This window comes from Hippocampus bargibanti, linkage group LG11 (genome assembly GCF_051943395.1).
Source record: "Hippocampus bargibanti isolate YZ-2025 linkage group LG11, ASM5194339v1, whole genome shotgun sequence".
Taxonomy (NCBI): Eukaryota; Metazoa; Chordata; class Actinopteri; order Syngnathiformes; family Syngnathidae; genus Hippocampus; species Hippocampus bargibanti.
Window position 1 is genome coordinate 10,462,887 of NC_142744.1, and position 127,114 is coordinate 10,590,000.

The window sequence follows — 127,114 nt, forward strand, 5'->3', positions numbered from 1 at the left end:
CAGCGATTGTGTGTTTAATACAACCGTGTAATTGCCTTTAAAGGACAACCGACGTCTCCGGACAAGTTGTGTCCATAATTTGTAAAATGGCTTCAAATGACTTCTACTGAGCGTATTTTACAAAGATTCCACCGCATATAGCTATATTTTACGTTTTAAGACTCGTGCTGAATATTCCGGAAGTCTTGTTTTTGAGTTTCTGACGAGTCCGTACGTGACGGCACTGAAGGAACGTCCCTGACCGAAAAAAAAAGACACATTGTAGCAGTACTTCCAGCACGTCAATGCTTGTTTGGTCTGAAAACCTCGTGTTGCGCCAGAAGAGGGCGTCCAAGCTCCATATAAGGAAATTATCAGCCTGTGGAAACGCAATACACTGTCATGTCTACAAGAGGTCGCCATTTTCTGCCTGTTTTCTAGGACGCTACATTGCAGTCCAGATGCCTCAAAATGACACGGAATAAATTATTTAATCGATTGCAAACATGTATGCTTTCCTCTTCAGAACTATTTGAATCATATTCATAACTGGATGTGTAACAAGAAAGCATATTCTCCGAATCTGAAGCCATTGTTTTGATTCTCCAGCAATGCAAGACGTATTGGCGTGACGTCACGAACTGGGGGCGGGACATTCTGAAAATGCCCAATTCGCAGCTCAATTTTTTGCAGATTTTGGACACTTTGAGTCATTTTTATTGGTGTTTTGCATTTGAATAAAAATATCATACTGCGTGTTTTGGGTGTTTTAGATGCTATAAAACGTTTTTCTGATGTCAGTTAGGAAACAAAAAAGTGACGTCGGTAGTCCTTTAAATCTGCTAGCTTAATACTAACATATAATGGGAAATACCATAGACGGTTACCATAGACAGGTTAATGAATAGTTCTTTGTGACTCCGTTGGACGACTTGAGGCAATAGCTTTTCAAAACATCAATGTTGCACCAACAAAAAATATAACAATATTCATATGCATGTATTCTTTATCCTCTGAGAGAGAGGAAATTTTGACCAATACTGTATTACTGTACACCACAGAGCCACAATAAATAGTCATCATGCAAATGTTGCATTTCACTATGACATTGGGACACTGCCAAACATAATACAATACAATACAATACAATACAATACAATACAATACAATACAACACAACGCAACACAACGCAATACAATACAATACAATACAATACAATACCCTGCGATGTGTGCCCCCCCCCCCCCCCCCCCCCCCCCGCGACCCTAATGAGGAATAAGCGGTACGGAAAATGGGTGGATGGAATACAATACAATACATATTGATGTATATTGCGCTTTAACAATATAATGATTTATATAATAATAAAAACAATATAATGATTTGAAAATCATGTTCGGCCTCAATTTAACTGAATACATCCCGGAGACAAAATATTTAATGTTGAGACCAGGGATGGCCAGAGTCTGGCCCGAGGGCCAAATGTGGCACGTGAACAATTTTCATCCCAAAACGCAGCCTCCGTCATAAAATTAATAACGTCTGGCCCGCATGTGGAATTAATACATTGGGCAGTAACGCTGTTACCTGTGTGTGCCCAAGAGTACAGTTACTTCTGTTTAACTGTTACAAAAAAGTTAAAGTGTTAAAAAAGTGAAGTTCAGTGAATATTCAATTTCAATTTTCAATGTAAATTACATTTTTTGCTAGGCATGTTTCAAATGAACCAAAACACATGCTCATGACAGCTAAATTTAAATTAAAAACAGCAAATGTGAAGCACAAAATCTCATCTCATCTCATTTTCCGTACCGCTTATTCCTCATTAGGGTCGCGTGGGTTGCTGGAGCCTATCTCAGCCGTCTTTGGGCACGAGGCGGGGGACACCCTGAATTGGTGGGCACACAAGGACATACAACAGTCACTCTCACACTCACACCTAGGGACAATTTGGAGTGGTCCATCTGCCTACCATGTATGTTTTTGGAGTGTGGGAGGAAACCGGAGGACCCGGAGAAAACCCACGCGGGTCCGGGGAGAACATGAAGCACAAAATGGCTCGCTTAAATTTATGTTAATTAATTGCTGTTATATGTAAAGAACACCCACCAAGATGACCCCCTACATTTTCAACACACCAAATATGTCCCACTTTACAAAAAAAGTGGTCCAAACTGAAATACTTTACTGTTTTTTTTAGCAAATACTCATCATCATTAGAATTTGGTGGCTGCAACGCCAGTACTTTACGACGCCACTTTTACGTCACATGCAAAAGCTCATTTATGGCATTGTTACAGAATCAGAATCAGAATCATCTTTATTGCCAAGTATGTAGGACACACAAGGAATTTGTTTCCGGTAGAACACGCTGCACTAGTATCGTTGTCAAAAAAACTGCTAAGTGGCACTATACAGTTCCATTTTGGCGCATGGATACAATCAACAAGGCAAGCGGGAAGAGTTTAGCAATGTTCAAACTCAAAAGGGAGCCCAAAGAGAAGGTGGAGGACTTGGAAGACTTGGTGCCAAAAAGAGGGAGCCGGGGTTCCATTGTTTGGCTTTGGTTTGGATTTAAAGCATCAGACATAGCGCAGAGGACAGTCATCTGCAAAACATACCGCCGTCAAGTCGCTACTAGCGACTCGAACACGTCGAATCTCTTGTATGCCTTAAAAACGTGACACGAAGAACTGTACACCGAGAGCGTGAAGTTGCGACAAAACATTAAACGGCACTTCGCAACCATAAAGTAACGGAACAAAAAAAAAACAGACCAGACGACTCGAAAGGTCTTCACGCATACTGTTGAAAATAAAGGCTTCAAGGCATTGAAACAAACACTTGACCCCAGATACAATATGCCGGATGGGAAACACTTCAGTGACGTCGAACTGCCACGCCTCGACGAAGTTCCGCACGAAGGTAACTAACTTAGAAACGTGGAATATTTCGCATTGACAACTGCTCTGTGGATCTGCGGAGTCACACAGCCGAACGATGCATTTTATCAACAACGACTGGATCCTCAAGAACCGCTGCTTACAAACCATTTACTTCCCCAAAGACCATATGGAGGTGATGATGACCATCGTCCTCAGAGAATACTTGAATCCTGTAAACTGCATTAGGACATGCTCATCTGCGTGGCCACAGATAGTGCAACTAATAGCAATAGTGCACTGCAGCTGAAGGAGTGGAAGAGGCTATGGTGCTTTGGACACCGTTTGGAGCTGGCAACGGGTGAGTGCAATGGAGAATTGTCTTCATTGTAGGACTCGTGTCCAAATATATTAAACAATGTTTACACCCTCTTCTGTATCTGTTTAACAGAGAGCAGCCTGAAAACATCATCTCCCCAAAGTCAAGCGGATGTGCAATAAGCAGTTGGGATATGCAAGCAGATGACAGGTACCATCTCGAATTCATTCAAGAGAAGATGCAAATTGGCTCAGGCTCAAGTGGACCTGGACCTGCCCATTCACCAGCTCAAACGTGAGAGCCCCACAAGATGGGGCCCGAGACAACAGATGATCAGCAGGTTCATCGAGCAGGAGAAAGCTGTTAAACAGGAATGATTATGTCTATGCTCTGCATTTGTGGTCTTATATGGAACTCTTGTGTCTTGAATATACAGTAAAGTCTCGTTATATCGATATCGGATATCTCGATAGTCCCGGTTATATCGATACTATTTCTATGCACGCACGGAGAAAATTACATGCAAACAGGGTCGGATATATCGATAGTCCCGGTTATATCGATATTTTTTCGGACTCCCTTGAATATCGATATAACGAGACTTTACTGTATCAACAGAATAATATATTTCAATCAAGAAGGGGAAAAATCTGCAGTAAAATGCAATATTGGGGACAGTTGACATATTTATAAAGATTATGGAGAAATAAAAAAACATACAGAGCCTCAGTATTGGCGGGTACTCAAATGCAATCGGTATTGAAATCGTGTTAATGATGCATCCATATGTATAACATTTTAATCAGTTTTTTTAGGTTCTCTGTGAAGACATGTCATGCCAAACGTGCATAACATGAAAATTCTGGAGTCCGTGAACAAAGCATTGAGCCCTCTCATGGAATTTGTCGATGTCTTTCCCGGAGAGCAATATATTAGCGTGTCGTACGTTAAACCTGTACTACACCTCTTCAAACAGCAAATTCTCAAGTCACAAGATGATGACTCACCGCTCACTCGGACGATTAAAGCAGGAATCCTGAATTGTACTTCCATGACAGATATGCCGACGACGTCACTGAAAAGCTGCTTGATATGGCCACATTGCTGGATCCGCTATTTATATAATAATAATAATACATAATTTAAAGCAGATTCTTTACTTACAGACAGTAATTTCTCAGCGCCTTTCAAAACTCTCAAGGACGCTTTAAAAACAGCCTCATTCGTGACATGGAGGAGCTTGTGTGTCAAACCAGAATGAGTTGACCAGCTTGTCTTTCTATCTGTCAACCTGTAAAACAGAGCAAATCCCCCCAAAACATTATTTACTTAACTAATTAATCTCAAGGGTCTCCGCAGTTGATAAACTGAGGTTTGAGATCCCCATGCTCCACAGAAACATCAACCCCTGAAAAAAAAGACTGAAATGTAAACAAATAAAATAAAATAGTAACAAAGATGACCTGATTAAGGCTGCAGTAAAGGGCTGAATTTTTTCATACAATATACTGTATATTGATTTGTATTGCGCTTTAACAACAGCTGAAGCTGTAACAAAGCGCTTAATATTCAAGTGAATACAACCGTTTGAAGGAGTTGATGGGCTGCAGGCGAGATGCACTTAGGTGATGCGACCAAATATTCAATGATATTTAGGCTCAAATTAATTGAATCTTGTCTCTTTCAATACTTTTGCTCACTTGAAAAATGACTGTCTTCAAACAGACAGTGCTCTGTCATGAAATACAATCTGGAAATCTCAACTTTTGTCTATTTATCTTTTGATCTGAGACCAAAAAATATCTTTGGCATGCAACAAAAAAATTAAGGAATCTTGTCATTCCAATACTTCCGGAGGGGAGAGTACATTCTTTTCGTTTTACTATTTATGGTTGACTATAATACTATAAAGTGTCCTTGAGAGTTTTGAAAGACACTTAGAAGTAAAACGTATTATTATTATTACTTAGAAATGTGTTTTTTTCACCATTCATTCATGTTCTAGTGTTTTCTATGTGAAACGTATTTTGTGAATAAATGGAGTAAAGAGATAAAATAAATTCACCGTGTACCACAGGGGTCTCAAACTCGCGGCCCGCAGGCCAAATGCGGCCCCCGAAAGAATAATTTGCGGCCCGCCTTGATATGAAAGATTAATGTTAGTGCGGCCCGCATGATTGATATGAATGAAACTAGTGTGTGGAGCTGAACAAGTAGGCAAGATAAGCAATGTTTAGGACAGTTAATGTTCAATATTTTCTTTATGTTAAGAAAGTTAAAGGTTAAAGAACTGTGAAAACAGACATTTGAAACTTTATTAATATAATTAGTTTTCCTGTGGTTTTTTCAGTCGTCTGTAACTGAACTGCCTTATGATCATTAAATTATTTTATTTATTACTGGTTCATTTATTTTTTTATTCGTTTTTTCATTTATTCGTTTAATTCATTTTTTTGTGTTAAAAATAAGGATTTTGAGAACATTGGAAAGTTTTATCTGTGATTTTTTTGTGGAAAAACCGATGCGGCCCAGCTTCACCCAGACTCTGCCTCCAGCGGCCCCCGGGTAAATTGAGTTTGAGACCCCTGTTGTACATGAAGACTGCTCGGATAGGCTCAGGCACGACAAGCGAATTACAAAATGCATGGATGGATTAAAAAAGGCTTATTAAATGTCATTTTAAGAAATCATTCAGTATTATCATGTGACTATAAAGTGTCATAGGGAGTTTTGAAAGGCGCTTATAAATGAAATGTATTATTATTTTTGGATAGTATATTTAGTTAGTAATATTTTTTTCTATACATTGTCCGGTTTCATGAGACAAAATGTTTTCCATAAAGTGTAGTACTTGTCTTTTTTTTGTATAAATGTAGAATTTATGTCCTGTACACTGCTATTTTCTTTTTAAAAAAATGAACAACAACCTTGAAATGTCTATTTGTCATGGTCCTTATTTCATCATGTTAGTCACCTCAGTGATTGTTAAAAGCGGAAGTTGGCAGCATCTACTCAATTACATATAACTTCAGTAATTTAGGGGTGGGGGTGAATTACACATCACAGGAGTTTTAATATTGCATACCCAGTACATGTTACTTTTGATTGTGCATCTTTGTGAAGAGACACCATTTATTTAGGATTACATTGAGCTGTTTTCCGCTGCTACTTTTATTTACTCTTCCTTGACTATGGCTTGCACGAAACTTGTCATATGACTCAGAGTTACACCAAAGATACTAACGGTGACGTTTGGCTCAATCTGACCAATCAATAAATGACGGAGAAAAATCACAGGTCACCGGTCAATAAAAAATGACAACAAAGTTGTATGTACTTTACTCGACATGACCACACACAGCCACTCTCGCCCCTAAGTGATTTACTTAAAATATATTGAAATCTTTCCTATGAGGAATTAATCAGTCAATTTCCACAGGCTGATAAATTCCTTATATGGAGCTTGGTCGCCCTCTTCTGGCTCTTTTTGGTGCAACATGATGTTTTCAGACCAAACAAGCACAGCAAAATGCATTGATGTGATGGAAGGACTGCTACAATGTGTCCTTTTTTTTCGGTCAGGGGCGTTCCTTCAGTGACGTCACGTACGGACTTGTCACCAACTCAAAAACAAGACTTCCGCAGTATTCAGCGTGAGTCTTAAAACGTAAAATATAGCTATATGCGGTGGAATCTTTGTAAAATACGCTCAGTAGAAGTCTTTTGAAGCCACTTTACAAATTAGGGACACAACTTGTCCGGAGATGTTGGTTGTCCTTTAAATTGCATCACTATGACTTTTTTTCTACCCACTGTTAAGTTAGCAATAGAGGCATGGTTTTGTGCTTCAGTACATTTCAAAGTCAGGACTTTTATTGAAGTTAAATCGCTGCTTCTTTTACCAGTCTGTTTGTCAGAAATGTATGTAGTTCTATTTAAGTGCGGGGTTTGGATCTTTTGGTTTTTGCTCAGACTCAGCCTATTATCACTCCATTACAATTTGGCACTGACGCAAAAAAGAATAGAGCATTGAGTGTCTCAGTTTTGTACTTGAAAAGGGTAAACAGTGGATGACGGGAACCCATATAATGCACGTTTTTAGCTTAAAAAAAGATCCAATCATCTCACACGCCTTCCATGCTTCACTCCTCCCACCTCCTTGCTTACTCGAAGTTGAAGCTTGCCAGCCTTCCACGATGCACCCGCCAGGCCTGCCATGGGTCCACGCCCGAGCTGCAACGTCAGGCATTTTGTCGTTAAAGATGCGTTCAATCTCTGCCAAAAATTGGATAAAACTACGCTTTGGGGGAACTTTGATCGAGGTGTAACGTCTGTCTCTACTTATGACCGACGTTCGCGATTAAAAGCGTGTTCTGGTTTTCAAATTCCTCCAAGTGTGCAATACTGTCTCTACAAAATGACGCCAATCCGTTTTTTCCCAATCATATTCACACACGTTTAGAAATGGCTTAGTTTCCTTTCGCAACTACGGTCCTTGAACGCACCGGCGGGCCGAATCAGGGGGCGTAGGTTTACCACCGGCTCAGTCAGACACAATGAGCCATCCGTCGTTGGGGTACGCGCGTGTTGCAGCGGCCGAACCGGCACCATTTTAACCCACTTTTAGCCATCGCTGTACCCTTCTTTGATGTACTTGATTATTCCGGAACAGTGGGAGCTCTTTATGGGGTTTGCAAGTGCGGCTACTTCGAGTTTGACAAAAACGAGGTCGGGAGTCGACTACAGTAGTTAGCCCCTCCTGCCTGCTGGACCCCCCCCCCCCCACCCACCTCATTTATTTTTGCTACTTTTTGGACCCCAGGACGAACAATGTCGGTCACCGCGTCCTCTGATTACTTCGCCGCCGAGTGCTTGGTTTCCATATCGAGTGGTCCCGTTTTGCACAGACCCACCCCGGTAGCCCTGGCCGCGAGTCAGCCAAGTACGACCGCGGGCCTGCTCCCCGGGGAGCACGACGGCTCGAGCGAGGACCGCGAAGTGCGGGAGACCCTGAGGTTGGAGGGGGCCAACATGATGACCGTGGCCGGTATCCTCACCGACCTCCACGGCAAGTTCCGGCCCATGTCGGCCTACTCTGAGAGCAGCAACTCGTCGTGCGGTGGGGAGAGCGGTTACACCACGTTGTCGGACCCCACCACCCCTACCATGACCCCCTCTGCTACTCCGGTGCCCGGACAGCAACCGCCGAGGGGGGGAGCCGGCGGGGGCGTGGGCCCACCTCGTTCCCCCGTTAAGCGGCACCATTGCACTTTTGACGGATGCGACAGAGTTTACGGGAAATCATCCCACTTGAAGGCACACATCCGGACGCACACAGGTATGGAAACAACCCTGAGTGAGGTCACATGCTGTGTGTGGCGCATGGGTGACGCCTTTAGCTCCATTTCTCCCATTTCCCCAATTCCCGCGAATGCAACACCGAAAACACGTAATACAGTATATAACTTTTTTTTTGTACAGTAGTGTTTCCTTCCGCTTTGTGAGAACTTGGCCTATCCTCGTGTCGGTGTATTTAATCGAATGTGACCCTCAACCTGTTGTCGAACAAAAGCTACAAGAGGGGGATTGGGGAAAAAGCTACCCCATTAGCAACGCCTACAAAGAAGTAAACTAACAAAAGAACTGGGCTGGACGTTAAAACCGGTGACGAACCTCTTCCCCGGTTTGCTTTGCATATGAAGTGAACGTAAGGCGAAACCAACGCTTTGTCGTTTGCCAGACACGGTATCTCCTGTTGATGGCAGTACGCCACACTACTTCGATATTGCCATTACACCCCCACCCCAAATACACACGCACCAGTGAGCATCTTTTATGTGAAATTTTAAAACGCCCGAAAACATTGAACGTCGCAATAGTGATGCAACGAATCGGGACATAATAATACATTCCCGGTCGACGTCAGTTAAACGAGTAAAAAATGGAATATTATATTGAAAACACTTTCCAGTTAAATGTAATCCTCCTCTGGCTCCGTGTGGGCACCGACCCCACCCCTACGCAAATGTGAACATTTGCTCGAGAATTAAAATGTTGACGTTATACCCCCTTGTGAAGTCGTCGTAAAAATATAACCCTTCCGATGTGGTGAAGATTCTACAATAATTTTTACCCGTGAGCTAAAAGGAACATGTTTTTTTCTTGCTTAAATTGATGGGGGAAACTGTGATTTTGGGGTCGTTGAGCAGGCGCAAAGGGATTAAGGACAGGAAATGGCTCAAAGAAAACTGCGATGGAAACGCCCACAAAGTGGTCTGCAACAACAACGTGGTTTGCCTTTGTGATCTTGAAAATGGCTCCGAGCATCCTCCTCTTATCCTGCTCGACTGATGGAGGCTTGTGGCAGATTAAGCCTAGCAGTAGTTTGGCAAAAGATAATCTGTAGGATCTGAATCCCTGGTTCTTCATGCTTTTTTGTTGTATTTAACCCCCAAATGAGCTCAACACAACTATAGGAGTACAAACACACTCTGTGACACACACATCCCAGTAAAATTCGTTAGTTATGCAATAAAAGAGTGCATACCTACGTATGGGTGTGCCCATAAAACAACTTTACTGCACTAAATCAATTACGCCTCCCTGCCTTAAATTCCTGCCTGTGCGCAGCAATTGCAAGTTGCTGTGATGGTCAAATGTGTAATTTACAGTTGAGTTAATTTTCACCCACCAGGATTGCTAGTTTGAAATTGAAAAAAAAGTAACCTCCTTCACATAATTTTGGAGAATAGGGCCTGATTGTCATTTAAAGGACAACCAACATCATTTTTTTTTGTTTCCGAACTGACATCAGAAAAACGTTTTATAGCATCTAAAATACCCAAAACACGCAGGCTGATATTTTTAGTCAAATGAAAACACCAATAAAAATGAGTTAGTGTCCCAAAACTACTTCAAAATGATCTCGGAGATGCCGAGTTTCAGAAGGTCCCGTCCCCTTGTTCATGACGTCACACCAGGACATCTGGCCTTGCCCTAGAATCAAAACAATGGCTTCAGATTTGGAGAAGATGCTTTCTTGTTACTCATCCAGTTATGAATATGATTCAAATGGTTCTGAAGAGGAAAGCATAAATGTTTGCAATCAATTAAAGAAGTCCTCCCGTATCAATTCGAGCTGTCAGGACTCCAATGTAGCGTCCCAGAAAATGCACAAGGTGGTGCCCAAACTCAGTTGAAAATCGGCTGATTTGTCTACTGGGAATTTGTGTCAACTAGTATCAATTAGTAGTCTTGGTGCCACACACAACGATTCACCATCGCATGATTTGTTTTCCTTCTAATTTCGCCATCAACACGAAGTTTTCAGACCAAACAAAGTACCCAAAATGCATTGTGTGTCGCTTTCTCGGTCAGGGGCGTTCCAGATGTGACGTCACGTCAGGCATCGTCATTAACTCGAAAACAAGACTTCCTGAATATTCAGCGCGAGTCTTAAAACGTAAAATATAGCTATATGCCGTGGAATCTTTGTAAAATACGCTTAGTACAAGTCATTTGAAGTGGTTTATTATGGACACAACGGAGGCGTTGGTTGGTCTTTAAATCAGTGGTCCCCAACCTTTTTTGCGCCACGGACCGGTTTAATGTCAGACAATATTTTCATGGACCAGCGGATAAAGAACCTTTCCAAAGACTTTTGCTTTTTACTCATTTTGCTATCTTACAGTGGGCTAATTTTATATATCACGTGACCTTGACAAGCTTTTTAACATGCGTCAAGTCATAGGCGGACGTAATCTGGTAATTTTTCATTTGATGTAAATTATTTAGTCTTTCTGCGCGGCCCGGTACCAAATGAGCCACAGTCCGAGACAATCTGCCTGTGCTGTAAACTTCATGTATTTTTTTTTTCCAGGCGAGCGGCCCTTCCCGTGCACCTGGCCCGACTGCGACAAGAAGTTTGCCCGTTCCGACGAGTTGGCCCGCCACACCCGCACACACACGGGAGAAAAACGCTTCCTGTGCCCGTTGTGCGACAAGCGCTTCATGCGCAGTGACCATCTGATCAAGCACGCCCGGCGTCATCCGGATTTCCAGCCCGCCATGTTGGGGCGCAACAAGGGCATGTCATTTCCCAGCCCGACTGGCCACCATTAGATGGTTCAGGTTACGCGGGCTGAGTGGAAGTGTTTTTTTTTTTATATATAATTTTTTTGGGGGTAGGAGCATTTGTGGTCACAAGTGGGGTGTTAACCAGCTGTAATTTGTTTCATTGAGGAAAAATACAAGCACTGCTATGTGGTGCTGAAGAAGCGCACATACCCAAATCAACACAGGGGTTGGATGTGTTGGCTGACGAGGATTCGCGGAGTCACGTGACCACTCTCCACCTGCAATATAAAAAGTGTTCATAATAATAATACTTCATTTCATTTATAAGCGCCTTTCAAAACTCTCAAGGACACCTTAGTCACAAGTTGGGTTTCATTGGCCGGTATTTAAATGAGACCAGTTCTGAATCCGTTGGTGCAGATTTCGATATGCTTCTCGATTCCACTTCATATGTCATACAAAATTTTGTATGTGTAATGTGGGAGGTCCGCCTCAAAGACCACACCAGAAAATTATTATTATTATTTTTGCTTCAAAACAAATTTGGGTTTATTTTCTCGGATGGCATTGAATGAGACTTGGAATCGAAGACAGTCACATTTTAATTGACCCCCCCAAAAAAGAAATTAAAAGCAACCCAACTCTAAAGTCAGGTCAGACTTTCACACTCTGCAGGGATGTAATTTTTTTTCTATTTCTTTTCTCTGTCGAAATCTGCACATCACAGAAACACAACAGCCACATCTCTGTCGTCTCGTGGTTACTATGTAAATTGTTGCCGTACTCTACAATTGCATTTACTTACAGTGGGTAGCACAATAATAATACACAATGATTAGATTAGCGCAGCAACAACTAGATGATCATTTTTATTCCTAGTGCTGCCGATTCCAGTTATTTTTTTATTTTATTTTTGTGAGTTTTGGTGGCGATACATTCCTTTTCTTTTGTGTCTTTTTTAAATTACATTGAAAGCATCATCCAAGTTATTTCCTTTAACATGAAATCCAACAATCAATCAAAATTTGGCCATGAAGTGGCTTCAGCTTCACTGTAGACCACTTGTTTGCTTGCACGCCATTCTAAAGAAATCCTTTAGCACCCTGGAAAACGCTGACACATAATACGCATTAGTATTATGTCTAATATCGATGCTCGTGTATATAAGCTTTAAGCTTTTAATGTAGGGAGAATAAAAAGTATAATGCAGCTAGCAGCAGAAGTAATACATGTGATGTAGTCCTTATATTAGGGGTAAGCGTACGGGCATATAGGAAGGTTTTGCCTGTGTGTGTTGGTGTGTGTGTGTGCTTTTGTGTTTTTTCTTCAATTTTATCATTTTTCTTTTTTGGTATGACTTTTTCTGCTCATGACAGACGATTCTTGATGCGCTACCTTTAAAGTATAAGCATCAAGTAGTGCGGAAGCAGACAGCTGAATAATTTTAGAGGGTGATGGATTTTCTTCACACGAACGACAGCCTTAAACAAAACTCGTGGTAACCACTGAGCGAAATAGATTTGAAATAGATTCAACTTTTCTGTCAGTTCAAAACTTTTAAGAGACTAGAAAGGAGATAGCGATGATGTTGAGAGCAAATATAATGATATATTGATTCGCATAAGAGGAAGTGTCTTAAGCCACACAGGAAAAATAACCCCCCCAAAAAATCCACCAAAAACTACAGTAGGCCCGTACTTGCAACACTGGTCATAAATCATATGATGTGGATTCAAGCAAAAGTGTCGCAGTGGGATCAATTCAGTGTTTTTTTTTTTTTAAATTCCAGATTCCAAACGCACGCACACTTAACACTAGGAAGACAAAAAACAGCTGCCGGTTGTCATCTTATGCTTCGAAATTGACTCTGGTTCAAATCGATTCAGTGTAATTCAACAAAAATAGACCGTTTATCATTTGTTTGCATTAGCAGAGTGTAAAATTTACATTTTATTTGGTGTTTGTTAAAATGTTAACTCAATAAAAGCTAAAGCCGCTAACAGCCAAAACTTAATGGGACAATATGGCTAACATCCACAACTTTTTGCTAGTGGTGTTATTGAAACAAGTTTGATGGTACCAGAATTGCAGAGTGTCACAGGGCAACTCACTCTTTTTTGCAGGATAAAACAAAGCAAACCTCAGACCACCCACCCCTCTCCCAACACACACTCACACACACACTGTCCAGCATGGACCTATTCCTTTACCCTCAACGCCTCTTCAGGACACTCTGAAAGCCTTAAACTGCTTTTAAAACTACTTTGCACCATGTTTACAGTTTGATCATTGTCGAGGTATAAACACTATGTCTTCTTTTGGGCCTCTTGACACATACTCCTTATGCAATGGGGTACTTTTGTCTTACAGGTGTACAGTTCTTTGGCTGGGAAAAAAACAGTCGGGGGCAGCATTACTCTGTCCTCAAGCAAACACTGTGTAACTTAAAACAAATATGTTGCTGGGTTGTCAAATTGCCTTTCGTCGTTAAGTGCTTTCAAAAAGGGGGTGAGCGTGTTTTGATTCCTCAGACTCTGGATTTTTGTTCTCATTTTTTCATCTTATGCAGGAGATGCCTTTGTTTTCCTACGATGAACAACCCCGCTAATGCGTCTTTATATACGGGTCAATGTCGACAAAGTGCTTTTGGTGTGTCCTCGTCAGAATCAATCGATCGTTGTGAAAAGTGGTCAAACTTTTGCAAGCATGCCGGACGAAATGAAATTGGTTTGTTCATTGGATGTACTTGAGGGCTTTTTTTTTAAATTGTGGGACCTCGAGCAAGAATTATTTCTAGCCGCTTGACATCAACATGATATGATGAATGTGAAGTTCAACAAAAAATATTGTTTTTCTGAGAAGACCAAGAGTGCTCAAAGGCACCTTATGCTGATATTGACTCCTACCCTCTTACTTTTCACACCAATGACAACTGCACAAGTTGAAGTTCATGTTCCACTTTTTTTTTGTCTTCACACCTGTTGATCAGTTTTGGGTTACTGCTGGCAGTGACTTTGGACGCACGGACAGTTTTTCAAACGGACACACAAAACTACCTGTTTTCCTGCTTCCCGGTGGATGTACTTTGTCAATTTCCTCTGACACAAATACACAAGTGTCCTCACAAAGACTCTCCAAGATTTAAAGCTATCATAACGCAATAAGAGCATACCTCACAGTTTTTGCTCTTTTTTTTCTGTCTCTGCAAAATCCATCCAACATGTGTCTGTCACGGCAATATCATGTTCCATCATCAACAGTTTCTGCGTGATTCTCATCAAATCTCTGTCGTGGACATGTAGCCTTACTGACTTGGCTGCATTAATTTTGCTCCAATGCAGAGTTACTGAAATGGAACGCAAAAAAAATATATATATATATAATTGTGAAAGAACTCATTCCAAATTGTTCATATCACTGAATGTGCTTTGTTGGACACGTTATCCATTTTGGATTTCCTTTTCATGTGCTGCCTCTGAGGAATTACAAAAAAAAATCTCTTTCCATCACACTAATTAAGATATGCACATTGTACAGGAAAGGGTGATTTTTTTTTAATTTGATGCCTTTTTTTAAACATTAATGTAAATTGTTTTTAATTGAAAAAATCCTGATGAAAAGGCTTTAGTTAAGGAGGAATTGTGGAATGAAATAATTGCTGCAGCAAGCTATTTTGATATTTATATTCTCAGGTTTGTTCAATTCTTTAGCAACAGGCTTTCAAGGTTTTCTTTGCGACACAAGCATGTTTTATTTCTTTTTAGCTGATTAATTTATTATGAAATGTATCATTTGTGTGGTTTGATTACTTTCATAACTACTTTTGTGACATGGAACTGCTCATACTATTTAAAAAGGTTCAGTTGTTTGCTCGACATAAAATGCTTTTCTCTCCCACCTGAATAAAAAGCCCCAAGTTTATTCAACTTTGTCTATTGTTTTGTATTTGTTGATGAATCAAACAAAGAACCCTTGTTAATAGCGCGCCCAAAATTGTAAAATTACTTTAAAAAAATATGTACTTTCAAAAAGTGAGCACTTTTGTCACCTCCACTCAAATGGTCAAATATTTTTGTGTATCCCTACAATTACGTTCAACTTTCATCTCATCCTCCTTCCAACTGGCTGCAAAATTTCACCTCTAATCTGATATCATCCTCCACCACCAGCACCTGCAGTAACTGCGTGGGCTCCACCACCTATAAAGTGATGTTTGACAGAATCATTTTAACTACTTTCCCACAAAGTTGCTTATTTGGTATGCCATGACCCCCAGAAACACAGGGGATAAAAATAATACATTTTCCATACGGTTTGGTCGCTAAAGGCCTGAATGCTCACCCTTGTAGTCGGCAGTATGCCATTGGCCTTGGCCTGCACCTGGGAGGAGTTCAAGGCGCTGCAAATAAAGATAATTCATTCATAATCAGTCAGCTGCCTGATATTGGAACAAACAGTTGACAACGACAACTTTGTTATTGCCACTGATAGTTTCTACTTTCTAGCACTGTAATATTGTGTTAAGACGTTACATCACATTGAATTGATCAAAAGCTTGGTTAATGTTGACATACGTCAGATTTAAACGCGTACATATTTGTGACTATTCCTCAATGAGTAAAGTACTCACTTAAACCAAACTACCAATCACATTCACACGAGGCTCTACAATAAATAAAATGCCAACACAAGATGACGTGACGGTACACGTGGGAAAACAAACATACACATTAGCCCAGGTTTTTAGCATGAAGGCGAAATGATAAATGTTAGGCAGCTAACCTAAGATGGCAAAGTAGAAAACATTAGCTATCGGTAACAGGACACTGGCCAAGAAGTAGAAACATACTTTCAGTTTGTTGTATCTCGTACTTGCCATCCGCTACCTCCACCTGTGTTCCACTAATAGCAAACTACTCGACCTCTTTTCTCCAAAATCTGGTCGACATTTTAAAATTACTTCGTGGAGGAATTACTATTATAAACACATCTATCTACTTTATGCCGCGTATTTCAGGTGTGATTCGAGAAAAATACAAAAGTAATAGCTACATTAAACAATTGGAGATTTGTGGGCATTGACCTGAGTATTTAATTCATATCCGAAAAATACATATAAGAGGTCCATGTCGGATTAAACAAAATCGGAATTGTACTGAAACATAAAGTTGCATAAAATATATTCAGAACGTGGCTAAGCTTTTCATGTTTTCAAAAAAAAATATCCGGGCAATTCTTTTAAGGCCTAAACGTTCAAAATATGTCATTTCCTTATAATAATACAATATAAATGAGCACTATTTGGTTATCATTATACTAGTTAAGTATGGTATACATACAATATTGTATACTTTATTTACTCAAGTAACTTTACTTCTACTTAACGAGATTACTTTTGACTGAGTGTCGGTTTTAGGCCTCTTTAGAAATCGTTGGTCGGAATATAAATTGTTTTGTGTTCAATGACGAGCATATTTAGGTGTAACACGTACCTAGTACGTGAGGGTGTGTGTTCGAAATTTCATGTCCCGGCACGACAAGCAAAATAATTCCACTACTGAATTCTGTGCTTTATCCCCGTCTACGACAAGATGATCGCTTGAGGACGACACTGCACCTATAATATAATGAAACCTCATCTCACATTCCGTGCAACCAGTGCCGTGGATCGGTTGTAATTTTGAATTTAAGTGTTTGTCGGTACAATCATGGACATGCCACGAAAGTCATCCAACTGGATGCTGCTTCATCCTGTGGTGAGTGTTTTAACATTTATTGGTAAATAAATGTGCTGCTAAAATACACCGTGTGCGTATTGCATTCAGTATATCAGGATGATGAACCTGGAGGTGGAAGACAGTGAACAAGTCCATGCTGCTTTTCTTGTTTACATGGATCTCACTGAGGGTACGTTTGCCACGAAATTGAGCCTCGTTGTTCAAGTACACACGGTTGTGTGGTCTTATCGTTTGCAGTGCGTCACTGGAAAGAAGTGTCTTGTGTTAAAAGTGACAAACTCATGCTGGTTTTGTTGGAAGCGAAAGAGACGGAAGGATCAGCCACCCACTCAGTTCTGCCACTGCCTGTGCATCGGTCATTGAGCCACAACGAGTGAGGGAGACGCATTTTCCTCTTTTTACACAACTGGAAAGCACTTATTTTTTGTTTAGAGTAATTCTACATATTTCCATATGTAAATCAGCAAGTCAATTATCAACAAAATGGTAAATGCTACTGTTCTCGACTGGATTATCAATTACCATACATTCTCATAAAGATGTTGCTAAATGGTAGGATAACTGTATTAAGTATGACAAATAAGCGGTAGGATAACTGTAATTATGACAAATATCTCTTTGGGAACATATTCACTTTCAGGTTCACTTGTGAAATATTAACCGCCTTCCCGAACAGTATACGACAGGTTTTGGACAGAGGTTTTCCTATGTTGCTGTGTGCCGTGGCCTCGGACTCCACGCTGGTCTACCAGAGGTTGACTGACGGTTTGGTGACCCCTGACCCACCAGCAGGGCCCTTCCAGGATGTGGGACGCAGACAGCACAGAAAGAGACGACAGCAGCAGTCGACGTGCAGGGGGACGCAGAAATGATGGTACATCTGTTTGGACATTTGGTCGCATTCAGTTTTCTGTGTTGCGCTACTAGGATGCTGAAGGAGGTTAAGATTCTGAGTTATAATAAGTCTACCTGATCAGAGGTCCGATGATCCAAGATGTTTCTTTCAATACAAAAAAAATCAGATTGCGATTGTGTGGTAAGAATATCTTGACTTGGCATGGAAATATTGACCAGATCTGATGGATCATGGAATTATGGAATTATCCTATGAGAAATGTAACTAGTCATCCATGGACCTTAGTAAGGAAGGATATCAAGGTTATGGAATAAAAGTGCTCCATTGGCTTTCTATTGTAATGTACCAAAAGTGGAGAAATTAGTTAGTGCAGGTTGAACTTTTACTTTCGATGCCAGTTTTACTCAACACATTTGGATCAACAGCAGTGGAGATCACTTATTAAAAAAAAAAACAGCAATTATTTTTTTCTAGAAAAACAAAATACCAACATTGACTGACACAGTAACACTGGTTCGTGAAATACAGAGTCCGAACAATGTGTGACTTCACCCCAAGCGGGGTTTCATCTGGACGCAGTATTGAAGCAACTGTGTGAGTGTTTTAAATGTGAGGTGATAACAAGAAGCAACCCTGAGCCTTGTGTCTCATAAATATATTTGGAAAAAAATGTTGGTAGACACACAGACATTTCGTTTTGGCCCAGAAATTGTAGAAAAGAGATTTATATTGTTTCCTGGAATGCAGAAGCCAACTTGGGAACCTTTCAGGCAGGCATATGGGCGCAGTGGGCCTCGTGCATGAAACATCTGTATGCACAGTTCACTCTGCTGTTAATTTATTTGTTTTTAATGACTGCGCATAACGTCTCCATAAGCCGCATGGAAGCTGATTTGAAACATCAATGAAAAAACAAAAATCACGAGAACATGACTCAAGGCAAATGAGTTTGATTTGCTGAATACATGTTTGTTAACTGTAGTTTTTTCCGATTACTCTGTTGAGAGGAACACTACTCTGACACCCTTCGTGTATTGGGGCATCCAATTTAGGTATAATTATTATACCCGCATACATATATTGACGTTAAAAATCAGTACGATTCATGCATGAAGCCCATATTTTCTGACTTCTCGTAGACTTCTTCTATACTGACTTTGAGGCAAAGTCCAAGCATGGGAAGAGTTCCTCTTGATCCCAAAATCCCTGACATCCTGTGATGGCTTTTTCAATAAAGTAAATAGAACCAAAGTATTCTCCAGAACTCCTGAACTGTCTTTGATTTATGGTCGCTGGATTAAACAAGAAGGAGCTTCGTATTAAGCAGGCTAAGGAGCTTCGTATTGAGCAGGCTGGCAAGACGTTGCTCAGTGAAGTTTTGCCCTTCCATTTACATCGGTGGAATGATACTTGCCCATTGGAACACTGACATCCTCTCCATCTGATGGCTGAAGGATGCATGGGCACAGTGCTAGGTCATATCCTCCTCCTCGGAGCAGTAATCCCTGCCCTGAAAGTAGTATAAAATAGTATTATTACATAATCACAATAAAACACAGATTTTTATCATCTTTCAATGGAAGGTGGAAGTCAGTTATTTAGATTTAATGCGATGGTGAGATGAGAAGGAAGAAAAATAATCCACCCATTTTCACCATGTAAAATTTGCAATGTGAGCCCAATTAAACACAGATTTAAAGGACAACCGACGTCACTTTTTTGTTTCTTAACTGACATCAGAAAAACATTTTATAGCATCTAAAATACCCAAAACACGCAGTATGGTATTTTTATTCAAATGCAAAACACCAATAAAAATGAGCTGCGAATTGGGCATTCTCAGAAAGTCCCGCCCCCAGTTCGTAACATCACGCCAAGACGTCTTGCATTGCTGGAGAATCAAAACAATGGCTTCAGATTCGGAGAATATGCTTTCTTGTTACACATCCAGTTATGAATATGATTCAAATAGTTCTGAAGAGGAAAGCATACATGTTTGCAATTGATTAAAGAAGTACTTGCGTATCAATTCGAGCCGCCAGGACTGCAATGTAGCGTCCCAGAAAATGCACAAGATGGCGACCGAGCTGTTGCGAGGAATGAATCAGCCCGTTTCCACTGCTGATAAATTCCTCACATGGAGCTTGCACGCCCTCTTCTGGCGTAACACGAGGTTTTCAGACCAAACAAGCATTGACGTGATGGAAGGACTGCTACAATGTGTCCTTTTTTTCGGTCACCAACTCAAAAACAAGACTTCCGGAATATTCAAAACAAGTCTTAAAACGTAAAATATAGCTATATGCGGTGGAATCTTTGTAAAATACGCTCAGTAGAAGTCATTTGAAGCCATTTTACAAATTATGGACACAACTTGTCCGGAGACGTCGGTTGTCCTTTAAATTAAACACATTAAAATAGAAATGCACAAAGTACACTTTTCTAAAAAAAAAAAGATGACAATACAATTTTTAAGAAACACATTCTAAAAGAAGAGTAATAAAGAAAAATCGCACGATGGTGCCTTGAGTTCTTACAAACTCGAGATACGAGTTATCGATGGAGGCAGCAAATTAAATTCACTATAAGCAGCAAATTAGCAAACAGTGAACAATTCTTAAAAAAACGTCGAGGTATATATAGCCACTCCCACTTGACATTTAAAATAACATTAAACAAGAACAGCTTTGACTTGTGGTACAATAAACTGAACAGCTTTGCCCCCACTAGCTTAATGCTAACTTACACGTAATTGCAAATGCTAATGGTTAGCATCGAGAATGGCAATGTTATACCCTTGAGGTACACGAATATTTTAACACACGCTGAAGCAAAAAGGTGAAGACATACTATCACAAGACTTACGTTCATATATTCTTAATATTCTCCGTAAAACGACGAAATAAAATATTAAAAGCATTTTATCAGTTACAGAGCAGTGATGGCCGCATTATACCGCCGACCGGTGGCCAAATAGCACATAACGGAAGTCGACAGAAGAAATTAAATTAATTTCTTTACATTGTCTAAAACAACAACAACAGAAAACTTGACTTTCCCCCTGTTTTTAAGTTGGAAGCTCAAATGAACACATTTCCATTCATTTTAATTGGATAATTTGAATTGTTTGTGTGCTCACCAATGAATTGCGTAAACTCGCATCTAAAGGCACTTTATTTCCAATGAATCCACTATTATAAACCAAGTTGAATGATTGTGGTCCATTTATGGCTTGTGTTGTCGCATAGTCACTGGCCATAGATTTGCATCAGTCAGGATTCACCTTGACCACATCACTCCCTCTTTATACAAAGATATTAACCTAAAAAATGCCATGTCATCTCATCATACCTTTTCAATTTTCTCATCAAGCATCCTGAAAAACTCTTGCTGGCTGTCTGAGGAATGAATGCTCCTGTAAGAAAGAAAACAATGCAGTGTAACATGACCGTCCCCAAAAACAAAATCCATAGACAAATGTGATGTTGATGTGATGATCATATCCAGTGACTCATACAGTATCTTTCCATCTTCATTTGATCCCGTCTCATCCAGGTTTTGACTTTTTCCAAGCAAAGCACTTTTCTCCTGCAGGGCACAAATAAATAAACATTGTACTACTGTAGTATAGTCAAATAAAAAAAACATACCATGCTGTCCTGGCCATCCCCTCCTGCCTCTTGTCCACTGATGTACTTGACTTTCTCCTCCCCTTTCATCTTGTACTCATCTGCGAGCGAATGGGAAGAGACAAAAGAGGCAGAGGGGAGCACATCTCCTTGTATTAATCCACAACACCAACGCCCGGTTGCACCAATCCTCCTTCTCCCCTCGATTCACATGCGGTTCTCACACTTCAGTTCTCGGCTAAGTAATTATGTGCTTGATTTCTCACGCTGCGACCCAAATCCTCTCCACACAAAGCTTGGCAAGCGGCAAACACACGAGGTGTCAGCCCGATTCTCCTCTCGCCGTGTTTTCTCTCACAATTGCATGGCCACCACTTCCTCCTCTGGCTCCCACGCGTTCAGAGAGTGAGGAGATAAAATATTTGCTGCATCCAAACATCCAACTATTGTAAGAAATACAAAATCATTCCTTTGCAAACTACACTAAAGTCTTGTTATATCGATATCGGATATATCGATAGTCCCGGTTATATCGATACTATTTCTATGCATGCATGGAGAAAATTACATGCAAACAGGGTCGGATATATCGATAGTCCCGGTTATATCGATATTTTTTCGGACTCCCTTGAATATCGATATAACGAGACTTTACTGTATTTGGACAACCAGGATCCCTTGGCACCAATTACTACTTTCCTACTAGTCAAATATTGTCAAAAAATGTTTATGATTTAAAAAAAAATCTTCCAACATATATTTCTCTACCACGTCAGATTTGCCCAAACATTAAAATTTATAATCATAATATTTGGGGACACTTGGTAACCAGTATACATTAGCAGCAATTACTACTTACGTATTAGTCAATTCTTTGATGTGATCTTGTGACATCTTGTCAAAAATGTTTACGATTAAAAAAAATATCTCTCTACCACATCAGGTTTGCCCAACAATAATGTTATTATTATCATTAATATACTGTATAATATATATATATATATATATATATATATATATATATATATATATATATATATATATATATATATATAATAATAATAATAATTTCATTTAATCAGCATCAAAAATATATTTGGGGACACTTGAAGGCACCTGTGCTGCACACGATCAACTGACCAGAGAAGAGGTCTCCATTGCTGTGGGCTTTGCTCTGGTCCTCTTCACTGTTGGGTACTGCAGACACCTGCTTGGCGGAGGTACAGCCCATCTCCACCTCCTCCTCCTCCTCCTCAATCTCGCTCTCTCTCACCCGCGGGCATCACGGTCAAGTCTGGAGACAAGAGAGAGAGTGAAGAGTGATGTACTTATATAAAAATAGAGCTATTGGAGGACCCAAAAAATTATTCTGGTTGATTCAACTCCTGTATGTAAGTAAAGGTTTTTAATAAAAATACAGAATCTGAAATGTACACAGATTTACATTTGCAGCGACTCGTTTTTTTGGTGTTGTTTTTAAGTTGAGTGTTACTTTTTTATGACTATTATTTTTGTAAGTGCCAAGGTACATTTACCAAGGCAATTTTTGGTATGAATCATACTTGTTACTTTTACTCTTGCCACACTCTTAAAAAATAGAAGTACTCTTAATTCAGCAGAATTTTGGGTGATTCAATCCACTTCCCACCACTGCACACACGCCAAGGGAGACCATTTGAATACCCCAGCATACACCAAGCACAACATAACCTCTGTAGCCAGGGGAATAAACCTCTTTAAATTGCTCATTTTCCAAACTGTGCTGGAACAATTCCCTCCATTGAAACCACTCATTTCTCATAATCAATTAGTCATGAAGCAGCAGCACCACCACAGCCCTCGTGCAGTTTAAAGCACATCTCATTCCAAGCCCTTATTGGAGTGACAATGACTAGCCGGGCTCGGTTCACGCACACCAGCGCTGATCTTGCCAAAGAGGGTGCACGGTGGTGCCAGCTGCACCTAAACAATGGATCCTTTTTTCCGCTCTCCTTCTCCAGACCTTTCAGTGGGGTCATTGATTATTGCATCCAGAGGTGGGGGTGGGGTTCTGTTACACTCTCAAGGATTAAACTGGCGGCTGCTCCATCCACCACAGACCTGATCTATAAAAGTGCGCTGCATCAGGCTGCGGGCCAGGGATTGATCCCTCTTGATGAACAAACTGAGAGTCCAGCCAGATGCAGTTATCTGAGCCAGACACAACTATTTTTTTAACTGTAGGGTTGACTGCAGCCCACAATCACTCATCAGTTGTGATGAGTGAGAGATTGTAAAGTATGAAGGCTCTGATTTCATTTCCTAACTAACACCGAGGCGGGCGAGGGTTATGCCACATATAAATAGAGGGGGGAAACTGCCATTGCGCATGACCACAGACGCGACGATTTTAAACTATCCATGAAGATAAGCGTAAAATTACCTCTCGGGTGTATCCATGACTAAAGGGTCAGTCCTCAAGTTTCAGATTAGAGAGGGGTTTTGGATCCAGACAGACCGCATCTGCGCCTCTTGGTTGGAAGCAGCATCCGAAGTCGAGATGGAGTCAATCCGTCTGCCTGCTGTCTAGCCGGTCGCTAGATGATGCCGATTATACCCCGAGCTCGATACAAATACACATCCAAACCATACAGTGCGAAACAATGGCATTAAACGAATCTAGTGCCCTAAAAACAAAAAAATAGATATTGTTTTCAAATCGACTACGCGCGACGGTCTTTTCAACTCGACCGAGACATTCACCACGGAGTTGCATCGGCTGCAAATGTAACACGGAAGTATTTCACCGGCGCACTACTCATTTCCGTCCAACTCCTTTCTTCCGCATCGCCAACTTGACATTCAAAGAAACTTCGTGAAGTTTGGCGTCTCTGGGTGATAAGTTAACGCGTGTGAATTTTGGACCAACGGTAGGATGATTTTCCTGACAATGATTGCCCGTGTGGCGGACGGATTGCCGCTAGCCGCATCCATGCAAGAGAATGATCAGGTTTGAATGGAAAGCTAACTCTCCTCACCAAACCCCTTTCAAAATTTCAAACATTTGACAGTCGTTTGCCAATGCAATATAATATAACGACGATAAAATAATACCTCGAGTTTTTATTATGTGTATGAAAATTCGGCGTGAAAATGTTTTTTTATTACAAGTTTAAAATACGTGTTGAGTGATATTCATTCTACTTTAGAACAATCTCACGACGAGGCATAAAAGGGTCACACAAAGTATATATGCTGAAATAATAATAAGTATTTCACACGTCGGCCTGTTGAGTTTAATAGAATTTCTTGTATGAATGCCAAAACGTGCCTTGTGCTACGTAGTGAAGAGGAACTATTTGTCACCCATATGGACCCAAACTGGATACCAACCAAACATTGCATTGTCAATCATGTAAATGCTATCTGAAGGCATTCACTCCTCATAAATTAAAAAAAAGAGATCAAATTTGAAAATGGATCGAAGCTTCACTATAATGAAAAGCTGCAAATGTGAATTTCATTTGATTTTCTCTGAACTATTAAATGTAATGTTTTGTCCTTGCCAGTCAGGAAGAGACCTCCAGCAGTACCAGACTCAAGCCAAGCAGCTGTGCCGCAAACTTAATGCTCAAAGTCCAGACCGCTGCACGCTGGAAGCAAAAGACATCAGCTTTCAGTACGTCAATATAGGAAGCATGCTTATGAAGTACAGTACTTGTTCACATTGATGTCCAGTTCACCTGGTAGCTGAATGTCCAAAATTGTATTTTTATTTCAGTTATTTAATAGCGGAAGGTGTTTGCTACCTGGCCCTTTGTGAGCCACCTTTCCCCAAGAAAATTGTCTTTGCCTACCTGGAGGATCTCCATCAAGAATTTTCTGACCAGTATGGAAGGAAGATTTCCACAGTGACAAGGCCATACTCCTTCATCGAGTTTGGTAAATATACCTTTTGTTGCACATTATAATGTCTCCTCAACTCTTAAAGGACAACCGACGTCTCCGGACAAGTTGTCCATAATTTGTAAAATGGCTTCAAATGACTTCTACTGGGCATATTTTAATAAGATTCCACCGCATATAGCTATATTTTACGTTTTAAGACTCGCGCTGAACATTCAGGAAGTCTTGTTTTTGAGTTGGTGACGAGTCCTCACGTGACGTCAGAAAAGGACTGCCTCCTGACCGTAAAAAAGACGCATTGTAGTGTCTTTCCATCAAGTCAATGTATTTTGCTGTACTGTTTTTTTTTTGAAACCGTTGTTACATCCGAAAGCCGCCAGCAGAGGGAGTCCAAGTTCCATACAAGGAATGTATCAGCCTGTGGAAACGGGCTGATTCATTCCTAACTGGAGCTGGTCTCCATTTTTCTGCGTCTTTTGTGGGACGTTACATTGCAGTCCAGATGCCTCAAAATGACATGGAAGGACTTCTTTAATCGATGGCAAACATGTATGCTTTCTTCTTCAGAACTATTTGAATCATATTCATAACTGGATGTGTAACAAGAAAGCATATTATCCGAATCTGAAGCCATTGTTTTTATTCTCCAGCAATGCAAGACGTATTGCCGTGACATCACGAACTAGGGGCGGGACTTTCTGAAAATGCCCAATTCGCATTTTTTGCAGATTTTGGACACTTTAACTCATTTTTATTGGTGTTTTGCATTTGACTAAAAATATCATACTCCATGTTTTGGGTATTTTAGATGCTATAAGACGTTTTTCTGATGTCAGTTAAAAAACAAAAAAGTGACGTCGGTTGCCCTTTAAATGTTATATTTCTTGCAAACGTCCCCATTGTGGACTATTAAATGCTTTTTGATTTTGATTCATCTAGACACATACATCCAGAAAACCAAAAAGTCCTACATTGACAGCAGGGCCAGGAGGAACTTGGGTAGTATCAACACAGAGCTGCAGGATGTACAAAAAATTATGGTGGCTAATATTGAAGAAGTTCTTCAACGCGGAGAAGCCCTTTCTGGTAATGTTCTTTTTTTTTTTTAGTTCTGACCAGGTTAGAAAAAGTAATCACATAATACTATATAAAATCTTGTCCTGTCTGTTTTGAATCATTACATATTCAAGGCCATGCTCGGTGAAGCTCACTTCAACATAGTTCTTTAGCTTCAAGATTGTTCTCTTATCGTGGTTATATTTTTACCCTTAAGTGTGGCTGTGAAAATCTCTAAAGAATCTGCTTTTTTTTTACCAGCCCTTGACACAAAAGCGAGCAACCTGTCCACCTTGTCAAAGAAGTACCGCAGCGATGCCAAGTACCTCAACACCCGCTCCACTTATGCCAAAGTAGCTGCTGTGGCAGTCTTTGTCGTCACACTTATCATCTATGTACGCTTCTGGTGGCTCTGATGGAATTTGGACAACGTTTGGAGGGATTTCTCAGAGAGTAGCACATTTAAGTTGATTATCACTGTGCCTTTAAATAATGAGGTAGAGTGCATTGGTTGTTACTATAGGAAGCCGTTTGAGCACCGATTCAATATCGATCTCCTGGGTAATACTCTTGTGCGCTCACATGCAGGAAAACTGTGGGTCGGGGTATTAAATGCTCAAAACATCATATGATGATGGCAAACGTTTCAACGGTGGCCATTTTAGCGAAAATGAGTATTGAGCGACTTTGGGGAGCGGCTTGCTTTGCAAGTAGGCTTGTAGTGTGTTTAAAAAGTTCAACCGTGCTGAAGAGTCATGTTTACATGTTTGTTTTAGGGTGGGGATATCTAAGTTAAGCCTTAAAAACTGTGACAAAATGTTCAATGTTAACAAATAACAATGTTGTAAATCTTAAGAGATTGAAAATATATGCCCAGATGTTGGTGTTTTTCTGTCAAATTCATTCATATCAGTACTGTAGACAGGTGTACAATGTTTACACAGCACATACAAAGCCTTTTGTTAGACGCGCAAGTACTCCAAATATATACAATCTGATTCATTAGGAAAAAAGCTTCGTTTTACAAAAAGGTGATTAACACAAACTTTACCCCCCACCAAAAAAGTAGCATCACAATATTACTCAACAGCCTTCTATGGTTCAAACAAAACAATAGCATCTCTGAAAGTTTGCTCAATTTGTTGTTTCACATCAAATTCTACTTGATTATATCAAAAGCAACTGGTTGGCAAACCAAATGTGCACTTTTTTAACCATATCAGATATTGCATAGAAATGATGGAGACGAGAAATCTTGTGTTTGAGAGCTGTGAGTGAGACTTGTTTAATCTCCAGAGGTTTGTGGGTAGCAAATAATTTACATCGATGGGTCATTTTCTCCCTCTTCATTCGTTTAACATATCTCGTTTTATCTGGCTTGTTGCAGAATGAATTTAGCACAAAAAAAACTGTCATGCAAACATGTCAAAGTCGTCTCTCTGTAAGAGAAGAAGGGGCCAATTAATAAAAAGGCTGATAAAGTACAGTATAACTTTGCAAGTCAATCTTACAGCAACACTCACCTCATCATTGTAATTCATGACATGCTGTTTGATTTTTGAGGAATCCACCCAGGTCACAAAATCTTCCATATTTCTGCGAACATAAAAAAATATATCTATTTCCTACATTCCCAAATCTGCAACAGTTTGTTTCAAAGTATTTCATGATAGATTTTGAGACCTTGTGATGAGAAACGCTGGATCTGTGATGACTTCCGGGCCCACTCTCACATCTGACAACGAGTCAAGGTCCATTGGAATGTATTTTCGCCCGAGACACAATCAAAACCATCCAGTATAAACGTGCAGAGATTAATAAGTAGTGAAGGATACGTCCTTGCTCAATCAAGGTGATGGCCGTTTTCAGGTTCTGGGCCATTCGAAGGGTCAGCATAATGCAGGGAAGCCTCCTCCTGTGGGAGTGATTTTTTTTTTTACAGGTTTTGATAGAATCAAAAGGGATAACATTAAACACACTGTTAATTATGAAGTTGTGTGCAAATGTGTGTGATGGGGAACAGTTTTGCGCCTCAATTTCAATGTTTGAATTGTATTTGGGGAGCCAAAAATTTGAAAGGTAGTAATTGTTGCCTTTAAATTCAACGGTGTCATTAAACTACCCCTCATCACTTTTTTTACCGTATTAAAATCAATGGGAAGTTGTTTATTCCTGGCTCCGACCGCAGCTGGAAATTTGTATTGTTTCAATGTCTATTTCATATGAATAAAATCTATGGAAAAGTAAGGCCACACCAACGCACAATAATTCAGTCTTACCTGCAAAATGATGAAGCGGTGACTTTCTCCGTCAGAGACAAATTCTGTTTAGTGGGGATAAGTCCAGTGCTATAGCTATTAAGAATCACAAATGCACGAGTTATTCTCATCATGGGATTGTTTACAAATTGACCATTGAAATCCTTATTTTGGCCATGAATTATATGTAATGTGCAAAGTCTGCTATATATTTGAAAAAAATAGTCATACAACTATCCCTTACTTACACAAGAAAATATATTCCTCTTTTCCAATTACACTTCAAGTTGCAAATACACTACTCTAATGTAAATTTAATTCCAAGTACAGTACTGAACAATTGGGCAAGCAAATCGAACGCACCTTCTTACACGAAGGTAAACGACATTGTCCCCGCGTAGGTGCGCTCCAGTTGCCTACCCAGACATCCACGTTTGTAATTGGAATGATGATAAACCAACATAAAGTATAAACTTCACCCGTTATATACTATTCATACTAGTTTGAATGGTCTCACAGTTTTTCGAGTAGACGATGTGTACTCTGAGCTCTGAATCCATCTTTCTCATCCAGGTCACGAATTTTCTGTACCAGGTCCCTGATGTTCCGACTCAACTTGTTGTACCTAAGATAAACAAAGAAACAATAGAAAAGATAAATAAACAATCATTTTACTCTTAAATTCATACGTATGTCTCCTTATTTTTATATACACAGCGAAAATGCTGCTTACTTTGTGTAGTCCTCCCTCTTCTCGATACGGAATCTCCTCAACACTTTGACCTCGTGAATGTTGTTGTCCACCTCCCAGTTTATAAAGTCCACCTTCTTGAGTAATTTCTGTTCGTGGTACTTTAATTTCCGGACCATTTTGTACTATTTAAATATTTTTATATTTACTATTTTATCCCACGCGTCGCGCGGTTTGAGACACAGGAAGCAAGCTTTCTTCTTCGTTTGCGAAAACCCGAACCTTGATGTTAAAGAGTGCCACCTCTCGGCAAAACTCGGAAGTTATTTTTAATGCACCGCTTTACACAGGGGACAACTCATTTGAACTAACCTAAAATAACAGAATAAAATATTTTTCTGTTATCAAAATACAACGAGATATAGAAAAAAATATGAGACCTGATGGCAATCATTTCCTTTGCATATGCACGCATAGGTATATTTAATTAGAAAAACTAAGGCGGTCTCACAATACGCGGAAGTGTAACGCTACGTCATGAACAATAACAAACCCACCTACTTCAGTCTCCTCGTGGGGATTGGCAAGTGTTTGAATTATTTTGAACGGCCTTTCATATTATTTAGCAGACAAAATAAACAAACAGAAACATCCCGGTTTGGGTTTTGGTGTCCGGGTGTGCATTCCTTCCCCAGCAATTGGACCGAAGTGTCCCTCTCACACACACACTCCTTCGTTTCCTTCTTCATTAGCTTAGCTTGCTAGCGCACTACGATATAATGAGATGTGTATGAACACGCTGCCGCTCCTCCCCCTTACGTATTTCAAAAAGGCCACTTCTGCTTTTTACGGCAGTCCAGCGCATCCGACACCTTCGGAAATTTGACGTCTCACGTTAGGCGATGGAGCCAAACGCGGCTACGGGCTGCGTGAACGTTGGTTGTCTGACCAGCACCTTGCCAGAGATTCCCTACCAGAAATTGACCGACTTGTACTACCTAAGCAGAGGGGGCTTCGGTACCGTGTTCAAGGCTCAACACTCCGACTGGAGAACTACCGTGGCCATTAAGTGTCTCAAACTGGACTCCCCGTTTGGCGAAAGGTACCAGTTTTTAAGTCTGTGGTTACTCTGTAAAGTATAAAGATGGAGCAGCAGTTACTGGTTATGAATAGCAAAAGTTAGTGTAGTTACACCTGTTGCCATTTAGTGGAAGAACCTTATGTCACTGTGTTGAATGGAAGGTGAGATTTGTTGTAAATAATGATTGATGTGAAAATTAAACCAGGGTTAAAAAAACGTTGTCTCTGGTAATTTCCGGAGCCCTGACCTCACAAGTATTTATTGATTTGTTTCTCAAGGCTGATTTGTATCTGTCCGTGTTCTAGAGAGAGGAAATGTCTGCTGAAGGAGGCAGAGGTCCTCCACAAAGCCCGCTTCAATTACATCATCCAGATCTTTGGCATCTGCAACGAGCCGGAGTTCTTCTGCATTGTCACAGAGTTTATGAGCAATGGCTCCTTGGATCAACTGCTGCACAAGGTAGATTCATATGTGCCTTCTGTATCGTGTCATCACTGTTACAAGGTCTGTCAAGTATTTTAAGCACTGTAAGATATCAGAGCGGAGGTCAGAAACTTTTTGAAAATGAGAACTTCTTTTGGGGGACTGAAAGTTGAATCACTTACGGTAATGCTGTTGTTCTTCCTGGAAACAAAAGTGAAACTTTCATGTACTATTTCTACTCTCAAGTAAAAGCCAAATATCATTTAGGGAACTTTCTGCCTTTCAGCCAGTTACTCGACAAAGCTTTGTATCATCAACTCACCTTTGCAAAAAGCAAATTATCTGTGAATTTGTGTATTTTTTTGTATATGCAGACGGACATGTACCCTGTACTCGCCTGGCCATTAAGACTGAGGGTCTTGTACGAGATCGCCTTGGGGGTCAACTTCCTTCATAACATGTCCCCGCCACTCTTACACCATGACTTGAAGACACAGAATATTCTGTTGGACAGGGAATTCCATGTGAAGGTGTGCGTAGGGCGCTTTAAATAATTGATAGATGGATAGATGGAAAAATTGATGGATAGAATGTTGTTCAAACTCCCTAAAAATGATCATTTGTGAATAACTCATTCACTGCCAGACGATGTGCAAAAATGTATCCACTCCAGTGCCAGGGTTTTTGTCATTGTCACTTGAATTCCAGGACCCACAGAATATTGAGTTTTAGGACTACATAAATATTCAATACAGCGTTGGAAACATTGGGCTCTCTTCTTTCATCAGAAAAAAATAGTTTCATTCCTAAATTATATGGATCTGGAGTTATATGAGCTTCAAATGAGAGCGGCTGTCCAAAATACAATGCAATACATGCATATCGGTTTTTATAGCGCTTTAACAACAGCTGGAACAAAGCGCTAACATAGAAAAAAAGGAAATGCTGCCCCTTGTGGGAAATAAAAAAAACATTGCCAGAGGCCATTGCCAGCGCTTCATAGGCACCCAAGAATGAAAAAACAAAACCCGAACCAATTCGGGAATGGCACTCTACATCATATTTTCAATTCCCAAATAAATTCGTGAATGACAGTGAATGATCGCATGCCACAAAATCAATGTCTTAGCCTGCAATTTATTTGGCATTTTGGCTTGGCAGAGGATCATCGACTATAATCGCTTTCCAAAATTTGATTTGAGGAATAAAAAATAAGAAAAACATTGTACTGAACTTTCAAAAACCGCACTTGTCCTTAATTCATAATAATTCATGTAATTTTTTCTTTGACACTGATGGAGAATAAGAATCGAACATCTCTGACAGACACTCAATGTCACTGCCGTGCATTGACACCATGCTGATCTTCTGTTTAGATTGCAGATTTTGGCCTTTCCAAGTGGCGCCAGCTGTCCGTCAGCAAAGGCTCGGGGTCCAAACCGTCGGAAATTGGGGGCACGGTGATCTACATGCCCCCCGAGGAGTATGAACCCTCCAAGAGCCGCCGCGTTGATGTCAAACATGACATGTACAGGTGAGACATGGAAGTCAAATATTGGTCATGTGGTCACGCTCATGTGTCTGACTGTGTTTGTTTTTCGTCCAAAGCTACGCCATCATCATGTGGGAGGTGCTTTCCCGGCAAATTCCATACGACGGTAATTTTTTTCTTTCTTCTCCATCCGCGTTTGCTCAGTCTCGGATTTCCTTGACTTGCTGTCGATGTGACTTTAGTCTGACTGGTGTGTGTGTCAGAAGTGACCAACCCCATGAAGATCATGTTCAACGTACTTCGCGGGATGCGTCCCGACACCAGCTACGCCAGTTTATCCGATCAGATCCCCAGCAGAGATACGCTCGTTTGCTTAATGACCTGCGGCTGGACGGCGAACCCCGACGAACGACCTTCTTTCCTCAGTGAGAAATGCGCACATGCACTGCACACTTGTTTCTTTAAACCGCACCTTTGTCGTAAGAACGTGCACATTTGGGAGAAATACTTCCTAAAAGGTGCTGAACAATTTGAAATGGGAATGCTTTGAATGTGAAAATGTGAGTCGTTCGGATTTCCAGTCACAGTGTGAGCTCCTCGCTGTCGTTTCAGAGTGTCTCATTGAGCTGGAGCCCATAGTGAGGAAGTTTACTGAAATCGACTTCCTTTTGGCTGTACTAGAGATTAAGAAGTCAAAGGTCAGCACATCTTTTTGTTTTATAAGTGAAACTGTAATTCACCTCTGACAGGAAGTCATTTGCTTCATTACTGAAGGTGATGAGCAACAAAGCAGGAGCGATCACGGTTGACGGGTCATTAATTCACATTCAAATGTTCCTTTTTTGTTTTTGTTTTGCTCTTTGACTCAACTTTCTTTCATCCCATTTAGATCTACTGTATCTCGCTAGCAACCTAGCTAGCTATCTACTTGCTATCTATTAGCTATCTAGCTATTAGCTATATGTCTATCTAGCTATCTAGCTATACATTATCTATGTCCTTGAGAGTTTTGAAAGGCGCTTATAAATACAATCTTCTTTTCATTTCGGCTTTTCCCTTCAAGGGGTTGCCACAGCGATTCAGTGTCCTCCATCTTCAGAGGTTTGATTTACATGTTTTTTTTTTGTCCAAGCTTTTACGTCGGATGCCCTTCCTGACACAACCCTCTGTATTTATCCGGGCTTTGGACCGGTACAATAAGACACTGGCTTGTGTCCCCTTGTGGCTACAGAACATGCAACACTATGAACATAATAAAGATGAAGATGCATAGGAAAAGGCTCTCAAACACAAAATGGTCATGGGCACAGCAACCGCTTATGAATACAATGTATTATTATTATTATTATTATTATTATTATTATTATTATTATTATTATTATTATTGGCTATCTATTAGCTAGCTAGATAGCTAGTTTTCTTTCTATTTGAGTTACTTTCTGGTTGAAGAAAAACTTATCCTGTTACTGTAAAGTGACCTTGAGAGTTTTGAAAGGTGCTTATAAATGAAATGTATGACTATCATTATTGTTGTTTCCCCTAACTTGACCTTCCTCTTTCAAGTGACATTGTGTATGTGTGAATGTCTGCTTAACTCTTGACTGGTTGTGGGGGAGGAGCGCGAGAGGTTTTACTTCTCTATATTTCTCATCATTGCACGTGGGATGGTAATGGTTCCTTGCTGCGGGTTTCGTGGATCCGGACAGAGATGAGCATTCTCGTCAAAGATTCGTCCATCTATTTATGCAATGGTCTTTGTTAACGCTGCTAATTGAATTTCTTTATTCAAATAAATGATTTAGCAATGACCCAAAACACAAAAGTCCTTTTTTTTTATCGTCGATTAATCGCATCATTGAAAAACACATCAAACTATAGTGTTTCCGAAATGTTCAGGTTCCCGGTTATAAACGACTGTTTGGTTGAAAATGTATTGTATAATCTTCCAAAATCCCATGTAATGACAGATCATCGGATATGCAACAGGGAATTTCCCCATTTTCACTTAGTTGGTCTCAAAATTGTTGACTGACAAATGCTTTGTCTCTGTTTTTCCTCTTCCTCCCCATCCGTAGTTGACCCAGCAATCCAGATGCTGCTCGGCGCAGCCCGAGAGCGAGAAAATGGCTGAGGATGAAACTCTGATGAAGCTGAGGGACACGTCTCGCCCGTGGCCGGTCAGTCAGTATGCTTCGGTATATAAGATGAATGCAATGACCCCCCCCCCTCCCCCCAAAAAAACAAACAAAACAAAATGAAAATTACAGATAATTCACTGTGTGCGCTTGAATCTGTGAATCTCCCCCCGTTTGCTGTGTGACAGGAGAGCTTCACCTCAGGCTCAGGCTCTTGTTCATCCCAGGAAACAGACATGTCGCTGCCGTGTGCACTCACCAGCACCAACACAGAGCCTTTAAAAGGTGACACTCAACTTTTCGATCGCCTATAAAATATTTCAATCTGTCCTCAATATTTAAAAAAAGTCAATGTTTTACTCAGGTCGAAATAAAAACAGTATATAATGTTTATTTTTTGGGTGCTATGTTTTGGTAAACGGATAGCATGGAGGAGTTTAATTTAGTCAAAAATAGTGCTGTGCTACCACCTAGCAGCATCACTTTTTTGAATTGTGTTGAGGACCTACGTTTGGATATAAGTAGTGCTTTGCTGCCTACTTGTGGGATTTTGGTGCCATGGATTTATATTAATGTGAGTTGAGGAGCTTCAGTTCATTTGCCACTCACCACAATGCGTTCAACGTACTGTACTGCCATCTTTTGGTATTCATGTGCCAAAGAAATAGGCTACATTGAGTTGAAGATTTACTTTTAATCCAAAATGATAAATTTATGCTTTACTGACACTGTTATAAAAAACTAGGTTGATTTGACTTGAGGAGTTTCAGTTGACACACATACACACGCACACACACACACACACACACACACACACTTTTTGGGCATTTTCAGAAAGTCCCGCCCCCAGTTCGTGACGTCACGCCAAGACGTCTTGCATTGCTGGAGAATAAAAACAATGGCTTCAGATTCAGAGAATATGCTTTCTTGTTACACATCCAGTTATGAATATGATTCAAATAGTTCTGAGTAGGAAAGCATACATGTTTGCAATTGATTAAAGAATTTATTCCGTGCCATTTTGAGGCAACATTCGGGGGAAATATATCACCCAAAAAGAGGCAGAAAATGGCGTCCAAGCTCCTGTGATGAGTTAATCAGCCCGTTTCCACAGGCTGATAAATTCCTTGCATGGAGCTTGGTCGCCCTCTTCTGGTGGCTTTTTGGTGTAACACGAGGTTTTCAGACCAAACAAGTACAGCAAAATACATTGATGTGATGGAAGGACTGCTACAATGTGTCTTTTTTCCGTCGGGGGCGTTCCTTCAGTGACGTCACGTACGGACTCGTCACCAACTCAAAAACAAGACTTCCTGAATATTAAGCGCAAGTCTTAAAACGTAAAATATAGCTATATGCGGTGGAATCTTTGTAAAACACGCCCAGTAGAAGTCATTTGAAGCCATTTAACAAATTATGGACACCACTTGTCCGGAGACGTCGGTTGTCCTTTAAATTCTCCATATCAGAATCAGAATCAGAATCAGAATCATCTTTATTGCCAAGTATGTAGGACACACAAGGAATTTGTTTCCGGTAGAACATTCATACTTAATGTAATCTCAATGCATTAACTAATTATGAAAATACCGTTCATACTTCATTTCATTACCTATGATTATGAAACTGATGAACACAAGCATCCTTTTTGATCTGCATGTAAAAGTATCAATTAATTATTTTAGGATGCACAAAAAGTAGAAAAGTTTTAGGAGAAAAGTAAGCCTTCTTACAAATATACCCCCCAGCTGAGGGACCTCCATCATCAGTCGCCATTGATACATTGGAGCTGCCCGAATCTCTGAAGGACCCTTACGCAGCCAACAATCGGAATGGCTTCCAGAGTGCCCGCCCCATCACCGACCTCAACAAATCACTCATAACCGCGATGCCCGTAGCCGAGGACGAAACGCACTTGGAGGCCCTCACGCTCCACGTCAACTGTGCAAAGTCACAAGGTGCCAGCAAATTGTCGTTCAAATGCCTCCCGTTCATCCTGAATACGTTTCAAATGTTCTAGTAGGCTTTTACTGTCATTTTGTCTGAACTGCTCATAATTCCTTGCTTCTTGTCAAGGTTCTTAACCTCATCATTCGTCTCCTTCCTCCCGTCAGAGAATTCGCCTGTGTTGCACTGCCCGTTGCCTTCGCAAGGTCCAATCGGTCGGTGGATGTCCACGCGACGCGAGGAGATCGTGGCTCAGATGACGGAAGCCTGCCTCAACCAGAGCTTGGACGCCTTGCTAGCTCGCTCCATGCTGATGCGCGAGGATTACGAACTGGTGGTGAATCAGCCCACACGTACCGCAAAAGTCCGCCAGCTCCTGGATAACTGTCACAGGCACGGTGAGGACTTCTGCCGAGTCGTCGTCCACAAGCTGCACCAAAACCAGCAGAAGGGCCTCCAGCCGTTCCCCAATGAAATCGTTTCGGCCACCGCGGTCTTGGTGCCCACCGCGCCGCCACTTTCGGTGTCCCACAACATTCAGAGGAACATGTAAGCCCGCACAAAGAACCGTTCAGATTGTAGATTGTGCCAAAACATGCCTGTATTGACCTTTTCACCATTTCTAGGTGACTAGGACTCCAAAGGAACTGATGAGAAAAACAAAATGGCTGAAATACTTCATTCTTAGCCTGCTGCCTTACATGTCGCGCATGCTAGCTAGCGTCAGTTGGAAAAATTTAACGCCGCCAGATAAATCGCTTCCAAGACGAAGCCAACATAATCGCTGACGGACAGGAGTCCAATTAAAAGTCTTCTTTTACCCGTCTAGGTTCTTCTTTCTTGGTTCATTGCTTTGAAAATATGAAAGATAAAAAATGAAGATAATTCAGCGTAATTCAATAATTCAGCGATAATTCGATCGCCTCTTTTGGTTTTTGCTAGCAACTGATCGTCTTGGGACATTGTTGTACTTTCTGCTGTAACTAACGGAGGCAATGTACTTTATATAATATATAAATTTGGTCTGTTTGATTAGTGGGCGGGTAAAAATGTTGTCCAGCAATATTTTTTTTACGTGCGCAGCATTTGGTGGCGTTATTCTCTTCCTCATCATTGTCCTCACTTCCTCAAATGCGGTCTTCGATGTTTGCAGCTGCGCCACTATCTAAACTCTAAAGCTACAATTCGGAGTTCGCCTTTTTACTGAAGTCATGGAGTTCAAAAAGAAAAAAATATATATATAAAGCCGTTATAGTTACGTCATGGCGTTCTAGCGAATAATGATTCAGCTCGTGAGGGCCCATTCATATTTCGTTCACCACAAAAGAAGATATGTTTCATAACAATGACAAATATCCCCTTTGACAATCAATCAAATATGCTGCGCTGAGTACAAATATGTCGTGACGATCTTTTGACTGACTTCCCTCAAATGAGCATCAAACTGCTGCAGCTTTGAATATTGCAGCTCTTGTTTCAACCACAACAAAAAGATTGTATTTTTTTTACGACTCCTCGAAAGTCACGCTTTGACTCCTGGCTGCCCTCGTTTTCAAATCCTTGCCATCGCTCACTTTGCTTCTATATTTAAGTGCCCGTTGAAGGCACCAATCACAAGTCGATTTTTGATAAAATTTCGATATTCTGTATGCACCCAGTTCATACCAGTTGCGATATTCTCTTACATGTTGTCTCATTACTCATGCAGATGGACAGTTTTGACCTAGAAGTGTCCTGTTCTTTCTTTTATAGAAGGGGGGTGGTGGGGGCAAGATCCCCAGGACTGAAAATAGCACCGAAGGGGACGAGAGAATTGTTTTGTACAGAGCATGGAAAAACACACGTGTGATGTAGTTGAGCTAAGCTGTAGGGCTGTCTTGCCGTGTACGACGTGGGTCTCACGGCCTCATTCTGGGGTTGCCGGTGACCCCCCGTCACAGCAAGATTAGTAGAAACAGAAGTTGATCTGAAACGATAAGGTAAGTCATTCATGTTGTCTTATGAGATATTTTATCTGGGAACACTTGGTGGTCCACAATCAAAGAGAGAAATGGGCTTGTTGATGATCCCATGGGGGAAATTTTATAGGTCGCGTGACCTTTTTCATTCTATGAGCCTGTTTATGGACATCAAGATTAGTAGTTAGTCAGCATGGAGTTCACTGTCATTGTGCGTTGTTGACCCAAATAACTCGTTTTTCCTTGTGTGTGTGCCAGAACAATAAAAAAGTCAGAAAAAAATGGTTGAATCCAAAGAGAAAATGAGGACCATATCCCAGATGATCTGTCCGAGAGCCCGAGTTCCATCTGCAGAGGGTTTGAAAGCTCCAAAAGAGAGCAAAATACAAATGAAGAGAGAAATTTCCCTGATGAACGGGGTCTGTCTCATCGTGGGTAACATGATCGGCTCCGGGATCTTCATCTCCCCGAAGGGGGTTCTTATGCACAGCACCTCGTTTGGACTTTCCTTGTTAATCTGGGCACTCGGGGGCATCTTCTCGGTGTTTGGGGCCTTGTGCTACGCAGAGCTGGGAACCACCATCACCAAATCTGGAGCCAGTTATGCTTACATCCTGGAGTCCTTCGGTGGATTTCTGGCCTTCATCCGACTGTGGACGTCCATCTTTCTGATAGACCCAGCGAGCCAAGCTGTCATTTCACTAACCTTCGCTAACTATCTGGTGCAGGCTTATTATCCAACCTGCAGTCCACCATACGATGCCGTACGCCTCATTGCAGCAGCCTGCCTATGTAAGAGTTTGGTTTTCTCAGTCAGCAACACACTGCCAATCTCATACAATCCCCTGATTTACAAATTGAATTCATTCTGTGATCATGTTCGTATCTCAAATCATCTTTTAACATGGAAGTAGATGGACATGGTACTAATCCGTTCCAGGTCCTCAGAAAATCAGCCCTCAAAAACGTTTAAACATGTTTTTTTTCTAATGTTATAGCAAAACTCGGGACCCTGGAAAAACCTTGTCTGTTTTCTTTCCCCTCTGGGTTCCCCAGGCATGCTCATCTTCATCAATTGTGCCTACGTGAAGTGGGGGACGATGGTACAGGACGTCTTCACATACGCAAAATTGTCAGCCCTCATCCTCATCATCATGGTCGGGATCCTGAAATTGTCCACCGGTAAGCAACAATGAAACAACAAACCAAATGATGTGAGAAACAAAGACTCAATTTATTTGTCTAGGTGAGACAAAAAGCTTTAAAAGTCCATTTGAGGGTTCCTCCACGGATCCTGGAGCCATCGCTTTGGCATTTTATGCAGCATTGTTCTCCTACTCTGGCTGGGACACGCTCAACTTTGTCACAGAGGAGATTCAGAATCCAGAGAGGTAAAATAAGACTGCAAATTCCTCTTTTACGCGGTCTGCGTTACCACATTCTGTACGAGTGGAGAAGGACCTCTTCCACCTTTGTTTGTATGCTCCTGCATACAAACACCTCAAACCCAAAAACAGATGGTCCAATCGCTACTATCATCTCCCCACATAGTAGAATGTTTAATACATTTAAAGCCAGTCATTTTTTTATATCAATGTATTGTTCTTCTTGTAGGAATCTCCCCCTGGCCATTGCCATCTCCATGCCCATCGTGACAATCATTTATGTGATGACCAATGTGGCCTACTATGTGGTTCTGGATATGCCCGCTCTCCTGGCCAGTGACGCCGTCGCCGTGGTGAGACATCAACAGCCAGTGTGCTGCTAAATATAGTTCTGATCTTCCTGGAATGCTTTGACTCAACATGCATATTCCCCGTCTGACATGAAATCTCAGTTCAATGAATTGTGATTATTTGGAATTGAGGATGCAACATCTGATTCCACAGACTTTTGGGAATGAAGTTTTGGGACCGTTCAAATGGATCATCCCCGTGTCCGTAGCCATGTCGTGCTTTGGAGGACTGAATGCATCCATTATTGCTGCTTCAAGGTAATTCTCAAATTCACGGCAGCGGCAAGGAATGACGCACAAACACTTTATTAAGTAGTGAAGGAAACAGGAAACAAACAGAAAGGTCAGCGCTTAAAAAAAATGTGGACTTCTACTTCAGAACACAGTCATAGTTTAAACAGAGTAGAAAATACAATTGGAAATGAGTAAAATATTCCAATTAAATTATACTCAAAGTAGTGGATGAATTTTAATAATAATAATACATTTCATTTCTAAGCGCCTTTCAAAACTCTCAAGGACACTTTACAGTCACAGGATATTTTTTCTGCGGGTGAGCAACGGCAGCCACACGCTCCAGCGTTGACTCAACCCGGAAGTAACATAAAATGTGATGGTTTTTAAAAAAAGGATCTTTGAAAAAAATGTTCAATTCCAAATCATTGAATAAATGGCTTTGAAAAAAGGATCTTAAAAATATTTTTCAATTCCAATGCATTGAATTAAAACAAATTGTAATCCAAATGATTAAAATGAAAAAACCTTCATTTGATGAGAATTACACAGTCACAATTTATACTGATAGGAGAGCGTCATCTTGTCAACTGCGATCCTATTTACTCCCTCAGATGTGGCTAAAAATGTGCATGACAAGCCAATCGGAATCCCCTCTCTGACATTGATTTGCAAATTGAAATAATCGGAATGCGGCAATAAATGAAAGAAGAGAGAGCAAACAAAAAATGCTAGCAAGAAATCGACCGTACAGCTAAACGCGGTACAGATGGGCAACCGTGACTTCTGAAGATAAAACTATTTTCACAAGAGAAGTCACTTTGTACAGTCTGTCCACATAAACATTTGCAGTTCAGTCGCTAATAACTAGCCGACAGCCACAATCAATCGTATCAAGATTTAATAAATTAGAATTTGGAGATTAAAATCAGAATAAAGTCACATTTCTGAGATTAAAGTCAGAATTCTCACTGTAAAATTAGAATTCTGAGATTAGTCAGAATTTTCACTTTAAAATTGGGATTCTGAGATTAAAGTCAGCATTCTGAGATTAAAGTCAGAATTCTGATATTAAAGTCAGTATTCTGAGATTAAAATCCAAATTTTGAGATTAAATTCCAAATTCTGAGAATAAAGTCAACATTATGACATTAAAGTCTGTATTCTGAGATTTAAGTCAAAATTCTGAGATTAAAGTCAGTTTATTAAAAAAAAAAAAAGAATAACTGCTGAACTGACTCTCAGCTCACCCACTCCAACATGAAAATCACAAAGTTGCCATCTTGCTTTTTATTTATCGAGCTATTTTGCTGTCTATCTAGCTATCTATCTATTTGCTATCTGTTAGTTATCTAGCAGCTATATAGCTATCTAGCTATCTATTTGAGATACTTCCGGGTTGAGTCAATGCTGGCGCGTGTGGCTGCCGCTGCTCATCAAGAGAAAAATTTATCCTGTGACCTTGAGAGTTTTGAAAGGCGCTTGTAAATGAAATGTCCATCCATTCATTTTCCGTACCGCTTCATCCTCATGAGGGTCGCAGGGAGCGCTGGAGCCTATCCCAGCTGTCCTTGGGCACCAGGTGGGGGACACCCTGAATTGGTTGCCAGATTGGTGTGGAATTTTACGTCTCTAACACAATATGATTAGCTGTTTTTATGATGAAGAAAAGTATGTCGCAGGGCTTCCACCAATTATTTTTTGTATTTACAGTATTTTGTTTCTTTGCCGGTTCGTCAGAATATTTCTTTACGCAAAACTGGTCTGTGACGTCATAAAAAAGGTTTGGGGACTGTGCTGAAACGACATCATTGGCATTATTGAATGACTTGGACTGTAATTTGACCACATTATAAACTTGCCACTGATCAAATATACAGTAAAGTCTCGTTATATCGATATTCAAGGGAGTCCGAAAATATATATCCGACCCTGTTTGCATGTAATTTTCTCCGTGCGTGCATAGAAATAGTATCGATATAACCGGGACTATCGATATATCCGATATCGATATAACGAGACTTTACTGTACGTGAATAATAAATAATAAATCTGCTGAATGACTCCAAAATATGCTTATGTTCCAGGTTATACTTTGTGGGTGCTCGAGAGGGTCACCTCCCTGACACCCTCAGCCTGATCCATTTGGACCGCTACACACCCATTCCTGCACTGTTGTTCAATGTGAGGACATCACATCTAGAATTTGAATGGGGGGAAAAAAGAAAGAATGACTGGCATTTATTTTTGTATTCTTGCAGGGCTTGATGGGCCTGATTTTTCTATGCGTGGAGGATGTGTTTCGGCTTATCAACTATTTCAGTTTTAGCTACTGGCTCTGCGTGGGCTTGTCTGTGGCCGGCCTCATCTATCTGCGCTTCACCCAACCTGACAGGCCCAGACCTGTGAAGGTGATATGTTTGCTCATGTTTTTGTTCAAGATGGCTTTTGCCAAAATTAGGATTTTTCTATGTTCTACAGATGGAAACATGGTAAAAAAATACAATGCTTTAAAGGACAACCGACACCATTTTTTTGTTTCCTAACTGACACCAGAAAAACGTTTTATAGCATCTAAGATACCCAAAACACACAGGCTGATGTTTTTAGTCAAATGAAAAACACCAATAAAAATGACTTAAAGTGTCCAAAATCTGCAAAAAATTGAGCTGCGAATTGGGCATTTTCAGAAAGTCCCGCCCCCAGTTAGTGACATCACGCCAAGACGTCTTGCATTTCTGGAGACTCAAAACAATGGCTTCAGATTCGGAGAATATGCTTTCTTGTTACTCATCCAGTTATGAATATGATTCAAATAGTTCCGAAGAGGAAAGCATAAATGTTTGCAATCGATTAAAGAAGTCCTTCCGGATCATTTTGAGGCGTCTGGACTCCAATGTAGCGTTCCAGAAAATGCACAAGATGGCGCCCAAGGAAATGGACGGATTTGTCTGCTGGGAATTTGTGTCAACTAGTATCAAATAGTAGTCTTGGTCCAACACACAAAGATTCACCATTGTGTTATTTATGTGTTTTCCTTCTAAATTCGCCATCAACACGAAGATTTCAGACCAAACAAAGTCCCCAAAATGCATTGTGTGTTATACCTACCGTGACGTCACGGTGGGTATTGTCACCACCTCAAAAACAAGACTTCCTGAATATTCAGTGCGAGTCTTAAAACGTAAAATATAGCTATATGCGGTGGAATCTTTGTAAAATACGCTCAGTAGAAGTCATTTGAAGTGATTTTACAAATTATGAACACAAGTTGTCCGGAGGCGTCGGTTGTCATTTAAACGGCAGCTGCAACACATCAACAACATTTGTAGATGTCTGATTATCGCGATTACTAACGCTGGGAGTCAAAATTATTATCATTTTGGGTATTTTCTAGAAAAACAATTATGCAGGACAGATAAAGTCATATAAAAGAAAATTCACGTCAAGTGTCCCCTGTCAGAAGTCTCAGGAGCCAAACTGTTTGACAACCCCCTGTCCTGTTCTCTCCACAGCTGACCTTGTTCTTCCCGTTCATCTACTGCCTGTGCAGCTTGTTTTTAGTCATTGTCCCTCTCTATGGAGATACCATCAACTCTCTCATCGGCATTGCCATCGCCCTCTCCGGCGTGCCCGTTTATTACGTGGCCATCCACCTCCCAGAGGAGAGGAGGCCAAAATTCTTGCGCCCGCTCAACAGTAAATGTCTCTTTTTATGCTCTTTCCTTTTCTCGACATTTGCCGATTGAAACCCTGATTCCTTTCTTTTTTTTCCTCAACAGTGTTTGCTACCAGAAACACCCAAAAGCTACTCTATTGTTGCTTGACGCAACACGACGGTAAACAACAGTAAGTAGCGGACAAACAGGCATGAGGTCTCCCACCGTTTTCAAAAGAAGGAGCTGATCTTACATCTCGCCACATGAAGTGAGAAACGCCCCCCCACCCCTCCCGCACGTGTCTGTGATCATGTCAAACGGGCGAGTCAAATTTTTAAAAAAAGGCCCACGGTATCGAATGACAGCTGAGGGCGTTGACCTTGTAAAGCAATAGACATGGAATGAGACTCCTCGCACACCACCCGACTACTAAAAATCCACAAATAGTTGACACCCACCCATTAAAGTGAGTATTTCGCATAATACAGTTGCTATGTAGAAAGATTGTCTTTTATTGCCAGCAGGGGACGAAGCCATTCTTGACCTCTGCCAAGCTATTTATTGAGAGTATTTGCAAATTTAAGTGATACATTAGTAAAACATAGTCTTCTTGATTTGAATACCACACCCCTGGATGTCCCAAGCACCAACATCCATAAACCAACAGAACGTAGACATTTTAATGGGTTGCCTTTCAATGAACTGATAGATTTGTAAACTTGCTAATGACCTCTTCCCGTGAAGGAGTTTACCAAGTTGTAAATTAGTCCAAGGCCAGATCTCCGACATGAAGATGACAGTTTAACAGGCTGTGTCTGTTCACCTCGGATTGACCGCAGATTTTCTGTGCTTCCATTGTGGGCCTTGTGGTCACCCAACTAATCAACATGAAACTTCTATATGATAACTTCTATTCTGTCTATTCTCTATCAGTAGTATTAGGCGTTTCTTCAATAAAACTGTCATATGTTGGATGCAGCAGTATATAATAAGGCGCATGGAATCAAAACTTTAATAGCTCCTGCGGTTGCTTTATGCATCCACTAGATGGAGCTACGATAAAGGGAATACAATACAATACGGCATTATTTGGATTGAGCTTTCGCAACCATTGCTGCTGTAAAGAAGCACTATCCGGAACATTTAAAATACTAAGTCCAAGAAATCATGATATTGATCGATGTAAAAGGCACATCGATGTATCAGGCGCACTGTCGGATTTTGAGAAAATGTAATGTTTTTAAGTGAGCGGAAGTTCCATTAATTTTCGATACATGCTGAAAAATGCTGGCGAAGCAATATTTTTATGTTGGACGTTGGTTTGGCCCCGGCACAAAACAGTCATCAATGAAGTGTTGTGTTTTTCTTTTTTTTGCTGGTCAGCTGCATTTTCAAGTAAAGTTGCTCTTCTCAGATGATGCCGTACAGCAGGGGTGTCAAAGTCATTTTTTGCCGCGGGCCACATTGTAGTTATGGTTTCCTCTCGAGGGCCGTTATGAATTTGGGGATTTATGAGTTTAAATCCCTTCAAACATTACATATAGAGCACACAGAAAATTAATGAATAACTCGTTTTCAAATCTGAAGTCAAGAATAATGACTTTTATTGTGGTTGAGATCCAAAAATATGAAATTTTGGCTCAGATTTTAGCAATCATCATGGAATTTAACAAGTTTGATTTGCTTTCGCGGGCTGAAAAAAATGATGTGGCGGGCCGGATTTGGCCCGCGGGCCTTGACTTTGACACCTGTGCTGTACAGTGTACAGCAGGGGTGTCAGTCATTTTTTGCCGCGGGGCACATTGTAGTTATGGTTTCCTCTCGAGGGCCGTTATGAATTTGGGGAAGTCATTAGAATGTTTAATCCCCTCCACATATTACATATAGAGCGCATAACATTTTAATGAATAACTAGTTTTCAAATCTGAAGTCAAGAATAATGACTGTTGTTATGGTTTACATACAAAAATCTGAAATTTAGGTGAGGATTTTAGCAAGCATCATGGAATTTCACACGTTTTATTTGTTTTCGCGGGCCAAAAAAATGATGTGGCGGGCCGGATTTGGCCCCCGGCCCTTGACTTTGACACCTGTGGGGTACAGGGTCAACAAATGACAATAGAAAATCTGCCACCCGTGATATTTCAGGACACAAGCTTCCCTCAACATTCATATTACATTTGATCAAAAATCAAATGTGCTCGCACGGTCATAATCAATCCGATTTTTATTTTGTAACCCAGCCTAGCGGGAATTCACCAGAACATCAAGATTACTCACATTGGGCCTAATAAAACTTTCCTCATAGTGGTAGAAAACAAATCGCAACCCAAAATGTATTGGCAAATAAATGGGAACTGTTATATGTGTTTGTTGCATTTGTAACAGTTGCAAACAGCCCGAGACAGTCACAGTCTACTTTTGAAATGATTATTCTTTATGATATAGTATTTCAACTCGACAATACAGAACATGACACAGCATCAGTGGAAATATATCAGCGTTGATGTAATGGTATATATTTGTGTGATATTTAACACCCACGAATGGATAAGTGCTATTTGTAACTGTCCAAAAGTAAAATATTGTGGAAAATTTCCAATTCCAGAAAACCAAACGCAATAAGAAAGACTTTTTTGGTCTCCAATCTGCTCCAAGCAACGTTGATTCTCATGCTTTGTTCAGGAAAAGGAGCAGTTGGCGTTTTCAAAGCCAGCGCAGATCCATTTGTTGGTGAAACGTTTGTATCCGTCAACTTCAATCAGGTCACTTCCTGAAGAAAAAAAACACGTAATACACCACATATCACATCATCGTAAATAGCTTCGGATTTTTCATGAGAGTTTCAATTCTGTTTGTCTTCATCAGTTTTGAAATCAAGTTTCTCAGTTTTGTGTTTGTTATTTTAATACATTGTTGAAGTTTCAGTATTCGGTTGAGTTTGTTTGTTTTTTATTGATGGATTATTTGTCTGGGAAAATATGTTTTTAATTGTCTGGTCAAGATATTGTGTCATTAAATGAAAGCAATTTTTAATGCCTGGTTTTAGTTTCATTATTAGTTTTTTTTATTGATGGATTATTTGTCTGGGAAATTATTTTTGTAATGCTCACTTCACATTAAGGTATTGTGTAATAAATTAAAGTCCACTTTTGAAATGGTTGATCTTCCTTTTTCTGTGCTGTAAACTGAGCTACTTAAATTCACGCATGATATTGACACAAATGAAAATGAAGGACAGATTCCAGATCATTTTACATAGTTTTTTTTAAGTCAGAGATAGTAATTTCAGTGAGGTTTTTTTCACAAATTTTCTTTTTTCGTTTTTTTGTTTAGTTAACTATAGCGTTGATTTGTGCAGATTGCCACAAATGTAGTTTGGTCGTCAAAGTTGCCCTTTTACCAGCTTTGCTGTGGCCAATCAATCAGAAGATGCAAAAAAAAATGTGCATCTTTTCAGATGAAATGATTTCAATAAAACAATAACATTTAGGCTGGAAATTCAGGCCCTTGCTTCCCAGTCCATAATTGGTCACTCTTGTATTTCCAAGTAATAACGTTGATTCCGGTGCACGTGAACTGACCATCTATCAAGTTCTGAAGGCTGCAGAAAATGGTGCTGTTCTCGACTGGATCTATGGAGGACTGAGACGTTGCTTCCCCCTGTGTACCACCCAAATACTTAGATCAGTTTATCAAATCAAAACATTTTTGGACACATTTATACATCAGATTCTGAAAAAAAACTTATGGTGATAACATGCATTGATAACATACGGTCACTTTGCAAATGGCGGACTGCTCCAGAAGAAACCGCAGGTCGTTGACCTTGGATTTTGGAGACGTGTGTGTAGCTGTTATCAGGTACGGACCAGTTGACACGAGCTGCAATGAGTTTTGAATGCATAACTTTAATAACACAATCAATTTTTCACCCCGCCGAGTCTGGAAACAGTGACTGCACTCATTATGATCATCGTGGTAACATCACCAACTCGTGGAATTCAGTAAGATCGAGTTCGGGTTCAATGAAATGTTAACCGAAGAAGAAAGAAAATGAACACATTGTGCTTTCCTCCAAGTGTGAAAATCTCTCCATATTTCTGGTTCCAACTTCAGTGGCCAAATTCCTGACCGGCCATAATATTATGAACAGCTTGAATCTAATGAGCAATGCACTTAATGCCCTTGTTACTTACTGAACTGGGTAGTAGTCTGCTACGAAAGGGATTTTGCAAATATAATGTTCTCATTCCGTGACTGTAAAGTGTCCATGAGAGTTTTGAAAGGTGCTAAGAAATTAAATTTATAATAATAATAATAAATAATAATAATAAACAAACTGACTTCGTATGAGCACATCTCTCCGGCATCGAGGCAGCTTTGCTGGATCTGCCAAGCCTTGATCTGGTTCACCAGTGTTCCGTAGACATCTTCACACGGGATGCCAAACAACCTGCAAAGCAGATACCAGGACACTTTATTACAACTGTAATGTTTAATTCATGAGTATGGAACATAAACTTTTAAAATATTTTTTTCCATAAAATTTTAGACAGAATTCTCATTTATCAGCATCAATTCCACTCGTCACTCAAATCCCTTAATCAACATAATTACATTTTCGAAATTCGAGAATGTTTGACAGAGTGCGGCCACACCGAATTAAAAAAATCAAGGCCTCCTGTGCCAACGAAAATGAAAAAATATTTGTTTCCAGAAAGATGCTCAAATAAAGAACCGTATGATGGCATACTAGTAAAAATCTTATCCATTACAAACCTAAAAGACAGAAAAACAGAAATCTTACCACTTGATTTTACACTGCGCCGCGCCGCTCGCCATCGCGATGGCGAATCTTGCTCCGAAAATAACAGCTAGACTTGTAAACAAGAATCTCATGTCCATCATCACCAGATCACCACTTTCCGGAATGTGCTGTGCTGCACTGCACTGGCTCCTTCTGTCCACTCTGACAAATGTGGCGACGTAAAAGGACAACTCACGGTTGATGGGGACCATCCCGAATGAATTAACTCAAGAGGGTCATGGGAATATAAAATTGATGCAGCCTCAGAATATGAGTGGTACATTTCAATTGAAACAAACATTTGAATCCACACGGCTACATGGTTTTACTTTTGAGCGGGAAATGGCTGTGTTTTTCCCTTTGGTTATATATTGGTTGTAATTCAGTGCGGGGTTTCCCTCTTTTATCTTGAGAGTTAAAGGACAACCGACGTCTCCGAACAAGTTGTGTCCATAATTTGTAAAATGGCTTCAAATGACTTCTACTGAACGTATTTGAAAGAGATTACACCGCATATAGCTATATTTTACGTTTTAAGACTTGCGCTTAATATTCAGGAAGTCTTGTTTTTGAGTTGGTGACGAGTCCGTACGTGACGTCACTAAAGGAACGCCCCCTGACCGAAAAAAAAAGACACATTGTAGCAGTCCTTCCATCACATCAATGTATTTTGCTGTATTGTTTGGTCTCAAAATCTTGTGTTGCACCCAATAGCCGACAGAAGAGGGTGTCCAAGCTCCATATAAGGAATTTATCAGCCTGTGGAAACGGAGGTGGCCACAGAGGTCGCCATTTTGTGCCTCTTTTCTGGTGATCCGTTTCTCCCCAATGTTGCCTCAAAATGGCATGGAATAAATTATTTAATCGATTGCAAACATGTATGCTTTCCTCTTCAGAACTATTTAAATCATAGTCATAACTGGAGGTGGAACAAGAAAGCATATTCTCCGAATCTGAAGCCATTGTTTTGATTCTCCAGCAATGCAAGACGTATTGGCGTGACGTCGCGAAGTGGGGGCGGGACTTTCTGAAAATGCCCAATTCGCAGCTCAATTTTTTTTGCAGATTTTGGACACTTTAAGTCATTTTTATTGGTGTTTTGCATTTGAATAAAAATATCATACTGCGTGTTTTGGGTATTTTAGATGCTATAAAACTTTTTTTTTGTGTTTCAGCTTTATGAATTCTTCCAGATGGGGTCAAATGTGACATTCGTGCTAACAATAAAAGGTATCACGGAGGTTTTAAAATCCGAAGGCAATTCTCAGCAGCATATCTGATATCTCTACAGAAAAAAAAATACAAAATAAAAAGAAATAAAATAAAGGTGATGAATGAATCAAACAGCGAAATCTACCTTTTTTAACAGTCTCTGGAAGCATTTTGCCAGTTCGTGACGACAAAAATCACATCACAGGTGCGCAATTCTCAGCAGCATATCTGATATCTGCACAGCAAAAATAAAAAATGCAAAATACAAATAAATACAATAAAGGTAATGAATGAATCAAACAACGACATCTATCCATTTTAACCATCTCTGGGAACAGCCATTTTGCCAGTTAGTGACGACGGAAAATGACATCACAGGTGCTCGGGTCTCAAAAATATTACAAGACTCTTGAGATTAAATATCAATGTTTTGACTTTTTGGAGGGCTTCAATCTTCAATTCACCATTTAAAAGCTCCCCAAAATTGATATGTTCTCAGGGAATCACTTCTGTGACAAATGACGCGCGAGCAGGTTTGATTTTTTTCTCATCTCACCGTAATAATTCACGTTCATACCTTTGATACACATTCCTGCCCCTTTTCATGTGTGAAACCGTTACGAATTAATTCAGAAGTTGAAAGTTATGACAATTTCTTGGTGATTTATTGGTTAAATTTCCGTTGTTTCGAGGGTTTTAACAGTGGGCGCCGAAAAGAGCTTAAAAGCTATGTAACTGTTCGCTACGGAGATTTTGCCATTGACCAGCCAAGCCAGGCTTTGAGAAAGCTCCACTTCTCCAAAAGGTGTCTTATTGCACTACTTTATCTTATCAAATGGGCTCATGTTTTTATAATTAGGTTTACAGCATCGTATTACGTGTTAAATGTTGCCTCCATTTCAGGCTGGTCTGTGCCACCCCCGCAAGGTATGTGAGGAATATACTGTACATGTAAATACATTTGATTCGATTATGTTCTTTCTAGGCTGCCCGGTAGTCGAGTGGTTAGCACACCGGCTTCACAGTGCAGAGGTCGCCCGTTCGCGTCCCGATCCGGCCTCCCTGTGTGGAGTTGGCATGTTCTGTCCCGGACACGCCTGGGTTTTCTCTGGGTCCTCCGGTTTCCTCCCACACTCCAAAAACATGCATGATAGGCAGATTGACCACTCCAAATTGTCCTTAGGTGTGAGTGTGAGAGTGACTGTTGTACGTCTTTGTGTGCCCTGCGATTGGCTGGCAACCAATTCAGGGTGTCCCCCGCCTCGTGCCCAAAGACAGCTGAGATAGGCTCCATCAACCCCCGCGACCCTAATGAGGAATAAGCGGTACGGAAAATGGATGGATCGATGGATGTTCTTTCTAAGTTTGAGTAGAAACGAGACTCAAATAACTCATAGTGGATATAAAAAGTCTATGAACCCCTGTTGAAGTCAGGTTTTTGTGTTTAAAAAAAGTGATTAACACATTCACTGCCAGACGATGTGCAAAAATGTGCCCACTCCAGTGCCAGGGTTTTTGTCATTTTCACTAAAATTTCAGAACCCACCCACTATTGAGTTTTAGGACTTCATAAACATTCAATGTCGTGTAATAAACCTTAGACTTTCTTCTTTCTTCAGAAAAAAAAAGTTTATTTTGAGCTTACTTGGTTGTAGGGTCAACTACATTGAAAGTGGGGGCGGCTCTACAAAAGGCAAATGCTGCCCCCTTGTGGGAGTAAAAAACATTTCCAGAGGTCTGAACAAAGCTTGGAACACAGCCCTCCCACCCACACGCCCGCAAGAAAAAAAACAAAGGCCGAACAAATTTGGGAATAGCGCTCCACAGAATGCTTTTCCATTTCCAAATAAACTCGTGAACGAGTTTAAAAAGAGTGATAAATCTCAATTATTTGAAATATTTTCCACCATATGTTTGAGTTATATCTGTGTTATATCTGTGAAATGTTTCCTTTTTTTCTTTTCAAATGAGTTGTATAGTTTGTATTTCACATTAAATGTGGAAAAAAATTGAAATGATTTTTTTTTTTGATAGCATGAAACCCCAGCATAGTATTATACTATGGATTCTTCAAGTTGCTGCTTGCTGAGCTAGAGCCCCGACTGCCTGAAAAAGGAGAGGAGGGAACAGGTAGATCCAGACTGAGGTCAACAGTCTTCACTAAAGAAGAATGAGGGGCAGGGGTGCTGCGTCTGCTGGCCGAAGAAGCTGAAGACCTGCATGTTAGAGAACGGTACATTTAGACATTGACAATTAATTTCAAATCTGTCAGGAGTTAGCTGCATTTAATGCCACAACAGTGCACAATAGCGCAAACGCCCTCTTCCACCTTTGCGAGTTGAGGAAAATACCCCCCACCAAAATAAACACGACAAACATACGCAAAGATAGACTCCACTTTGCTCTACAAAAATATGTGTCTGACCTGGCAGAGGTGGAGATGCGGGCTGAATTGTTCTTGGAGCTTCGGTAGCTGCTGGATGTGGATGGAGGTGAAGGAAAAGACAAGTTGCTCTGAGAGACAAAGGAATTCAAAAGTATTATTATTTTTTAAGATTCATGTTTATTTATTTGTTGTAATTAAACAAACCGTAAAGCTCAGGTTCACCTGTAGAAAGTACATTTCCAATACTGATCTGAGATCAGGTCTGTCCTTCATGGCGTCATGTAGCATCTTGTTGACATTCCTGTCTAAATCTTTTAACTGTCTCAGTTTGACGTCCTTCTCCTCAAAAGTCTCGGACTTGGTGTTTCTTGAGGAGCGAATCTTTTGTGTTAGTTTAGCGCACTGGGACATCAGAGAAAAAAAATGTGAAAAGAATATTTCTGGTATGTTAAAGAGAACTTCTTGCCCTGTTAACGGAATGAACGGTGGCACAGAAAAAACAGAAATCGGTCACGACATCCAACCTGTTTTGTGGCTCTGTTAATCTTTTCCTGCTGAGAGGCAACCTCACGATTCAATTTGCTGATGAGGGACTGTGTGTGTTCGATCTTATGGTTCTCCACCTGTTTCGCCCGCAGGACACTGTCCAAGGTGGTGTTCAATTCCTAAACAAACCATGAAAGGCCAAAAGGACAGAAGTCAGTTCTTTTTTTGACTCAGAAAACTAACACAAAAATGAAATGAAGGAGACAAAATGGAATTGCAAGAATAATAATTTTTAAAAAAAATGCTAAAGGTCAGCCCACTGATTTTTATTCTCATCAGCGTCCATCAAATGGATCGAATTAGAAAGATGATGTTCCTGCTTCAGGGTTCCCCTTACAATCAATAACTATCGCGATCTAAAACGACAATTTATTTTAACATTTATTTTGTGAACCCCCACCTAATATTCATTTCGTCTGCCTCAACCGACGGGATCTGGATTTTGGCCTATTTTGCTGCCACTTCCCTTACCCACCAACAACCCCATACCCTTCTTGACTAAATCCAGTTTATATTGTTCACCATTTGGTCTTGCTGAAGCTCTCCAACATGTCTTCTTTTGTACTTCAGCGTCCCTTCAAGCAAACGTAGCTGCTCTTCCATCTTGATTCTTTCTTGGTATTCTGGACCTGACAAAAGAATCATGAGTGGTCCACAAATCATCCAACGAAGACGGCCTGGAAGCTATTCCTTAAATTAATTTGATGATGTTGACTGACTGGATTCTTTCGCTTTGGCGACCGACGCTTGGAATCCTGAATTGCTGACGTTGAACAGCAGCGTCGTGTTCTGCAGAGCTTTATTTTCTTGCTCGGCTTTGCGTATTTTGGCAGTGAGACATTCAGCCCGCTCTGTCAGTTCTGCTCTCTGTAGCGCTGCCTTGTGGTGAGAGGGGGAAAATGCAATATTGTTACACAGGTGGTTTTCGGGCCGTCAGGGCCTGCAAGGCCTTCTCCGCTGGCCTAAAAATAGCTGAATCACAGACTAATTAATTATATTTTGTCCATAAAGTCTTTTTAAATAATTCCAATTTGTCTTTCAGCTTCATTTGATTACATTTCCTGTGTGGCGCTGCTTCCAGACATGGGTTTTCATATTTAGGCATTTAACCAATTACATTTCAGCCATCATTTGTTACCAGGGTCAGAAATCTACCTGGACGCCTTCACAGTCAGTTCTGCGGGCCCTGGAGCATAAAAATCAATGTTGACGAAACTGTTGCTTTAACCAATCAGAGTTCGAGTTGGCAACCAAAGCCTGCTGGAAACGTCTGTTTTCACAAACTATGATTGGCTCGTCACATGATTGGCTTGTCACTAGCCAATCATATTATCACTAGCCGCGACTGATAAGCGCATCTGTAGCAAGCATTTTTATGTTGATTTAATAGCGGTTTTGTCAACCCACAATGGCTGAGGAAGAAGAAATGGATTTGGTTGCAGATACACTGTTAAAGCCATTTCCAAGATGGACTTTTCAAGAAAAAATGGACATCAGAAAGGTCGGTCAGTTAATTTCTGGTTAATGGTGCCCTCAAGTGGACATGTAGTAACATCACACTTTATTCAGTCTGGATTGATTCAGACGTAGCACTACTGAAGGTCTAATAATATCCGCCGCCCGCCACTGGGTTCCCCCCACCCCATCGAAAAAGTGGTCTCACCTTAGCAATGTAGCGAGCTTGACACTTCACCGCATCTTCCTCATCCTCTCCAGGGGATGCCATTGAAAAGGTCACCACTTCAAAATGTTTCTTCATGGCGTCAATTTTGGACAATTTTCTGTTCAGGTCAGCGCTGCGAAGAATCACAATTGATTGGATTTCTGCTGCGTGAACACCGCCTGAAATTAGAAAGGAGCACTGATAAAAATGAAAACGGCAGTTGACGTTTCACCTGATTTTCTGTCTCTCCTGCTCAGTGGTCTTCAGCTCCTGGCTAAGCATTTGACTGTAGATTTTTATCTCCTCTTGCCTCCCTTGGATGGCTTTCTTCATATTCAGTTGTCTTTTCTCTAACGAGAGCACGCCATTGGCTTTGTCGAACAGAAGATCCCTCTTGCGCTTCACCTCGAGCTTGAAAATGTTCCGCTCCACGAGCTGTTCCTGATGAGGAGCGACATTGTGCATGTTGACGCAGCTAGGCCGAGATCGACAAGGCATCAAATTGATCTGCCATGTGTTTGAGCCATGCCCAATTTCTAAGGAATTACTTTTCGGGTGCCTTTCTGTGACTCTCCCAGTACCTTCTGATTGAGGCCAAGTCGCTTCAGCTCTTTTTCAGTATTATTGTTGATTAGCTTCAACTCTTCAACTTTCTTGAAGAGTTCTTCCTTCTCGGCTGCCGACTTGTCATTCTCTTTTCTCAAATAGCGAATATCACTCTGTCAATGCGAAAATATGCAACGGTAACGATTGGGTTCAAGATGGGCGAAAATAATCGAATATTTTCAAGCTTACTTCAGATTCTTTGATTGCGTTGATGATCTTGCTGGACGTCTTTGTCATCTCATTGAGGGCTTTGGTCAGTTCAACGATCTTCATTTCTAACAATTGCTTCTCATCCGAGTCGTGAACGCCGTGCAGTCGAGCAAGCTTCTTCTCCAGGAAAACGATCTGGAAGTCCTACAACACAAGCATGCCAAAAAAAAAGAAGAAGACCTGCAACCCGAGTGGTCACATTTAATTAGAAATCAGTTTCAGCCTACTTTTTCACTCAGGATCATCTGTTGCCTCCTCAAATGCTTCTCCTGTTTTCTGAGCTTTCGTTCCAAACCGCCTATGGTGGATTTGCTCCATAACTCTTGTGCCAAAGAGTCCTTCTCCATTCTCTTTAAGTTGTCAAGTTGCTGCTTAGAACGGAAGAGCTCCTCTCTGCAGTCACGCAGTTGGACGTCCAACTCCTTGTATAAAAGTAAAAAAGATTTTTTTAAAGGCCTTTTTGAGAAATATTTGTGTAACATCAGCACATATCCGGCAATATTTGTCCTTCATTTATAACCGATCACCTTAATGGCTTGCTCCTCATCTGTGAGGAACTGTTCCATTTGGGCCGCTTTGTCTTTCTCGCTCAGAGCATTTTGCGTCACAGCTTGCAGCTTCTCCTCCAGGGCCGAATTTTGGCTCAAGGCTTGCTTAAGTCTACGATCAGACATGAAGAAAGAACTTGTTGCTCAGTCCCTACGATGTCTTGCATTTATAAAGAACAAACGAAATGTGACTGACTTGATGTTGTTTTTCTGAATTTGATCTTTGAGCCTGGCCGTGTGGGACTTCATTGACTCCACGGTGGAAGCTGTTTTATCCAGTGAGGTTTTACAGCTTCTTTGCTGCAAATGTGCCAAACAAGTCAAATACACAGTTTAGTTCAAATGCTGCGTGCGCGCATATATATATATATATATATATATATATATATATATATATATATATATATATATATATATATATATATATAGAGAGAGAGAGAGAGAGAGAGAGAGAGAGAGAGAGAGAGAGAGAGAGAGAGAGAGAGAGAGAGAGAGAGAGAGAGAGAGAGAGAGAGAGAGAGAGAGAGAGAGAGAGAGAGAGTTTGGTGATGCATATTCAACAAAAGTGTCTACGGATGACAAATTATGCTCTGATTGATTCATTTGGTGCATTTTGGCACAGCAAAGCAAAGGGTGGTTGGTGTGTATATATATATATATATATATAAAGTGATGGAACTTAACTCATTCACTGCCATTCCCTAACTTATTCGGGAATTAAAAATTGGACGTGGAATGCCATTTTTTTTGCAGGGGTGCCGATAAAGCGCCAGGCAGACGGCTGGCAATGTTTTTCCCTTCCACGCGGGGGCAGCATTTGCGTTTTGTACATCTTCCCCCATTTCAAGCCCATATAATTTAGGAATTAACTAGATTTTTCTGAAAGAAGAAAATCTAAAGTTTCTTACAATGCATTGAATGTTTATGTAGTCCTAAAACTCAATATTCTGTGGGTCCTGGAATTTCAGTGAAAATGACAAAAACCCTGACACAGGAGTGGACACATTTTTTTGCAAATGTCTGGCAGTTAATGAGTTAATCAAGTCTTGGCTAAATTGAAAAGATGCTTTGCCACCATCAATATTTTTTTGCGGAGTGGACGTCAAATCATGACACAGGACAATTAAAAAAATTTGGATCAGAAAATCAAGTCAACTTTTCAAGATTTGTTTTCAAAATTAAAAAAAAGTAATATCTCCGAACTTCAACACATATGTATTTCTTTGTATGTGTGTTTGTTTTTTTATTTATGTATTTATATAAATCTGTGTCAAATATAAGATTGGAAACACCAAAGCATCTCAGGGTTAATTTTTCTGTCGCCCAGCGATCTCGGCAAAATTTTCGTAGAGGTTCACTGCGATGATGTTTACATTTCGGCTCAGAAAATGTTTACCTCATTCTTCAACTCCATAGAATTCTTCTCATGCTCCTTCAGTTCCTGCCGCAGTTTTGCAGCGAGACGATTGGCTGTGGTTAAATTCCTCTCTTTTTCCTTGTTGTCATTCGTCTGTGAGTCATACATGTGCTTCATTTCTATCAACGTGCCATTCTTTTCCCTGATGAGCCGGTTGGTGTCTGCGAGTTTCTGTCATAATGATGGATGGACTCTTGTTATCTATCATCAGGAAAAACCCAGACGATGTTCACGTTGTGTTGGACGTATTTGCTTGTTTGGTTACCACAGCCCAGTGTTGTGTATCAGCATCTCGTTGTTTCATCTGTTGTATGGTGTTTTCCCACCGTTGGATGATTTTCTCAGTTTCCCGATGAGCCTGCCTCAAATGTTCCGTCGTCTTGTCTAAAGCAATCTGACAAGAACAATGGGATGGTTATAATCGACCGACACTGGCTATCATGACAAAAAATATGCACATTTTTGCCGTGTCGTACCTGTGCAGATAAGTTTTCAGTGATTTGCATGTCAAGTGCTTTGCGCTTCTTATTGGCCTCCTGCGTTGTCCTCTCGATGGCCAAAGTGAGGCCCTGTGAGATCGCCAGGAAATATTATTACTTTCCGAAGCCTTCAAATACAAGTTCTTCTCATCACCTTGATCCTCTGTTCATCCTGCTGCGAATACTTGACGATGGCCATCACGTCGTCCTCTTTTCGTGCAGACTCCTCCAAAAAAGAATCCAAGGCCCGCTGGTCCCAGTTCATTTGAGTGCGAAAGCGCTCCAGCTTCTGTTTGGCCTTGAAGATGTGATTCTGACGACGCATGAAAAAAAAAATGTGGCGGGGCACTTGCAATTTGATATCGAAAAGGAAACGGTTGGAAATTGATGAACCTCAAGTATGTTCTTCCTCTCAGCCAACGATCGAAGCTCATTTTGGATCTGAGCAGTTTCCTGCGCCAGGTGGCCAATTTCTCTCTGGGCTACGGCGGTGAAGTGCTTCTCCATATCTGCTTCTCTCTCTTTGGCTTTACAAAGGGCCTTGGCACGATAACCACACAATATATACTATAAATATGACCGTTTGCATATAAACATCTTCTGTGCATTATGTCTGTTGGGGGGGGGGTTAAAACAGTACTTCCAAATTTTGCAGCTCTGCTTCAACATGTTTCAGGAATTCCGTTGCCAGTTGTCTTTGGTCCTTATGATTTTCTCTCCTGCTTTTCAATTGTGATAGTTCTTTCCTCTTCTTGAGGATCTGCAAAGATGTAATCACATGACTTGAATTGTGGTAACAATTTTGCCCACATTCAAATACATCTTTTATTACTAAGCCACTTCGTTAATCCCGTAAATGATTACAAAATAAACAATACAGCAATTGTGGTATATTTCGTCAATAAAACTCTCACCTCTTCAATGAAAGCCTTGTTTTCAACATTGGCCCCGGGAACAGCGTAACATTCCTCCCAACTCATCTCTGGAAAAACTGCCAAAGCGGCACTCAACATTGCACATCAATCGCAAGTCACACCCAAAATGGAGATCTAATTTGAGCGCTCGGATTGTAATTTTTCTTTTCTTGCTGCGTTACTATCCGTAGTTTCTTGCTGTAAGCCGTGAGGGCTGCCGTTTGTTGTTAAGTCGCTCCTAGCAACCATTCAGGCTTCTTTTTTTTTCCCCTCCTCAATGATGAGCACCAGGAGAGAGCAGGCAGCAAAATTAAAAGTCCAAATGCGACCTTTTTAGTCAACAATTTACAAAATTGCTGCATTTTTCCTTGTTATTATTGGCAAAATTGGTCAATGACTCACAGGACAACGGATGCACTGTAATTGTTGCTTTATTTGTAAACAATGGTAAAATATGGACTTGAGCACGTTAAAAAGCGGAACAGGTTACCCTATTCAATTATTAAGTCATTTTTTCCCCCGAATTTAACTCGTTCATTGCCAGATGTGCAAAATGTGTCCACACATCAGTGCCAGGGTTTTTGTCATTGTCACTTGAATTCCAGGATCCACAGAATATTGAGTTATAGGACTACATAAACATTCAATACGGCGTTAGAAACCTTGAACTCTCTTCTTTCATCAGAAAAGAAGAGTTAATTACCAACTTATATGGGTCTGGAGTTATATGAGCTTGAAATGTGGGCAGCTGTCCAAAATACAATGCAATACATACATATTTGTTTATAATGCGCTTTAAAAGCTGAAGCTGGAACAAAGCACTAACATTGAAAAGAAAAAAACATTGCCAGAGGCCATAGCCAGCGCTTTATTGGCACCCAAGTATGAACAAACAAAACCCGAACAAATTTGGGAATGGCACTCTACGACCCCTGAAGGGAAAAGACGAAAGGAAAAGAAGCTCTATGTCATATTTTCAACTCCTGAATAAATTTGTGAATGGCAGTGAATGAGTTAATGTTGCAGATTCCAAAGAACTCCCTAATTTCATTTCCAGTCAAATAAACTCGCATATTTTAGCTTGAGAAGCCACTACGAGGGGAAAATATGTCATTTTACATGGCACTCAAAGTAGCTGATCTAAAAAGACTACAGTATACTATTGCCCTTTTAATATGTCAGCTGTATTAAAAAAATAATCCAATAGTCTGCCTTTTCACTTGTGTGCAAAAAACAAACAAACAAACAAACATCCAATGCAAAGTTCACAAACTCAAAACTGCTAGGGAAGATCTTGACCCAGGATCACGGTCTTCACATTCACAGGAGGTTCCGGCTCTTCGGAGGGCTTCTGGCTGCTGGCTGAGAACGCAGCACACCTATGATAGCGATGAAAGATGAGAGTTATAAACCCAGAAGTTGTTTTAAATATAATTAAAGACACCCATACGTAAATGTGAATATCGTGGTACCTTGACTTACTAATAGGATTTGTTCCATGGCCAAGCTTGTACCTTAACTCGCCTTTGTCATTTTCACTCCAATTGCAGGACCCACAGAATATTGACTTTTAGAACTACATAAATGTTCAATTAAGCGTAACAAATGTGAGTCTCTCTTCATCAGAAAAAAATAGTTAATTCCTAAGTTATATGGATCTGGAGGTATATGAGCTTGAAATGGGGGGTGGCTGTGCAAAAGGCAAATGCTGCCCCCTCGTGGAAGAAAAACCAAAACCCGAACAAATTCGGAATTGGCGATCCACATCATGCTTTTCAATTCCTGAATAAATTTGGGAATGGCAGTGAATGAGTTCATTGTCCCATTCATCCCCCCACTTAACCCAAGCAGTGTCTTATCAAAAACTCACTTATGATGTAGTAAAAATTTTGGGCTCAAGCAAAATATCAACAAAGCGATGCCTCATAAATCAATGTATAACTGGACAGCAAATACATATATATATATATATACATATATATATATATATATATATATATATATATATATATATATATATATATATATATATATATATATATATATAGTAAAGTCTCGTTATATCGATATTCAAGGGAGTCTGAAAAATATCGATATAACCGGGACTATCGATATATCCGACCTTGTTTGCATGTAATTTTCTCCGTGCGTGCATAGAAATAGTATCGATATAACCGGGACTATCGATATATCCGATATCGATATAACGAGACTTTACTGTATACAGACTTTACTGTATTTACGAGACTTTACTGTATATACAGTAAAGTCTCGTTATATCGATATCGGACATATCGATAGTCCCGGTTATATCGATACTATTTCTATGCACGCACGGAGAAAATTACATGCAAACATGGTCGGATATATCGATAGTCCCGGTTATATCGATATAACGAGACTTTACTGTATATATATATATATATATATATATATATGTTTTTGTACAACATGTCCATTATTTTTTTTTTTCAAATGAAGAAATTGTTTCACCTTGCAGAGAGAGAGCTGCTGACAAGATTGGACCTTCGACTCACACCGGAAACAGTATGACTGGGAAAAGGCAAGCTGGCCTGAAAGAAGCACACACGTAAGCATTATTCCATCCCTATAATATCAACGACATTAGTGTTTCCCAATCTCGATGCACATTTTACATGCCACCAATGTGAGTAAAAAGTATCACGATCAAAAGAATGATTTGCGTTTCGATTTACTTAAAGGATAACCAACGTCACTTTTTTGTTTCTTAACTGACATCAGAAAAACGTTTGATAGCATCCAAAATACCCAAAACATGCAGTATGATATTTTTATTCAAATGCAAAACACCAATAAAAATGACTTAAAGTGTCCAAAATCTGCAAAAAATTGAGCTCCGAATTGGGCGTTTTCAGAAAGTCCCGCCCCCAGTTAGTGACATCACGCCAAGACGTCTTGCATTTCTGGAGACTCAAAACAATGGCTTCAGATTCGGAGAATATGCTTTCTTGTTACACCTCCAGTTATGAATGATTCAAATAGTTCGGAAGAGGAAAGCATACATGTTCGCAATCGATTAAAGAATTTATTCCAAGCCATTTTGAGGCAACATTGGGGTGAAACGGATCACCAGAAAAGAGGCACAAAATAGCGACCTCCTGTGGCCACCTCCGTTTCCTCAGGCTGATAAATTCCTTATATGGAGCTTGGACACCCTCTGCTGGTGGCTTTTGGGTGCAATACAAGGTTTTCAGACCAAACAATACAGCAAAGTACATTGACGTGATGGAAGGACTGCTACAATGTGTCTTTTTTTCGGTGTGGGGCGTTCCTTTAGTGACGTCACGTACGGTCTCGTCACCAACTCAAAAACAAGACTTCCTGAATATTCAGTGCGAGTCTTAAAACATAAAATATAGCTATGTGCGGTGGAATCTTTTTAAAATACGCTCAGTAGGTCATTTGAAGCCATTTTACAAATTATGGACACAACTTGTCCGGAGACGTCGGTTGTCCTTTAAAAGTTTTGCAACTAGTGTGAAATGCGGACTAGTTTAGGTGAACGCAAACAAATTATTTGGGTCAGATGTCCAGATTTTAAACTGCACCGCTCTGCCATCTAGTGGAAGAACGTTGACATTACATCGCTGGCATAGATTAATGAACAAGAATATTTTTTTTGTATTCAATAAATATTTTTCGCCGCAATTGGAATCCACGCAGTTGTTGGCCATCACCGCTCTCCATCGCTTTACATCATTAATGACAAACATGAAACGCTGTGAAGAATCCCAACCTGCTGAAAGTATTGCACCAGCACCGATTTAAGATGAGGTTTGTACTTGGTGGCAGCAAATAGCATGCCATTGACAGAATCATTAAATTCCATTATTTGCATAACTTCCTTCTCCAAATCCTGCTTGGCTTGTAGTCGATTCTTCAAGGCACTGTTAATTTCCTAAGAGAAAACAGGAGAAAAATGCTAAAAGAAGTAGAAGGTCGCGGTCAGCTTGTTTGAGAAATTGAAGATTTGACATAACTGTAATGAAGAACAGATGCCACTATAGGGCAGCGTCACATAATTTTAGATTTGTGATCTATCGGGCTGTTAATAATAATAAAACATTTCATTTATAAGTCCCTTTCAAAACTGTCAAGGTCACTTAATTGATAAGATCAAATGAATCTCGATTTGTCATGACAAATGTGAGCAAGAAAAATGCCAATGCTTTGGAAGTTCAACATGTTTTGGTATGTCACACTTGAACCAAGTCATTTTATATTTACTGTATATGTAAGAGCATTTGTTGCATTTAGGTACAGTAGTAGAACTGTGTCACATTTCATAAAGGGAATATCGAATTGTTATAAAAACATTAACATTAAAAAGAAAAAAGCCTCACACTAGCATTTCAGTGTTGTTTTTCAGGAAATAATTATTTTGCAATCAAACACCTTTTCTTTCATTGCTGCGCGTTTTATAGTTTCAGGTGCTACAAAAGTAAGTAGCGTCAAAATTCACCTTGATGTGTTTCTTTTCACAGCAGGCCTTTTTTCTCTACTCTATAGTTAGAAACTAGAGAGTTTGATCAACTCACGTTCCTATTCAACATCAAACAATGGAAAAGGCAACTTTATCACCTTACCGACCCTTCTTAAAAAAGGTTTTCATCATACATAAAGCTGTTTGATAAATCCTACAAAATCCTCTCATAAGATGACTTAATAAGAGTGACTTGCCTGTAGGTCCTCTCGCAGCTTTTTGGCTAACTTCCTTTTGGATACCAACATTTCCTCGGCTCCTTGCAGCTGGGCTTCAAGCTTGAACTTTTCCTGATAATCTGGAGCTGATGTGGAAAGACATATTGATTATTTATCTTTTTCTCAATTTTTTTACTGCCACGCTTATAAATAAGAGATCTCAACACTCGTAGCATAATGAACGACAATTGTCTGAATCCAAAGGACCCCCCCCCCCCTCTGAAATATCAATATTTTTGTCTGTGTTAAAAAATATATATAAAAAATGCACATTTCACTGGTAGAAGTTACCCAAAACAGAAATGGCGATTAGATTTTTTTTCTTCATTCCAATGGATATTGTGCCGTTTTTTTTTTTTTTTTTTTTTTTGGGGGGGGGGGGGGGTGTTAGCCTTTGACACCAGGTGGCAGAATAACACACCACATCTACCGATTGACACACAATTGTCACAGTCAAGTTTACATACTGGCTTCTTTTGCTTTAACGACTGTTGTGTGAAAGCCGGTGTTGCTGATATGGAATAACATGGTTGTGTTCTCCAGAGCTTTATTTTCTTGCTGGGCCTTGCGGATTTTGGTATTTAGGCACTCTTCCCGCTGCTTGAGTTCGGCTTTCTCGAGCGCGGCCTAGTGGAAAGGAGTCGTATCTTTGTGACGGCGGCAGAAAAAAATGCCGAATACGATATCATCGGATGTGTTTCCCTTCTTCTCACCTTGGCAATGTAGTGAGCTTGGGATTTGACAGCATCCTCGTCATCTTCTTCTGCAGCCATTGTAAAGGTCACAACCTCGTAATGCTTCTTTGTGGCTTCAATTTTGGACACTTTTATATTCAGTTCCATACTAGGGAGGATGACAATTAAGAAAAGAAATGCTGCTTCAGTTGCCGTATATTTTTCTGTATATTTTTTGAGGCTCTATTGTTGGACTTTGTATAGTTCTGTTTCAACATTTCCTATGTGTGTGTGTATATATATATATATATATATATATATATATATATATATATATATATATATATATATATATATATATATATATATATATATATATATATATATATATATGGCAATATATATTCGTCACAGTGCCCGAGTGTGTAAACGTATCTCCAGCGTAAGAACTTTGACATTAGTACAAACCAATACAGGTGACTTATACAAGCCTTGTACATACTTATATAAACCTTAAACATACTTATAGAAGCTATAAACATACCTTTCATACAAAATATATCACTGAAGCAACTTACGAACAAATTTACCTTCGGAACGACTGTTCGGAAAGTAGCCCGTTCGCAAGTTTGGGAGCGTTTATATTGTAGTTTTTTTATTATTACCTGATTTTCTGTCTCTCCTGCTCTGTGGTCCTCAGCTGCTGATTGAGCATTTGACTATAGACTCGGATCTCCTCCTGCCTCTCGTGAATTGCTTTCTTTACATTCAGTTGTCTTTTCTCCAAAGACACCACGCTGTTGGCTTTGTTGAACAGGAGATCCCGCTTCCGCCTCACCTCCAGCTTTGAGATATTCTGCTCCACGATATGCTCCTGTGGAAAGGACGCTAGGCGTTATTAAATATCTAGGTGTTTTCTTTTTTTTTGAAGGGGGGGGGGGGGGGTCTAATGTCTTTACCACTGGCAACAAAAATGAGAACCCCTGAAGCGAATTTGTACCAATTTGCCATTTCACGGTGTTATGTGACTCTCCTCCCGCCCCTCCAAGGTCTTAGATGTGAATCTCTAGCAGCTATGATCAATTTGCCCTGTTCGCACTCATTCAGAAGGAAGTTCAATGTGATATCCATAGATCAGCGACCTGTTTCTTGAGCCTGATTCTCTTCAGCTCTTTCTCAACATTATTATTGATCAGCTTCAGTTCCGCTACTTGAATGGACAGCTCCTTCTTCTGAGTAGCAGAATTCTCTCGCTCTTTCCTCAAATAGCGAACGTCCTCCTGCCACGGACAAAAAGAAATGTCATCTTTTGTGAAGATTGGCACATTCTCCAGTGCCGCTGTCTTACCTCGGACTCCTTGATTTTGATGAGGATCTTACTGGCTGCCTTCTTCTTCTCCTCGAGGGAATTGAGCATCTCTGTGATCTTCAATTCCATCGCCACCTTTTCATCGGAATCGCCGACAACACCTTGCAACCGGGCTAGCTTTTTATCTAAAATGATTAACTGGGAGTCCTAATGCAGAAGAAAAAAAGGGGAGGAAAGCAAGCAGCTGGGGGGGAGGTAGTTTTTGGTGGATATATACATGTATATATTTTTAGGTATGGCTACCTTTTCATTCATAATCATCATCTGTTTGAGTAAATACTCCTCCTGCCTCTTGAGCTGACATTCCAACGTGTTGATGATGCATTTGCTCCGCAACAAATGCGCCATATAATTCTTTTCTTTTTTCTTGTAATCCTCCCCATGCTGCTTGCAGCGGACAAGCTCCTTGCCGCGTTCACATAGCTGGTTGTCCAGCTCCTGGTAAACAAAGGCGACATGGTGAGCGGCAAATAAAAGTGGCGCCATTTAGATATAACATTTTTGAAAACCAAATCATCGCTCCCCATTGAAATGAGTTAGCGTGCCATGAATTCGTATCAGCCCAAACCCCAAAGGATATTTTTGCAAAACTACCTTCTTATGTCACATACCAACCCCAAATATGCGTTTACTTCACTTCTATCAAGAACTAGTCAAACGCGATTTAAACTTCATGTCGGTTATACGTTTGATTGAAGATATTAAGTACAACTAGTGATACATGAGCTCCCTCGAGTGGTGTGATTTTCATAGCAAATTTTTTTAAACATACAATTAAAATGTGCAATTTAATAAAACACATTAGAGCCTCAAATTTTGTTTTTTTTAATCCAGTGCGATGAATGTGTATATAACATTTCTTTCTTTTTCAATACAAAAAGATGTTTTAATATGGTTCGGTTCCATTGATTCTTCTTCTTTTCCTTTCGGCTTTTCCCTTCAAAGGGCCGACACGGCGAATCTGTGTCCTCCATCTTCAGAAGTTTGATTCGCATGTCTGTTTTGGCCAAGCTTTTACGTCAGATGCCCTTCCTGACACAACCCTCTGTATTTATCCGGGCTTGGGACTGGCACAAGAAGACTGAACTCTTTAAAAAAACTTGTCATGAAGAAAGAAAAATGTAGAGGGTCCCACCTTGATGGCCTGTTGCTCTTCCTTGAGGAAATTCTCCATCTGGGCAGCTCTCTCCTTCTCACTCACTGCATTCTGGGTAACCGAAATCAGCTTAGCTTGAAGGGCAGTGTTTTGAGCTCCAGTGTGATTCAGTCTGCAAGAAACAAGATGTCGGATCATTGCTCTTCAGGGTTTTTGGCACGAGACAGCATGCCTATGCAGTCGGGACTGACTTTTCATTGTTTTTCTGGATGTTTTCCTCTGCCCTGCGTATGTGGCACTTCATCGAATGCACGTTGGAGGTCGTTCTATCCATGATGGCTTTGCAGTTTTTCAGCTGCAGATGTGAGGGTAAACATTGTTCATTTTGTCAACAATAAAATGTATTTAGTTATCTAGAGATGTTTTTGTGGATAGGAATTTGGACATTTTTGGCCAATCAAATTTCACACCATACATTATTGACATGTCAATCAAATCCGCCTTGGCACTCAGTCGTGGCATCAAAGTCTCAGACCCGCACGCCTTACCTCATCCTGCATCTCGAGGTAATTTCTCTCATGCTGCTTAAGGTCCATTCGCAGTTTTGCAGTTTGTCGATTGGTTGCGGCTAATTTCTTCTCTTTGTCTTTGTTGTCGTTGATCTGCGAATCCTGCAAGTGTCTCATTTCCGTCAAGGTGTCGTTCCGTTCCCTGATGACTTGGTTGGCCTCAGCCAGTCGCTAGCACGACGGAGACAGCGTCGAGTTACGCTCGCATTTTGTTTGTCGACGTCGTTCAATCGAAAAGTGAGTTTACCACAGCGCTCTGGTGCATTTCACTGTCTCTTTGTTTCATCTGCTGGATGGTGTTTTCCCACTGGTGGATGATCTGCTCCGTTTCCACGTGAGCCTGCTGCAAATTTACTGTCGTCTTATCCAAAGCGATCTGCAAAGAAAACATGGACGGTCCTCAACTTCCTTTCCCGTTTCTTTCAAGTGTTTCATTTGTTTCTGCACCTGTGCTGCTAAAGTTTCTGTCATTTCTTTGTCAAGTCCTTTGTGCTTTTTATTGCCCTCCACCGTCATCCTCTCAATGGCCAAAGTCAGTGACTGCAAGATAGAGAATTTCAGCGCAGTTGAGGAAACGACGGAGAAAATAAACATGTGGCGCCAATTTGGCAAAAACCTTGATCCTCTGCTCATCCTGATGCGAATATTTCATGATGGCCATCATATCATCATCTTTTATGGTTGATTCCTCCAAAAAGGAATTCAAGGCCTGCTGATCCCAGTTCATTTGCACCCGAAATTGCTCCACCTTCTGTTTGGCCTTGACGATGTTGTTCTGAGTATCAGGGGACGGGGAGGGGGGCAAAATGTTAGTCATCGTATTTTAGCAAGTTTATGGTGAGATTTCAAATCAAAACGAAACAATCCACCTCAAAAGTTTTGATCTTTTCTGACAAGTTGTGGAGATCGTTTTCTATCCGCGTATTGTCTTGCACCAGGCGGCCCGTTTCTCTCTCGGCAATGGCGATAAGGTCTATTTCCAGTTTTTCTTCTCTGTCTTTGGCCTTGCACAGAGCCTATGGGAGGAATGGATGGGAGGGACCATTGAGCCAATTCCCCAAAAGAAGTTTTTTTTTTTTTTTTTTTTTTAATCAAACCGACCTCTGTGATTTCCAGCTCCTTTCTGGCATTTTTCAAGCAGTCAGTTCCCAATTGCTTTTTGTCTTCATTCATCTGCCGTTTGTGTTTTACTTTCAAGATCTTCCTCTTTATGTCACATATCTGAAAAATCAGAGAACAAGTGTGGAGTCATGGCATTCCCGACAATTTACTCCAGTGCATTGCTGTTTCGCATTTCTGCACCAAGCAAAAATAAATCAAGAGTCGTACAGATAATATGCTGGCTAGCCGCAGGCACGTTTTGTAATAATTCTCCCAAAAAGAAAAGACAATTGTTCCACATGGGACATACTTACCTCATCTATTAAAGCCTTGTTTTCAGTGTTGAGCACCGGGAGGGCGTAGTGCTGCTCCCAGCCCATCTCGGATAACACTCTGGCTGCAAATGCGGCCATCTTTATTTACTGCAAGTCAGGTTTCAATATCAGTCAAGATTTCTTTTGTTGGCTGATGCGACCGTTTAAAGTGTACACGGATACAACTGACTCGTCACATCAAAATCTGAATTTACCCCCCCCCCCAATCTCCCTGGACTGATTGAACGTACGACATATTTGTGTTGACGTCGTAGTCACGGTGATTGACGATGGCACCAGAGATATGCATCGTTTGAAAGGCAATATTTATAGGGAGCGCTTTATGACAACATTTGGCAGGTCGCATAGCAACCATGACAGGTGATTGGGGGGACGAGGCAGCAGTGTTCACATTTTATACTTCAACTTAAAGAGATATTTGGTGCAAAAAGTAACCCATAGTAAAATTAATTCATGTCCTTGAGTAAACGTTAAACAGATTCTGAAATGTGCTCAAGTACAAGCTATAAAAAGTCATCGCCACACATGAATTGGCCAATTGGGGGCCAGGAGGTTCAAAGATACCAAAAAGAAACATTTATTTCAGATTCAAAGAAACAGCATTGATCGTAAAGAAAAAAATAAACAGGCTATAAATGAAATAGTCACAGATGTATCATCAAATAAAAATTGGGATGCCACTACGAAGTCAAATTAAAAATTATTATTATGAAAGAAAGTTGACATTACAGTTCCAAAGTGTGTTTGTTGACACTGTAGCGGATCCCAAATACATCCCAAAACTAAGATGGTGCCGCTCCTCCTTTGGCTTGGGCACCCCCGCCCCACCCCCCCCCAAAAAATCCCAATACTGTCGTTAAAAGCGCCCCCAAACCACCACGAGCTGACCGACAAAGTCATATGCATTATTTTTATATCCGTCTTGTACATACACGAACACACTCACGCACGTGTTTCTATAAAGTCTCTGCTGTGTAAAATATTTCAGTCCTGAGGATTGAAAAGGCAATGCAGTTGTCAGCTCAGCGTGGGCCACGTGTTCTTTTCTCTTGTCTGCGTGGGCTGTGGAAAGGAACTTAAACTGCAGTACTTTTTGTCCCGACGTGCGGTCGTGCAAACTCCACAAAGTCGTCGATGAGTACAGGCCAGGCTCCTGATGGAACGAAAAACATTGGTGAGGCCAGGATGCTTCTTTGGTGAAAATGAAATATGTTTTGTCTCTTTCAACATATGCGGTTACAGCGGTTACTACATATGAACTATATGGTGCATGAAAGACTCATGGAACCGTCTGAAGCCATAACTGAATTTCGTAGGAGTCAAAAACCAAGCTTCAAAGCTTGCAGTAGGTTTTGTTTCACCAAAATATACTGTCTTGATGTTGATATGATCTGTTTTTTTGTTTGTTTTAAGTGCAATTTTTATTTGTAAAAACAATTTTTTTGGGGCTTGGAGACATGTATTGAGGACGCTGGAATGGATTAATGGCATTTCCATTCACTTCAATGGGGAAAGATGATTTGAGTTAGAAGTGTGGTGACGAAATGCATTTAGCTCGCAGGTCAAGCCAGCACGATCTGTACCATCGAATGACACTAGAGGCTTCTAAATCCCACGACACTTCATGGCTTTCCCGAGAGTAGCCATGCCGAAAACGGAAACCTTTTCTTTCCTAATGGAAAGGTGGTACGAACCTTCTTCGTCATAATTGGACATGTCATCTGTGATCATGGTACTAAAGTCCAACAGCAGGTTCCACGTATCCTTGGGAATCGATCTTTTGTGGTGCTCCTGCAATATCAAAATGGCAGAGTCAGGCCAAAGAAAGCGATCGATGAGCAAGAACTTCCATGAGGCTTCAGTAAGATTGCTTTAAAAATTTGAAGATGACCACGATATTTCCGGTGACATTTTGGTTGGAGTTCAACCGCAGATCCAAGTGCATTCGTCTGATGTGACAGTGCCCTTTAAACGTATGGAAGGAGAAAGGAAAAATGCTAAAGAGCATCTTGGGAACCAATGCGGCGAACTTACAACTAAAAATGTTTTCCATAGGTCGAGAAACTTGAATCTTCCGTCCAATACTAAATTCCAATAAGCAATAGCCATTTCTAAATCTAGAAGAACAAATCAAAAGAAAGGGGTGGGTTAAAATAAAGATTATCAAAAGCGGATTAAAGCACATCATTTGGTGTGTCGCAGTCGCGTTACCTAAACCTTTCTGGCCGGGATTCTTTGCAAAATTAAATGTAAACTGGTAAAAGTCCTTAAATCTTCCTTGATCTTTTAACTCCTGCTCCATCTTGGGCAACTGAGCTTTTAGCTTGTCTATACTGTCGCACCTGAGGAAACACAAGACAGTCGATGATCACGTACAGTCTCAGTTGGACCACAATGTCGCCAGATGACAGGAAGCCAACAAGAATCTGACTCAGGTTTTCAATTTTTCGACTTTGCTGACTCGATTTCAATCCCACAGTCTCACCCTTGCTCTGCCATGCCATCCATAAACTCCTGTTTCGAGAACTCGCACTGCGTCGCGGCCCTAAACTTCCAAGCGATGAGGAGAACGCTTATACTGGCGGGGTCCAAACCGAGGTCGTCGCAAAACTGCTGGATACCTTCTATGCCGATCTTGTTGTCATCATGAGGGTCTGAATGAAAAGGTGCGGGAAGGGGAAGGGAGTATCCATAATGATTACGTCAATAAAGATTTCAGCATAGCAATCTGGGATCAATCTTCTCCAACCCACAACAGGATAATACACTGAATATATTGGTTCAAAGTAGTACCTCGATATCTGTTGTACAGTTGCTCAAGCTTTTTCTTGTCCAAAGCCCCTTTTAAACTGCAAACGTAGAGCTCTGGGTTTTGGAAAAATTTGTCGGTGGCTACCTCTAGTTTCCAGTCATGTTGTGATAGACACACCAATGCGGTCTTCTCATTGGATTGTGTGAAAATCATAAACTGGCGAATTTTATCCTTCTGTGAGGACTTCAGCTTGTTCTGCAAAACGGGAAAAAACAAACAACACAATTACGAGACACCCTAAAAAGCACACAGCCAGCACACAACTACTGCGGTCCGTAAAGTAATTACTTTGGTTTTATCAATTTTGAAGAATAACTAATTGTGGCTCCCCACCCCCACCCAATATCACAAAAAAAATATTTCATTTCAAGATCCTTTGACATACATTCTACATGTCCCCGCTAAATGAATCACAACTATGTAAATTATTTTCCACAGTATTAGTGATTATTTCAACAGTTTTACTAATTCAATATCTTGTTTAAAAAATCTGAGTAGTTCAAAACAAGTTCTCCAATCGGAGACAAGCTCTAATAGGACGTTGCCATTTTTAAACATGTAAACGACACCGGCACTATCAAGACAGGGCATGTGCAGACATGACAGGGCCTGGCTGTTTTGTCCGAACTCTTTTTACACAACCCCTTTAATGATGAATAAAATTCCATTAGATTCAGACTTTTTATTCCCACTGAGCTGCTCCGGTGGGAGTTTCGTCATTACATTTGGTCACTCAGTTTCATGCTAATCGTAATCCAACCAGGCTACTCTGTCATAAATCAGATTAGGACGGTAATGCAAACGAATCTGTGGCTTTTTCAGTTCAGTAGTTCATGTTTTACGAAGTGAGTTTAGGGAAATACATGAACTGTAATTTTTAAACACTCTAAACGTAATGTGAGTACATGGAGTACACATAGATATTTACAAATATGCATACCAAACAGTCACGTCTTTTTTTCAAAACTATATTCTAAAACTTGATGTTGATTTACGTTTGATCAATTGTTCTGATCTCTTAGTTACACTTCATAAAACCCGTTTATTTCTTTACGTGCTGTTTTATGATGCTTTTGCATCGACAGAGCTCCTTTTCATTGTTACTATTGCAGGGGATATTTGACATTTCAATTAGTTTCAATGGGAAAGGTTGATTTTTGGATACAGCTGCCCTAAACAATCTTAGATCTGAAGCAAACTGCCAGATTGACTTAAATAGCCCCATAACATCCCAAGAGCCTACACATTTCAGTAATCAGACGCTAGAACGCGGTCTGACAACTGTGACCAACTGATTATCCGCTTGCTGCCATTTGTTTGGGGAAGGAAACATTTCGCCAAGAGCAGGTCGACAACACCACGGGGGTGTCATTTCCCCTGATCACTTGGCATCAAACCCCTTCAGCAGCTTGGCTAGCTAAATGGACGAGTTGGCCTCAATACCTTCAGCTAGGTAGCGCATGCTAACGCGCCTAATTGCGTATTGGTGGGACCTAGAAGGTCTGTTTCGGGCAATTACGTATTTCTGTCGACTACAAGGACCGCGTTGTCGTGATTATTGATATTTACCGCTGTACACTGAGGTAAGAAGTAACGTTTCTTACCATGTTTGTCTTTGCTTGGCTCCCTTTCCTCCCATCCAGCTGGCTCAAGCTAGTAAAGTTATGACAGAAACAAGTAAGTTTCCGGTTCTTCAGTTCAAAATAAAAGCTTTAATTTGTTTTAGTTGTAAGATTTCGAAGAATATTTAATTAGATGTAATTTCGATTATTTGAGATAAAAATATTTACATGTATGAATTAATATATGGTGGAATGACATACGGTTAGTGCACGTATAACCAATAGCTATCTTTCTTTTATAGTTAAGTGATTGTGTCGGAAGTGATTCATTGCTCATTGCTTCAACTTAGCTTTTTATCCGTGCTGGTTAAGTTCCTCGTTACTCTGAATGTTTAGAAAAGTACTGGAGCGATTTCGGCTTAAGTGGAAGTCATACCGGCACCGATTTTTGCCTTGGATTGTTTTGAACATTTCTAAAAATGCGAAAACACTTAGACATGTTAAATGGCGCTCCGAGGACAAATTGGTCCCGGACGAAGAGGTCTCACGCAACCTTCTGCATTTCTTCAGAGTTCTCCACAGGACGAATCGTCGTGTGGAGGTCGGTAATTTCCACAGCCAGGTAATAAGTGACTACGAGCGGCGAATACATGATGCTATGTTCCAATCACTTGGATTCTGCATCAACCGAAAGCCCAGTACACTTCCCGGTGCAGGAAATGGAGTGTTTGTAACCAGGGGCTTGGTACCCAAAGGACGAACAGTTGCCATGTATCCTGGAACAATCTACCAACCACATGAGCCTGTTCTCCTCCAATCCATCAAAAACCCATTTGTCTTTCGGTGCATCGATGGCGTCTTGGTTGACGGAAAGGACAAGGGGATCTCCAAGATGGTGTACAAGTCCTGCAGTGGCAGAGACCGAATGGGCCCTTTCGTGACGAGTGATACTACCTGGCTGACAGTCACTCCTCAGAATCCGATGGCCGTGGGTCAGTATGTGAACAACTGCTCTAACGAGAGGCCCGCCAATGTGTGCTACCAGGAGTATGACGTTCCAGACACACTTCCCATAGAGTTTTGGTGTTATCTTCCCAATGTCAACTACAGCGCATGTTCGGAGAGACCTCGTCGCTGTGTGGTCCTTGTATCACTCAGAGAAATTACAGCAGGAGAGGAGTTGTTTTCCAACTACTACACTATTGTGCATTAGACGAATCAACATGACACGAACCTAATAAGTACCAGACAGAACAAAGTATCAAAAAATAAAATGTGTCTCCACAGCTCTTTGTTTGATTGTTAGACTAGCCCATCTTATCGTAAAACTGCGCATGTTGTAATGTTACTGTGGGGTCCAGAAATAGCTTCACTTGATTAAATGCATATTAGATTCACCAACTAGAGTCCTTGAGGGGGCCTATCCTCCATTTTTCATGGCTCCCGTATAATGATTGAAATGATCAGTATCATTATCAGCCTTTTGTATTTTCCTCTTCACATCCCACCATCACCGCCTTTGACGTGAGACGAAATGTGTTCCAAGACAACAAAATTCAACGCATTTAGAAAGACTTGACACAGTTTCACGAGAATATACACGACGCAAGTGAAGCTGTGTCAGTACGTTCAGGTATGTACGGTGTCAAGTTCTCCGTCTGTGGCAGTCCCTTGCCCAGTGGTAAATGTGACCTATGTCACCCACCACCAGTCCAAGCATAATTATAAATAGCACTCTGCATTAATTGTCTCTAATATGCCACTTTGTGCATGTTGTGGATTTAAAGAGTGAAAAGTTGTGTCCATAATGTGTAAAATCACTTCAAATGACTTCTACTGAGTGTATTTTACAAAGATTCCACCGCATATACATGTATATTAATATATAAACCTTATGTGATTTTGCTGGCCAGCTTAGAGACATAAAAATATATAAAATAGTTACTTATGAGGCAAGACATGAACAATATGGTGTTCTGACTCCCTCATGAATTCTTCTATTCCAGGACAAACTGTATTAAATCGTGATTGGGGCCCAAGCGATGCGGATTATTATTATTATCATTATCATTATCATTATCATTATTTATTATTATTATTATAAATACCTTTGGTACTTCATGGTAAGATCAGAGCATTGTCATCAAATGGTGAGGACAGTTTTGCTTCTTTGATTGTTGCTGTGCCGATGACCATTTTGTGTTTGGGAGCCTTTTACTGAGCGAGTTGCTTGGTCTGTCGCCACAAAGGGACATAAGTCTTCTTGTGCCGGTCCCAAGCCGTAAAAGTTTGGCCAAAACAAACATGCGGATCATACCTCTAAAGATGGAGGTCACTGATTCGCTGTGGCGACCCCTTAAAGGGAAAAGCCGAAAGGAAAAGATGTTTCACTAACCACGTTAACTACACTTCGAAAAGAATCTTTAACGCGAAGAGCATAAAAAGCAAAGAAAAAAACGTTATCTGGTGCGAACTTTCATAGTTTAATAACTAAAATCACTACATGGGAATGATTTGTTTTTCATAAAAATCACAAACAAATATGAGAAACACCCATCAGGGTAAGGCAGTCAAGTAATACGCCACTAAAGACTACATAATCATCTTATTAAATCAATACTGATATGTATAAACCTTTACTCGACGAAAATTTGTTTAAAATATATAGACTATATAGACTCTTATCAATATACTAGACATGTTTTCATTTAACCATTCTTTTGGCTGAATGACAACGATGTTGCGCAACTCACACACCATGGGTTGTCCTTTCCCAGGCACCGTAGTTGCCGCAGTACTGTTGATTACTGCAAGATCCCTCCGCTAATAGATGTAGTAAACTATGATTTTAATTTATATTAATATACGTAGATATTATTTCAACGAACCGACACGTGTTGTGTAATGATACGATGTGAAGCAATAAATCCATACTAGAGGAACAATAATCCCGATGATAGCGAGTACTCTATTCTAACTGCGAAAGTAGTTCGGTCGCATAAAGGGAGTTGACGTCGCCATCAGCGATCTTTCCAGTCGCATGCCGAGCTTGGATACGTATCATGTCTAACGATTGTGCTGATTACAACAGGTAATTAAAATTAATGCGATGGATGAATATTATTGCAACGCGCGGATTGAAATCGTGTTTGTATATATTTTTCCCAATATATTTTGTCGACTAAATAGAAAGCAGCAAAGGCCCCGAGGCCAACGTTAACGGAATTGGGGTAGCTAACGGTTGGCTAGTGTACGTTCGCGACGAGCCATTTTCCTCTGTAAAATCTGAAGACGATATTTCCTTATGGATGTGTCATACGAGGTGTCTGTAATGCTCCACTTTTAAATGTGAATCAGGTGGACTCTGGTCCGATGGAAGTGAATGTAATCCCAATTGTCATCAGACTGTACCGTACTGTATAGGCCCAACTGGCCGACATGTTGGCTCTGTGATCGAACCGTGGACTCCATGTTGAGATTTTCCTCGGTGTCTGTACACCCGTAAAATAATTTTTCCCCCAATTTGGGACGAAAGTCCAGACGCCGATACGAAACCCGCTCTGTTACATAAGCGGCATTTTTATGCCGAGGGGTTTGGTATGTAGTTGATCAAGCTCAGCCTGTTTTTGCAACAGTGGACGAATTGCTTGACTTAATTAATTCATTAGTCATTTACGGCTAAAGTCAATTCTGATTTGTAGTGTATATTTTTTTGTCTAAAAATACATTGTAAATTCGACACGATTGCGCCATAACCGGGGAGTCTTCGCAGCACCACGCGGTCGCACCACGTGGTTGCAGGGGCTCTGGTTAGTCGTTTGGGACGGGTGGGGTGGGGGCGGCAAACCCCCCTTTTGAGGCATCTAACCATTGAACAGATTCTGACTTGTGTTATTAGGTAAACATTCTCCCCACAGCGCATTTTCCCAGAGCAGTATGGTATCTTAAAAATATTTGAGTATGAGGGAACAAGCGGGTGACCATGACCCTTTTCCTGCAATTAATAAGAATCCAATCCACTATGTAGTATCACATTAACGTATCAATATTAGATGGAGTTTACAGAATTGGCCTTGGATGACTGGTGGCAGTGAACATTTGCCTCTCTGTTGTCAATTATAGACATTGTCATCATGGCCAAATATTTTGAAACCTTTAGTATTTTTTCTGCAGTCATTGTTTTCCTTTCAGACTCCCTATCCTGGGTTCTCTGGAATCAAATCTGCACATATGCAGTAAATACTAGAATGTCCTATGAGAAGGCAGTGCCAGAGCATTTAAGACAACCATTAAATATTAAGAAGATAAATTATGGGTAAATCTATTGATTTACATACAATCGCACCCGATTAATCGTTTTTTTTTTTTTAATGTTCCACGGCCCTTGGAAATGTTTGAGCAACTACCACTTGTTTCCCCAACAGTAAGTGTGCAACCCATTGCACTTACCATGGCGTGATCTTTCATGCTTCGCTTTACCGAATAAACATGCCAAGAACATTCCACTCGTTGTAAGGGCAGAAGCGTCATCGTTTGTGTTGCTACAGTTAATATAATTTGCTGCCTTATCAACCCAACTGGTTGAGGAAGATGGCTGCCTAACTGAGTCTCAGGCCAGTTTTCTTCCTTGAAGGGAGTTTTTTCTTTGTCTTCATGTGTATTGCTTATGTTGGTTTCGTGGGGACTGTTTCTTTTGAAACTACTTCGTGTAAAGTGTTTAGAGATGGCCTGTACAATGAATATAAATACAATCACATTTAATTTTGTCTTTACAGCGACCATGTGGGGCCAGATGGAATGGAGCCAGATGGTGTCATTGAGGTATGGGAACTTCGCAACCAGTTCATATAGCGCAGTCTCCCGACACATTTGTTCATATAAATTTTATTTTCAGAGCAACTGGAATGACATTACGGACAACTTTGATGACATGAACCTAAAGGAGACGCTTCTCCGGGGAATTTATGCTTATGGTTTTGAGAAGCCTTCAGCCATTCAACAGAGGGCTATAATCCCTTGCATTAAAGGTACAGTCAATTATTAAAACTGCCAATGAAACTGGAATTTTTGAGTGATATGATGCTTAAACATCTTTCGGGACTTACCCAATTATGGGGATACCTTTTTCTCCCTGATCACTCATGTAGTCAATGTTTCCCAACCTTTTATTGCGCCAAGTTACATATTTTTTACATCCGCACACCTCCAAACATCTTAAAATTATTATTGTCGCTGCCTGACTGAATCGTATCCGAAACAAGTTCTCGCAAAGTGAAAGTGTTATTTATGCGCTTGACAACACCCTATACATTTTCAACCGGGTTCAGGTCAGCCAAGGTCGCAAGTCAACTGAGTAATTTTTTTAGGTTCTGAAAACGGGTTGACCGCTTTGGTTTTAGGAGCATGTGACAAATCCAGTTGGAAAATAAAGTCGGGGGCTACACCTCAACCCATTTGTGACCTGGTTTACAATGTCAGGTTCAAACAAAAGCGTAAAATGGCGTCAATACGTTCATGTGCCCTTTCTCTTGATAAGTCACTGAACTTGGGAACCTGAGCGGACACCCTCAGTGCGATCAATGTTCAATCCGATAGCAATGAATGAAAATTAAACTGGCCAGCCCCTTTGTGAAAAGACGACAGCTCATATTCACAAAAAAGGGAAATATTGTTTGGTGTATAAAAAACGCATTTTGTTTTTACGATGTCTCAATATCTCCTTACAATATTCCTGCATATTGTCATGCATCAAGACGCTGAGACAAATCAGATCCCTTTTCAAAATGAAATATTTTCAGTGTCGGATAACAAGTCACCCGACACAAAATGTGTACTTGTATGACATGGAGGTGCAGTTTTTATTGTGACCACAAGAGGGTGCCCGAATTGCACAAATCGTGGTTCTTAACCTTGTGAGTTGTACCGAACCTGGCCAAGTCATATTCAGTTCACCAACCCTTCAATTTTTTTTAAACGCAAATTCAAGACAAAACAAACATTCGTTAAAAACAAAAAAAGGGAAATCACTAATTGATGCACCATCGCAACAGTCACACGGGTACTACGCAGCAAAATAAATTTCCTACAGCACTGGTGTGTCAAGCAATCTCATGTGATCACCTGCGGCCAGCGCTGGACAAGTGGGCGTGACATAATCGACACGTTAATTCGGGTATGTCCTAACGTCCATTGCAGTCAAACCCCTGAGCGAACCCCCCACATAGCCCTTGGAAGAGACCTTATCAATCACACTTTATTTATATGCTGTTTGTCTTGGGACAACGATATTTCTTTTTTTTTTTATGTACTTTGGTGCAATGTTTGGGGGAACAATGACTAAAAAGTATAAACAAATGACTACATGTGGCATTGGTTTTTCCATGAATAATTCTTGTGCCCCCTTTTGTCATCAGGCTATGATGTCATTGCCCAAGCCCAGTCAGGCACTGGCAAGACGGCCACATTTGCCATCTCTATCTTGCAGCAGCTGGACATAGAGCAGAAGGAGACTCAGGCTCTGGTCTTGGCTCCCACCAGAGAGCTGGCTCAGCAGGTATGCTGTTCCTGAAGGTCATGACTCATGAATACCTCAGCAGTGTCTCAGACCTAAGCAGCACATTGAGGAGACTATTCAGATCTAAAAGGTACCGTTCTTTAACGACTTGTGTAAATTCTGCCAATTTAAACCCCTTAGCCCTCTTAAGATTTGGTGTAGTCCCAGTCCATGACTGCACTGGTCTAAAAGGTGATCTGGCTCATCTTCCTCTGTCTTTTTTTTGGGGGCGGGTGCATTTGTTGGTGTGAATAACTGGGGTGACGTGATGGCATACCATCTTTCGGGACTGACTCTTCGTGTTGAAAGCTCATGACACACTGATCACTCTCCAGTTTGTCTGCACGGGGGTTGTCGTTTTTCCGTGTTACTCTGAGCCTGGTGTACTCGCTTTTCCCTACTCTTTAGATTCAGAAAGTCATTCTGGCCCTCGGTGACTACATGGGGGCGACTTGCCACGCCTGCATTGGGGGGACCAACCTCCGCAGTGAGATCCAGAAGCTTCAAGCTGAGGCTCCCCACATCGTTGTGGGCACACCGGGCAGAGTGTACGACATGCTCAACAGGAGACATCTGTGTGAGTGCAATGCTGGGAATTTTTTTTTTAATAAATAACCATGAAACGAGATGACGCCTCATGCTGATCCATTCTCTCACAGCCCCAAAATGGATTAAGATGTTTGTACTGGATGAAGCTGATGAGATGTTGAGTCGAGGTTTCAAGGATCAAATCTACGAGATCTTCCAGAAACTCAGCACAAACATTCAGGTACGACTATTTTTAATGGACATTGTTAGCTTGCCTTTCGAAGATTTCAAAGATGGTTTTTCAACGTTGTCTCCAGGTTGTGCTGCTCTCGGCCACCATGCCTACGGATGTGCTGGAGGTGACCAAGAAGTTCATGCGGGATCCCATCCGCATCTTGGTGAAGAAGGAAGAGCTTACCCTCGAGGGTATTAAGCAGTTCTACATAAATGTGGAGCGTGAGGTAGGTCTGTTTACGGGCAGCGCCGACTGAAAAACACGCCTTCTCTCTTAAAGCACCCTGCCCGAACTGCAGAAGCCGAGCCCCTACACAGGGGCTCGGCCGATGTGGGTGTGTAAGCACGGGTACACCAGAGAAGGAGATTAAAAGACACAGTTTCGGAAATGAGGCGTGGAGGGACCTCTTTCTTAATGTCCGCTCTCCATTGTCTCGAGATTCTGTGCTACATGTTTTTTTTTTTTTTTTTTTTTTTCACCGACTTAATTGTGACAATTTGCTAAAGTGGCTGAGCTTTTTATTTTTGCGCCGGCGTCTGACCACAGGAGTGGAAATTGGACACCCTGTGTGACCTCTACGAGACTCTGACCATCACCCAGGCTGTGATCTTCCTCAACACTAGAAGAAAAGTGGACTGGCTCACGGAGAAGATGCACGGTAGAGACTTCACAGTTTCTGCTCTGGTAAGATGAGTGACTATTATTCGGGTGGACCAAAAATAAAATAGTCCTCTGAAGCAAATTTTCAATTTTAATCAGTAAACTATATAATAATAATACATTTCATTTATAAGCACCTTTCAAAACTCATGGACACTTTACAGTCATAAGATATTTTTTTCTGTGGGTGAGCAGCAGCAGCCACGCCCCAATGTTAGTAACATAAAGTAAATTATAAAATAATGTAAACATATTTAATAAAAATCATTTAATAAAATAAGACCTAAAACAAATTATTCGGGTGGAACCAAAAAATAATGGTCTTAAACAAATGTTCAATTTTAATTGATAAACTATATAATAATAATACATTTAATTTATAAGCACCTTTCATAACTCTCAAGGACACTTTACAATCACAGGATATTTTTTCTGCGGGTGTTCACTCGCCCCGGAAGTAGCATAAAGTTTAAAAAACAACTAAATAACAAATAATATAAGAGTCATGAATTCTTCAGTGCTTTCTGTACCCTCTTTGTGACATGAAGCAGTTCTAGTTGAAATGGGAGAGGATCAAAGCTAAAATGAGAAGTTTCACTGGAAATCCTTATGATTATATCTATTTTTTTAAATATCTTTTTATAGCTGGGTTGATGGTTGTTGGTTGCGTTTTACAATTAGAATAATGACATTGTTTGGCAGAATAACAAGCATTTCAGTTTTTTTTTAATTCTTTGTGCTTCTTTTCCCCACAGCACGGTGATATGGACCAGAAGGAGCGTGATGTCATTATGAGGGAGTTCAGGTCTGGATCAAGCAGAGTGTTAATCACGACTGATTTGCTGGTTAGTATCAAACGGACTGTCTTTTTTTTCTTTGCCAACTATTGTATATTGGGGGGGGGGGGGGAGATCAAACAGCAAACCATTGCAGGGCCTGAATGATTTATCTTGAGAAAATAGTAACCTCAATTTACACCTATTAAAGTAACTTGAAATTGATGTACCTGTGCTGTTTTCGCTCTGATTTCACTCTGACATCCACTTACCGTATTTTCCAGACTATAAGGTGCAGCCAAAAGCCTTCATTTCCCTCAAAAGTTGAGCCTGTGCCTCATATGTGAAGTAATATTGAGCCACAACAGGTCTCGCATCTCCTGTCAGCAGCCACTGACTCCATTTCACCCCATAGAAGTAGTGTGTGGTGCATACTGGGATATATACAAAAACAGCGTTTCATTTCAATAATCTCTTAAAATTACTTGGCAAGGTGGATTTTTTTTTTTTTTTTTTTTTTGCCATAATTTTCAGTTTTTGCCACTGATTATAGGTGGAAATATTGGCATTTTTTTTTTTTTGTATTTGGTGTTTCGAAATGAAGAAAATGAATTTATTTCTGAAAATTATAAGGTCAAAATATTCCATGAGAACCTCTCATGAACATTAGTGTTGTAAAGGAAGATTTGCAAGTTCTGAAAAGAACCGTGTCATATTTTTGAGCCCATAAAAAAAATTAGAAAATACCACATATACTATTTTGCAATTTGTATTTTAATGTTGGACATCAAATAAGGAAAAATATGGTGAAATCTGACTGTTTAGTTGACATTTCTTTTAGCGCAGCACCATCTATGGATGCATTACATAACCCCAGCCTTATAATGTTGGCGTGCCATTATATGTGGGAACGTTTTTAAACATAATGTATTTAATTGAAGGTGTGCCTTATGATCAGGAAAATACGCTAGTTTTTTTGGGTTGTCACTCATACCGCCCGATTTAAATAAGTACATGGCCTAAACTGTCAAATGTTCTCCCAGGCTCGCGGAATCGATGTACAGCAGGTGTCCCTGGTTATCAACTATGACCTTCCCACAAACCGCGAGAACTACATTCACAGGTGACTTCACCCGCAGAAAAAATATCCTGACTGTAAAGTGTCCTTGAGAGTTTTGAAAGGAGCTTATAAATGAAAATTATTATTATTATTATTACATTCCTGCTGAGCGCTTCTCCCCACGTGACTGACGCCCTCCATCTCCATCCCCAGAATTGGCCGTGGCGGTCGCTTTGGTAGAAAGGGAGTCGCCATTAACTTTGTCACTGAAGAGGACAAGAGGATTCTGCGCGACATTGAGACATTTTACAATACTACGGTGGAGGAGATGCCCATGAATGTGGCAGACCTCATTTGAGCTTTGTTTTTTTGTTTGTTTTCCTTGACAAAACACAGTGATAGTTGACTGTACACTTGCATTGTGCTTATTATTCCAGGAGGTGGGGGAGGAGAAAAAAAACAAATAAAACAAAACACCTTATCTGATGCTCGACCTTGGATCTGAATACTTTTGCGAGGTGATTTCTACGGTAGTCCCACTCGGGTCATTGTAGGCTTTGTTCCCTGCGCAGTTTTTGGCTGGTTGGAGCTATAAAGCCATGGGGTGTGTTATTGTGGTCTTTTTCAGGCATTTCTTTCCATGTTCTACTATGCGTATATTCGATGTGCTCCACCATTTAGTAACCTTCTTGTGGACTAAAAGGTACAAGTGCTGTATAAAGTCTGCAAATTCTGTTATGCTAACATGTGCGATGTGTTGTGGGCCTGCATACTTAGAGGCACTTGTCACGGTATTATATAATATAGTAGATTTGTATTTGCTTTTTTGTGAATTGTTTATTTAAATGTATCATGTTTTCATCTGACTTGCCGTCAAAATGTCTCGGTTAGGCCATAGTTTGCTGGTATTTTACAATACATATTGATTTATATAGCGTGTTTTACTCACGATAGATGGGTATATTAGCATTTAGCGACATGCGCACCTCTCTCCCCTGCACTACTTTTCAGATATCTCAAATTATAAGAATGTCTTAATAAATGAAAATTGCTGTAAGATGCTGTTGTAATGCTTTGAGGTTTTGACTCCACCTGCTAGCGATGCAGTGGGTGCCCACTAATCTCCCCCCAAAAAATTAATACAGGGCTATTTACAATGCATTGAGTTCAATTTACGGTAGACGTATTCGTGTTTAAGGCCACATGCAAAATCTCAAGTAAAATGACAAAAAAAAAAACATTTTTTAAAGACTCGTTTTATTTCAGTTCACAAAACCGCTTGCATTATCAGTCACATGTGACATTTTTCTTCTCTGGTGTTGAATTTTACATGTAGCTGAGCAGATGTTTTTCATCAGATTGGCCATCCTTTGGATTCACAACTAGGACTACAAAAACATCTCCACTTTGCATTGTGATATAAACCACCCCATAGTCATTTTATTTAACTTGAGGCATTTGAGTATCCAAGAAAATAAATATTTAATCAAATTCTGCTAGAGTTCAACCTTTAATCAAATACTGCTAGAGTTCAACCATAGCTTAATGAAACGCAGTATTCCCTCCTACCTGCATTGTTTGGGGTCCAGCACCACCTTGCAAATCGTGACAGGTGTAAATTACAGTTTAAAATGCAAAGTGATGACAAAAGCGTGTATATTTCCATCTAAGATTTTGAGAGACATGTTTATTTTCAAGGAAACATATTAGGATTTTTTCCCTCTGCCAATTAAATGCTAAAATTAATTAGACCAAAAATGATTTTCATATCATAGTTGTGTTGCGTTTTACTTTTAGAACTCATCGTTCAGCCGTTTGAGTGAGGGCGTCTTTAGGGGACGATGAAATGAAGATTTTATGTTCGCGTAAATTCACGGTGTTACTTCAGTAAACCAATTTTTAAATAATTATTTAACAATGGATATTTAAATAATAAACAAAGAGCAAACTCCAACGAGGTTGTAATTTTAAAAAAATCGCTATTCTTTTATCCGTTTCTTTTGTACTTGTTATTAATTGTAATTCGCAGCAGTTGGTCCAATTCGAATACACGGGAAGCGACTAGAGCCGGTCGACGAAAGACGACAGGGCATTTCACGGAAGGAAACAGTTAGGTTTTCAGACAATGTGTCAATTAAAAAAAATGTATGAATTGAGTCTTGACCTTGGTATCTCGTTCCAGCCCGGCGACCCATGGCCTTATTTGGAACAAGTGTTGGATTGTGTCGTCTGCAAAATGGCTTCATGGCAAAAGCGTAGTTTTAGCCTAAAAACCACCAGCTTCTTATCATCGATAATCCACCATGGAATTTGACAAAGCTCACTGGTAAGATTGTATTTTTGTTCAGTTATCGTGTTGAGTGAATTATCTTTTTGGTCAGTTTAGGTATGCTACGGGGAACACGTTTTGGATGCGTTGATAGCTTTCTCTTGTTTTGTCAAAATAGATGTTTTATTGAAATTGCAGTAAAACAGAGTCTTTGTAGCCTTACAGAAAAATCCCATGTAATCGGTATTATCGAAGTTGTTAAAAGGGGTTTGTGTGGTCGAATAGTTTTGTAATGTAATATAAATATAAACAAACCTCTGTACTTGGGGTAAGCCCAAAGTCACAACTGTGGACTGAAGGGTTGCGGGTCCTATTGAGTGACATCCCAATTGTCTTCTGTGTAGTGGGAGTGAGCCTACTTTTGGTTACTCTGGTGTCTTCTCATTTTGTAAATGTGTTTTTTGACCATTTGCTCCATTCATTTATTCAAGTCGGTGTTAAGCGCTTGTTCAGTTTGTCCAGTCATAGGTCGGCAAAATGAGTGACTCACTAACCTGTTTTTGTTCCCCTCTTGGCTCAACTTGCTGCCAATGGGAAGCTCACGTGTAACTTTAATTTGACTTTTTTACAAGCATCACAATCCAAAAACATCAGTTGACATGGTTATTTAAGTATTCCAACTATACAGACTGTTCATTTATTACAGGCGACAATGACTTCATATTATCTTCAGTCGACGTCTCCATTTCCTTTGACACCCTGCAGTGTGAACGCAGCTCGAATACCTCAATAAGTTGCCTGTTGTGTAAGATAAAGTTTTATGCTTATTTAAAAAAATAATAATAAAAAAGGTAATTATTTTTACTTTGTTTAATTTGACAGTCAACTGGGAATGGAAGTCAACTAAACTTTTTTACAATCTTCCAAATTGCGTTAAGTTCGCTACCAACATTTAACGCAAATATCTTTTCAATCTAATTTTTTGCCTGCAGGTATAAATAAATAAATAAGTAAATCAAGATTTGGTAACAAAAAAATAAGGGTGTAATGACAAAAAAAAGAATAAACACCTGTAAATCGGGATTTGATGACAAAAAGAATAAAATAAAACAACTCCTGAATCACTTTATAGGCCAGGGTACCGCAGAATTCTTAAATTTACTGTCCTCGTAGAAGCTCAATAAAAAGCAGCGAGGCAAGGGTAGGTACTGGTATAGGATAGACAAAGCAGATAAATCTTCACCGCCGTGCAGTAGAGCTTGCCTAAAACTCCGGACATCCTCTCTTTCACCTTCGGGTGTGTGGCCACCTTCCAAAGGTGTTGCACATCCTCCACGTGTCCGTGTGAGGTAATCATCTGTTTAAAGATACACTGGTGGTAAGGTGCCTTTTTCTCCCCCGAGAAATACCAATGAACCTGCGGCGACACGCCAACCGTGTTGGCGCAGATGCCCATGAAAACGTCGTCGATGTAAAGCGAGGCATTCAGCGTCAGAGTGGCGCGGTAGATCTTCTCCGCCACGTCGCCGGACATCACATAGCCTCCCCCTGGCGTATAGTCCGGGTACGATACCCACTGGTACATATCCTGGGGTACGTAGTACTTACTTTCTTTCTGGCGGTTGGGCGGTGCGCCCCGGTGGACCCTACCCACCCAGAAGTCAGAGATGCCCCGGTCTCGAACGTCTTGAAGGTATGCCACCAAGTTGGGCATGTGAATAAAGACGTCGTCGTCTGCCGTCATGAGAAAACGGGCATGAGCGCACCGCCTGTGCATCCAGTGAAACTGCATGATCAGCTTCAGGGTTAAGTTGTGGAATGAATCCCAAAAATCCTGCTGGATCAAATCGCCATGGTGACGGTCCTCCCGGAAGAGCCGCCTCTGAAGTACGGCGCCGTTGGGTCCAGAGGGCGCTCCCAAGGCGAACACCACCTTAACCGTCACCCCCAGCGAGTCCCGTATGAAGGTCTCGTTACCCCAAGTGGACCGAATGGCCTCACGCCGGCCGAGGTTGACCGGGGGAGTTTTCACAAAGAGCAACAGGAGGACATCCTGGCCGACACATTTGTTCGGGTGATCCAGCAAGTTGCGGAAATTACTGAAGCTTCGGGCCTGCTCCTGCGTGACGGTGAAGCTCCTGGTCATGTCGCTTAAGCTGTTCACCATCAGGCGGTAAAAGTAAGACTTGACATGGTTCGCCATGGTTTTGTCCCACCAAAACATCACTACTGACAGCAACAGGCAGGTGGTCATCAGCCGGACACAGTGCTTCCTCACTAAACGGCGGACTCTCCACAACATGTTGGCGAGCCGAGCGGCCAGGCGGCTTATGAAAGCTCTAACGCGGCGCCTCTGCTCAGCACTTAGCCGGTCTTCTATTATCGCCGGCGATGATGGGATTCGCTGGGTCTACTGGGAAACGTTGTCCATCACTGAAGAATTACTCGCGTCCTCCAAGCCACTTAGCAGTCAACCATGCATCTTCATCTGAGAGGAAGGAAAAGCATATTTACTGCGGTGACAAGATTAAGGCCAAACAAACTGCGCAGCATTATGGGATAGTTCATGAAAGTCCGATAAACGGCGGTAACTGCACTTAAGCACCGCCGCCAGACGATCAACCGTCTGCGCTCTTACTCGCGCGGAGGGACAATTTCGAGTGTTCCATTAGTTTGCCATGAATGTGGGAAGAAACCAGAGTACCCGGAGAAAAGCACCCATGGAGAGAACATGCAAATTCCACACAGGAAATCTGCCGCTGGAATCGAACCTGGTACCGTCCGTCTTCTTCATTTATTTATTGAGGAAGAAACTTACTCCCCTTTATTTTCTTAGAGTTAAAAATTATGGTGGTACTCATTTGTACCGTCAGTATCGAAAGGGTTTTAATTGAAGTGTTTGTGTTATTGGATTTGGATTGGATTTGCCTTTTATTAGTCTCGCAGTGGAGAAATGTACATTTCACAGCAGCAACGTTATATCTAATTTTATGTAATTATTAATTTAAATATTCACTTATTTATTTACACTTATTTATTGAAATGATCGCAAATGTGACTCCGTATTATCTATGACTATGGTCAGTGATACACACAGCCGCCACATAAAACTCTGTTAATGTTTCACCAGCGACCAGGTAGCCGAACTGTCAAGCGAACGTATCTCGCGTGTCTTTGCCCGCCAGCTTTAATCGTGACCGCTCATCATGTCGCCGTCATCATCGTCGTCTGATTGTGACAAACTTTTTCTTTGCATTCGTTCGTTTTCTTCTTTACACATTTTACGCAAGGAAAAAAAAAGTCAACTCTCAAATCTAAGTTGACTCATCTCAGGGGCTTCCTTTGTGGTTATGCTTTTATGAGGTGGCATCTGCACTTTGTATGGGTTGCCAGGTTTGCCAACACATCCTCCATCGCCAATAAATAAACAAATAAATAAATTGGACCCTATCTTAAAAAATACAAATAGTGATACCTCCGCATACGAACGCTTCAGCTCACGAACTTTTCGCCTCACGAACATTAAATTCGCAAGCATATAGTCTCGGCTGACAAACTGGTTTTCAGCGGATGAACCAAACCACACGGCGCCACGGTAAATGGCGGACTAGTTTTCGTCAACCCTTTTCTTTGAGTGCAGAAGTGGTTAGTTATCGAGTGGAGTACTTTTGCTATTATGAGACAGAAAAAGACCCCACCAGAGGCTAGTGTTCAGCCGAAGAGGACACACAAGAAAATTACGGTCGAGCCGAAGGAGATCATCGAAAAACACGAACGAGGTGTGCGTTTGTGTGACTTAGCGTCCCAGTACCAAGATGCTAAGTCGACCATTGCTACATGTGGCTAAAGGTGTTTCTGTGTTGTCTAAGCAACGGTCTCAGGCAATAGAAGAATTTGAAAAACTTCTGTTGATTTTGATTAACGAAACACAGCTAGCAGGGGACAGCGTTAGTGAGGGTATTATTGCTGAGAAAGCACGGCAACTTCACTCGAATATCATCAAGAGGCAACTACATCGACCATCACAAAGTTGAGTGAACGCTGGCGCGTGTGACTGCCGCTGCTCCCCCGCAGAAAAACTTCCTGTGACTGTAAAGCGACCTTGAGAGTTTTGAAAGGCGCTTATTAATTAAATGTATTATTATTATTATAAATAAAACGACTATTATACAATACAGTCTATTTATTTATTTACAATACCATAGCACATTTTTTTTATTTTAGTTTTGCACTTATTCCAGGCCAACAATTGGAAATCTTTTGTCTTCACTTTCTCATTGCTTTCAACCTGTACTTTGCTTCTGTGTTACTTCTGGGTAGAGTGAACGCTGGCGTGAATGGCGCCGCTGCTCACCCGCACAAAACAAAACAAAAGTTCTTATCTCGTGACTGTAAAGTGTCCTTGAGAGTTTTGAAAGGCGCATAGAAATTACATATTATTATTCTTATAAAGCAGGTGTCAACATCAAAACCTGTCCACTCCAGTGCCATGGTTTTTGTCATTTTCACTCAAATTGCAGGACCCACAGAATATTGAGTTTTAGGACTACATAAACATTCAATACGGCGTTAGAAACCTTGAACTCTCTTCTTTCATCAGAAAAAAAGTCCATTCCTAAATTATATGGGTCTGGAGTTATGAGCTTGAAATGAGGGCGGCTGTCCAAAATACATACATATTGGTTTATACAGTACAGCGCTTCAACAACAGCTGGAGCTGGAACAAAGCACTAAGATTGAAAAAAGGGAAATGCTGCCCCTCGTGGAAGGGAAAAAACATTGGCAAATGCCATGGCCAGCGCTTTATTGACACCCAAGCATGAAAAAAACAAAACCTGAACAAATTCAGGAATGGCGCTCTTGGTCATACTTTCAATTCCCGAATAAATTTGTGAATGGCAGTGAATGAGTTAAGACATGTCATCCGATCATAAAATTTGCATGAAATACAAAATCGTCACGTCGGCTCGCATCGCACGCCATGCAGCGGAAAGTCAAAGCACACTTGCAGTGCAACAGTACCCAAACAAAGAAACAAAGAAACTAAAAATGAACGGCAGGAGTTGGCAGTGGCAAGAAGGGTTCGGGTGGGGTAGGGGTGGGGGGACTGTAGGACATTTGCTATCTGAATGCAAAAAGCCAACACAGCAAATGTTGCCATATAAGGGAAGCCGGGAGGGGGAAGTGGACGACCCTGTGAAAGCGCTGATAGCCGTGGAAAAGTGTGTGTGTGTGTGTGTGTGTGTGTGTGTGTGTGTGTGTGTGTGTGTGTGTGTGTGTGTGTGTGTGGGGGGGGGGGGGGGGGGGGGGGGGTACAATGAGCTGCATTAGAATAGCTGTCCTGCACAATTCAACAAGTGAGAATAACCCCGCTTCCTGCTCTCAAACCTGCCGGTGGTGGTGGTGGTGGGGGGGATTCACGTTGGCGTCTGAGCAGCAAGGGAGTCCCAGCGCACCCTGAGAGCTTTTTCAACACCGCCAGTGTGGACGTGTGGTTACAAATGGGTGTGGGGGGGTGGAGGGGTTCACTCGCACAGAGCGTTTTTTGTTGTTGTAATTTGCAATTTTCCATTGCGGGTAATATGACACCCAACCACCAGTTTGCAAGTCCCAATAATAACAAACAACATTCAGCAACACGACTCAGGTGAGGCAAGCACATGGGACAGGCAAAGTATAGCTCCCAGTTTTTAACTCTACACTTTTTTACAGAATTATTCAGAATTGTGCTCTTTTGTTGTGTTAATTTAGCAGGTTTTAGCTTAGGACACTGATTTGCAGTGGCGACCCCTTGAAGGGAAAAGCCGAAAGGAAAAGAAGAAGAGCTTTTGTGACCTTAAAGGACAACCGACGTCTCCTGACAAGTTGTGTCCATAATTTGTAAAATGACTTCTACTGAGCGTATTTTACAAAGATTCCACCGCATATAGCTATATATTACGTTTTAAGACTCACGCTGAATATGCCGATAGTCTTGTTTTTGAGTTGGTGACGAGTCCGTACGTTACGTCACTGAAGGAACGCCCCTGACCGAAAAAAGGATACATTGTAGCAGTCCTTCCATCACGTCAATGCAGTTTGCTCTACTTTGGTCTGAAAATGACATGTAGGATCACAAAGAGGCAGAAGAGGGCGACAAAGCTCCATATAAGGAATTAATTAGCCTGTAGAAACGGGCTGATTAATTCCTTACACGGCTTTGTCGCCATGTTCTGCCTTTTTTTGGGTGCGACATTTCCCACCCTTGATGCCTAAAAATGAAATGGAATAAATTCTTTAATCGATTGCAAACATGTATGCTTTCTCCTTCAGAACTATTTGAATCATATTCATAACTGGATGAGTAACAAGAAAGCATATTCTCCGAATCTGAAGCCATTGTTTTGATTCTCGAGAAAGGCAAGACGTCTTGCCGTGACACCACGAACATGGGGGCGGGACCTTCTGAAACTGGCCTCTTCCGGTTTCAAATTCAAAGTACTTTTTAGACACTTGAAGTCATTTTTATTGGTGTTTTGCATTTGACTAAAATATCATACTGCGTGTTTTGGGTATTTTTGATGCTATAAAACGTTTTTCTGATGTCAGTTACGAAACAAAAAAGTGACGTCGGTTGTCCTTTAAAGGACTTTGAAGTTCTTTTTGTTATGGAATATCGGGAGAGATGATCATTTAGATATATTTACTGTGATTGGAAGTAGAGCATTGTCATCAAATGGTGAGTGTAGTTTTTTCTTTTTTTAATGTTGCTGTGCCGATGACCATTTTGTGTTATGGAGCCTTTTACTGAGCGAGTTTGCTTCTTCTGTAGCCACAAGGTGACATGAGTTAGTGTCTTCTTGTGTCGGTCCCAAGCCCGGATAAATACAGAGGGTTGCGTCAGGAAGGGCATCCGACGTAAAAGCTTGGCCAAAACAAACATGGGGATCAAACCTCTAAAGATGGAGGACACTGATTTGCTGTGGCGACCCCTTGCAGGGAAAAGCCGAAAGGAAAAGAAGAAGATTCAGCAACACGCCGAATGAACAGGACATAAAGGAAGGATGAGACACGACAAAAGGAACCGTTCTCACCTCATCCTCGCAGCAAACGGAATTGCGTTTTCATGTGGGCTTGACTGTTGACCCAAGGTGTCACCAGGGCCGCTGCGGCTTAACTGTAACAACGCCATGCGAAAAGCGCAGGGGTCAGACAGAAGAACAACCCTGCGAGTGTTTATGCTGCATCTAAAACGAGTTCAAGCGGGGAATGCCCGGTGCGGCGCTCGCATACTTCCAAAGTTAGCATTAGTCTCAACGGGAGGCACGCCGGTGTTGGACACTCACCCCAAAGAGCAACTTGAACCGTCCCCCCTCCCTGACTTCTTCCATCAAATCCACTTTTTGACATCCTCTTTTTGACATCCACTTTGCTCTTTGGATCTCTTTTGATTCCCGGTTCTGTCTGTCTGCCTGGAGCGCTTTGCCTGAGTGGACTCAATCTTACCCGGCTCGCCCACTCTCAACTCTCACTTCCCCTTCTGGGTGTGGATGTGGGCGGAGCTATTCAGTCAGTAGATGAAAAAAGGCAATTAACTCCAATTGTGGGATTGTCATTTATTTATTTTTTTATTTTTTTATAATAATAAATATTATAAATAAGTCAACAAGAGGGACAAAGTCAGATTTTGGGAATTGAATCTCAAAAATACAGCTTTTGTCTCAAAATATGCCTTTGATTCAGGAAAAAAATATATAGCTTTGTTTATGTATTCATTTTGTGGGGGCTTTTGGCCATTCAGCATTTGATTGCTACGGCTGTCATCACAAATTGCTGCAATAGATCGATGACCCATGATCCAATAAATAAAGTAAATAAATATTTTCCTTTCAACAGAAAGCTCTTGTGTTGGGCAGCCATTTTGTTTTTGATTTTGCCACCCGTTTAAGATTTATGCATTTCTAAACTGTCACATTTTGTTAAACCGCACTGGAGTGCAATAAGTCCTTTGCTCCGATGTATAAATGCAGGCTTGTGTTTTATATCCTCGTCACTCTTGAAAGAGACAGGAAGAGACAAAAAAAAATAGGTACAAAACATTCCATAGGTATGCGTCACATATTAACTCCACTCGACATTTTATTATCCAGACTGTAATATTCACTCACTCTGCATATTATCTTATCTCATTTTGAAGCATTCTGGTGTTACATCTCCTCTCCGGAAATCTTATCAACAAAGTCGAACTTTGCATTGGTCTGGAAACCTTGAGCAATATAGCACCCGACCCCTGAAGTAGATAAGCGTTTGCTTATTGTTAGAAAAGACCATTCATAAGCGCTGTGGAGTTGTATTTAACTTTTCTTTAACACTTTTTCTTTTATTCATACAGTTTAAAAAAACATAGGGGGACATTGATTAATAATGTAAATTCCCATCCACTCATAATGTTTTTGACCAATTGCCCAGAGACCAGAGTCAATTGAACAGCTGCTCACAATATAGCTAAACGGTTGTATCGCATGTAGACCAACGTTTTTTTGTATGTGTTGGATTTGTGTGTGTGTATATGTGTGCTGTTTGAAAAGGGAAAGAGGGTTGGATGTGGAAGTCACCAACTGGCCAGCCTGCCTGCCTACCAAGTTGCATATACCCACCCCCCTCTCATTACACCACTTGAGCTTTGAGTCTCTTTTATTTTATCACTGTCAAAAAGGCTGCTCAGTGTTTTAACATTTTACCATGGTAACTCATTTGAAAGCTCAAAAGGTTTTGCGTGGAAAGCGAACCCACGTGACATGTTTGCATTGATAAGCAGTTGTTTGTGTCATTATTAATTTACGTGTCTATAAGCACTTTGTTTGAACTGGCCATATTCTGATCCACAAAAATGTTTTGTCAAGAAGTTCTCGTGCAACGTTTTCCGTGTACTCGCGTGACCCCGTGGTATTTGTCAAGCTGAGATCTACCGTTCATTCGTCTACCGGAAGTGGCAGCAATTCAGTGTCACAATAAGAGCTCACTCGGAAACGCTGCTTAAACGATACCAGTTTAAACAAGGCCCTGTGTCACATGGCTTGCGTCTTTTTTAATTTTGGGGTTTCCTTCGGAAAAAGACAGATTTACATACGCATATGCGAAACCCACAATAGTATACCAAAGACAAAAGACGACAGTTTTCCTTTTAAATTGCCATATGAATACAGCACTAACGTGCACATTCTTGGCAATATGAATGTAGCCATGAAACACTAAAAAGAGGTTCTCAGATTTTAAGAGGGGGCGGGTCAATGAAACCAAGCTTTCTTATCAAAATATATTTTATTCTAGACCTTAAGATCTGACCGCTATTCCAACAGTCAGACTGCAACCATGTGGTGAGTGAGAGAGTACAACGCAAGTGGGGGCAAAGACATCACAAAAAAGCAAACTGTTATTTACATTTTCTGTGATACACCAACAGTTATCCAGATTTTTCTTTTTTGTTCATTTTTGAGTACATAGCTACAAATCAATCTGAATTACAAAAGTTTGGAGGAATACAAAACCTTCAAGGGCTCTCAAACATAGCAAAGATAGAAGAATCAACGTTAGTGTATATATATTTTTTTCTCGGTAGGAAAAAAAAAAAAAAAAAAAAAAAAAAAAGCTACCACTTGAATGCAGTGTAAAAAGCGTATCCAAAATAAACATTAAAAAATACCATTACACTGTCATGGACCTCATTTTGCAAAGACGTATTTGTAGTACAGCTCGGTCACCATCGACACCACCAAAGCAAACTTCAAAATAGTACAAAACGTTTCAAACAGGTAATACTCCGACAAACCTCTCACGTATTTGTATATTCGTACTGAGCTAATGTTATGGCTGTAAGATGACACCTGGAATGCAGACATTGGCTTCAACATTGATGGAGTCAGATGAAATATAATTAAAACCCCTTGAATCTCACTAGAACACTGCACCGTCCTTTTTTTCGTTACTTTTTTTTTTACTTTAGATGTGTTCAATTTGAACAAAACACACCTCCCTGTTTCTCCATATTTTTCTAAAGTGCAGGAAAAAAACCCTTTGAAAGGGCAGCTAGTTCATCTTTCCAATGACTGTTAAATGGTATTTTATCACAAAACGAAAAAGAGGAAAAAACAACAACAACCGAACAAAAAACATTCTTCATGGTCACGGCCCCTGGTCACTCGAAAACATCACGCATTGCATTTCAAACTTGACAATGGACTTGAATCCATTTTATGTGCTGGAGCAGCACACAAATGGATGCATTATAACAAGCACAGACTGGCAAACAGAACAACAACAACAACAAACAAACAAAAAAAGCGCCGTCCGTCTATCTGTGCATAGGCTCGAACGAAGCCCGTCTCCGGAGCATTTTGATCAAAGCAAGAGAGCCCCTTAAGAATTTGGGCAAAAGTTGGAAACGTGCGCTGCGCGATTGGAGAGAGGATTAGTTTGATTATCACTCAGCCTTGAATTGAAAATGCAAGCACAATGACTATTAGAATGGATGCAAGTTAAAGGTCCCCCATCCCCTTTCACTCTCTCTCTTCAGATCCCAGCTTCTGCTGCTGTAAGCACCTGCGCCACCATCCATCGCTATGACAGAAGCGGCCCGAGGACAACGTGAGACCAACTTAAAGAACAGAGACGATAAGTTTTTTTCTCTCTCTCTTTTTTTTTTACACAACTTGACATATTACCTGATGAATTGAGAACACCCGGGAAAAAAAAATCTGGGCAAAAGATGCAAACAAAAGGACATTTGGATTGTTTAGATGACTTGCGTTATACCGTATTTTTGGGTTAAAAAAAAAGCAATGTACCTTATAGTCTTTACATTTGCATGTTTGAAGAGTGCCAAGAAGCGATGTCCAACTGAACAGTGGGCATCCATTAAAAAAAATTGTAATAAAAACTCTCCATCCTTTTGCCTCAGCACATGATATAAAACTTACAGTAAAATCCAATTTAAAAACAATGTCCACAGGACACCAAATGCTGACATATGCAATATGCACACACCAACAGAGAACGACGACAACAGCAAAAAACAAAACAAAAAACTTTAGAATTCTGGAACAAAAGGGGGTTTAAAAAAAAGGGAATTCTGGTATTTTGGTGTGTATGTAGCGAGGCTGTGAACCAGGTTGAAGAAAAACCAACGCCTTTCACTCGAAAGTCTCTTACACGCGTGCCAAAAAGCGGATGTTGTGAAAATGTGGTCCTTTGAATGGGTGATGGAAGGCGGGGGAATAGGGGCAACGTTCCGTTTGGCGGTCATGACACGGGCCCACGGCGCCTGGATGGGGACTACAGCAGTGTGGCGGGACAGGCAGGGGACAGTCAGTCATTTTGGCTATGTACACATTCGTAGTCGGTCCATGGCTCCCCCCCGCACGTGTGTCATTTCCTCAGGTCTAATACGCAAACCTGCAAATGGCAAGAGGAGGAGGGCGGTGAACAAATCTGACAGTTTACAGGCAGGAAGCCACAAGATTCTCACTTCCTCATCCGGGTAGTCACATGTCGATTTGATTTGAATAGTCATCATTTCTCTTTTTTTTTTTGGGACAAATAATGTTTTGATTGAAATACGATGAATCAAGAAAAATGATTAAGCACCTGCCCCTTTAAAGGACAACTGATGCCTCCGGACAAGTTGTGTCCACGATTTGTAAAATCACTTCAAATGACTTCTACTGAGTGTATTTTACAAAGATTCCACGGCATATAGCTATATTTTACGTTTTAAGACTTGCGCTGAATATTCAGGAAGTCTTGTTTTCGAGTTGATGACGATGCCTGACGTGACGTCACGTCTGGAACGCCCCTGACCCAGAAAGCGACACACAATGCATTTTGGGTACTTTGTTTGGTCTGAAAACTTCGTGTTGATGGCGAAATTAGAAGGAAAACACATAAATAACGCGATGGTGAATCCTTGTGTGTTGCACCAAGACTACTATTTGATACTAGTTGACACAAATTCCGAGCAGACAAATCTGCCCATATCCAACGGAGCTTGGGCGCCATCTTGTGCATTTTCTGGGAGATACATTGGAGTCCAGACGCCTCAAAATGATACGGGACTTCTTTAATCAAATGCAAACATTTATGCTTTCCTCCTCAGAACTATTTGAATCATATTCATAACTGGATGAGTAACAAGAAAGCATCTTCTCCGAAGCTGAATTGTTTTGATTCTAGAGCAAGGCAAGATGTCCTGGCGTGACGTCACAAACAAGGAGGCGGGACCTTCCGAAACTGAAACTTTCTGAGGTCATTAAGAAGTACTAGTTTTGGGACACTTGAAGTAATTTTTATTGGTGTTTTGCATTTGACTAAAAATATTAGCCTGCGTGTTTTGGGTATTTTAGATGCTATCAAACGTTTTTCTGATGTCAGTGAGGAAACAAAAAAAAAAAAATGGTGTCGGTTGTCCTTTAAATGTTCTATTAAGGTACTTACCGATCCATCAGACGCACTGGCTCCTACTTTATCCCCAGTGGCATTCCAGCACACCTCAAAGATCCCCCCTGTCCCCCTGTAGCTGTGGACTAAAGCACCAGTCTAAAAGACATAAACGGACGTTTGCAAACGACTGCCTCAAATGCGTTTTAAAAAGCGAGAGAGAGAGAAAGTTAGCGCGCAGACCTGAGTGTTCCAGATGTGAACACACTTGTCGAAGGAGCCGCTGGCGAGGTGTCTGCCGTCGGGACTGAAGGCCACGCTGTACACGGGCTCCTGGTGGCGAGTCAGCGTGTGGATGCACACCCCGCGCTCCACGTCCCACAGACGCACCGTTGAGTCGAATGACGCACTGCGACAGGAGAGGGTGCCATGGGGCAGAGTTAGTTAAATGTCAACTTGGTCAGAGCCCAACAACAAAACATCTTGGAATTCACCTGGCCAGCATCAGGTTGGCGTTGGGGTTGTTGGTCCCAGGCCCCGTCGGGCTCCACTTGATTGTGTAAATTTCTTTACTGTGGGCTTGAAGGTCATGGACACACATGTCCTGTTTCATACTCCAGATCTGCAAAGAATCCAACATTTGAGCTTCACGCAGGCCATTTCGCGTCAAAAAGTGCCCACCGGACTGACCTTTAGAGTCATGTCATCGGAGCACGAGGCCAGCAAACTGCCAGTGGGGTCCCACTTGATAGCGTTGACCTCATTCTACAGTGGGGTCACGTGAGGATGGAGTAAATGGGATGGTTGACGCACAAAATTATTCAAGTGACATCGAAAAACTCGATTTGCATTAGTGAAAAAAGTACAGGTGACTTACCGTGTGTCCCTGGAAGGTCTTGACCGGTCGGTCCTGACCCAATTTACAGACATGAATGCACATGTCCGTACTGCAGGAGGCAAACGTGTTGTTACTCTGCCAGTCAACGTCCAGAGCAGGCGCTGCGGGGAGGAACAGGATAAGTAAGACATTTTTTTTTACAATTTAGGGTTTAGTAGGGACTTGCAAAATGGAACTTCCACCCCAAAAATTGATTTACACGGCGTCAGGAACAGGATAAATAAGACATTTTTCTGAGTTTAGTAGGGACTTGCAAAATGGAACCTGCACCCCAAATTGATTTAGACGCCGTGAAAGGACAACCGACGTCTACGGACAAGTTGTGTCCATAATTTGTAAAATGGTTTCAAATGACTTCTACTGAGCATATTTTAATAAGATTCCACCGCATATAGCTATATTTTACGTTTTAAGACTCGCGCTGAATATTCAGGAAGTCTTGTTTTTGAGTTGGTGACGTTCATGAAAGGAACCCCTGACCGAAAAAAAAACCGCATTGTAGCGGTCCTTCCATCACGTCAATGTATTTTGCTGTACATGTTTGGTCTGAGAACCGTGTTGCACCCAAAAGCCGCCAGAAGAGGGCGTCCAAGCTCCATATAAGGAATTTATCAGCCTGTGGAAACGGAGGTGGCCACAGGAGGTCGCCATTTTGTGCCTCTAAATTCTTTAATCGATTGCAAACATGTATGCTTTCCTCTTCAGAACTATTTGAATGATATTCATAACTGGATGTGTAACAAGAAAGCATATTCTCCGAATCTGAAGCCAATCTGCAGCAATGCAAGACGTTTTGGTGTGACGTCACGAACTGGGGGCGGGACTTTCTGAAAATGCCCAATTTGCAGCTCAATTTTTTGCAGATTTTGGACACTAAGTCATTTTTATTGGTGTTTTGCATTTGACTAAAAATATACTGCGTGTTTTGGGTATTTTAGATGCTATAAAACGTTTTTCTGATGTCAGTTAAGAAACAAAAAAGTGACGTTGGTTGTCCTTTAATTGCCATTATAAGTTTTTGTTATATAAAAAAATATTTTTTAAAGCAGCTAAACTTAAATCATAAAGAAAATTGCTTCTATTCTGCACATCTGAGTCTTACCTGAGTGGAAAGGAAACTGCTGCTTCGCCTCTCCGGTGTGAGCGTCCCATATAATTGTGGTCTGGGTGAAAGACATTTTAAAAAACAATCAAACAAAAACATTAAATCATTTATAGGCAAATATTTGCATTTGGGTGAGTAGTTCCTTATTCATTATTTGTTTTGCTTGGAGAAAAAAAAATGCATTGTCGGCAGTGTCATGCATGCAAGACATTCATTATTTTTAACTACCAAAAAAATATAAATAGAATGAAATTTTACATAAATGATTAGGACTTTACAGCCTTATGTTCCATTGGCGAACACTAGGTGGCAATGTTGAACAAGGAAGGTGGCTATGCCAGCTCATCGTGATATTTCGGAACATGAAAATAGGTTTGAAATGCTGAGGATTCAGCCAAGAGAATATTTGTACATATTTTTGGGGCGCTGGCAGTTTCCAAAATGACTTACTTTGTCAACACCAGCACTCAGTATAAAGTTTCCTTTCTTATTCCACTTGAGTGCAAATATGGGACCTTTGTGCTGACCCAAAGTACTGGCCAGGTTACCTGTAAAAAAAAAAAAATACAAAGAAAATACGAAGAAAAACATAGTTGAAATATGCATGCAATATCAAACGATGAAATTGAAGCCATCCAAATTTACCATCTTTTGTCCATATTCTTGCAAAGCCGTCATAGGAGCCCGTTGCTAAAAGCGTGCCCTCACTCTGAAAGACAAACATTTTTTTTCTATCACATTTTTTTTCTCCCAATCATGAAACAATAAATAAAAAAGGCGATGATCGAAGGCACGTGCGCCGAGTTTAGCACGAGCAACCCTACGGGTAAATTGAACGCATGCTCACTCACATTCCAGTCTAGTGAGGTGACGTCTTTGTTGCTCGGTACGTCCTGGCCTCCTTCCCGAATGCAGTGCCTCAGAACCAGCTGGGTAGAACCGCCCGAGCTGTTTTCGCTCAGGTTCCAGATCCGAGCCGTTGAATCTCCAGACCTGTAGTTGTTTCAAACAAATTTTACACACTATGAACACAATGCACAATCATCTCTTCAATTTACAGGAATAGTCACAACATTTCTAAAAAAATTATAATGTGGAATATTATTGGACTCTATAATCTATTTTAAACCATCATGATGTATGGAAAACACAGACGAGTAAAAAAAAAAATAATAATAAGATTTGGGAGACAGACATAAAAATGAATATGTATCTTGCGAAGCACTAACCCAGATGCCAGCAGGTCATTGACCGGATTCCAGGCACAGATAAAAACTTCAGATTCATGACCTCTGAGGACCATGGCTTTGTTCTGGGGTATTTCCACATCTCGATCCACCTCCATCATCTCTGAGTGGTGATCTACAACAAGGGAGCAGATTCTATTAAAATAATAAGAATAACAATAATGATCTTCTTCTTTTCCTTTGAGCTTTTCCCTTCAAGGGGTCGTCACAGCAAATCAGTGCCCTCCATCTTCAGAGGTTTGATCCGCATGTTTGTTTTGGCCAAGCTTTTACGTCGGATGCCCTTCCTGACACAACCCTCTATATTTATCTAGATTTGGGACCGGCACAAGAAGACTTGTTTCCCTTTGTGGCTACAGAACAAGCATCTCGCTCAGTAAAAGGCTCCCAAACACAAAATGGTCATCGGCGCAGCAACATTCAAAAAAGCAAAAACTATACTCGCCATTTGATGACAAGGCTTTGATCTTACCGTGAAATGGGCATCTCTTTCCCTACATTACATCACAAAGCGAACTTCAAAGTCCTTTAAGATGCTTTATCTTCCAGTCACAGTATATACATCTAAATTATCATCTCTTTCCCTATTGTGGGACAGATAAAGATAAATGTTTCCTGATTCTGATACAGTGATACCTTGGCTTACGAACTTAATTGGTTCTCAGACAGAGTGTGTAAGGCAAAGTGTGTATCCCAAAAATTAATTTCCCATAGGAAATCATTAAAATGAGAATAATCCGTTCCCAGGTCCCCATAAAACATAATTTTCTACTTTCTAATTTTCTAAACCTTAAAACTACACAAAATATACATTATTTTATGTATAATAAATGTCCTATGGTATTATAATTACAGAAATAAACTGTACTCTATAATAAAGTTGTTTTATTCACCTTTGTGATGGTCGTTGATGGCTTGATGGAATGGAGTGGCCGCTTTCATCAGCATTAAACACTTGAGGAACCTTTCGCCAACCTTTCACCATCTTGAGGAATGATCCCTTGGAGGTGCTGTCTCTGTGATCATTTTACCTAGTTCCTCATCAATTGTGTTCTGTTTAGCTGGGTTAATATCTTTTTGCATGAAGTGTACAGATGGCTTGTGCAGGTTGTTTGTGGAGCCTGATTGATGGGATATTTTAACCTTGCAGTCGACACTCTGCCTTTGAACTATCAAAGTTGAAACGAGTCGAAATTTCATTGTTTTCTATTCATTTGCTCATTCTCTCTCCATCGTCTGCCTGTCTCTTTAAGGTTTTTAACGGCCTCACTCTCTCTCTGTCTCTCACCCCCACCCCCTCACTGCTGCGTTCTTGACCAATCAGTGGCTTTAACCGAAGACTGGGGGTGGGGAATGGAGGACAAAAACAGTCGGCTGCCATTTTGTTAGAACGGACCTCGTTTGCGAACGACACATCACTCATTGTGGCGCTCCGTGTGTATCCCGAAAAAAAGTTTGTACGCCAAGGTAAAATTTTCATAAATTTAACGTTCGTAAACCGAAAGGTTCGTAAGCCAAGGGGTTCGTAAACCGAGGAATCACTGTATATTACATCACAAACAGTCCTTCTTCAAAGTCCTTTAAGATGCTTTATCTTCCAGTCACATAAAAATAAACATTAAATAAATAAATAAATAAATAAATAAATAAAGCACTTAATTCTTACAATACAATACATATTGATTTATATACCTACCAATGATTGATCATGTCACTATCAACAACAACAATAATGATAATAATTTACAAACTATCAACAGGTAAGCCTGCTTACTGGGTAAGGCATGGGATCCGTTTTCCTCCCCGTTGGCTGCCCCCTCTCCGTTCTTGGTACTTCCTTGAGGCCCGGTGCCGCTGCCGCCGCTGCCGCCGCTGCCTGCCGCCACTTGTTGTTGCTGCTGGGCCAACTTGTCCCTGTAGGCCTGCTGCCTCGTTTGGACGACATCAGGCATCACGGCATCGATCAGAGATAGCGATTCGATGGGGCGCCCGTCAAATAAGGTTCCGTCCTACAAACAACAAATGCAATTGGAGAAATATGATCATAAACGCAGTCACAAAACGAAGCCACGTGTCTCCGTCAAGATGTCAACTGACCTCGTTGATGCTGACTTCAGCTTCCACATACTGCAGGCCCTTCTGGATGATGGAGATGAGGGCGGCGGGAGGCACCAGGGCTCCGTTGATGTTGGATTGGCTGATGTGGCTCTCTATGCCAAAGGTGAACGCCGAGTGCGAGAAGCCTGGGGGAAGAGTGGCGGGGGAGGTTGGTGAAGCGTGCCTTTTTGAATACGGACACGTTGAGAAAGACAAAATATTCAGTAGACATGAACACGTTCGGCTAGGCCTACAGTTATTTGGTTAGGTAGCTGGTTAGTTGTTTAACTCATTCCCTGCCAGACGTGCAAAAAATGTATCCACTTCAGTGCCAGGGTTTTTGCCATTGTCACTTGAATTCTAGGACCCACAGAATATTGACTTTTAGGACAACATAAACATTAAATACAGTGTTAGAAACCTTCAACTCTCTTCATTCATCAGAAAAATAGAGTTCATTCCTAAATTACATGGGTCTGGAGTTATATGAGCTTGAAATGAGGGTTGCTGTCCAAAATACAATGCAACACACAGTGCCTTGAAAAAGTATTTGGCCCCCTTGATGATAATAATAATAATAATACATTTCATTTTAAGCGCCTTTCAAAGCTCTCAAGGACACTTTACAGTTTACTTTACAGTACACTTGAATCCTGCCTCCTTTCACCAATTTTCAGGCTTCAAACAAAGATATGAAATGTTGTTTTTTTGTCAAGAATCAACAAGTGGGACACAATCGTGAAGTGGAGATACATTTATTGGATAATTTAAACTTTTTTAACAAATAAAAAACTGAAAGAGATCCTCACTGAACATCTGAAGTGAGTTTGCAGCACTGAAAGTAAAGGGGCCGAATAATATTGCACGCTGCACTTTTCAAGTTAAAGTTTACATTATACAAGAACTGTTTTTCCACTTCACGATTATGTCCCACTTGTTGATTTTTGACAAAAAAAATTACATTTCATATCTTTATGTTTGAAGCCTGAAATGTGGCAAAAGGTCGCAAGATTTAAGGGGGCCGAGTACTTTTGCAAGGTACAGTACATATTGGTTTACATAGCGCTTTAACAAAAGCTGAAGTGCCTTTCAAAACTCTCAAGGACACTTTACAGCAGGTGTCGGGAATCTATAGCTTGTGACCCATATATGGATCTTTTGATGATTGCATCTGCCTCACCAATAAAACTAAATACTGTACATATTCTCGCTTTTTCACTGTTCATTTCCTGTTTGGGCGGCAGTTGGCGGTAAGCGCAATTTTGATTACTGACCTATGGCCGTTGATGTCAGGTAAACGCCCCATTTTAAATAAGCCTGACGAGTAAAAAAAATGACGTTGAATGGACAGACGGATTCGCCTTTGTGGAGAGAAAAGGCTGTGCCGTGATTCTAAATTACAATGAAATGAATCATCAATATACTTCTGTGAGAGAGTGCAGGGTAGCTAGCAGTCGCTTCGCCGATGGACCCGGCAAGATGACTTTCATTCCGATCGTTTGGCTGGATTTTTTGCTACCAATCACGAGGAACAGAAAACTATTCATATTAATGGTGAGTATTATCACAATTATTTTGAATAATATATTCTAACATTTGGTTGAAATCAAGCGCGTGCGTGTTTGCGTGCGTCTTTCACTGAAAAATATTTCTAAATATTTTACTTTTATGGCTCTATTAGACAAAAAGGTTCCAGATCCCTGCTTTGCAGTCACGGTATAAGAACATTTTTAAAAAAATAATAATTTGTGCGGGTGAGCAGCGGCAGCCATTCGCGGCCGCATTCAAGAGGAAAAGAAAGAAAGAAGTAGAAAAACAAAATACTGAATTTTATATGTCTTATATCATTTGAAAACGTATGCGTACAGTTGAGGTTTACAAAAGGACTGGAAATTCCTAAAACCCGAACAAATTCGGCAATGGTATATTTTCAATTCCCAAATAGATTTGTGAATGGCAGTGAATGAGTTAATTACTTAGTTATGTTGTGGATAGGTTGGTAGGTAGGTTAGTTTGGTGGGTTTAGGTAGGTAGGGTGTGAGGTATTGCTTTGGGTGGGATAGAGTAGGTGGTTAGGAAGCGAGGTGTGTAGGTGAAGTAGTTAGGAGAGAGGGAAGGAAAGAAACAAAGAAGGAGGGAGAGAGGTAGGGACTGGGGGCGGGAGGACATAATGGAGTGGATTGCATTGATCGTTACCTGACTCCTGCAAGTATCTGTAAACCAGGAAATTAACCTCATCACTGCTTATGCTCATTTTTAGTCCTGGTCATCAAACCATTTGGTCAGCACACTATAGGAGCCTGGGGAAGAAAAAAGAATTTGCTTATTCACACCTGTTGGCAAAACGCAGCACAGGGTCAAGAAAAATAGGAGCAGCGCAGAATCAAAGTCCTTTCAGAATGTGATTCTGGTTGACGGTCCAGAGGGTGGTATGGGAAAAAACAAACAGAATGTTTATTTTTTTAGCCCCCCAAAAAACTTTCCACAACATCTTTCATTTGATGAATACATTCAAGTTTGTTCCTCTGAGCTCAAGGCAGTGAAGCCGTTGCCATTCATTAACCAGCAAATGGAAATAATTAGCAGTTGTCACTACGAGGTGGTCATTACAGGGTATTTCCAACTAAATTTGAAATAGATAGGCTTCCATAATAACAGATCGTAGCGGGCTCGTGGTTAGTACGTTGACCTCCAAGTGCCGAGATACCGGGTTCGATTGCAGCTCCTGAGTTTGCATGTTCTCCCCAGGACTGGGTGGGTTATCTCTGAGTACTGCAGTTTCCTCCCACATTTAAAAAAAACACGTATGGCAGGCTGATTGAACACTTGCCCTCACACTCACATTGAGTGTGAGGGCAATGGTTGTTTGTCTCTTTGTGCCCTGTGATTGGCTAGCAACCGGTTGAGGGTGTCCCCAGAGAGCTATGATAGGCTCCAGCAACCCCCAGCTGAATTTGGGTTAAGGGTTTTGAGGTTTGAGTCAGCGCATCTGATCGATCGGTAAGTACCTTTCTGATTTAAAAAAAAGGGGTATCATAATTCTGTCGTTTTTTCTTTTTGGTAGACTATTTCATGATGCGAGTTGAAGCAGAGACCCCCCCCCCCCCAAAAAAAAAAGTGGCTCCCATAAACGCACACCTTTCTTTATCCGCCCATGCAATTCAGGCAAGACAGAATATCGCCAGTAATGTGAGAAGTCGAAATAGCAACTGCACTTGTAGGAAGTGGTGGTACGCAGCACAAATGGCAACGCAAACACTCTGAAAAAGATAGTGACTTTTTACACCATTTTCTTTGCTGGAAAGGAATTTTATATCAAAGTCGGTGTGTTTTATTCTCAGAGTGCACAATCACACACACGCACACCCCCTACACTGTTTGCAGAGTAAATAAGGAATGTTGGTGCCAACAAAGTGAAGAGTTGCAAGTCATTTTAAATGACCCTGCCCCACTGCACTTGAACCGCATTCCAAGTTATTAGGCTTCCGGAGTTTCGTCCTCGAATGCCCCGGGTTGATGCAAATTAACTCATTCATGAATTTATTCGGGAATTAAAAATATGAAGTAGAGCGCCATTCCCGAATTAGTTCGGGTTTTAGTTTTTCTGATGGGGGGGGGGGGTGCCGATGAAGCGCGGGTCAGACCTCTGGCAATGTTTTTTTCCCTTCCTCATGGGGGCAACATTTCCCTTTTTTCATGTTAGAGCTTTGTTCCAGCTTCAGCTGTGGCTAAAGCGCTATATTAACCAATATGTATGTATTGCATTGTATTTTGGATCATTTCAAGCTTACATAACTCTAGCCCATATAATTTAGGAATTAACTCTTTTTTTCTGATGAAAGAAGAAAGTCTTAAGATGTTTGACAACCCTCGTAATTATATCGTTTTTTTTTTTAATTCAAAAATACAAATGTTAGTATGCACTTTGAAAAGTGACTTACCAGTTCATAACGATTCTTTAGCGGTTCTTTAGCGGTTAGCTACCAGCCGCTACTCTGGCAACAGATGGCGTATTATACGTTGGCTGATTTGAGTCAACTCTGCCAAACCACATTATGCACGTGCCACAACAGCACGGGTTTGTAGTAAGCATCACAACTGTAGTATGTATTGGAATAATCAAGTATGGGTACTCAGCAACTACTCTTGTTTTTATGCTCAGAAATAAAGCTAATGGTACATGCCTGCTTGTGATACTTACGCCGACGTCAGTCGACACAAAGTTAGCACGGTTGTCGCAGACAAACGTCATCTCTTATAGCCAATTTTGCGTTACCCGAGGCATCGGAGTCTGTGTAGTGTGACATACTCAACGATTGGTCGGAAGGCAAGTGGGACCCAGATGCAGAAATTCTGGCATTTCCCAATTTTTGCTCGTCGTTCAGATAACTGTGACACATTGTCCTATAATTGGTTTATCGGAATTGATCAATAGGAAGACAGTGCCCTCCTGCTTAGTGACAAGAGACTGCGGTGAATATTATATAAAATGACTTGAACATAAAGGAAAATATTGCAAAGTATACATAGCGATTCGCAGTGTCTGTAACTCATGACAAAAAGTTACGAGACACCAGGGCAGACAACTCTGAAAAGTTGCCTGCCCAACCATAAAGTTGCCTGCCCCATTTTTCACAACTTGAAACTCAATAAGACGACTAATCGCAAAAGAAAACTGTTGTTGCAAAGTATTAAGGATTGATAATCCGAATATATAACAGAACGACACTTTAAAATGTCCCTACCACAAATGCTCCCTTCCTTAATTTATCGTAAATATCCCTTGCTGATGATTTTGTTTCAGTTGTCATTTGTCCAAATACAGTTCGGCATGTTTCACAATGCAATGTTTGCGTTGCGTCGTCGCCACATGAACTCCTCTTTCCATGATGCTTGTAATGTACGTTCACGTTTTGTAGCGTCATAAATTTTGTTAGCGTCTTTTGAATCTTTCTTCTGGGGCTATGACGCTCGTGAAAGTCCGGAATCACAGTTATTCGATGCAGGCTTCTGATTGGCTGCCGAGTATGCAAATTGTCCAAAGTAAATCCTTGTTTTTTTTCCTCCTTGAAAATGTTGTCGGCCACCCGTGCGGAGACGTTTTGTAAGTTGTACGCCCACCGTAAAAGTTGCACGCCCCGGGCGTCCGGGCAGACGTTATTTCAGACAATGGCTTTTCAACACGTGATGTCTGCTCACTCCAAATAGTAGCAAATGCGCTGTCATTTAAAACTAATTTGTTATGTTCCTTTCCCGACTCATTAATCCAATTTGCTCCACATGAAACTACAAGCAATTTGGCTCTATTTTCTGACACTGCCGTTGCGCAGGCAGGACACCAACTGTGATCAGCCAAGGTAGCGGCAACAAACAACTGCAAGCACATGCCAGCTGCTACCAACCTCCCTCCACTTTATAACCGTTGTCGTGTTATGACTGGAAACAACTGAGGCGGCAACAGAATACATATTAATGGGAATAGGTACGCTTGCTGCGCTAATGGCTTTAATGGTAGTTTGTGTAATTCACGAGCGCCATCGTTGCGCCGGTTGAATACTAAGCACCCTCGCAGGAGCGGAGCAAAACGGGACGGGAATAATGTACAATATCTTACCCATGTGATCAGGATATCTTTACGCGTGCATCATCGCTTTGTTGTCCTCAAAAAGAACGCCGAACCCCTGAAACACAAACAATAATGATGTGTCATAGAAGAAGCATTATATCCCATCACTGAAAAATATGTCAAGTCTTGTGGGGTCAGCTGTCAAAGTAATAATTCCATAACTACGACTGCTATCACATCACATATAACATTGTTAGACAAACATGACATTTTTTTCATTACTTTACAAAGTATGCTTATTCATTCAATTTATGAGAACAGCCTGCTAAATATTTTCTTACAACTTGTGACTCTTGCACCTCACTCCTTCTAGGTTGGGGTTGTCAAACTCATTTTTGTCGCGGACCAACATGCATGTTGTGTCCGGAGGAATGAGAGGAGAAGAGTGTGACATATGCTACAATGCAGTTAGCATTTCCCTTGGAGGGACGTTATAACCGCCAAACCAAATAAAAAAGTCATGAATAACAATGTATTCAATTCTCATTTAAGTGACTTTAAAGGAGGTTTTGGTAACAAGAAAATACTTCATATCTTATTTCGGCCAAGCAACGTAGAAGTTGACATGGGACACATAAAATTATGTGATGGGCCTCAAGTTCGACACCTGTGATCAAGGTCTACATGAAGGAATAATGCCAGAGCATAATTACACATTTTTGGTCGGCTAGTTCAAATTGTGGTGGTTTTACTTCTAAGTTACTGACAACACAGCTCCCAAATACAATTATTGGAATGTGGAGCATTTATTTGCAACACACGTTTACACAAATTCCCTCAAAGATCCTATTTGTTTCGTTATCCATTCCAACATTATGCCATGCACCATCATGGCCTTTTTCTCCCAGATTCAAATGTAACGAGAGTCAACTGCGTCACTCCTGCAATCGATGTACTGTACTCGAATTGTGGAAACTCGTATCTATACTCGTCGTATCTTCACGTTTGCGTTGTCCCCTCGTTAATTTGTTAGGTTTCCCGCTAAGGCGAAGCCACGTGTATGCAAAAGCGTGTCAACATGCTTATCTGTCGTGGGGCTAAATTAGCTGGATAGCGTGGCGTGCTAGCCATTTGCGGAAACACGTCGCCCATCCCCCAATGCATTGGCGGTGAATGGGTTCGACATAAAAATACAGCGTTGACCTACACCCATGCATTTCGTAATCTGAAGCACCCTTATTTGAACGTACGAATGACGAATAATGTATTTAAATGAGGAGTAAGTCATCACTTACCCACCAACCGTACATTAACGCGGTCGCTGCATAATAGCCGAATATATGACTAATGACAACAGCACATCACCTCCTTTAAATATAATGTAATCGGCAATTGTCGCATATTTAATGTAATTTTAATACAATTATCCGGGCTATTTTTTTCTGGATGCCCTGCACGGCCATTACAGCGACGCCCCAGCCGGCAATGCTTTTATTAGGGCGGTCGCCACAGAAGGCGCTTTCAAAATGGAATTGATCTTCTTGTGGTACCACTGAAAGTGTTACTGGTGCTTCGTGGTTGTCTCCATCACTCGCCCACCAATAGATACATTACAATTAGCTTTTTTTAAAGGGGATTGAAATGAGGACTGTACTAGGGCATGGCTAGGTAGCTTCATGCTAACATAGCCCCCCTGCGCTAAAGCTGCTAACAAACTAGCTAACCGTGCTAAGTGTCGCTATAATCTGGTACCTACTTGGGTAAAAACCTTTTCAAATACGACGATATCTCCCGACAGTTCTCGTGTGAAACTTGGAGCGTGTCATGTGTGCTGTCGATTGTCTTTTTTGTTATTATTGTTGCAAATGGCAATATCAATCGTGAGGTTAAAATACTAATGCTAAAGCCAGGCGGTAAGAAGCCTGCAACGCTTTCAGACGTTCGACATAGTGGCTTGACCCAGCAGCCGAAAATGGGCTGGCTGTAACTAGTGTTATTTTTCAAAGCGCCACGCTCATTTCATCTTCATGCACTCTCCGGCGTGTTTATAACGACCTCGCATGCGATTTTAACACCACAATAACAAATCACACACATATGTACTTTTAAGCACAAGTAACGCGATCGTAGTAGCGATCGCAAAAAAACAAATCGCCACGTCGGGGACTAACCTATTTTCCGAAAAGCAGGGAAGAAACAGTGTATGTCCTCTCTTGTTTTCCGGATAAATTCCGATTACGTTGAACGGCTTGGCGGTAAAACAGAGTCATATGTCCTTGGTGATTCGAGCGATGAGAGGAAAATGCAAAATACCAAGGCCCTGGAAGTTTGTCCGGCAGCCAAGGACCAGTCATAACAACAGAGAGAGCGCTCCCATCCCCCACCACACAGCTCATTTGTGCATGTGCGGTCACCACTAGCAAGGATTAATGACACCCCACCCCCTATCCTCACCCCATCTCCTCACCCCCCACCATCCTTCCGTCAGCCATTCAGACTGGAAAAGTCAACAACACCCTTACATCATCACTGCAATCTCTGTTCCACACACATTTTGTTCCCAATTTGACACACAATCCACAATCACATTAATTCATCAAACGTCCATAAACGATAAAACTGTCAATATTTATGATCCTCGATCATTATCTTCACTATATCCAGGTTCAGTTACTGATCGATCCTTCAGTTCAACTCCTTCTTCCGTATGACAGACTGATACAATTCCCGCATCACCGCAAATGTTGGGCAATAAGTACGCCTGTACTGTACCTACATTATTTATTCTATTTGTGTCCTCATAAACACCTCCATTTACGGATTGGTTCCAGGCCCCAAACCATGCATTGAGGTGAGCCCAACGATATCAAGCTGTCACACCAGCTCAAGCTTCTTTTCTGCCAGTGAAATGACATTCCAAGTCCCCACAGCCTGGGAATTGAATAACCCAGGGTTGTCGACCTGAACTAAAAAAAATTGAGTTCTGAGCTTTCAAAACTCACTGTCATTCTTTTTAAGGTGTACCACATGGAAAGTATTTCAGGATTGATTAACTTTGTCAGAATTACTTATAAATGTGTTCCGCTGTATCAAGATAAGAAGGTCATGGAGTCAGGATAGAAATGGTTAACATTTACAGTATTTGTAGCCTAAAAGCGGAATGCTAAGAATGATGAATTTGATTGAAGCAGCAAGACTGCAGTTACCGCCACTAAAGCGTCTGATCCTCCCTCCCACTCAATTAATGCAGCACTGATCTATTTCGATTTCTTTATTTATTTGTTTTATCTGCAAATCCAGACACTCCCCACCCCACATCTTGAGCCATATCCTCAGAAATATTCACGGATGATTGGGCATCACCTGTGAACCTTCTTTACAGCGATATATTTTTAGGGCAGTCATACATCGGCTTGGAGTGATAAATAGGTTCAAGACTGCATTTCAGATTGGTTCACGTGAGGGTTTCCCCCTATGTTGCCGTCTCGTCTCCTCTCTCACCAAAGCCAGGGGCAGGGAAAAATACATGTGCCGCATTCCTACAGAGTGCGGGTGTTTCCCCACGAACGATGTGATGGAAATTCCTTCCGAATCAGATGTTAGACAATCGTCAATGTTCTTGACGTTCAATGGAATTCCCGAAACACCATCCACATTCAGCTGTCTGTCCTTACGTAGAAGATCGCAGAAATCGACATTCTATATATCTGGATTAATTGCTACCAAATTAGATCTGGCTGCTCATTCTAGCAGGAGCACATGGGTGGGGGCAGCTAGTACATCTGCAGGACAATGACATCAGACCCAAAGTGTGGGTCTTGGGTCTTGGCCAACAGTCCGCAACAGCCAATCTGTGTTTGAAAACTACTGATCTAAGGAATGTGTAATCTGTTGAGCAACAATTGGTCTTTCACATCTTGTCATGTAAAATTTAAAGTGTCTATTTGCAGCAGTACCGTGTTCGTTCCTGTTAGGCTAGAGAGCCACCCTGTGGCAGAAAATGGTCACATCTTGAAGGGATTGCTTTCAAGATGCCTCGAGTACAGGACACAACGACACATAGCGAGACAGATATTTGAAATAACAGATCCTTGATTTCTCTTCAGAGGTACACAAGTACAGAAAAACTAACACCGCAGCATAGCCCACGTCACAACCAGCTTTCTCTTCATTGTGCTCGAAGACTGGGACTAATTCATGTTTTTGTTTTTTTTTCTATCAATAAACTAACCTAACACCGATGCTGATAGTTGTAGCCCAAATCTGGAGGATAATCAGAGCCCATCGGCAAGAAGTCGGATTCGATAGACTGCCCAACTTTAATAATCATCAATATTCCTTTATGTAAAATGTCTGTGTAAGCTCTCAGTCGTACAGGGGTGGTCCATCGATGAGAAGGTTTCTTCAGCCGTCATCTGTACAAAAGTGAAGGTTTCGGACGTTTCGCCTCCTATCCTTGGATAGGAGGCGAAACGTCCGAAACCTTCACTTTTATGTAAAATGAAATATCATGAGGCTATTATTAAATAATTGAAAACAAAATAAAAGCACATGCAGTCGTTTTACATTCAAAGGATACACTGGTTAATTTTAAATGCCATGCATTTGCATGTCTGGTGTTCTTACAATAGGACAACATTCCCCTTGACTGAGAAATAAATACTGACAATGGCGATTAAGATTTTTTAACCCCTTACATTCAAAATAATGATGCTCTTTAATTCTGGGATTATTCCAATCATCACAATCATAAATGAAAGACAAGTTACTTTCAATTTGAGCTTTGTATTGTTAATACACTTCAGGTAGGGAGTGGATGTCACCCCTTCAAGTCTGTGTGGGGTTGGGGGGTGTTGCTCCGTTGCGGCTATTTAAAGTCATCAAACACAAGAACACCTGACAGTGGAGCAATAATCACTGGAAGGAGAGGCAAAAATACATGCTGACACATTCTTTATCAAAGAGTGCAATGAGAGCAAAAGTGAGCGTCAACTCCTCCCCTAATCAAATTCAATCCTAATCAAATAGTAAATCGGGAGGGGTGCTGAATTCAATTGTTCACCTCTGTTTTTTGTGTTGTCAGTAACTTAGAAGTAAAACCACCAAAATTTGAACTAGCCGACCAAAAATGTGTAATTATGCTCTGGCATTATTCCTTCATATAGACCTTGATCACCGGTGTCGAACTTGAGGCCCATCACATAAGATTTACACACACATCCACTCACGCTTTCAAGACCGGAAAGTGGCAAATGGAAGAAATGCGAACCAAGTCACATCAGTCACATCCAAACGGGATTCTTTACTGTATGATAAAAGTCATTTGATCGTATATGCGTCACATTTGAGATATGTGGTTTCTCAACTTAGAACAGGTGTTCTCAAGTCCAGACAATAAACTCTCCTGCTATAGATGAAGGTATCCACTGCAGAAGCTTGGAGCGTTTATAATGTGTTTTTTGCTCATTGCGTGAGCATTTCAGAAGAAAAATCTCATGGTCTACATTTTGTTTACTGGTAATTCTTCCCCATGACCGTGTATAACACTCACGCTCCCAAAAAATATCTATCTATCTATCTATCTATCTATCTATCTATCTATCTATCTATCTATCTATCTATCTATCTATCTATCTATCTATCTATCTATCTATCTATCTATCTATCTATCTATCTATCTATCTATCTATCTATCTATCTGTCTGTCTGTCTGTCTGTCTGTCTGTCTGTCTGTCTGTCTGTCTGTCTGTCTGTCTGTCTGTCTGTCCGTCAGTCCGTCCCTCTGCCCGCCCGACCTACCTCTCTGTCTGTCTGTCTGTCTGTCTGTCTGTCTGTCTGTCTGTCCGCCCGCCCGCCCTACCTACCTACCTACCTACCTACCTACCTACCTACCTACCTACCTACCTACCTACCTACCTACCTACCTACCTACCTACCTCACTGTCTGTGTGTCTGTCTGTCTGTCGATACTGCATTTGGTAACTGAAAATGGCAATGAGGCTAACAACCATTTCATTTCATTTTCCGTACTGCTTATTTCTCATTAGGGGTGCTGGAGGCTATCTCAGCTGTCTGCGGGCACGAGGCGGGGGACACCCTGAATTGGTTGCCAGCCAATCGCAGGTCACAGTCACTCTCCCACTCACACCTAGGGACAATTTAGAGTGTTCAATCTGCCTGCTATCCATGTTTTTGGAATGTGGGACGAAACCGGAGGACCCGGAGAAAACCCATGCGGGCCCAGGCAGAACATGCAAACTCCACACAGGGAGGCCGGAGCGCGACGCGAACCGGCGACCGCTGCACTGTGAAGCCTGTGTGCTAACCACTCGACTACCAGGCTGTAAATTGAAAATGTCACTGAATTCATTCAATAATCATATAATACATAATAATATCCAGCCCCCCCAACCCCCTAACCATTCTGTTGGAGCTGCCCTGGAGGCTTCTGCAAGGTTAGAGTCATGGAGACTCACAGCCCTTTCCTTTCAATCACTTAGAAGAGTGACATGTGACCTTGCTTATGAGCTATTTGACAGGAAGTCAACCTGTCACATTTCAGTTTGGCCTTTGTGGAACATGGAGCCTGTCGCACAAGTGATCTGCTCAACAATAAGTTTACAAGGTTGAGTTTGATTGTTAAGTTAGTTGAAGCAGTCACATGGCGATTCTTAAAATTTATGTGTCCGCGTTTAGCTGAACCCAATCCAGGAATGTGTGGAACTTGAGGCACTCGGGACGGGACGCAATGGCCAGCGTGCTCACAAGACGGAGGAAAGTTGGAAGACACGACGGCCAAATCATGTAAGTTTCAGTCTGTGTGCTGGGAATGCATTGAAAAATGTTCTAGAATCTTTCCAAGAAAGCAGTATCGGTTGAATAATTTCTTTACGATGTCTTGTATCACTCTTAGAAGGCTTTTCCTGAAACAGCTGGGAATATTGTGTCGGGAAAAATCAGTCATAGCCCAAAAATGTATTATTATTACGTATGTATATATTTTTTTAACCCTGCTCCCAGTGTGTCCCCTTGTATCCCCCTTTGGTGCAAAAAAAGAATAATTTTGATACATTTGAGTGAATACTTTGGTGCAGAAGCCATTGGGTAGTCACAAAAGTATGTTTGCATGCTGATTAATTTTCACCTTTTATAATATTTTGCTCAATTCTATATTTAACGCATCAGTCATAGCTGTGCAACTTTTGGGAAGGCGTTTGGGAACAGCTTTAATTTTAGTTGTTGTAATTTTTCAAAAACATTTTATTTATTTGTCCCAAGCAGAGGAGTTTGGCCGTAAATTTCCTGCAAATGGTGAATTTGGAAATGTGAGGATTCTGCCCGACAGTGGCCCTCCATCACTTTGTTCCAAACACTTTAATAACCCAGAAATTCTAACTCACAGCTCCTAATATTCAGGAAGACCTTCTGTAGGACTGTTTCAGATATGTTTTTTACATCCCCGGCAGGACCAGCAGAGAGAAAAAAGATCCCCACGCAAGGTGTTGTTGTTTTGCCAAACAAGGATTCAATGACTTTGTGTTGACAGCGTTCATGATCCAACGGGTAGGTTTTTCCACCCCTCCTCCACTATAGGCATTACACCGTTCCGTCTATCATCGACTTTACATTTTTAGCGTTTATTTGTGTTCGAAATGGGATGTTTACCTGGTACCCGTCACCAGGAAGTCAACTATAACAGGAATGATCCCGTTTAGACAACATCGTAAAAATGAGGGAGCGCTGGATTATTCATGGGTGTTGATATGATCATTTTAAATATTACGCTGAATAAGGGTAGACATGCATCAAAGGTAGGAACAGTTTTATCATTATTTATCTATTTTTTTAGGGTCCTATAAATCCCCTACCCAAGTATTTCATCTTTTATTTTCAGATCTTTCCAACAATCTCCCTGTTCCACTTCACTGAGTAAAGGTGGAAGAGGATCATCAAGAAAAATGTTCTTTGTGGCCGGGTCCAAAAATCCAACATCGGGTGTCGGAAATGAAAGGAGGTGAGGAAATGTTAATTGGATGGATGTATCGAGAAAAGCTTTGTAAACAAGCACTTTGGATTTTACTTTCTGTCTGGCTTCTTTGTAACAATACCATTTTCTTTCATCCGTTGTTTGATTGTCAGGTCAATTTATCAGAAATTCCGGGAGGTTGATTTACTGGATAAGAAAAAGACTGTGACAGCTCTGAAGCCGGGTGAAGATCGAGCGATTCTTCTGGGACTTGGAATGATCCTTTCTTCTGTCATGATGTACTTTGTACTTGGGATCACCATTTTACGCTCATATGCTGAAAGGTAAATTTCCAGTTTGTCTTTTTCTAAAAGTGTGCCTTGAAATAATTGCTGCTTCACGACCGCGTTGTCTTCACTTGCTAATTTAAATATGATGAAGTAAAAACTGGAGAATGTGAGCCCCCACATATTTGACTTACTAAAAAAAAACAGTTACTGGCACCGTATAATGCCATACAATACATATTGATTTATATAAGCGCTTTAACAATAGCATACGTAGAGTAACAGCGTACGGTATCAGTGACCTCGATTCAATTCACAAATAGCAGTTTGCCCCCAATTTTTTTTTAAAGGAGGTTTGAAAGCAATTTTTCGCAACTCCCGGCTGATGTTTACTGTCAAACTAAACCTCAAACCAGAAAAATACCAAATGTTTATGCAATACAACCACAAATCCAGTCAGTATATTGGCAACTAACGATGCCAAATGCCATTAACGTCGAGGTATTATGACCTTTTGCCCAATGGATATTTGACCACAGATAACATTCATGTAACCTACATATTCTTTATCCTCCACAAAGAACAACTCATAACTGCATCTTACCGAAGAGTTTTGACCACCCTCTTATTGGATTGGATTTGCTTTTATTAGTCTCGTAGTGGAGAAATTTACATTTCACAGCAGCAAAGTTATCAAAGGAATGAAAGTAGAAAAACAAAATACAGGAGCTGCTGTATATATCCGTATGACTGTTTTCCAAAGAATGTCCACTAAAATTTAAACATCTTTTTTGTTCGATGGGGTTAAATTCATATTTCAAAGCAACACAAGATGTCAGTTGAGGCATTTCATTCTGAAAATAAATGGAGCTTTGCTGCCATCTTGTGGCATCTACAGGGAAATTATTTTGGTGAGGTGTGAATAATGTTAGTTTTACTGTACTAAGATTCAAAATAAATTGTTTAGATTTTTTTTCTTATTTTTTTAAAATTGCATTATATGTACATCCTTCCATTTAAATGTCACAACAGCGCGTGGACAGAGGAAGGTGTGTGCATTGTCCTCAACTCCACCGTCACGGCAGACATGAACTGTTCCTTCAACTGTGGCTCAGATTGCTGGCGAGTCTCCAAATACCCGTGTCTGCAGGTCTACGTCAGCGTCAACAACACAGGCCGCATCGGTCGATTATCTTACAATGAAGAGACGCAGGATGCCAGTTCAGAAGTGAGTAATATGCGAGGGTTCACGTGGCAGTATTTTCAAAACAAGTGGACGACTTCTCACCTGCAGACCATTTGTCGTAGTGTTTCTACGTGCCCAGGTGTCAGAAGGACATTGCCCAAATGCACACCATCATAGTGAACATCTCCGAGCGTATGAAGGCCAACCAGCAGGTTCCTTGCTACTTTGATCCCAGCGAGCAACAAGAGATGATTCTCCTGACTCGGCTCTACGACCACAGAGTCGTCTTCCACTCGCTGATGTGGCCCTCGTGCATGTTTGTGGGAGGGAGCCTGATTATTGTGATGGTCAAGCTCACACAGTACCTCTCCAGGTTGAGTGAAGAGATCAGCAAGATCAAGATGTGAAGCGTCTGATATCAAAAACGAAAAGGGGAGTTTTAAACAAACGAGCATTCTGGGAAAAGATGCCTTTGGATCAGGCATCTCAGGTTTGAGGATGCGATCGACGGATGGTCCTGAAAGAGGAATGTTGCGCTCTCCACTATAGTAAGGGAGATACGGTGTTGTGGGATCCAGGAAAAAACCACAAGACAAGCAATGTGATACGTCTTGACTCAACAGTGGTTTACTTCGAATGCCCCGATCTAATGCAAACGTACGCGCACAACAATTTCCGGTCCAACGATCTAAATCGGTCCGACACGAAACATGAACCGAAGCAGGCGTTCCATGTTTAAATAAACATTTTCGATATATATCATTTGTAAACCAATAGAACTACGCGAATGTAACCAAAATAGGAAATACGATAATTTACAACCTGTCACATACTCCCCCTCAAAATAGATGTTGTCCCCAACATATGTACTAGTAAATACATAAATACGCTGGACGACGTGCCCAAAACAATGACGCACGGTATTATGAACTGCATCCAAATATGAACTATAATAATGAACAGTTTACAGACTGGAACTCTTTTCATACATTCTGTTTACATTATAACAATCAACAATTCACAGACTGGAACTCTTTTCATACATTCCGTTTTACTTATACAGGGCTCATCGGGGTCTTCTTGTTTCCATCTCACTGTTCTATTAAACCGAAGTGTCGATTAACCATTTCTGTAGTATTTCGTGGCATAATAGAGGTGTGCGCCATACATCCAAGGCATTGTCTGTTCACCATGATATGGTACTGTCCCTACATTGTAGCAAGATGGCGAACCAAGGCGATCATACGTGAATACCTTGGGTCTCCTGTGTTCTCGTCGTGGCCGTTGATTTCCCCCAATATCAGGATTACTGGGGGGTGGCTGGGGAAAAGGGGGACACACTGTCACAGGTGGATCATTTTCCGGACCAATGTTGCCCTCCTGAGATTGGTCAACTTCCGCAGCTCCCGGCTCCGTCCCCGGCAGTTCATTCCCCAGTTGGTTGTCATCATGGTGGGTTGTCTCCACAAAGCTCACGTCCCGCGGTTCTGGTGAGTCTGGTCGGGTGCTCTGGCGATGCAACACTGGATAATACTCATCCTCCTCATCATCCTCTTCCGGATCCATTTCCGGCATCTTGTTCGGTCGTTGCCGAGTGGACTTTTCCTTGGACTGGGACTGTAGTGAAGTCTCTAATGGCAAATGATCACATGGCAGCAAGAGATTGCGGTGGAGTATCCTAGATCTGCCCTTCCCCCTCTCAGGTTTCAGCTCATAAACTGGAATGTCTTGGCTGACTTGACGAACCACTGTATGAACAACATCCTCCCAGTGGTTTCTCAGTTTGCCTGAACCTCCACGTGGGGTTAAGTTTCGAACCAGAACACGATCACCGGGCAACAGGGTTGAATACTTTAGTTTACTGTCATATAGTCTCTTACTCCTGGCAGCAGCTTTGTTGTTATTTTCTTGCGTGATCGCATACGCTTCCTCCATGCCCTGTTTCCACTTCTTCACATAGTCCTTCTGGTTGGTTTCACCCTGGTTAGAGTCTGGATTCAAACTAAACAACATATCAACTGGCAAACGTGGTGAACGTCCATAAAGTAAGTAAAAAGGTGAGAACCCTGTCACCTCACTTTTGGTACAGTTGTAAGCATAAACGAGTTTGTTTAGTGAGTCTTTCCAGTTACTCTTTTGTTTCTCTGTCAGTGTCTTTAACATCTGGATCAGTGTTCGATTAAATCGTTCAACCTGTCCATTTCCCTGTGGATGGTAGGGGGTTGTCCTTGAACCCGCAACCCCACAATATTCCTTCAGTTGAGCAAAAAGTTGATTTTCAAATTCACCACCCTGATCATGGTGAATTCGAAGGGGGAACCCAAACTTTAAAGCATAGTCATTAAAGATTTTGTTTGCCGCTGTTTTGCCAGATTTGGACGTCGTAGCATAAACTTGAGCGAAACGTGTAAAATGGTCTACTAGCACAAGCACGTATTCATAACCACCCTTACATTTGTCAAGATGCAAAAAGTCAACGGAGACAAGTTCAAAAGGCTGAGTAGTCACAATATTAGTAAGAGGGGCTCTGGTCTCACGGTTGGGCTTTTTGTGTTTTAGGCACACACACTCTCTCAGTACATAGTCCTCTATTTCTTTTTGCATAAAGGGCCAGTAAAAACGATCCCTTACAAGGGAAAGAGTCCTTTCTACACCATGGTGGCCCATTTCATCATGCAGCTCTTTTAACACTGTCACCTTGTGTTTTTCAGGAAGCAGTAGTTGGGTTCTGTTTGCCGTTTTTCTGTACAAAACACCTCTGTCATTAAAGTGTAGCTTGTCCCATTCCCTCACAAGACAAACAACTTGAGGACAATGCTTTCTTAGTTCAGTACCTAGCGGTTTCGTCTCCGCCAGTTTGTATCTAATAATATGTCCTATAATGGGGTCAGTCTCTTGATCTAGCTTGATCTGTCCAACAGTCAATGGGGCTATCGGTGTGTTTAGTGACACCTCGGCACACGTAGCTGAAATTCCCATAGACCAAGCTGCACTAGACTCGTTCTGTTGGTCAACCGCTTGTACGGCAGCACTCACAGCATCATATGACATTTCTTTTGTACATCCTTCCATATATGTTACCATATCAAGGGGCATCCTAGATAAACTGTCTGCATCAACATTTTCCTTACCGGGACGATATTTAACAGTAAAATTAAAATCAGAAAGTTCTGCGACCCACCTGCACCCAGTTGCATTTAACTTAGCAGTCGACAGTACATAAGTGAGTGGATTATTGTCACTATACACAGTGAAGAATGGTGCATAGTACAAATAATCACGAAACTTGTCTGTGATCGCCCACTTAAGCGCCAAAAATTCCAACTTGCCCGAGTGTAAGTTATAATTCTTCTCAGCTGCAGTTAATGTCCGAGAGCCATAGGCTATCACGCGAAGTTTGCCATTTTGTCTTTGGTACAACACAGCGCCTAAACCCCGGTTAGAGGCATCTGTATGCAAAATGAAAGGATGCGCGAAGTCAGGAAAACCTAAAACTGGTGGTTGAACTAAACAGTCTATTAGCTGCTCTAACACTGACTGATGCTCATCACTCCACTCAATACGTGTGTTGGAAGACACACTGTTATGTCTCACTTTCCATTTTTGTCTTTGATGCTGCTGAGTCTCAACATTCAGAGGGGCTTTAAGCAAATCATACAAGGGACTAGCGATACAAGAGAAATCTTTGATGTATTGCCTATAATAGCTTAATAGTCCCAAAATGGCTCGAAGCTCACCGACAGTGCCTGGCTGCTTGTTTTTCAGGGCACGCACTGCTGCTGTATCTGCCGGGTCCATTCGGCTCCCCTCAGCAGAGACAATCCTGCCGAGGTATCTCACTTCCGGCTTGAAGAGGTCACACTTTCGGGCTTTGAGTTTTATTCCATTTTCCCTGAGACGTCGCAACACTCGTCTGACGTCCTCAACGTGGTTGTCAAATGTCCCGCTGAAAACAAGAATGTCATCAAGATAGGGGACACATATTTCGTCCCGTAACCCCTCCAGACATTGTTCCATACACCGCTGGAACGCTGCTGGTGCATTCATGAGTCCAAACGGAATTCGAATCCATTCATAAAGGCCCCAAGGGGTCACGAAGGCAGTCAGGTGTCGGCTCCCTTTGGACATGAACCCCTGGTGGTATGCTTTGCCTTGGTCCAGCAGCGAGAAGATGGTGTTACCCCCAAGGCTATCCACCACGTCCTGTACCCGTGGGATGGGGTGCCGGTCAGGGTGTGTTTTCCGGTTCAGCTCTCTGTAATCAATACATAAGCGCAGTGTACCATCTTTTTTCCTGACACAGACGACAGGGGATGAGTAGGAGGAAGTGGACTTTTCCACCCACCCCTGCGCTATCAAGTCCTGTAAATAATCTTTCACCTCTCTGTACATTGGCTTTGGGACAGACATATATGTCTTTGAAACGGGCTCAGTGTCTTTCAACAAAATGTCCATTTGTAGGTTTTCCACACACCCTATGTCGTCGTCCGATTTTGAAAATGATGCCGATTCCTCTCTCAACATCTGCTGAACGGTCTTTCTTTTATCTTCGTCCAAATGAGAAAGGTCAATTGGGGGGTCCCACTGCTCACTGAGAGCGATGGTGGTATTCTGGACATGGACCTCATTGACAACCGGTGAAGGAAGGTCCCTTTTAAATATGTTAGCTGGGTAGACAGACCCTACTGGCTGCACTGTACCAATAATAGTCTTTACTGGAAACCTAATATCATGATTAGTAGGGTTCTGGACACTAACAACTATCCTAGGGATGGAACCTGCCTTTACTGAGACCAACGAGTCACAAAGCTCGAGGCCATCTGGCCACTGTGGGTTTTCACTTGGCTCAAAAACTAATGTAACATCTTCCTTAAAGGGCTTAGCCTGTACTTTGCATGGAATAATAAGTGAGCTATGCCTGGCTATAGTGAATCTCTCATTTGTTGTTTTTACACGGTACTCATGTGCTTGTCCCAGACTAACTGCTTTTATGAAAGTGGCAGCTTTATTGCGCTTAAGGTGGGGAAAAGCTAGTCTAACCGATTTCAAGAGCTTTTCTGCATCCCCTGTTTGTGACTCATTAGAGAGGCTATCTAACACAAGACGCTCAATGACATTAAACCCTATGATAGGACACTGTTGCTGGTCACCTTTTAGTACTAATACTGGTACAAGTAGCCCTGGATCATTAGCACCAAGTTTAAATGGTATCTCAAGCCATCCTACATAAGGCATATCCGTTCCATTAGCTGCCACAATATTGAGAGTGTTATCAGGGTCAATAAGCTCATTCACATTTTTCAATGACACGTCAGGTAAGTTCGTTTGTTTCCATAACTCATCTACAGCACACACCTGGGACCCCGAGTCCCAGAGTGCTTCAACCCTTTTGTTACCCAAAAAGCACCGAATAAGACATTTCTTCCCCACTAACTCCCTGACCGAAGGTAATTTGCCACACTGTTTCTTATCTGTACGCTCGACAAATGACTGCTTATATCTCTTCTGAACGGGGCCACATGTGTGGGGCTTACATTCCATTTTCATAGCACCACTGTAACGCTGGGACCTATCTGTCTCTGTGGTCACACCATGTCCCACTGGGGTAACCCTTTCTAGTTTAAAGCATGGTTCCTAGCTGAGTTCTGTGCTTTGCAGCCTGCTCTGAAATGTTCACTACTTCCACATTTAAAACAGTGCTGACAATATTCTTCACCTGTCTGAATACAAGAATAACACCTGGGCTGAGGGCGAAGGGGCATGTAGTACTGCTGAGGGGCGAACCGCTGCTGGAACTGTGCTGCCCCCCTCATCGACCTGGGGCCTGGTGCTGGGTGGTACTGCTGAAGAGCTGATGGGGAGTGCTGGTTGTAGTAGTGCCTGGCTGGTGGATCTACCTGATATTGTGAAGGTGGAGTGAAGGCGACCTGTTCAGGGTAGTGGTCAGGCAGGCGTTCAGGTCCTCCGCTGGTGGGCTGAGAAGTGGCTGTTGGTTTCTGAATAGTCTCTTTGATCTGGGACACTTCTGCACGCAGCTCTTTTAACAGCATCATCTCTGACCTCATCTCTTTGATCTCTGAAAGGAGTTCATTCGGCACAGTAAAAGTATTCTGCTTTAAGACTGTCTTCTTCCCAATCGGGACTGGTGTGTCATCTAACTGGACAGTGTTCAGCGTTGTCACCCGTGCAGCAGCATTTTTCTTTTTTTCCTGTCGCTCTTTTTCATTTGCACATGCCATGTTTAATTTTTCTAACAGTACTTCATCTGATGTGGTGGTTAGCAGGAGGAAAGGTTGCATATCACTCTTTACATTGTCACTCTGTAACCCCGTCAGAACTGTGTGCAGGAATAAACTCTGGACCAACGTGGGATCATACTTCACCCCTGATTCAGCCTCTTGAGATGCAGAAAGAATCCTTTGACGAAGATCCATCGCACGCAGTAGAAATTTCTGTGGGGACTCTTTATTAGTCTGCACTTCCGATGAGAGCTGCTTGTACAATTCAGTGGCTCCTCTCTCTTGATAGTGAGATCGGAGAATCCTTCGTAAAGAAGGTAGGGTGAGATTTTCTTTCCCTTCGAGGTAGCTTCTCAACTGCAGACCTGGTGTTATGGCACGAACCACTGCATCAATGATCTCATCCCCCTGGTAGCCTTTACTGAGCCCACTTTCTATCTGTCTGACCAAATTAGGAAATGTGAGTTTATCTTTTTGTCCGAGTTCACCTATTTGTCCAGATATTTTGAAATCTTTGCGCCAGGGGGCAGTGTCTGGGGGCACTATGCTTCTCTTTCGCACTGCATCCCGACCTTTTTCACTTGGTTTGGCTATTCCTAGTTCAAAATCTTTTATACTTTGAATCAAGTCCTTTACACGTAGCAAATCTGACATTCCTTCATCTTCTAGCTCTAATTCAGCTCTTTCAATGTAGGTTGACACAATATTAATTAGTTGGCCTCGAGTCTTTCCTGTAAGTTGCTCTCTTTCCAGTCCAGATATTTGGATTTCAGCACATAACTCTGACAACTGTTGAAAATTCAGTCCAAATAACTTGCCTTTGATGTCCAACTGTAATTCCTCTAACGCCATTTTCGAGAGGGTAGACGCAGTTCAGCTGGCCGGATTCACTTCAAAGTCTTCCAGTGCCCTCTAGTGGTGGCTGTACGCACAGAGATGCAACTAGAGCACATGTAGAAACAAACCAGTAAACGGCGACGCCACTCCGACTGGGTTGATTGGGGATATTCGGCGCGAGCTTCTACCCACGGCGAGTAGACAACACTCGAACACAAATATCCCAGCGGTGCCTCCAAAATGTTGCGCTCTCCACTATAGTAAGGGAGATACGGTGTTGTGGGATCCAGGAAAAAACCACAAGACAAGCAATGTGATACGTCTTGACTCAACAGTGGTTTACTTCGAATGCCCCGATCTAATGCAAACGTACGCGCACAACAATTTCCGGTCCAACGATCTAAATCGGTCCGACACGAAACATGAACCGAAGCAGGCGTTCCATGTTTAAATAAACATTTTCGATATATATCATTTGTAAACCAATAGAACTACGCGAATGTAACCAAAATAGGAAATACGATAATTTACAACCTGTCACAGGAACGTGTCACCTGTGGTTGTTCCAAGAAAACCGACTGAAATGGATTTTACATACAATCATCTGCACAATCAAAGCCTTTAGAGACTGTTTACAAGTTTTATGTCTGCAACATGAAATAATTTCCATTGGAGAAATGTGATTATGTATAAGACAATCCCAAACTTTTCCATAATTTAGAAGAGGAATGTCATTTTTTACGTTTTTTATACTCCCTGATAATTCAGAAAAGACAATCATGCGCTCCCGACTATTTCTAGTGACCAAAACAAACAGCAGGTCAGTCTTTCAAAACCTGATTATTACTTTCCTCTTCTCTTCTTTTCTTTTTTTATTTATTTAAAATTCCATCCATTTTCTATTAGAAATGAAATTACTTTTTTTGTATGCTGTATTACATTGTCAGCTAGAGTGATATATACGCGATTACTTTTACGGTACATGAAGGGGGAACCAGATTTACCGCCCTGTTTTTTCCAATATCATTGAATGGCAACATTAACAAACAACATTTGAAGTTTTTAAACCCCAAATTCCAAGAACATCGACTTCGTAAACTTTCTGTGAGTCTCTGGTCGCTCTTGTTGAAATTGTCGGCTTATCCTAAACTGCCACCCGAAAGCTGGACATACCTCATTTTTAGAACAATTTATGATTGAAATGATTTGGTAAAGCTGAGCCCTAGAGTTTTTTTTGTAATTAGTAACTGTAAGTTAATCAGTTCGTTATTATTTGTTGCCTGCTCTATTTTATCAAACTTTCTCACACCAACCTCTTAAAAATAGGATAAAGATGGAGATTTTCAGCAGTCATAACTTTTCGATTTGTGTCTGTAAAATGATATTAGAAACAAAAACGTCTTAAAAATATCTCTTTTGCAATGATGGTTTCGTCACACTTCGAAAGATTTCACACATATCTCCCTTGAACCACATGTTATCTTTATTTGTGTTGTTATTGACTTACATAAAATTAGGCGGCGGCTTTTCAATTTGAAAGGCAAGTGTCCCGGGGAGACACCCGATCAGAACCACTGATCTAATCAATAAAATTCCTCTCGCTTGACCTCATTCCCCTGAACAGGAAGATAAACAGAAGATATTTCCAGTAAACTCCGTCGTCAACAAGGAGCTTCATTGGGCGGTCCGTCACGAGGAGCCCGGTAGCAGTTAGCTCGAGTCAGCTAGCATGTTACCGCACCGTGCTGTTTACTTCAGGGGTAACCCTACGGGAAACATCATAAAGTTGTCTATTGTTTTCCGCACCGCCACTGGACAATGAGAAGCGTATTACTGTCCTACCGCTATGTTTCGGAAGGAATAATGTTTAGGGAGGACTAATGTTTGGAACTCCGAAACAGTCTCGAATGGGATTTGCGCAGTTAGCCGCCGCTCCTCGTTATTGTGCTGGATGGCTAGCGTCGCGGCCAACCGGTTCGGACTAGCTTTGTGACACAGGTAGCTAGCATGATGTTTTCTCCTCTTTTACTCCTCCCGATCGATGAACAAGAACCCGACAACAAATGTATATCCTCTAGATCGATACTGGGCTTGTGTGCGCGTTTCGA

General features: G+C 41.1%; 18 protein-coding genes, 2 long non-coding RNA genes, 3 other non-coding genes and 1 pseudogene across 30 annotated transcripts in view; 14 read left to right on the forward strand and 10 right to left on the reverse strand.

The window, feature by feature from the left end:
* The first annotated feature begins 3,345 nt into the window (after positions 1 to 3,345).
* On the forward strand, positions 3,346 to 4,306 carry LOC148891505 (E3 SUMO-protein ligase ZBED1-like; annotated as a pseudogene).
* Positions 4,307 to 7,725: 3,419 nt separating this feature from the next.
* LOC148891506 (Krueppel-like factor 9) lies at positions 7,726 to 15,178 on the forward strand. Its single transcript, XM_089008799.1, has 2 exons — positions 7,726 to 8,519; positions 11,061 to 15,178. Exons 1-2 carry the CDS (start codon positions 8,012 to 8,014, stop codon positions 11,300 to 11,302), a joined length of 750 nt encoding a protein of 249 aa, XP_088864925.1. The 5' UTR covers positions 7,726 to 8,011; the 3' UTR covers positions 11,303 to 15,178.
* Positions 11,467 to 16,231, reverse strand: LOC148891507 (uncharacterized). The gene is made up of 3 exons (XR_016116490.1): positions 16,107 to 16,231; positions 15,599 to 15,656; positions 11,467 to 11,535 (listed from the first exon to the last, which is right to left on the reverse strand). It is a non-coding gene; the product is annotated as an uncharacterized LOC148891507 (long non-coding RNA).
* Positions 16,232 to 16,751: 520 nt separating this feature from the next.
* On the forward strand, positions 16,752 to 19,103 carry tsen15 (TSEN15 tRNA splicing endonuclease subunit). Of its 2 annotated transcripts, XM_089009149.1 has the most exons (5): positions 16,752 to 17,013; positions 17,083 to 17,164; positions 17,233 to 17,368; positions 17,672 to 17,869; positions 18,991 to 19,103. In XM_089009149.1, the coding sequence occupies exons 1-4, from the start codon at positions 16,966 to 16,968 to the stop codon at positions 17,865 to 17,867; spliced, it is 462 nt and encodes a 153-aa protein (XP_088865275.1). In that variant the 5' UTR covers positions 16,752 to 16,965; the 3' UTR covers positions 17,868 to 17,869; positions 18,991 to 19,103. The 2 variants fall into 2 exon arrangements, with proteins under 2 accessions (XP_088865275.1, XP_088865274.1); XM_089009148.1 differs by having other exon boundaries at positions 17,672 to 19,103.
* Positions 18,677 to 24,235, reverse strand: LOC148891509 (uncharacterized protein C1orf21 homolog). Its single transcript, XM_089009151.1, has 6 exons — positions 23,903 to 24,235; positions 22,621 to 22,774; positions 21,502 to 21,581; positions 21,369 to 21,439; positions 21,203 to 21,266; positions 18,677 to 19,361 (listed from the first exon to the last, which is right to left on the reverse strand). The coding sequence occupies exons 2-6, from the start codon at positions 22,709 to 22,711 to the stop codon at positions 19,323 to 19,325; spliced, it is 345 nt and encodes a 114-aa protein (XP_088865277.1). The 5' UTR covers positions 22,712 to 22,774; positions 23,903 to 24,235; the 3' UTR covers positions 18,677 to 19,322.
* A 56-nt stretch (positions 24,236 to 24,291) lies between these two features.
* Positions 24,292 to 27,320, forward strand: sec22ba (SEC22 homolog B, vesicle trafficking protein a). Its single transcript, XM_089009145.1, has 5 exons — positions 24,292 to 24,469; positions 25,029 to 25,138; positions 25,241 to 25,401; positions 26,305 to 26,451; positions 26,683 to 27,320. Exons 1-5 carry the CDS (start codon positions 24,395 to 24,397, stop codon positions 26,835 to 26,837), a joined length of 648 nt encoding a protein of 215 aa, XP_088865271.1. The 5' UTR covers positions 24,292 to 24,394; the 3' UTR covers positions 26,838 to 27,320.
* imp3 (IMP U3 small nucleolar ribonucleoprotein 3) lies at positions 26,864 to 29,648 on the reverse strand. Its single transcript, XM_089009146.1, has 7 exons — positions 29,413 to 29,648; positions 29,197 to 29,304; positions 28,701 to 28,775; positions 28,257 to 28,336; positions 28,105 to 28,156; positions 27,945 to 28,017; positions 26,864 to 27,860 (listed from the first exon to the last, which is right to left on the reverse strand). Exons 1-7 carry the CDS (start codon positions 29,547 to 29,549, stop codon positions 27,834 to 27,836), a joined length of 552 nt encoding a protein of 183 aa, XP_088865272.1. The 5' UTR covers positions 29,550 to 29,648; the 3' UTR covers positions 26,864 to 27,833.
* A 142-nt stretch (positions 29,649 to 29,790) lies between these two features.
* Positions 29,791 to 38,790, forward strand: ripk2 (receptor-interacting serine-threonine kinase 2). Of its 4 annotated transcripts, none has more exons than XM_089009139.1 (12): positions 29,791 to 30,472; positions 30,757 to 30,910; positions 31,249 to 31,404; positions 32,251 to 32,408; positions 32,483 to 32,532; positions 32,630 to 32,791; positions 32,979 to 33,064; positions 34,442 to 34,543; positions 34,690 to 34,786; positions 36,250 to 36,459; positions 36,616 to 36,997; positions 38,665 to 38,790. In XM_089009139.1, the coding sequence occupies exons 1-12, from the start codon at positions 30,273 to 30,275 to the stop codon at positions 38,693 to 38,695; spliced, it is 1,788 nt and encodes a 595-aa protein (XP_088865265.1). In that variant the 5' UTR covers positions 29,791 to 30,272; the 3' UTR covers positions 38,696 to 38,790. The 4 variants fall into 4 exon arrangements, with proteins under 4 accessions (XP_088865265.1, XP_088865267.1, XP_088865269.1 ...); XM_089009141.1 differs by lacking the exon at positions 38,665 to 38,790 and adding an exon at positions 37,075 to 37,210; XM_089009143.1 differs by lacking the exon at positions 36,250 to 36,459.
* LOC148891513 (Y+L amino acid transporter 2) lies at positions 38,688 to 46,368 on the forward strand. The gene is made up of 9 exons (XM_089009144.1): positions 38,688 to 39,198; positions 39,463 to 39,588; positions 39,653 to 39,797; positions 40,021 to 40,144; positions 40,296 to 40,399; positions 42,463 to 42,559; positions 42,637 to 42,786; positions 43,891 to 44,074; positions 44,158 to 46,368. The coding sequence occupies exons 1-9, from the start codon at positions 38,688 to 38,690 to the stop codon at positions 44,226 to 44,228; spliced, it is 1,512 nt and encodes a 503-aa protein (XP_088865270.1). The 3' UTR covers positions 44,229 to 46,368.
* Positions 46,369 to 46,517: 149 nt separating this feature from the next.
* On the reverse strand, positions 46,518 to 49,000 carry LOC148891514 (uncharacterized). The gene is made up of 5 exons (XM_089009147.1): positions 48,845 to 49,000; positions 48,382 to 48,490; positions 47,812 to 47,919; positions 47,619 to 47,697; positions 46,518 to 46,807 (listed from the first exon to the last, which is right to left on the reverse strand). Exons 1-5 carry the CDS (start codon positions 48,943 to 48,945, stop codon positions 46,716 to 46,718), a joined length of 489 nt encoding a protein of 162 aa, XP_088865273.1. The 5' UTR covers positions 48,946 to 49,000; the 3' UTR covers positions 46,518 to 46,715.
* A 3,092-nt stretch (positions 49,001 to 52,092) lies between these two features.
* LOC148891515 (coiled-coil domain-containing protein 39-like) lies at positions 52,093 to 59,031 on the reverse strand. The gene is made up of 20 exons (XM_089008302.1): positions 58,826 to 59,031; positions 58,552 to 58,671; positions 58,305 to 58,451; positions 58,066 to 58,224; positions 57,909 to 58,001; positions 57,698 to 57,826; positions 57,412 to 57,603; positions 56,212 to 56,315; positions 55,995 to 56,127; positions 55,695 to 55,889; positions 55,447 to 55,611; positions 55,233 to 55,370; positions 54,884 to 55,092; positions 54,652 to 54,784; positions 53,708 to 53,867; positions 53,511 to 53,617; positions 52,967 to 53,107; positions 52,665 to 52,844; positions 52,482 to 52,570; positions 52,093 to 52,272 (listed from the first exon to the last, which is right to left on the reverse strand). The coding sequence occupies exons 1-20, from the start codon at positions 58,922 to 58,924 to the stop codon at positions 52,116 to 52,118; spliced, it is 2,850 nt and encodes a 949-aa protein (XP_088864428.1). The 5' UTR covers positions 58,925 to 59,031; the 3' UTR covers positions 52,093 to 52,115.
* Positions 59,032 to 59,240: 209 nt separating this feature from the next.
* LOC148891516 (coiled-coil domain-containing protein 39-like) lies at positions 59,241 to 69,125 on the reverse strand. The gene is made up of 19 exons (XM_089008602.1): positions 68,692 to 69,125; positions 68,378 to 68,497; positions 68,146 to 68,292; positions 67,893 to 68,051; positions 67,724 to 67,816; positions 67,524 to 67,652; positions 67,256 to 67,447; positions 66,959 to 67,062; positions 66,747 to 66,879; positions 65,855 to 66,049; positions 65,591 to 65,758; positions 65,385 to 65,522; positions 64,908 to 65,116; positions 64,282 to 64,411; positions 64,036 to 64,195; positions 63,548 to 63,654; positions 62,604 to 62,765; positions 61,319 to 61,398; positions 59,241 to 60,204 (listed from the first exon to the last, which is right to left on the reverse strand). The coding sequence occupies exons 1-19, from the start codon at positions 68,788 to 68,790 to the stop codon at positions 60,108 to 60,110; spliced, it is 2,622 nt and encodes an 873-aa protein (XP_088864728.1). The 5' UTR covers positions 68,791 to 69,125; the 3' UTR covers positions 59,241 to 60,107.
* Positions 69,126 to 69,265: 140 nt separating this feature from the next.
* dcun1d1 (DCN1, defective in cullin neddylation 1, domain containing 1 (S. cerevisiae)) lies at positions 69,266 to 73,206 on the reverse strand. Its single transcript, XM_089008604.1, has 7 exons — positions 73,129 to 73,206; positions 71,506 to 71,719; positions 71,198 to 71,366; positions 70,924 to 71,054; positions 70,747 to 70,829; positions 70,407 to 70,503; positions 69,266 to 69,865 (listed from the first exon to the last, which is right to left on the reverse strand). The coding sequence occupies exons 1-7, from the start codon at positions 73,129 to 73,131 to the stop codon at positions 69,789 to 69,791; spliced, it is 774 nt and encodes a 257-aa protein (XP_088864730.1). The 5' UTR covers positions 73,132 to 73,206; the 3' UTR covers positions 69,266 to 69,788.
* Positions 73,207 to 73,424: 218 nt separating this feature from the next.
* Positions 73,425 to 74,981, forward strand: setd9 (SET domain containing 9). The gene has a single exon (XM_089008603.1). It carries the CDS (start codon positions 73,475 to 73,477, stop codon positions 74,297 to 74,299), a length of 825 nt encoding a protein of 274 aa, XP_088864729.1. The 5' UTR covers positions 73,425 to 73,474; the 3' UTR covers positions 74,300 to 74,981.
* Positions 74,982 to 76,071: 1,090 nt separating this feature from the next.
* On the forward strand, positions 76,072 to 83,955 carry eif4a2 (eukaryotic translation initiation factor 4A2). The gene is made up of 11 exons (XM_089007361.1): positions 76,072 to 76,177; positions 77,862 to 77,907; positions 77,981 to 78,113; positions 79,500 to 79,639; positions 80,048 to 80,216; positions 80,299 to 80,408; positions 80,485 to 80,628; positions 80,949 to 81,086; positions 81,818 to 81,907; positions 82,882 to 82,961; positions 83,112 to 83,955. The coding sequence occupies exons 1-11, from the start codon at positions 76,149 to 76,151 to the stop codon at positions 83,254 to 83,256; spliced, it is 1,224 nt and encodes a 407-aa protein (XP_088863487.1). The 5' UTR covers positions 76,072 to 76,148; the 3' UTR covers positions 83,257 to 83,955.
* On the forward strand, positions 78,156 to 78,227 carry LOC148891520 (small nucleolar RNA SNORD2). The gene has a single exon (XR_016116551.1). It is a non-coding gene; the product is annotated as a small nucleolar RNA SNORD2 (small nucleolar RNA).
* LOC148891521 (small nucleolar RNA SNORD2) lies at positions 79,898 to 79,969 on the forward strand. The gene has a single exon (XR_016116550.1). It is a non-coding gene; the product is annotated as a small nucleolar RNA SNORD2 (small nucleolar RNA).
* LOC148891522 (small nucleolar RNA SNORA81) lies at positions 80,666 to 80,856 on the forward strand. Its single transcript, XR_016116552.1, has one exon. It is a non-coding gene; the product is annotated as a small nucleolar RNA SNORA81 (small nucleolar RNA).
* A 1,275-nt stretch (positions 83,956 to 85,230) lies between the features above and the next one.
* On the reverse strand, positions 85,231 to 92,663 carry LOC148891523 (lactosylceramide 1,3-N-acetyl-beta-D-glucosaminyltransferase A-like). The gene is made up of 3 exons (XM_089007362.1): positions 92,493 to 92,663; positions 92,241 to 92,323; positions 85,231 to 87,655 (listed from the first exon to the last, which is right to left on the reverse strand). The coding sequence occupies exon 3, from the start codon at positions 87,467 to 87,469 to the stop codon at positions 86,345 to 86,347; it is 1,125 nt and encodes a 374-aa protein (XP_088863488.1). The 5' UTR covers positions 87,470 to 87,655; positions 92,241 to 92,323; positions 92,493 to 92,663; the 3' UTR covers positions 85,231 to 86,344.
* On the forward strand, positions 87,705 to 96,356 carry LOC148891524 (uncharacterized). Its single transcript, XR_016116345.1, has 2 exons — positions 87,705 to 87,941; positions 95,720 to 96,356. It is a non-coding gene; the product is annotated as an uncharacterized LOC148891524 (long non-coding RNA).
* Positions 94,449 to 110,872, reverse strand: LOC148891525 (F-box-like/WD repeat-containing protein TBL1XR1). 2 transcript variants are annotated; one of them, XM_089007359.1, is made up of 16 exons: positions 110,663 to 110,872; positions 108,540 to 108,606; positions 105,122 to 105,225; positions 102,926 to 103,071; positions 102,603 to 102,837; positions 100,811 to 100,943; positions 100,433 to 100,574; positions 100,227 to 100,290; positions 100,032 to 100,129; positions 99,579 to 99,639; positions 98,456 to 98,577; positions 98,269 to 98,343; positions 98,073 to 98,200; positions 97,822 to 97,987; positions 97,636 to 97,737; positions 94,449 to 96,597 (listed from the first exon to the last, which is right to left on the reverse strand). In XM_089007359.1, the coding sequence occupies exons 3-16, from the start codon at positions 105,177 to 105,179 to the stop codon at positions 96,571 to 96,573; spliced, it is 1,557 nt and encodes a 518-aa protein (XP_088863485.1). In that variant the 5' UTR covers positions 105,180 to 105,225; positions 108,540 to 108,606; positions 110,663 to 110,872; the 3' UTR covers positions 94,449 to 96,570. The 2 variants fall into 2 exon arrangements, with proteins under 2 accessions (XP_088863485.1, XP_088863484.1); XM_089007358.1 differs by lacking the exon at positions 110,663 to 110,872 and adding an exon at positions 110,248 to 110,436.
* Positions 110,873 to 114,425: 3,553 nt separating this feature from the next.
* LOC148891526 (calcium-activated potassium channel subunit beta-2-like) lies at positions 114,426 to 118,456 on the forward strand. Of its 3 annotated transcripts, none has more exons than XM_089007709.1 (8): positions 114,426 to 114,614; positions 115,054 to 115,116; positions 115,188 to 115,295; positions 115,958 to 116,505; positions 116,631 to 116,801; positions 117,777 to 117,793; positions 117,860 to 117,972; positions 118,053 to 118,337. In XM_089007709.1, exons 4-8 carry the CDS (start codon positions 116,450 to 116,452, stop codon positions 118,335 to 118,337), a joined length of 642 nt encoding a protein of 213 aa, XP_088863835.1. In that variant the 5' UTR covers positions 114,426 to 114,614; positions 115,054 to 115,116; positions 115,188 to 115,295; positions 115,958 to 116,449. The 3 variants fall into 3 exon arrangements, with proteins under 3 accessions (XP_088863835.1, XP_088863833.1, XP_088863834.1); XM_089007707.1 differs by having other exon boundaries at positions 114,437 to 114,614; positions 115,958 to 116,054; positions 116,386 to 116,505; positions 117,777 to 117,972; positions 118,053 to 118,456; XM_089007708.1 differs by lacking the exon at positions 115,054 to 115,116 and having other exon boundaries at positions 114,437 to 114,614; positions 117,777 to 117,972; positions 118,053 to 118,456.
* Positions 118,457 to 122,051: 3,595 nt separating this feature from the next.
* On the reverse strand, positions 122,052 to 125,547 carry LOC148891527 (uncharacterized). The gene is made up of 2 exons (XM_089007706.1): positions 123,828 to 125,547; positions 122,052 to 122,185 (listed from the first exon to the last, which is right to left on the reverse strand). Exons 1-2 carry the CDS (start codon positions 125,019 to 125,021, stop codon positions 122,159 to 122,161), a joined length of 1,221 nt encoding a protein of 406 aa, XP_088863832.1. The 5' UTR covers positions 125,022 to 125,547; the 3' UTR covers positions 122,052 to 122,158.
* A 1,147-nt stretch (positions 125,548 to 126,694) lies between these two features.
* LOC148891528 (phosphatidylinositol 4,5-bisphosphate 3-kinase catalytic subunit alpha isoform) overlaps positions 126,695 to 127,114 on the forward strand; it is a 16,873-nt gene continuing 16,453 nt past the window's right edge. The window contains exon 1 of the mRNA XM_089007705.1: positions 126,695 to 127,004. The gene's annotated coding sequence lies outside the window, so the exon portion shown is untranslated. The remainder of the gene's footprint in view (positions 127,005 to 127,114) is intronic.

Bases quoted from the DNA above. Each gene is read 5' to 3' on its own strand.
- LOC148891513 (XM_089009144.1), top strand. From the start codon at position 38,688: ATGGTTGAATCCAAAGAGAAAATGAGGACCATATCCCAGATGATCTGT. The intron at 39,589-39,652 runs GTAAGCAACAAT...TTATTTGTCTAG, and splicing joins GATCCTGAAATTGTCCACCG to GTGAGACAAAAAGCTTTAAA. The intron at 40,400-42,462 runs GTAATTCTCAAA...CTTATGTTCCAG, and splicing joins TCCATTATTGCTGCTTCAAG to GTTATACTTTGTGGGTGCTC.
- eif4a2 (XM_089007361.1), top strand. From the start codon at position 76,149: ATGTCTAACGATTGTGCTGATTACAACAG. The intron at 80,629-80,948 runs GTAGGTCTGTTT...GTCTGACCACAG, and splicing joins ACATAAATGTGGAGCGTGAG to GAGTGGAAATTGGACACCCT. The intron at 81,908-82,881 runs GTTAGTATCAAA...ATGTTCTCCCAG, and splicing joins TAATCACGACTGATTTGCTG to GCTCGCGGAATCGATGTACA.
- imp3 (XM_089009146.1), bottom strand. From the start codon at position 29,549: ATGGTCCGGAAATTAAAGTACCACGAACAGAAATTACTCAAGAAGGTG. The intron at 29,305-29,412 runs GTAAGCAGCATT...TGTTTATCTTAG, and splicing joins AAGAGGGAGGACTACACAAA to GTACAACAAGTTGAGTCGGA. The intron at 28,157-28,256 runs GTATCCTTCACT...ACTCGTTGTCAG, and splicing joins CACCTTGATTGAGCAAGGAC to ATGTGAGAGTGGGCCCGGAA.
- tsen15 (XM_089009148.1), top strand. From the start codon at position 16,966: ATGGACATGCCACGAAAGTCATCCAACTGGATGCTGCTTCATCCTGTG. The intron at 17,014-17,082 runs GTGAGTGTTTTA...TATTGCATTCAG, and splicing joins GGATGCTGCTTCATCCTGTG to TATATCAGGATGATGAACCT. The intron at 17,165-17,232 runs GTACGTTTGCCA...TATCGTTTGCAG, and splicing joins TTACATGGATCTCACTGAGG to TGCGTCACTGGAAAGAAGTG.
- sec22ba (XM_089009145.1), top strand. From the start codon at position 24,395: ATGATTTTCCTGACAATGATTGCCCGTGTGGCGGACGGATTGCCGCTA. The intron at 25,139-25,240 runs GTACGTCAATAT...TTTTTATTTCAG, and splicing joins GCAAAAGACATCAGCTTTCA to TTATTTAATAGCGGAAGGTG. The intron at 26,452-26,682 runs GTAATGTTCTTT...TTTTTTTACCAG, and splicing joins ACGCGGAGAAGCCCTTTCTG to CCCTTGACACAAAAGCGAGC.
- LOC148891526 (XM_089007707.1), top strand. From the start codon at position 116,450: ATGTTCTTTGTGGCCGGGTCCAAAAATCCAACATCGGGTGTCGGAAAT. The intron at 116,506-116,630 runs GTGAGGAAATGT...TTTGATTGTCAG, and splicing joins GGTGTCGGAAATGAAAGGAG to GTCAATTTATCAGAAATTCC. The intron at 117,973-118,052 runs GTGAGTAATATG...CATTTGTCGTAG, and splicing joins CGCAGGATGCCAGTTCAGAA to TGTTTCTACGTGCCCAGGTG.
- LOC148891523 (XM_089007362.1), bottom strand. From the start codon at position 87,469: ATGTTGTGGAGAGTCCGCCGTTTAGTGAGGAAGCACTGTGTCCGGCTG.
- LOC148891509 (XM_089009151.1), bottom strand. From the start codon at position 22,711: ATGGGCTGTACCTCCGCCAAGCAGGTGTCTGCAGTACCCAACAGTGAA. The intron at 21,440-21,501 runs GTATGTTTTTTT...TGTGCCCTGCAG, and splicing joins GGGATGGCCAGGACAGCATG to GAGAAAAGTGCTTTGCTTGG. The intron at 21,267-21,368 runs GTATGAGTCACT...TCTTTCTTACAG, and splicing joins AATGAAGATGGAAAGATACT to GAGCATTCATTCCTCAGACA.
- LOC148891527 (XM_089007706.1), bottom strand. From the start codon at position 125,021: ATGGCGTTAGAGGAATTACAGTTGGACATCAAAGGCAAGTTATTTGGA. The intron at 122,186-123,827 runs GTAGATCCACCA...TATTGATTACAG, and splicing joins CTCCACCTTCACAATATCAG to AGAGCTGAACCGGAAAACAC.
- setd9 (XM_089008603.1), top strand. From the start codon at position 73,475: ATGTTTAGAAAAGTACTGGAGCGATTTCGGCTTAAGTGGAAGTCATAC.
- dcun1d1 (XM_089008604.1), bottom strand. The intron at 70,830-70,923 runs GTAACGCGACTG...TTGTTCTTCTAG, and splicing joins TCCCGGCCAGAAAGGTTTAG to ATTTAGAAATGGCTATTGCT. The intron at 70,504-70,746 runs GTAAGTTCGCCG...TTGATATTGCAG, and splicing joins TATGGAAAACATTTTTAGTT to GAGCACCACAAAAGATCGAT.
- LOC148891506 (XM_089008799.1), top strand. From the start codon at position 8,012: ATGTCGGTCACCGCGTCCTCTGATTACTTCGCCGCCGAGTGCTTGGTT. The intron at 8,520-11,060 runs GTATGGAAACAA...TTTTTTTTCCAG, and splicing joins ACACATCCGGACGCACACAG to GCGAGCGGCCCTTCCCGTGC.
- LOC148891515 (XM_089008302.1), bottom strand. From the start codon at position 58,924: ATGTTGAGTGCCGCTTTGGCAGTTTTTCCAGAGATGAGTTGGGAGGAA. The intron at 58,225-58,304 runs GTTCATCAATTT...ATGCGTCGTCAG, and splicing joins AGAGGAAGAACATACTTGAG to AATCACATCTTCAAGGCCAA. The intron at 55,612-55,694 runs GTAGGCTGAAAC...CTTGTGTTGTAG, and splicing joins AGATGATCCTGAGTGAAAAA to GACTTCCAGATCGTTTTCCT.
- LOC148891525 (XM_089007359.1), bottom strand. From the start codon at position 105,179: ATGAGCATAAGCAGTGATGAGGTTAATTTCCTGGTTTACAGATACTTG. The intron at 100,291-100,432 runs GTGAGTGAGCAT...TTTGTCTTTCAG, and splicing joins TCACCTCACTAGACTGGAAT to AGTGAGGGCACGCTTTTAGC. The intron at 98,201-98,268 runs GTCAGTCCGGTG...GATTCTTTGCAG, and splicing joins CCGATGACATGACTCTAAAG to ATCTGGAGTATGAAACAGGA.
- ripk2 (XM_089009139.1), top strand. From the start codon at position 30,273: ATGGAGCCAAACGCGGCTACGGGCTGCGTGAACGTTGGTTGTCTGACC. The intron at 33,065-34,441 runs GTCAGCACATCT...CCCCATCCGTAG, and splicing joins TAGAGATTAAGAAGTCAAAG to TTGACCCAGCAATCCAGATG. The intron at 34,787-36,249 runs GTGACACTCAAC...TATACCCCCCAG, and splicing joins CAACACAGAGCCTTTAAAAG to CTGAGGGACCTCCATCATCA.
- LOC148891516 (XM_089008602.1), bottom strand. From the start codon at position 68,790: ATGGCCGCATTTGCAGCCAGAGTGTTATCCGAGATGGGCTGGGAGCAG. The intron at 68,498-68,691 runs GTAAGTATGTCC...CTGATTTTTCAG, and splicing joins ACAAGGCTTTAATAGATGAG to ATATGTGACATAAAGAGGAA. The intron at 65,523-65,590 runs GTAAGACAGCGG...TGTCCGTGGCAG, and splicing joins TCAAAATCAAGGAGTCCGAG to GAGGACGTTCGCTATTTGAG.
- LOC148891514 (XM_089009147.1), bottom strand. From the start codon at position 48,945: ATGATGGACATGAGATTCTTGTTTACAAGTCTAGCTGTTATTTTCGGA. The intron at 48,491-48,844 runs GTAAGATTTCTG...TCTGCTTTGCAG, and splicing joins GCGCAGTGTAAAATCAAGTG to GTTGTTTGGCATCCCGTGTG. The intron at 47,920-48,381 runs GTCAGTTTGTTT...AACTCATTGCAG, and splicing joins GAGAGATGTGCTCATACGAA to CTCGTGTCAACTGGTCCGTA.